General features: G+C 42.8%; 2 protein-coding genes and 1 long non-coding RNA gene across 5 annotated transcripts in view; 2 read left to right on the top strand and 1 right to left on the bottom strand.

The window, feature by feature from the left end:
- Positions 14,523-19,846, bottom strand: LOC110401889. The gene is made up of 2 exons (XR_002440670.1): positions 17,348-19,846; positions 14,523-16,612 (listed from the first exon to the last, which is right to left on the bottom strand). It is a non-coding gene; the product is annotated as an uncharacterized LOC110401889 (long non-coding RNA).
- On the top strand, positions 38,021-91,327 carry NUDT14 (nudix hydrolase 14). Of its 3 annotated transcripts, none has more exons than XM_021402432.1 (5): positions 38,021-38,192; positions 64,131-64,174; positions 76,381-76,445; positions 80,377-80,614; positions 89,476-91,327. In XM_021402432.1, exons 1-5 carry the CDS (start codon positions 38,112-38,114, stop codon positions 89,726-89,728), a joined length of 681 nt encoding a protein of 226 aa, XP_021258107.1. In that variant the 5' UTR covers positions 38,021-38,111; the 3' UTR covers positions 89,729-91,327. The 3 variants fall into 3 exon arrangements, with proteins under 3 accessions (XP_021258107.1, XP_021258109.1, XP_021258110.1); XM_021402434.1 differs by lacking the exon at positions 38,021-38,192 and adding an exon at positions 51,059-51,200; XM_021402435.1 differs by lacking the exon at positions 38,021-38,192 and adding an exon at positions 52,192-52,210.
- Positions 124,280-124,424, top strand: part of JAG2 (jagged 2) — a 66,747-nt gene continuing 66,602 nt past the window's right edge. Inside the window, exon 1 of the mRNA XM_021403375.1 lies at positions 124,280-124,414. Coding sequence (XP_021259050.1) covers positions 124,280-124,414 — 135 coding nt within the window. The remainder of the gene's footprint in view (positions 124,415-124,424) is intronic.

Genomic DNA, 124,424 nt, shown 5'->3' with positions numbered 1-124,424 from the left:
TGTTTTGTTATTTTTTATTTTTCACATCCATCTCCAAGTTTAGTTCTATCTATGTATTGGCTTTCCTGATCCCATCCCTGCACATCCAGACAGCAGCTCTGTATTCTTCCCATGCCACCCATCTCTGCTTCCACTGCCTACATTTTTCTTCCTTTTCCCTCAGTTTGAACATCAGGTCCTCCCTTAGCCATGCTGGTTTCCTGCTGAATGACACACATTATTGGATAGATAGGTAGGTGGGTGGGGAGGTATGTAGGTGATAGATACATGGATAGGTAGATAGACAGACAGACAGACAGCTCTGGATTTTTCATCCTTTGGCTCATCTCAAATGCCTAATTAGAGAAGATAAGGTGGAAGGGACCTCAAAGAGATCTCTCTCTTCACTGCAGAGCACTGACATAAAAATTCTTATATGAGGGCAACCAATGAATGCTGCTGCCCCAGGACCTATCTCTGACAGTGACCTATACCAGGTTTGTAGAGAGTCCAAAGCAGGGCATTACAGTCACTGCTGTGAGCATTGCCTCCTCCCAGCTTTTAGCAGTCTATGACTTCCTAAGCCTTTGCATTCAATAGACATTAAAGGCATTTTTCCTCAATGTGTCTGTTCCTTTTCTGAAAATAATTATATTGTTGGCCTCCGTAACACCCTGGGCAAGGAGTTCCACAACTCCATTAGATGTGGTATGAAATCATATTTCTTTTCGTCTGAAAATGCTTACTGCTTGATCATTTCTTCACATGTCTCCCAGTTCTATTGTAAAAGCAGCTGTCTTTATTTACCTTTTCCATGCTGTTTAGGATGTAAAAGGTTTATCTCAGACGTTGCCTTTCATCATTGTTTTCTTTTCCATAAGGAAGATTCTAGTTTGCCTGTTCAGTCATCACAAAGAATTTTTTCCTCCATAGCTATCATACCATATTCTATCACAGTAACTGATCTAGTCTAGCGCTGTTCTGTGCTTTTGAGATGGGGGGGGCAGGCTTGCTTGAATGTATTTGGATTTAAAGAATGGTTTAATAATCTTGTCTACTTTTTCCTGTGTTTTTCTTTTTTCCTAATAATTATTAACATTCAATTTCTTTTTTGACCTCTACAGGGCACTGATGTGATATTTCCATAGGGCTGTTCCTAGTGTCTTCAGTTTCCTTTTCCTGAGTGGTAATAATTAGATGAGAAGCCCTCATTACATACATAATATTCAAATCTTTTTTCTCTGAAGTGCATTACTTTGCACTCTCCAACACTGAATCCCTTTGCTGCTTCATTGTCCCATAACTTGGTAAAGCCAACCTCTCTTACCACTCTTCTAACAGTTGTAGTTTTGGTAGCCAGGTCCTAGCAGATTTAGTGGAATCCCCTGTGCTGACCATTTATTCCACTTTGATTCCTCTCTGGTAACAGAAGTCTATTTACAAAGGAGCCCATCCATCCCTTTGCAGACTCTCTGCAAACCTACACACTGTTGCTGTCATCCAAACAGAAGTCTTATCATAGACTTGCCATTCTTCTCCAGTTGATGTTGAACTAATGAATTAAATCTCTTATGCATGTTGCTGGGAATGAGATTGGACTTCTCCTACTCTATAAGCAGTATACTGTGCTCCCTTGGCCCCGTGTAGCAGTTTTCATCTCCACATATCAAAGTACTTGCAAAGATGGGGGAGTATCAATGTCTCCAGGTGACAGCCAGGGAAACTGATACCCCTTTTAGCAGTAACAGTATGCAGTGTTCTAGAGTGGCTTGAATGCTATTTGTTGAATAAATTAGTTAATGAGTAACAGCAATAGTTGCTAATTAACATACTCAATGAATATTTATGCTGGAATCTAGCCAGTTGTACATCTTATACAATGTGTCTTTCACTCTCACTTTCCCCTTATTTATTTCATACCATGGGCTCCCATCGGAAGCAACCTATCCTGGCTCTCCCTCCGCAGCATCTGTCACAAGGAAAGCTGACTTCTTCTTCCCACCCTGCAGTGGCCACTAACAATCCAATGTAAACTTTAAAAAGTAATCCTCGGCCTCACTGTATTCCTGCTTCCTAAAGTAGCAGTCAATCATTGGACCCTACAAAGCACCCCTAGCATTTACAGAGTCAAACCACACAGGGAAAAGCAGATCCCAGCCTATGGGATGAGACTGACACTGGGAGAGGTGTGCCTTTGAAACATGAATGTTGTGGAACATTCAAAGCTTCACAGAGAAAGTCGATAGCTTAATTTCAACCTGGAATCCAATCTGCAGCCAATGTAGCTCCAGGCCCATCACTGTACCCCTCTATCTGGACAAGCTCCAGTGCCTGGAATAGCCCCAGGCGTGTGCATTACACTCATCTCACTAATCAGGCATCTCAACTCAGTGCTCTCTGTAGGATGGTGAGGTAGCAATTGGTGTTTGTAATTCAAGAGATGAAGGAATCTGTCAGTCTCATCTCTTGTTTTTAGATGTCCAACACAGCTTTGGTTCAGGGAAAAGCATCGTACCAGCATAAAACTCAAAGCTTTATGGCTTGTGTCCAACAGTAACCTTAGTGATAGGACTGTAAGCATTCAGCTGTATTAATCATGCACAGGTTAGTCAAAAGCTAATGATGACTGTGAAGGATAAAAATCATAATACTAATGTGAAGAGTTCCAGAAAATCCCAAACTGCCAGTGACATTCGCATTAGTGAATGATAAATTAGCAAATAAAAGTTTCATGTCAACAAATGCAAACTCATGCTTATAGGGCAAAAAAGGAAAAAGAATAAAAAGCAAACATCTGACAATGTCTGTACAGTAATGGATATTACATTAGCTGCTACCACTCAGGAAAGACATCCTGCAATCACTGTGGAAAGTGCTTTAAGTACTTAACTCAGGAATCACCATCTCTCAGAAATAAAAACTGAACATAAGGAACTATTAGGAAAGAAATTGAAAAACAAAAAATAACCCACCTATCCCCATCCCTCCTGTCATAGACATGATGTTCTCCAATTGATGTTGAACTAGTGAATTAAATGTCTTATGCATGCTGACGGGATGAGACTGGACTTCCTTTACTCTATAAGCAGTATACTGTGCCCTTTGCGCCACTGCAGGCAAGGCTGCTAGCTGTGCCTTGGGAAAACAGAGTAGAACTGTGAAGGTTCACAGGAGATCAACGGGAATGATCAAAGCTACGGAAAGCCTTCAAAATAAAGAAGTATATCATATGGGCTGGGACTGTTCAGCTGGAAAAGAGACCACTGGGACAGCAGATGAGAGAGGTATGTGAAGCCAGGAATGGCCTGGAGAATGTGATAAAAATGTCTCTCTCTCAGAGCAAGAACTGGGGAGCCTTTACATAAGATTAAGTGTCAGATTCAAAGCAAACACACCCAACACAAAATCATTTTGTGACTCTTACTGCCACAGGATGCCGTGGAGGCCAAAAGTAGAAATGGGTTCAAAAATCAATTAAAAAGTTCTTGAAAGGAAAGTCCATCAAAGGCTCCTAGACTGCAGAAATGAAGATACAGCCCCAGCTCAGGAAGTCCCTAAACTCCAGATTGCCAGAAACTGGGAGGATGAAGTGGAGGAAATACCACTGTACTTGCCCTGCTCTTGTACTCCTTTGCTGAGCATCCGCTGGTGGCTGGCCAGAGGCAGGATATGGTCTGGGTGACCCTCAGTCTGACTCAGCACTGCTGCTCCTGTAGCCTGGCTCTCTTCCAGCTGGGCTAATTCACATGATGGTTACTCAGAGGATGTATTTCTCCATGGCTGGCTGTTCAGGTTGTCCAGGAGGAAGGATTCTCTCTAGCAGTGAGGGCAGAGCCAGTGAGTCCAGAGGAGGGTAAAAAAAATGATCCAGGGGATGGGACACCTCTCTGACGAGGACAGGCTGAGAGAGCTGGGGCTGCTCAGCCTGGAGAAGAGAAGGCTCCCAGGGGTCCTGATAGTGGCCTTTCAGTATCTAAAGGGGAACTACAGGAAAGAAGGGGACAGAGTCTTTAGCAGGGTCTGTGGTGATAGAACAAGGGGAAATGCCTTCAGGCTTAAAGAGGGTAGATTTAGGCTGGATATAAGGAAAAAGCCTTCTACAGTGAGAGTGGTGAGGCACTGGCACAGGTTGCCCAGAGAGGTGGTGGGTGCTCCATCCCCGGAGACACCCAAGGTCAGGCTGGATGGGGCTCTGAGCACCTGATGGAGCTGTGGGTGTCCCCGTTCATTGCGGGGGGGCTGGACCAGATGGCCTTTAAGGGTCCCATCCAACTCAAACAATTCTATGATTCTGTGATTCTAAGTCAAAGGTGCATAAGGTTTTAGACACAATGAGCAGAACTGCAGAACTTGGTACTCTGAGATCCTGATGTGTAACTGCAAAGGAAAAGTGATGACAAGGGCAAGGACAATGGGCCCTGGATCTGCCATGGCCAAATCAGCACCAGCTGCCATATGTGGCCATAGAAAATGGCACACCTTGTCTTCTACAACAGGCCCCATCTCCAAGCTGTGAAGCACAGCGTGGGAACACAGCTTTTAAGGGGTTTTGGATCTGCGCCGTACCCAGCACTTAAAGGCTTTCTTCCAACTTTGACTTCCACCAGGCTATAGCAGCTCTGGGCTTTGCACTGCAGCCCTACACCAACGAGGGGGTGAGGGTTGCTCCGGGCTCCTGCCAGCCCCTCCTCCCAGACTTCCCATGGCAGATGCACAGAGCTGCAGGAGGTTCAGATAAGGCCTCACTCCAAAAACACCACCAACAAAACAACAAACCACGGGAGCACCCAGGTAATGAGCAGCACCTGTGCACCTCTAGGCACATGCTGCTTCCCAGCGGAGCCCATGGAGCTGCTCCACATGCTGAAAATTACGCTTCAGGATTGTACTGTACTGGGGCATAAAACTGAGCAGAAAAGCCCTCCTTTGCTGGAGTGTTTGTGAATGTCTTGCTGCAGATAAGGACTTCAAGTACATTGTAGCACCGTGGCTGTTTTTCAATTAGTAAAATCCCAACACCACACGCTTTCGCTGTGATAAGCCTAATCTCCTCTTCTCAGCATTATCATGCTAGAAATCATGCTGGAGGCCTTTGTAATCTGACTTCATCTTGCATTAACCATAATTGTGAGAACTTGCTTTCTGCATGCGTGTTTGGGCAGAGATTGTTTGCCAATGACTTATACAATTATTTTACTCCCAAAAGTACGCCAGAATTAACTTTTTTTGGCTCGATTTATAAAATTAAAAAACTATATATATTATCCCAAGGGAAAAAAAAAAAGGAAAAGCAGGAGAAAGTCTGTGCTGTAGACAGCATTTACAAAGTCAGAGGTACAGAGGAGCCAGGCTTGGGTGTGCCTTACTTCTGTGAATGCTGCTGTGATGGATGAAGTCCCGACACAACAGCTCTTGATGGGGGCAGTGTGTTATGGTGAGGACTGCAGGTGTACCGTCGTTATTGCTACTCTCTAATTGATACGAATGCAGCATTGGGTTTGTACCTCCTATTTTCCCCCTTCCATTCTTAGGAAAATTCACATTTTCCATTCACTCATTTCTTTTTCCCTTTCTCTGCAGACTCTCAGGAGTTTCCTTTCCTGTAGGGGCTGATCCTATTCCTGCTAACCAACAAGAGACCTGCTAACCAACAGGACGTGTGGGATGGGACAGGAGTGGGGATGGGAGCTCCGGAGGAGGCTCTGGCTGTGGTGTGAGGACGGAGCAGAGGCCAGCAGCTCTCTGGAGTCAATCAGGAGCTACAGAGTTCAAAGAGCAGAGCCAATGTTTGCAGATGCAAAGCAGACCTGATGCTGATCCCAACCCTTCTAGATCCTGGTCTGATATGAGAAAGAAAATGATTTTGTAGTCTTTCAATCAAACACCTTATCAACCATCTCAAAGCATCTGCAGCGACTGAGTGCTAAGGAGGAGAAATTCACTCCGCATGAGAGAGGTTTGTAAAGACGAACACCTAAAAACATGAAACCAAATGTTTTATTCTGACTAATGAAACAAAGGTATTTGATTAATTACTGACATTGCAGCTAAAGGAATACATTTTTAAAAGTGATTTCTATAACTAGAGATGTCGAGGGTGATAACATGCACTAAACAACACACGGTAGGGCTGTAGAAGATTTATGAGGTTCCCCTGCACCTTGGCTGTAACAGGGTAAGCTGAGTCTTGGCAGTTCACAGGAAGAGACCTGCAGAGCTGTGAGTCTCCTCTGAGCCCTCTGAGAAAGGAGTCTTCCATGCTCCCACTTCCCATCCAGGACATCTCCAAAAGCTGAGGGTGGTCACTTGCATTACAGATATGAGTGTTGGTAAATGGGTAACTTTTCATTGACATCTTACACATTACCAGGTGCCACACTTGGTTCAGATAATCACCCATGGCCAGCACAGTAGTCTGAGAATTACCACTACCTGCTGCCCTGCTCTTATCCTTCTCCACAGCCATCAGCCTGGAGAGCACCAACATTTAGCCAAAACTCAGCTTACATGCTCTGTTTGTGCTCTGGCTCTGAGCTCCTGTTCACAGTCAGAACTAGCCATGCATATTTAGACAATGACAGTGAGAAGGGGAGCGCTCAGGACAGGCGGGTAGCCGAGAGTTTAACATTGCCACCTGCATCCAAATTGAGGACGGCCCCTAGAAACACTGCTGCTGTCTGCACTCTGCATGGAAGTACGGCCTTATTGATTACAGGTAGAGCTACAAATAGAGCAATTCTGAGATAACAAACAAATAATGATTGTGGAAAGAAAATCAAATTATGTATATAAATATGTATGTATATATATAAAGAGATATAAGACGGCAAGTTGTAACAGTGAGCGCTGGGGATTTGTCTAAGGGCTAAAAAATAACCCAGCATTGGTAGGTGCTCTTGGACAACTGCAATGCAAAGACTTGGAACCAGATTCTGTGGCAGAGTAAGCAAGCAATGAAGTAAATTGCACTGATCTGATTTATAGCAGCAGAGACTCTCTGCCATTAAAAGCATAGATCCCTCCAGAAGAGCAAGGGGTATCTTTTATGAGTTGCTGCATGACAGCAATTCCTTGCGTGCGGAAGAAATAGCTCAATGACTTCACTGGCAAACATGCCTGTAAGGATATTTCAAAAGGTGAAAAAATAACAATATCCTTAAGCTACCTGCAACAATTGCTAATTTCCAGCTGCCTTCTTTTCAATCAGTGAGACTGGCGTATGTTGACATTCCTTTATCACTGCTGTTAATCAGATCTGACTATCTCTGTTTAACTACCACCTTCATATGCCTCATGGCATTTCTTTTATTTTTTTTGCATTTGCATGACAGCTCCATAACCTTAACTGCGTGGCCCTATGCTAATGACACAGAATGTAATGTGATAGGTTCAGATAAAGATGCTAATAAAATATGCTTGCCGATGCCCTTAACGTAATGGCATGTGTGGAACATTATGGGTCCTGCCCTTGCCAGTAGAGGTCACTGCAGAATGGATGTGAGAACATTCACCTAGAAACCATCTCAAGTCCAGTCCGCAAAGTGATTTTCCTTTTTCTCTTTAACAGACACACACACACAAACTCAAGCACTGAATTTCCTTTTTTTTTTTTTTTTTTCTTTTTTAAATTTAAACTTACAGAGATCTGGGTCGGAGGAGTGCCAGAGCCTACACGTAGCTCAGCGGATGCCCATGGTACTCAGGTGCCCAGACACAACAACTTGTCTCTATCCTTCTTGCACAGCAGGCTGTATTGAATTGGATCATATTGATTTTAGGTGGCTGGGCCCACCATAACCAGAAGCAATACATTTTCTCGTGATAGAAGTATACTTGAATATAATTGCTAACAGATCAGAGATCAGTTACTTTTGATAGCAGACCTATTGTGTAATTAAAAAAAAAAAGAATATACTTTAATTACAATTGCTCCTCATCTCAGTTCATGAGGCCCTATGTTGAATGCTGTAATCTCAGTGAGATTCAATTCTGATTACCCAGCACAGAAACGTTTTTCTCATTGCTCTCCCTGGGGTATATAAACACAATGTGAATATGGACCATGTGGATTTCCTGTGCACCCGGGATCATGAGAGGGTTATCAGAGTAGGATCTCCAGGGGATCAGCATGGGAGATCTCCTCTGCTAGAAATACAGTTGTGGATCATGATGATCATCTATCTGACCTGCTGTATAATCACAATATAAAACTCTCTCCAATGAGCTTTTCTCCATCTTCAGACCTTGTAGAGGAGCTTTGGGATGTCATGTACCCTTGATTCAAAGAGACACTGAGAATCCAACTTTACTCCAGTAAGTAGTGGTTAATTGCCTATAATTTTTACCTTACTTCTGAGCTGGATGTGTATAGCATCAACAACCAACCACTGGATTTTATTACGGGTTTATTTTCTGCTTGAAACATCTGTTGCATTTTCCCCATGCTCATACTTGTAGACCGCAGTCAAGTCACCCCTTTGCCTCATTTCAAACAGACTGATTCCACCGACTTTTTAGCCTTCTACCATAAAGTTTTCCAGACCTCAGATTGCTCGTGTACCTTTCCCTGCTGTCCTTCCAACCTGCTAACATACTTCTGAAGCGCGGATATGAAAACAGGGCAGAGTGTTCCTGTGGTAGCCCCACACTTTTGCACACAGAAATCGATCCAGGTCATGGCTCCTCCTGTGCGTGCTTGGGACATTCTGCACAGCAGCACTGCATGAGGGGCTGACATTTTTCTGGTTATTTCCCATTGCCCCTGCATCTTTCCAGCTCCCCTGTGAAGCAGAGAATGGAGTCTTCCTCTTCTCGTGGGGATTTTTGACTGCCCAGCTCTGTACACTGGAATGAAAGGGAAGAAAATGGCTGCCCTGCTCCTTGGACCGCTTGGCTGGGGACCAAGCCCAGGTTTAAGTTAGAGCCTCCAGGGAGACTCCCCAGCTGCAACAGCACAAAAAGGATGGAGCTGGGAGCAAGGGTGGAGCCTGCATTCCTCAATCTAAAAGGAGACTTTTAGTCTCTTCCTCGCCTCCTTTTCTTTGAAATGTCTCTCAAGAGATGGTTAGAGAACAAAGGAAAGGAACGAATAAAACACATTATCAGCAGCTTGCATAAGTCTTGCAGGGAAAGGTGGAAGTTCTCTCATTTTTTTTTCACCCTTTCTTGTTCCTCCCTTCCCACAGTGACTCCTAGGGTTCTGGCTGGCTTGCCTCTCTCCCCTTGCAATCCTTTGCAGATCTGCCCTCGGAGCTGCACGAGATGCTGACTCCCTTCTCTGTGGGCCTTGCTGCTCAATGGTTGACATTTATTTGCATAATCCCCTTACAAATGCCTTGATGGCAATGACACAAATGGTAGCAGTGGAGGGAAACGCACAAGAATGGGAACAAAATGCTGCACAATGATGAAGGTTAAATAAAAAGCCTTAAATACTGTGAGGTTGTACATGCCACTGACTCACTGTCAGGAAAAACTGGACAGACTAATGCTATAGCCTAGAAAAATGACATTGCTAAAATAAATATAATCTTCCTCTTCTGATTCTCAAAGCATGCCTTTAAGAACAACATCATCCAGTGCTGCACCACACTTCTATTTTTTCCACACAGGATTTTAATTGAATTGATTCCTTTCCAATCCATAGAGATTTACACACAGTTTCTCCAAGTGTAAGTCCATTAGTGTCATGCAATGGAAAACCAAGCCCTACATCTTGTCCTAATTGCTCACAGTTATTTGAATAGGCCAGAAAATCTTTTGCATGCATTCTTTTATTGGTTAATAAAGGTTTTGTTCATTTTCCAAGCAAGTTCTGCAGCAGACAAGCATTTGCTAGCCTGGAATATGTCAGCATAGCTCCATGAACAATGTAAAGCCAAGTCTAAATAACGCCATTTGTATTAATTTGCATGATCACTTAATGTAATCACAGGAAAGATGGATAGGGATGGATTGTCCATGGTTTTTTTTGTTATACTCTAGGTTCAAAACAAACAAGAGGTGGTAGTTTTGCATGAAGTAGATAGTAGATCTATGGAATTCCTTGCCAAAGGATGTTGTGGGTGATAAAAGTTTATGAGAGTTCAAGCAGCGACTGGACAAGTTCACAGTACAGAAATGCAGTGAGGTTACTAATCGTATAGAAACCACACCTAGCTCAGGGAGTCCCTGAACTGAGAATAGCTGGATGCTGGAAGAGTGGGGAAAATATCTTACAGGTTTGCCCATTCCTTACTCTTCCCAAGGCATCTGCTTACGATTAAGCCCAGAACTGGATGCTGGGCTGGATGAAGCTTGGTCTGATCTGGTATGGCTACTCATCTGTTCTTACATTTGTGGTACAGATAGTTGTGAGCAGGTGGCTATAGTTGTGCTTGTATTTCCTGAAGGGTTTAGTTCTTATGAGGAAAATAACCAAGATATTTGTATTTATTTCTACCACTGCTGTGAGTTTTGGTTTATGCATGCTTTCAAGAAGCACTGCTGCTTAGTGGCAATGTTACTTAAATTTTCAGTGGTTGAGCTGTGTCTTCTTTATTCTCAGTCTCAGAGGAAAATCAGGACAGCAAAAAAATAAAAAGAAAAAAAGAAAGAAGTGGAGTACACATGTTATTCCGACCCCAAACAAGTCCATGACAGCTTAATACACATAGACATTTCAACAGGCATGTTGGCTTTATAATCCGTTTTTGGCGTCAGCCTAAGTGATGAAAGGTAGCCATGTGTCCAGATAACTACATATGAATGATTTGAAAACCTGGTCATTTTTCCAGTGCCACAGGCCCCTACCTGCCTTTTTAAAGACAACCTTTATCCGAATACTTGATGAATGCCAGCTCATTGCGGCATTATCAGCAATGTCATATATATATACCTGTGAACATGTAGCCCAGCCCTGCAAGAATCTTGTGCCAGGGAAGAAGATGAAAAACAGCCCCTGAAAGCTTGAATGCTCCAGATGGGCAGACTGTCCCTGGGGAAGAGCTCTCCTCTTGTTTCTATCAGCAAGCAGAGGGAAACAGTTAAAAGAGACAGGCCTTGTTTGCATTAATATTTAGAGTGTTTTGGCCAAAATGTAGCTAAATAATGAATCTGAAGGTACTAAACACTGTTGTGTGAAGCTGGAGCTCAGACCAAACAGAGAAAGAAGGGTGGAGGAAGGCATCTTGGGGAAGCAGAGACACTGCTTAGCCCCAGGTGCCATCATGGTTTCTCTGGAGGACCCCAGCTCCGAGATTACAACAAACCGGACAGATCCCATGGGGAAACATTGGTGCTGGTGAAGAGCTTTTGCAGGCAGCTAAGGACTGTAAGCCGAGCTGAGAAGCTCTGATGAGGGCTCATCTACAAGAAACTTTGGCTGGATTAACCAGTGAAGCTTTGGAAGCAGCCCTGAAGGGCTGGGGATTGCCTGAACTTCCCTAATGCCCGACAAAAGAAGTAATGAAGGAAAGACAGGCGCTGAATCAACACTGGTATATGGGATGTACAAACTACAGGTGGAGAATCGAGCTCAAAAACTACTGCCAAGATGCTGCTGGGAGTGGGAAATGGTGAATCTTACTTAGCAGTCGCAGATTAGATCTAGATGCAGACACAGATATTGTTGGTTTATTAATGCACCTATTCTCAAACTGGGTGGCATGTCCCCTGGGGGGGCTGGAATGCAGAGTGTTGAATAGTTTACATTTGTGAGGGAGAGAGTGAGTCTGAAGCTGATCCCCCATCCTGCTTCCCTCCATGTGCATGCTGGACACCCAGGCTCATCCTCCAGGCCTTCCCATCCAGCTGCGCTGGGCCAGGCCCCAGGCCTAGCCCCACTTGGGTCTATATGCTATAGTGAAAATTTGGAGGAAAAGCACAAAATCCCAGAGAGGTTTGCATCTGACTGATTCCCAAAGTGAGTAGCTTTTTTTCTGAAGGAAAGTCAGTGGGTACACACAGGCAAAGGATGACTTTGTCACCAAGACCATCACCAAGGACTTGGAAGAAGAGGATTTAGTTTTCATCTATATTGTGATGCTTCTGTGCCTCTGAACAACATTATTTCTCCACGTTATAGTTCGTTCCAGAGTAACTGGGATTTTCATCTTCGTTCTCCCACCCTTTGCTGCTCCTGTGCTTAAACGGCAAGTTGTTTAAGCAAGAGATATTTGCCTATACCATGTGTATGCAGTGTGTATTCCTCGGAAGTCACAATGGGAATTTAGGACTCCATTAAAATGACAAATCCCAACTGGAAACTTGTTCATCCAGCAGGCTGCCTCTATCAAGCATCAGCATATGCGGTCAGTGCTTTGAGAGGTATTACTCTGATATTTCCTCGCACCCTCTGTCTTTGACCCGTGTGCTGTCAGACATACACGGCTGTGGTGTGTGTCCCTCGTCACTGGCTGCTGGCAAACAGTCAGTCACCAGCCACTTCTGAAGTGTGCCAGACACATAACTGGGACATGTGCTCCCCTTAACCCATCTGCACAACAGTCTACAGATGCCAGCTGACTTGCTTAGAATAACGTGGAAGACAGAGAAAAAAGGGAAAGGGAGAAAACAGTAACTGAGAACCTTATTCTCCACATTTCTTTTAACTCACTTCCCTCTTGTCTGCACATTACTGTCTTGCTGTTGACCAAATTCTTATCTCCTTTTCATAATACCATTGACTAATTAGGCTATTGAGTCAATAATGTTAGTGAGTTTTTTATTCCATGACAATAAAACATGACCTGTTCCTCAAATGTCTCCATATCGATCTTTCAACATGTAGGACTTTTATTCAACATGCCCCTATTCCCACAATTAGTTAATTTGAATACACCAATGAGAGCCCACAGTTCTGAGAGCCCTCCAGTGTGATTCTCCCTTCCTTCATCAAGAGGACTGGTACTGCTGTTTTCCTTGGGAATATTCCTGATTCATGAAAGGGTAAGATGCAAAAGAGCATTGGACATAATAAACCTAACCTTGTTCTCCTTTATACTTTCCTGGCACAACTCCATTGACTATGATGAAGGTTGATTCTGGCCAGCAGCAGCTGCTATGGAAGTTGAGCAGCCTGAAACGAAACGTAGCTGGCCTATAGTTGGTACACAAGAGAATGCCAGCGTGCAGGTTCTAAGGCACGCTGGTAAAGCAAATTTGTACCCAAGTCTCCTCAGTAAGTAACTGCTCAACAGGACAAAAAATACAAAAGGGGAAATGATGTCACCATGATTTTGTACAAAATCATAAATATTTTCTACTAGCGTTTAAGAAAACTAACTTATTACATTTTTTATCCCCCTGGTGCAAGTCTCCATGCAAATCCTCTTATTTTATAATAAATGAAGCTGGATATGGTTTCAAGCACAAAAGCACACAAACATAGCTATATCGCCTGAATAAATTCCACTTCAATGCAACTGAACTGCTAACGCAAAACAAAGTGCCCAGTCAAAGCACCAGTCAGGTGTAGGAAAAAAGAGCAAAGAGATCCTCACTGTGTGCAGTTTTTCCTTTTGAAAACAAAATGAATGAAAGCAAGCAGAGGTTAATCATTCCATGCACCCTCAGACGAAAGGTGATACAGGTGAAGGCGAGAAGTCATTCTGGGAGCTTCGAGGTTTTTTTAGCACACAAATTTTTGTGGAATTCTGAATTCAGTCAGCATCTCCCACATCCCAGATCATCGGGGAACCCTGCAGACCCTCCCTGCATGTGTAATGAATAAATAAATATTGTGAACAGCAGAAGCCACATTTTTTCTGAGTGAAGTCTGTCTGCACAGACACACCATATGAATGAAACCATTTTCAATTCACAGCTCCTATTAATTTGGTGACAGAGGGGGAGAACACAGGCCTGATGGGTACAATGAGCTAATTGGATAAAAGGCATGTGAAAACACTATACCTATAATGTACCTTGTTAGCATATGCAAATGAGATAATTATACAGGCTGATAACCGTCAGGCACAGTAATGTGCAGTCCCTGTGAACTGTCCACAAATACTTGTGAGATCAAGAAATGAAAGTAAATTCTTTAAACATCCTAATTGGTTGCCAAAAGGAAATTCATTCCAGCTAGAACTTAATTCAGGGTAAAGCAATGTAACTCATTTGATCTCAATGAAGATCAAAAAAAGACAGCCATATCCAGACAATCTTGGATTAAGGCGCTTTGTTTGTATATATTTACTACATGAAGTTGTTATGCAAAAACAACCTAAATGAGATGAAGGCGCTCTGAAATCATCCATTACTATTTCTCATGTGTTATTAGTGAGCTCCAAGCTGTTCTGTTCGTGCAAAGAGGCTCCTAAAATCTTCCTAAAATCTGGGTTCGCATACAAGTCAAATGGATAGTCAGACATTTCTCATTCCCCCAATTGCACTCGGTGATTTTACAGTTCAGATGCTTTTTGTTTACACACGTTTGGGCCAGCCTCTCACCTCTCAAACTATTAATGTACCTCAGAGACATTTTCTAGGGAATTATTCAGGTAGACAACATTTTTTCTACTTGATTTGCTATGAAATGACAAGCACTGTTAAACCAAAGGTTAATCATTGATTAAGTTTAATGACACTAAAAGAAACAGGTCATGTGAGAAAGCAATTGCACTTTCATTTTTGCTGTCACAGGTCATTTATAGCTTTTGATTCAAATTCCACCCCACACAAAGAGTTGCTAACAACATCCTACTTCAAATTCTAATGTACTACAACTGCAGAACAAGCATGTGAGCAGGCGGTAATCAGGCCGTTTGTAAAGCAGACACAGATTCTTTCATTCATCCTGGCCATTAAACTGTTTGAAAAGATTATTTTATTGTTCTGCATTAAGAGGCAGTGCTTTTGACAACTTGTTTAACAGAAAAGTGCCCCATTCTATTTGTACACAAGACTGTTCTGCCATTTTGTTGCATTTAAGAACCTCAAATTCATCACCACTTGCACTTCTTCCTACTCCGGCATTTACATTCTCTATGACCAATAGCTCTTCTTCAAAATCAATGAGGAGCTTAAAAGTCAACTATAATCTGTGATTCTTTCAAGGATGTCTAAATCAGCAGGAGCTGATTTTCCCAGTAAGAGAGGTCGCATCTGGTCTCATCCTCCTTTGTACCATAGTTACCATTTAGTTCCAGGACATGGCTCTTTCTTTACACCAGCATCAAGCTGTTCAGAATCAAATCTTCCACTTGCTGAGGGACAGTTAATGGGCATTGCTAATCCAATATGCATCTATGCTTTGGCCTACTAGTCAAAATAATTAGTCCGCTAACAAAGAGAGGAGCCTTTGAAAACTTAGATGTGGGCAGGAAATAAGCAATAGAAGTAGATTGTGAAGCTTATGAGGCAATATAAAGCCTCTGTAAGCTTTCTTTCCTCCCTTTACAACCACATAACATGAAAAAGAAGGGTCTATGCTCTAAGCTGCTGGGCATGCATGTCACATATCTTATGCACAAATGCAGAAAAAATTCAAACCTGACTTTGTTCAAAAGAACAGATGTAAAGACAGAAATATTAGCTTGTTGTAATAAAAACACTTCATAAAAGTCCGAGTTTCTGTTGCAAAGAGCACCTATTTGCAAAGAAGAATTGTGCTTTCAAAAAATTGATGGTGGGACAAAAGAGACGAGTATGTGTATACCGTACCTGAACTCAGGGGTGAGTCTGGCTCTTTGGGACTAGACCATTGAGCAGAGGCAAAGCTCCTGTGACGGGCTTGTCTTTGAAGCATAGCAATGAATTTGATGAAAACTGGTTTTGGGGATAGATCTATTCTAGCATATCACCAAAGCTGGCATCAAAAAATCCACTTTACAATGGGAGTACAACTGATTCAGCAAAAGGAATGCCTATAAGCAATAAGATATTTCTTTCTCAAAGAGTACAGCAAGAATTATTCAAATACATAAAACCAAAAAAAATGCTCTAATTTGGGTATATTGGCATGATTCTTTCCCTTTAAATCTAATTCAGTATCATTAAAAAAATCTGCATTAAAAATTCTTGTTTTCAGTGCTGCATTGTTGGAGCATTGCCATAGTCTTTTTGAAGAGCCACTCCATATCTATTTTCACCCCTTCAACCCAATTCTTTATTGTTACTGCTGAGCAGTGGATCTGCCTTTGAAAACATAAAAAGTAGGTGATTTTTCAATTGTGTTAAGCCATGTTTGGCTTTAGGTATTTGAGTTCATGGGAATAGCCTTTCCAAGAGCCTGGTCCAAAGCATAGTGAAGTCAATGGAAAATCTCCAGGTGACTTCACTGGGGCTTGGATTCAATCCAGACTCTGGAGCCTCAAAGTCTGGAAGTTTAAACTGGGCACGAAGTTAGTCTTAATTGTTCGAAAACAGAATAAGAATTTTGCAAGGTCAACCTCCTCCACGCACGCTGTGCCTAATTTTGCAATTAGTGGAGTGTCTTCCAGAAGGCGGTAGACATTCAACGCCTTGCTAAATGAAGTCTCAAGATATAAATTCTTATGAAAGTCACAGCAGTAGATGTGCAGTAGATACATTACATTGTCTCATCCCTCTTCTGCCAAAATGCATCCAGCTGTGCATTTTAGTCATCTTAGACGCAGGTTGTGGTTGTTGCTTATCTGTTGAATGTAGGAAGCTGCATGGAAATTTACTTCTAGGAGACCATTCCCACAAGGAGCCAGCCACGAGAGGTACATAAAAACAAAAAATGCAAAAATTAAAATTAAAAATGTGATTTGATCTCCCAAACAATTCTTTACCCATAAAGTTCCCACCCAAGGAACCAGTCACATTCGTATTTCAAGGAACTATATTGTTTAAAGAAACGGTAAATGTCACACAGTTAAAAGAGAAGCAGCTAGATTTAGTTGAACAATTGACTAATAAGTCAGTCAACAATATTCTTATCCTAGGTAGTAGTTATCAGCTTAGACAGCTGTTACAATCTTTCACTGTAATACTTAAAAGGCAAACCACCAAATTCAATACCATATTGTTTGTGTAGTAGTGTTTGTTTAAAGGTAAATCACTCATAAAAGTGTAATTTCCTGCTGATACATAATGGCGGACAGTGACAGGAAGTTGGTCTGAGCCAACTGAAACCCTGAGATATGCAGCTCCAGATCGCCGACAGTACTTTGCCCTAGCTTTAAAATGATTGTGTTTTTATACCCAGTCACGCCTAAATTAGCACCAGCCTATTAGGCCTTCTTGTGGATGCCTCTTTTCATTTGTGCAACAGCACAAGATAAGAAAAAGTGCTACAATCGGCACAATGAAGTCATGTTTCTCCAAATAAAGATTCCCTTCCTGCCGGGAGCCCCTGCTGGGCAAAATTCCCTGCCCAGTCTGCTTTTCTTATTGATTTTTTACAGAATCATCCTTGTACTTTGGTTTTCCTGCCTCCTAGGATTTCATCAGTTTAGGAACTGCTCGTTGAAGTTCCTAGACTCACGGTGTTTCCTTCACTAAGTGTCATGTCACTAAGTTTCATTTCTAAGTGTCAACAACATAAAGAGAGAGACGTTGTTGTTGGCATTGGAAGAGTTACTCTATAGTGATGTCAGTGTAAATGAGAACCAAGGTAACTTGTAAGCACGTTCTAATTCTTTACCCAATGGCCCCTCAACTTGTATGGTGGTTGGCAGTACAAAGGCGATAGGGATGCTTCCAGGAGTTAGCCCTGGGACACTGACTTTTCACCTGGAATACAATGAAACATGCCCTGAGAGGAATCATCTGTTGTTCCCATCTTGGTCATCTGAGTGCAATGCCTTTTGCCCAGTTTTTTTCTGCCTAGATCTCAGGTTGCTGAGTCCAAGCCAGATCTCTAAGTAGTCAATGGTAGCAGAAAGCAATTCACTCTATGTACTCTGTACTTTTTTGGGGGGACGGAATGGATCAGCATCCATCTCTCAGTTGTTCCCCAGTGCCAATGCGGGTGGAGATGTATTTTACTTTCCTGTATTTCTTTAAGGAGGTATCCTGGGATGCCATCAATATGCCTTGATGGGCTGGTGCCAGAGCATTCCCCATAAGAATGCCATAAAAACGTGCTGGGTAATATCTTATAGCCTACATCTCCAGTATAGGCAGAATGGGGAAGAAAAGGCTCACACTTTCTTCTCTGCCAAGAGCCTACTCATTTAGCCAGGAGATGGTTAACATCAGGAAAGAGGTTAAGAAAGGAAGAACTACTTGCATCCTCTGCTCTCGCTCACCCATGTGTACTTGAAGAGCCAGACCCAGCCAGACCTGAATCTAAGCCACAGTGCTCAGAGGATGTTTTGACAGAGTGAGGATGTTGAGGCTTGTTTGATAGGAAGGGCTGCTGCCATGCAGTTTGCACCAGACTCTCTTGTTCTTTTGGACAAGAGACAATTCTGATAACCTGTATATGTAGCTGTCTGATATGTAGCTATTTTTTACAGAACTCCTTATAGCAGTCCACAGAAAGGAAAGTCTTGCAAAGACCATAGAAAAGTGACCTACTCTGCTAAATTTAAAATCATAAAACATTAATAGAAGACTAAGTTGGAAATCAGATCCTTCTTCCTCCATCTGCTAAGCTCTGCTTTCTCAGCAGCAAAGCATGTAGCTCAGGGAAATTCTCCCATCTCTCTACATTTGGGTGAACATCTTTTTCCTGTCACAAATAAAAATTACCTGTAATTAGCCCAGTTTACAGCTCTACTATGCTACCTTGGAAACTTGCTTTAAGATCTGAGAATCCAGTTGCCTTCTAAAGTGTTATGACTCATCAGAAGCAATAATAAACACATCAAGGTCCTTCAGCTCAGGAGGGCTGTATCTTGCCATAACTGGGGCTAATGCTAAGTCCTGAAGATTGAGCTCCATTGAACATGCCATTTCACATGCACAGTCCTGCATCCAGTCCAGTTCAGTTACTGTGGGCCCTAGGCTATCTCAGCACTAAGAGAAACAGGAGCAATACCTTGCCTTCCAAGGTCAGCAAGTATATCTCAAATAATGACTTAGGTCTAGGAAGACTTGCTACCTAACAATGCCCTTTTTTTCCCCTCCAGGTTTGGTCTGGTTTAGTTTGGTTTTAATACAAATGCATTTAGGAACAAGAGTATCGAGTGTTGTGTGAGCTGCTTGCATTCCCTGAAGTTCATGTTGCTAGAAGTGAAGGGGGATCCATTTCCTGATAATTTTGGATGAAATCCTTTTGCAGGTTGCATAGTTCACAACTAAATATAGCACTTGTCAATGCTTTCCTTGCCTGAAGGAAGAGAAGATCGTCTAATGGTTTCCTCTTTGTTACACGGTTCCTAAAATAAAATGCGTTTGTTTAATTGAATGCCTCTGCAGTCCCAGTCAGGTGCAACTCCTCTATCTTCAAACAAAAGGATAACAAAGGAAACATGCAACTGCCATGTGACCTTGTCACTCGCTTTGAGGAGAGGAAGAGCCACAAGCCAGTCATATGTTTCCTTTCGTGCTTCAAGGACAGGAGGAGCAGCTGTCAGTCTGGGGGCAGAAGGATGGAGGAGGATCACACGCTGTATAAAAGCAGAATAGGAATCGGAGTTAAGCTGCAATCGGTAGGGGAATGGCATTGAAAAGAGTGTGAGGCATTTTCCCATTGGTACCTGGTTTTGTCACGGCAGTTCACTTTGCTGGACTGTGGGGTTTCTGCTGTGGTTGGTGGCTCTTCATCGAAGAAGTTCTCATGAAACCGAGTGAGATTTTACCATGACCGTGGTGTCAGTGAAGATGCCATAATTTGGCACCACTTGCAGAAATTGACTTCTTTGGTATGAGGACTGAGTTACCAATCTGAGTAAAGGTCTCAGTAACTGTCTCTCCATTTATGAACATCACTTTGCATTATTGTTTGCAGTGTAGGCCTGAGTGAGAACAAGTTCTCATTGTATCAGACCAGCAGCATACTCGCAGAGGCAGGCTCTACTCCTCTGGACTTGCATTTGAAATCTGTGATTAATATGTGGTGTGGCAAGGGCAACAGTAATGGAAGGGAAAGGAATTAATTAGGTGCTCAGAATTTGCACAAGGTGAGTGGCAGTGTCTGAATGCTAGTTTTAGGATGCTAATAATAAATGGTAGGAATATTGGGAAGAGCTCCTCATGCTGAGCAGTGGCTGCTCGTGCACTCGCTGCTTCCCAAACCTGAATGCCCTCTCTTGTGGTAGAAGAGTGAGTCTGGGCAATGACTGCATCTCCCACATTAGTTATCCTACAGGTCTGAAGGCCAGAGAAGCTGTCAGTATCTCATGACCTGATCGTCTGACCTCTGGTGTAACCCAGGGCAGAAGAAATTCATGCAGGAGCTCCTGCACACCACTGTGGTCTCAATTTGTGGTTGATGGAGGGTTGGAAACTATGGCTTGGTGCAATCTCCTGAAGATGGATCACCACATCCCGGGTCAGGTATTGCAGTGGTTTGCGTTCAGTGAGTCACTGCAGCATGCATGCCATTGAGCCTCGCCATCCTCCTGTGGTTCCCTCCTGGGAACCAATACATTTTGCAGACTCTTTCAGTACAAAACAAATAAAAGTCTCATGTTGGATTGATTGCTCAACCTCAAGCATCTGATAGAAAACAGAGCTGGTGATCTGAATGTGCGCAGATTGTCAATAAAGTGTCACTGATGAGAGGAAAAGTTACTTTCTACCTACGTCACAAATTTACAAGCTGGGGAATTATCTAACCCAGACATTGTTATTTAAGCCAGTAGTCTTGGCCTTAGGGAGATGGCCTGGCTTTGCCAAGAGGTTCCTAAGGACATTGAAACTGAGTTTCTCTTCCTATTTGAAAACATCTCTCGCTGAAACACTCTGCAAGGGAAATCACAAACGCAGGAAACAGCAGTTACAGTGAAGTGTGTTTGTCCATATAGAGGAATGCGATGATATCATTTTGGAATGTGCTTTCTTTCTTGGGTTTTTGTTTTGGTGGTAAGAATGTCACTTTCTTAAAAAGTAAAGCACATTCTTAGCCATTGTCTCCCTCCCCGCACCCTTCCAAAGGTTGCCTACAAATCAACATTCCCACCTCCTGCCATGTGTTTTTCCCAAACTGTCAGATACTGTTCTAATGTTACCGGTACAACCATCTGATGTCAGGTACCCCAATAGGCAATTATAAATAGCCATTTGCTATGAGCTAGAGAGCTTATTTCTGTACCTGTAAGTTTCAAGATGTTCTTTGCTATTTTAACTTGAAGATGCCATTTATTTGCATTTCGGATAGAGGATTTGACCATTTAAAAGCATGTCAATTTCCATCATGTCCTTGTAAAACCCCAGGTGAAGCCTTGGCCCTCTGAAATGAACTGCAAATACCTCAGACTGAGAACTTTTGGAGGAACCCAAAGGCATTTGATGTCCCATTCCCCATAAATCTGAGTGGACATATTTCCACAGCCAGATAATGTTTTTCATTGCAGATTAAGCTTGCCACAACTTGGAGATATTCTTTGCTATGATTTTCTGTGGAACTGTGCCTTTTTTCCCCATTTTACCCTTGTCCATGTTTTATGCACCTCTACCACATCCCCTGTGAAATCATTCTTTCAGGTTTCCGCTGGCAGTTGTTGTTAAACCTAACTTAGGGCTAAGTGATAACCAAAACCAGTTTCTCAAGACCTCAAAGACCAGTGCTGCAAAGGGACCAAGATGCTGGGGAATGCATCTGCCTTCCTAAGAGGCAAACCCTGTCTTCCTGTGCTAGGCTGTTGTGTGTGGGAGCACTTGCCATTTCATGGAGGAGTGAAAATTCAAATTTGTCCAGAAAATAAGCCTGCAACTGATCGAGATAGAAACAAATTCCCTATCAGGGAACAGCGAGAGGGAAGCTCTGAGTGGCTGGAAGGTTCTGTAGTGTGCATGGCAAAGGTGAGTGTGGCTTCCCCAAGGACAACACTGTGTCTCAGGAGCTTGTCCTGCAGTCTGGGACCTCTTCAGATGGAAAAGTGGATCCCAGCTGGCTGGGACAAAATGAGCTTCTTGTGCACCCTAACAGCCAGATTCAACATTGACATTTTGATATTGAGAAGGGCTGAATTGTTGTTGTTGTTCTTAAGGTCTTTATTTTCACTGAACAATGTTTAAAATGATACAGATCTGTGACTGGACAGAGAATCAAAATGACTGAGGATACTTTGAGATCAAACATTGACTTTGCTCTATCATAGCCATTGCTACAAAAGTGTGAATAAGCCTGGCTGGGTGAATGTAATACTACAAGCATAAATGAATACATTCTCTTCTGTCTTTTATACTGGCTACAAAATTATTATGCAAAAGCAGAGGGTTCCTACTAACTTAAGTCAGGATTGTGTGGGGGTGTAAGGGTGTGCCTTCACTGGCACAGTTTACATGGCAGTGGCCAGAAACCCAACTGAACACGTCTCTGTATTCTTTTGCAATTAGACAACCCAGTAATAAGTTCATAATTGCAATTCCACAAGGTAATTTCATGTGCCTAGGAGATGACAATATGCATGCAATTAAAAGAAGAAAGCTTTTCATCCCTGTAAACCGTATCACCGAATGCTCCGTCATCTATTTGCAGCATGCAAGCAGAAGGGAGGGCAGGGGTCACCCTGAGCTTGGTGGAGGTACCAAGAGGGGAAGCAGAAATCCTGCTGTAAATTCACTGAGTTCAGCTCAACAGAAAATACGGAAACACAGCTCTCTGACCTGTCAAGCAATTATCAGCTTTTCGGTAATAGGCAAGTGGAAATATCTTGGGATAAGGTTCTTACGCCTAGTATAACAAATAGGGTATAAAAATCCCTTTATCCTGACCATCTTTGAAATTAAAAATGCAGCTCAATTTCTGAATTATTACATTTAAGCTGTCTTTCAACTTTCTTTCTTCCCCTGACAGCTTTAAATCTCTTTGTGGGTGGAGGTCTAATGTCGGCACTTGCAATTCTATACTTTAATCATTTTTTAACTACAGGATCAAAGTAAGTAGGTTTTTATTACTCCAGTGTCCAGTGTTTCATAACTTAACTATTGAAAGCCAGGCAATAGGTCTTCTCAATGCACTGCTTTAAATATCTCCAGCTGCACTCGTTTTCCACCAAGAGATGTATTAAAGGGAAAAAAAGACTATTTTAATAATCATTGGATATGAAAATTATTAGCAATATGAATAAAATATCACAACCTTGTTCCTACACTGACTCTGGGGCTGTGAAAACCGTGTATTGTCCAAGAAGAAACCCAGTGGCAGATTGTGTTAGCATCTTCATCTCATTTTATTTTCCAGCACTCAACTTCTCTTTCCCTACTCCCACACAGGAACATGGAGAAATTAATACCTGGCCCTCAGCCAGACTGTGAGCAATCCCCTACGGTGTGACCTCTCTGACCACAGCACAAGAAGAACGAAGGCATCTTTCACCCCCCTGCTGCCTATCCACCCCTAAATGTGCCTGAATCCTGTCTATGCTACTGGTTTCACTCCACTACTCTGTCTGTGGGAATTCCTCCCATGCTTGGGATATCGGCTCGCTCCCATGCCTGGGTATCATGCGAGTAAGGTTTTCCAGGATAACTGCGCACTGCTTTCATTGACACCACTGCCTTCAAATTTGGAATAGTAACTGCAAGCCAGGGCAACACTGAAACTGCTTCTTTATACTTTTGGAGAAAAGATTTCACATAAAATACATTCTGATATATTGATGTGGTTGGTGCTCACAGGGATGTGACTCAGCTTTGCCTAGCAGCCCAGAAAAACTGCAGCAGCATCTTACTGTGACCGTGGTTTAAGAAATATTATTTGAATTTTGGGGGATCCTGTGTGAGGAGTTGGACTTGATCAGTCTTGTGTGTCCCTTCCAACTTGGCATATTCTATGATTCTATGATGCTAAGCTCGGAGCTACACATTTCTGTACACAAACCACTCTGGACATAGGTGCCATCCTGCCGACGGCAGCCTGCCATTCAGCTGCTTCATGTGCACGTGGGTTCACTGGGCTGCGCTTCCACATGAGAAGAGCATGCTTGAAATCCTCCCAAACACTTCTCTGTCACAGGCTGTTCCAATTAAGAAAGCATGCAATAATACCCCTAATTACATTTTACTTTGATGAGAGATCTAGGCTTTTTTTTTTTTTTTTTTCTTTTCTTAAATGTACGCTGTATAGGGTTAGGAGAACCTTCATTTCCATTCTTCGCATACTTTGGCACCAGCCATGTCTCCGCCCGACGGCGGGCTCAGGGCCCTGCAGGGGCACGTGCACCTCTTCGCTCTGGGTTTGGAGTGCCAGGCACTGGCAGAGCAATGCAGGCTGGGCTCTGCTGACTCAGCCCTGCTCCAAGTTTTCCAGCGCGAGAGGTACCCCATGCTCTCAAGGGGTTGGGGTCTTGCTGCAAAATTCCTCCCTTGGCACCATCAGGCTCCAGCAAGTGCTGAGCGGGAGATTTATATTTCGTTGATTACAATGGTAATAAGCCACAAACACAAATTCAAAGAGCAAGATTCAACCAAACACATGTTCTCTTCGAGCAAGATAAAATCTCTGCCTTTTACATGCCTATCTATTGATGTGTTTCTGGATAAAATGTGTAATTTTAATTAACTGAAAGTACCTGCTTTTTTATACTGAACTTGGTGCTAAAACCAAAATCATATAGCAAAAACCCCATATTGGCTGAGCGCATGAGAGATCTTACTTTGTGCTGAGGAACTGGTATGTGCACTGCTCTCCTCTCAATCGATACACATTAGTGTGCAACTGGTGACTACAGAAACATCCACGCCACTTGGCTCATTCCCTTGCCAAGCATTGATATGTTCAGCTACTAAGATGCAAGTTTCACAGAGAAATTTCAGCTATGGGGAATGCAATTAATGCTGAAAAAAGAGAAAAACTGAAAATAAATGCATCAATACAGTACTAAAGTTAAGCACAAGGAAGCAGATTATTCACCATACCGTTCAATATTAATCTAATATGAAATACTTCTGTTACATAAATTATCATGACAAAACCATCTCCCTCCATTTAACCCTCGTGTATGTAGGTATGGATGGAGGTGTAGTTATCGTATTTATCATGTATTTCTCAAGAATGTTGTGCTTTTGTTGGCTCTCAGGATTATTTAGTCAGTGGAGATCACTTGATCATACCAAAGAAGAATTTTAGGTCAGGAATTTACAGTTAACACTGAACCTAAACCCTGAGCCAATGGTACTACATTAGTGCCAACTTCTCATCTCCATCCAGCCCCAGGTCTTGGGCGGCCCTTCCTGGATATCCTCTGTTGTCCCTGCCCAAGGCTTTTGCCATCTCACTCTCTCTTTTGACACCACCCTGTTGTTTGGCTACCGAGCCGTGTTGTTTCTCTAATGAGCTCAAGGATTTTGCCAAGTCCTGTTCCTTCCACTTCTGTAGCATATTTCAAATTCCTCCAGCCCTCTCTATCTCAAAATTCTTGGCTCTACACAACTGTTTTATTTTGGCTGCTGGAATCCCATGCTAACCTAACCAGATTTATGCTGGCAACACACATCTTTGTAACCACGTCTGTTTTTCCCTGGGTACATCTTTGTTTACCAAGTCTGGTGGTGGTGGAACCAGTACAGTAAAACTCAGAGTACAGACACTGAGGACAATCCATGGTTGAGTCTTTAAAATAAATAAAAGTGCCACAAAACAGAGCTGAGGACATAGCTTAGCCCAAGACTCTGGTTTTCTTTGTGTTCTGTTCTTTTTTTTTCATGCCCAGTTTGCGCACAGGTGAATGCCCACGAGCAACTGTCTCTTGGTAATGGCAAACATGATGCAGAGACTCTAAGATTCTTCCATTAAAGCTGATTGAATTAGGCTATTACGGCTAATAATGTCTGTTAATTACATCAGTGGATCGCTAGTTTAATGTACACTGGTAGATAAATGTAGATGCTGATATTGGTGATGGCAGTGATAAAAATATAACATTACAAATGCATTCTCTTCTGCTGCAAATAACTTCTTCCTCTATAAACTTTCCCAGTGTTTCACGTAAAATTCACCTTCAATTTTAGTTAGGACACCTTTAAGGTAAAGCTCAGATAACATTTATCCCATCACCATTTCTATCAGTATTATCTTCTTCCTCAGGCAGATCACCCAGAACACTGACTACAACAGCTTTCTTATACACAAAATGCACTAGATTGCTTTCATTTCAGAGTTTCTTTAGCGGCTTACTAAAAGACAAAATTCATCTTTTTTTTTTGTTTTGTTTAAGCTTTTTGTAAGACCCATTTTGGCTGAACTTGGAAAATGTGACCATACAATGGGAAAGGGCAGACCCTCCTTTTTTTTTTTTTTGTATGAACACAATGGCAGGATAAGGGAGGCACCGCGCAGTGCAAGGAATACACTTTAATCAAGTTGCCCAGCACCAAATATTCATCTTCTACCACTCTAGATGCCAATGTTTGTTTTCTGTCTGGGAGAAGAAACAGACAACACTTTTCACTTTAATAAAAATCTTTCAGAATGAAGCAAACAGATGACCTAATTTGGAGGATCTGCTCCTTTCCTCGGTTTGCAAGTGAGTTAGGAGGTAAAGACGACTGCAGTGTCTCTCCTTACAGCCTTGCTGGAGGAGATTTAACACTTTCCTGCTCAGTTAGCTGCTGAGACACAGAAGATCAAACTTGACAACATTGGGTTCAATGCTCCCTTCAACAAGTTACCTACTCCCTTCAACAACTCCTACCAACAACATTGCTGTTACTAACCCATACAGCTTGTACAGAGTGGGAGCTGCAAACTATGTTGCTATGACTAAAGCTGCATGATGGAAGGTGGAAATCTAGCTTTATTAAACACATGCAGGCACTTGCTAATATTACTTGTGCAACTAAAACCAGGACTTCATATTCAGTCTCACAACAGTCCCACTCTCTAGTACAATAGTATCCAGGGCTGCCAGTTTTAAGGACATCATCACAAGCCTTCTGATAGGTTTCTATAAATTCTCAGCTCCTACAGTAGACATCCAAGTATATCATGAAAAAAATGCATGATCATAGGGAAAACTTATCTTTTACCTAAATGATTCATTCCCAGCCTCAAAGTTTACGCAGGAAAACATAAAAGTCTTAAAGACTGAGAGCACAGAAAAACTGAAATGCTTATTTACCTATTTTGAATTCTTATTATAGCATGGCCACTCTCCAGGTCTTCGGGGCTCAAGTGCTATGTTTTCAATATAGGTGGCTGACAGTGGATACGAACAACACTTAAGGGCTGTAAGCATCTTGTCCTGTCTGCACAGAGCATCTGGAACAGCAGAGATCACTTTGTGATCTGCAACCAGGTAGAAACAACAGCCTGAAGAGTCCTGCTGTTTTCATGGATTCATCTCCTTTAAAGCCAGATCTCCTGCCCTTTTCTTCCAGCAGCACTTAATGCCCCAAATCCAGGGGTAAGAAGAATGGGGAAGAGGAAGAAACGTGAAATGTAAGTCCTTCATCTCCTACATCATGCCCCTCTGCATGCCGGAGGAGTAGCCTTGTGGTCACTGAGCTGCAGGTAGAAAAGACACCAGTGCTGCATGCTGCCCTGGCTGATATGAGAATAGGCGGCTTGTTTTAACCATCTTGAAGTAATATAGGGCAGAACATATGCTGGACACTGTGCATATTTAGGGGGCCATTGACTAGAGAGAAGAAAGGGATTCCATCTCTGTCCCAGAGCCACACGTCAAATGGATCAGACTTCATTTTCATAAAATCCTTGCTTATTCTGCTGGCTCACTGGTTATTAATATTAAAGCAAATGGTACCATGTGTGGTCCTGCACATGTGTTATTAAAAACATCAGCAACTTAGGGCTACCAGGCACCCAGGCATGGTTTACTTTTGCTGTGTCTTAGGGCAGTTCCTCTGCATGGGCTTTGTCCATTCTGGTACCAGCTGTCTACCTGTTTTAAGCCATTAGCTGTCCCCAGCTCTCCACATTCAGCTGGAACAAATTTCAGTCTGAACAAGTTGTTATGATTAAGGGCATTTTCCTGTGTTAGAAGGGACAGGAGTGATGATGCTTCCACATACTCTAAGCCCACATCACCTCTGTTGCCCATGTAATATACAACCCCTTGAAGCCACATTCCCTACTTACTGCTAACATTGAATATTCATCCATATTTGAAGGTGCAAGATATAATTAGTGTGTAGCTTTGCATCCAAGCATTATAAACTGCCTTTTCTCTTGGGATCTTTTTACCATTTTAGAGATGACATCCAGGAGAATATAAGGATTCATCTTCTATCAAAATCAGCAACGATAAGAACAGAGAGTTGTCCAATAAGCTGAATTGGAGTTGGGCGTGCATCGCTCCTGGTGACATGAGCAACTGATTATTCTGGAGAGGTTCTGTAGAAATCCTGCAAAATCCCATCCACAGAGAGAGACCAGAGATCAGGAGCTGGGGGGCAATGGAATCACTGACGGGCACTACGCCTAAAGCAGCCATTCTGCTTACCGACTCCAACGCAAGTTTTTCACTTGGATTGAAACAGTTGAAATCAAACATATCATCACTTAATACTCATGATCTGTTGTTGGGAGAAAATGCTTTTCTTCTGCCCAGAACTTTTAATGCAATTTTCTCTTAACAGCCTGTTTTCTTGCTTGGGAAGTGCAGAAAACAAGCGAAGAAATACAAATTTATTTTCTACAGATGTAAATCTTTTTTCCAGTCAGTTCCAATACGGAGTCAGCTATCTGTGTGCACTGCCAAAGGAAGTAATGGGAACTGTCTATGTAGAACAGAGGGAGCACAAATCAACAGGAGAGAACTGGGTTTCTTTTGAGCCACAGTCAAAACCAAAGCCATCAGTGATGCAGTGTGACAGGGCTCATTGCAGACTTGCCCATTCCTCATACTGTATTGACAGTGTCTACGTTGCATGACTGCTCTGCAGCTCTTTTTCCTTTAATCCAAACAGTGTCAGCCTTCAGGCTGCTTCTCAGGGTATCTGTCCGCCTGCAGACACTACTGCATTGATTCCCATCTGGTGCATGTTTTAAAAGTTTTCTTCACAACCTTAAGGATTAACTGACTTTTTTTTTTTTTCCCCACAGAAGGTTAGATTCTGAAGCCCACTGAAGAAAACAATCACTGCAAAGAAGTACCAAATCTCTTGCAAACTCTCCCCTGATCACTGCATTCAAAGATCTACCAGCAGCTGTTGATGTAACGTTATGGATGTTTAGCAGGACTTCCTGTATCTAATGAACATAGCTCTTTCAGTGAGGAGACAAAGTGCAATGCTGTCCCAGGAAAATAAAAACGATGTAACATTCAGTCAGGAATGCACTTACTACACGGCCTGGAATCAGGAATTGATCTCATGCCTCTGTAACAAAGATCCCATCTGTAGTCCCATGCGGGGAGGGCACTGACACTGCTTCGGAAGGCATGTGGTTATCCTGCTCCCAGAAGGAATTGACTGGAGAAGATGTTCCAGAAGCTGTTCGATACAGACTGCACAATTCACGATGCCATTTATACAATGAGTCAAAAAACTACACAGTATTCTCAACTATTTTTATGTCTAAGAGTGCCAACAGCTTTGTCAGCTGACAGGGAAAATTAAACTTCTTGAGCACTCTGATTTTAGGAGAAATGAGGCATGTAAGTGCTTTTAAAACCTTGCTCCTTATTTCTCTGTGGTTTTTTTTTTTTTTTTGCAGGATATATCCAGGGATATGGGAAGCAAAATACGAAGTTGTGAGGTGGTGTTGGAAACAAGGACGAGGCAACACAGGCAGCTTGTAAGAAAGGCTTTCGGCATCTTTTGTCAAATATCCAACTTGTGGAAACTGTGCAAGCAAGGGAGTTTTGCTTCATCAATACTATAAAATAAACTGAAGTTGAAATGGGTGCTGCCCAATCCAATTGTCAAACACTGCTGCCGCAATACAAAGACAAATGTTTATTGGCTTAACTTTGAAACTGCAGTAAATGCTCTTCTATTCAATTAGATAAACAAATACAGTACTGAGTATATAATGGGGTCCTTTCAAGTAAATTATGCTTCCTAACTCATGTGTAAAAGAAAAATGACTTTTAATGTTTATATTCCTGTAAAATAAGAAACCATCAAGGCTCTCCTTCTGTTACATTCCAAACATAAAAAAAATAAAAAATAAAGGAGGTTTAAATGATGCCCATTTTATGACGTGAGCAAAGGAATAAAATAAAGCGAGGCTGACATTGCAGCTTTTCTTCTCACTGTTACCAAAGAGAGAGAGAAAAAAATTCTCTGCTCTGTTCTCATTTACAGTAGCACAAATCTCCAGGAACTGCACTGACTTCAGTTGGTTATTTTGGATTTACGGCAGACTGAGAGATTAGAATTTGGTCACACATGAATGAAGAACAGAACATCCACATTCGCTGTAAATGTATTTTCCTTTCTTAGGTCCACAAAAGAGCAATGCTGTCCTTAGCTCATATGCTCATGTTGGTTTACCTGACAACTGAGAGATATTTATCCAGGTACCGAGTGGGACACTGCAGGGCAGTACGTACTTTGTCATCTTCGCCAGCAAATACTTCATTTTATGTCCATAAAGAACCACATTCTCTACAGGATCAGGGCGTTAGGCAAAAGGCTAAATGCATACATACAGCATTATGCATCCAGTGATGAGAACCACCTGTTTGTGAGTCTGTTCTATTGTTTCTGCCAAAGATTGGCTCTAAGTCACAGCAATCTCTCATGCAGATATATTAGCATACACGGACTGTATGTCTTTAAAATAACAAGTAGAAAACTGTAGTAGTTATTGCTGAGCACTGTTGTTAAAACATCATATAATTCTTGATCTTGATGAAGGAGGGCATTTTCTTCATTCAGGTTACCCAGTTACAAGAGTCTAAGATCTAAACTCAGCAACAACAAAATACAGCAAATAGCTCTCTACAGATTTAGAAGCAATGACATCCCCTGCATAGCTTCAGATCTCAGTGCCCCCAATGACTTATTCAGCACGTGGCCAAACAGTGACTTTTCATTGGTATTGACACCCATAAATTTTTAATACACGTGCCTTTTCCGTTCTGTAGGCTTTCTAATGAAGAGTCTGCAGGCAAGGAAGAGGCATTAAGAGAGGGAGCATGGCAAAAGCAAGGTGAAAATAGACTGCGTCAGGAGATCAACGGAGATTAGGGATGGATATCAGAGGGCTTGGTTTTGTTGTGAGCATGCTAATGCCCAAATCTCCAATTGAAATGCATTGGATACCTTTTCAGCAGCCTCTAAGGCCATAGTACAAAATAATAAATCCAGTAATGATTCACAAATTAAAAATGTGGTGTTTTTCTTCAATTTTTGTGCCTTTTTTTTTTTTGGTTGTTTTTGTGCTGAATTAGAACCAAAGAATTGCTATTGTCTAAATGCATAACATTTATTAAAAAAACACTGCCAAGATTTCAAAGTCAAGCACTCGAAAGTTAGGAAATGTCAATGCCAACAGTTTTGAGAGGCAATTTAAAATGCCTCAGATTTAATTTTTCAGAACCTTGTTTCTTACACAGCCCTTGATATGACCAGTGGACCAGTCTCCAACTTCTCAGTGTGCTCTCAACAACAGTTCAGCTCAGCTGCTTCCAGGTTTCTCGCTAAACCACCTAAACTCAATCAGCTTGACCCCTATTTGTTTCCTGACTTGAACTCCTGCACTTAAAACCTGCTGCCCACCTCCTCCACTATGGCCATGTTCTCCTCTCTGTGCTGTCCTTCATGCTCACACTCTCCTTGATGAAAGCTACCCTCCCTCGAATTAGGCTGTGCAGCACTTAGCCTGTCCTTCCCTGGAGCCTTCTTCCAGCTTGCTTCTAACCACAAGAATCTCTTAAAAGCATTTAGGCTGTTTTGTTCTGTTTTGATACTGATGAGCACAATAAATTTGTGGATTCCTAAGCACTACTGCAATACAAATAAATATGAAAATAATATTGCATGCTTAATGAAGAAGAGGCAGGGAAATGGCCAGTTGTTGCTCCCTACCATTCTATCTCATAAATCAGATACATACTTATATTGAAATACGTCAAAATAAAAGCCAGGTACTTGCTCCCTACATCTGGCAGAAAACAATTCTCCAACTATATTTTCCTCCTTTCGAACATCTGAATTTACTGAACAGAAACGTTTCATACAGACAAGTATTCAATTAAATTCCTCTGGAAAACAAGCAAGCTTCCCTTGGAGCTGTGCCAGCCCCCGGCTTCTGAGCAGCCCAGCTGGTAGTCTCCAGAGGAGCAGGGCTTCCAGCTCTCACAGTTTCAGCAAATCTTGCTAGGCAAACTGCCTGAAGATAAAGACCCCTGGGTTTTTAATGCCTGCAGTCCCAGGCAGGCTACCAGATTCAGTGTCATAGGGATTGAAGAGCTCTCAGATACCCGGGTCATTGCTGGAGCCATGGCCAACGCTCAAGCATTCAGCCACTTGGGCTCCAGTCCTTTTCACTGGCAATTTCAAACAATTGGAACATCAAGATTCCCTGAGAAATCAAAATACTTTTCTCTTTCCAGCTCTACTGCATACGTATTGGCCAAAGAAAAGCAGATTTCTTCTTATTCCTTTGCCCTTCTTCAGCTGTTCCTTATTACTCTGTATTAGTCTTGTTTGTTTCTTTGTATAAATCAGTTTGTAGCTCTTTAGGGAAATACTCTATTTTTCTACCTGTATTTCTAGCATAATGAGACACAGATTGTAGCTGTGCGTGGTCCTGTAACACAAACAACAAGGTGTTATCATTTTCTTTTTTTCCTTGTTAGAGAGGAGCTTATTGAAAAATCAAAGTCTTCCCTGTAATCATTTTCACCCTGCTAGCTGTAGGCAACATTTGTTGGATAGTAATTAAAATAATTAAAAAGCATCCGAATTTTGCATGCATATTGTTTCTTATTTTTTCCACAGGCGATGTGTTTGTTCTTCCCCCAGTTGAAAAGCTAGAAATCAGATTTTACTTCCAGTGTTCTCACCTCCTTCTCTCTATTTTATACCATATTGCAACTTGTCACATTTTGTTATGAATACCTTAGGAACTGTCTTATTGACATATTAGTTACATATTTATGTGGAAGAGCTTTTTTCCTCCACTATTTTTAGAGATCAATATAATGTGTCATGATACCTGCATCTGTAATTATACTGAATTTATTTCAATTATATATTTTTTACAGTATTTACTACAACCCAAGGCATTGTAGGAGCCCTTCATTTCCCTGGGTAGATGGCCAAATTCCAGCTCTTCTGAAAAAGATGAGACTATTCTACTTGAAACAGGTGAGTTTTTCACCATACCCACAAGACAGTACTTGGCTTTGCAAAGTAAAGATGGTCATTTCTCATCCCAAGAGACTCAGTTTGATTTTCTCAAAACAAGCAGGAGCTAATGAAAAGATCTAAGGGAAAGAAACCAAAATATTCCTGTAACCTGGAGTGGTGCACACCAGCAATACCACACACCATTCCTGTCTTGCTCACGCTGTCACTCCTTACAAACCAAATTCTGCAAACCCATACATGAATAATTACTCTGAGTCCTTCTGACTGAGGCTATTCATGTGATTAAAGCAACTCTGAACCAACCGATGGTAAATAAAATTGTTGGAACATACTGTTACGTACCGTAGTGTAGACCTCTGATTTTATATTTAGTAATGTAAATGTAAATCATTTAAAGCAACAACGCCAAAAATAAGTCCCTCAGATAAATTACTACTAAAATAAAATAAAAGTTTCTCTAGGGCTCCATTTAAAATGCCAGAAGAATTGCATAAGCACGATCCTGACTTTCATGAATGTAACCAAGGTGGTTATGCCCCAGAACTGAGTAATAATTAAAAGCTAGATATTGGCAGCTTCAGGCTTGCTTTTCTACAGGAGCCCAGGGGGTAAACTTTAAAGGCAAACTTCAGAACAGCCACTTCATTATAGAAAGAACCTGCATCTTATCCCCAGAGAGGCACTCACAACATCTCTGTGGCAATGCAAGGATGGCCCACGTGCAGACGACATGCTTTCATGCTGCCACCCATACAGATTTCTAACATGAATTACAAATTATACTGGAGTTCGGATCTTTTACCCATCTTTCAGCAGCTCTGCCATCTTCCTTCTGCCCATCGCTGGGGATCTGGGTTATCTGTCCCCTTGACATCAAAGCTTTGCTACTAAATTGGTGGCATCTCCTTGGCACAGGACCTGCACTTAGCAGCTCACAAATGATAGATTTGCTGTAGTTTACATTTCCTCACTTTTTCTTGTAGCCATGACGGTTAGAAATAACTTTTAAAAATGAAAGCTGAGAACGGCAAGTCAGTGAGCCTCTAACTGCCGAGGCTTTCATACTTGCAGTATCTTAGTAACTAGAGTACTCACACATATCAAAGGAAACACAAGAGAATAATGATATCCTGCAAAATTTGGAGATATGAAAGGCTCTGGACTTGGTGATTTTGTTCATGAGCAATGGTATGCTAAAGAGCAAGGTAAGTCTGGTGAGGGCAGACTGAATTTAAAAGCAGGCACACACACTCGTGTATAGAAATCACTATGGGAAATGTGCTGCCTAACTGTGCCCAGCAGCTCAGGCACTTTGCTAGGCTTCAGCAGGAAGCATTGGGAGGGACATTCCCCACTGCACATGGGAAACAGTGGGGCTGCAGCACCAAACTTGTAAAGGAAACATTCCCAGTTGTGTCCCAAAGCAAACAGCATAAAACAAGCTAATAGGGATGCAACTCAACCCTCTGCAAAGTACATGCCCAAGCACTGTGTGTCTATATGCATTTCAGGGGAAGGGAAGGTCTGTGTCTGCAAAAAAACTTGAAGCTCAAGGAAATTTTTTTAAAACAACACCAAAATTTTGCTGGCAATAAGTTACTCACAACGTAATACAGAGCAAAAATCACTTTGAGGGGAAGAGGAATATGGTAAAAGTGGAACCTTACCCCGTGGAAAGAATTCCTCTTTCACACTAATTTTCTTTTCTATAAGAAATCCCAGTGAATCTTCCCTTAACTTTTCAGTTCCTGACAAGTCAGTTATCTTTTTAATTCTCTCCCTGTTGACACAATCTGCTGATTGTTCTTTTCAGGAAAAAAATGAAAGTATTCTCAGACTCAGTAGAACCTCTGCAGGCAAAACATCTAGATTTTAGTAACTTACAACAGGATACAAGCAGGTCCAGGGCACCACTCGTGACAACATTACATATGGTATTTAGAACCATAGAATCACAGAATCCTTAGAGTTGGAAGGGACTTTTAAAGGTCATCTAGTCCAACTCCCCTGAAATGAACAAGGGCATACACAGCTAGATCAGGTTGCCCAGGGCCTGATCCAGCCTCAACTTCAAAGTCTCCAAAAAGATATAACACAGAAACCCTTTTTAAGGAAGAAAAAGGAATATATTTGCTGCAGTGAAAGGCCACCTGCCATTATGATGCCTTGTTGTTTTTTGAGAGTCAAATTAACAGTAGTACTTAGGAAGGAAGATGTGATGGCACAAGGCAATTGGTTTTGGAAGCACATTATCTGTATCTATTTCAATTAGGATTGTAGTGGTAAACACAGATAGCGATCTGCAAAGAAACTGTGATAGCAAAGAGTCATCTAGGATGTAAGAAGTGTGGGAACTGCTAATCTAGTGACAATATCATACAAATGTAAATTATATTTATGGAGAATTGCTAATTGAAACCAAAGGATTTTGCAAGCAGTTAAGCATCTGCCTAAGCTTAAGTATCAGAACCATCTCTGTAAGTAATAGACATGAACACAGCACTTGACCACCTTGGAATTATGAATGCCTATTTTCATGTTTCTGGAGGAATGAAACCACCTTAAAATAGGAACTGCTTTGAAACAGGAACAGACATGTGGACATGTCTAGTAACACACAACATGGTACAGAGATCTGCAAGCTGATAGTGATCTGCGGTAATAAATCCATATGGGGCAGCACTGAGCAAATGCCTCCTAATGTTCTTTGGAATCAAGTTACTCCAGCAAAAGTGGTGAGGACATGGTGGGCACGTCGACTCTGGTGGAACTTTGCGTGCACTGTGTGAACAGAGCTATCCTGACCCCAGAGCCAAGCTGCCATGTAGCATCTCTGCATTTGCTGGTGCTTCCTGTTGTGAAGTCAGTGCAGTTACATCCAAGTCACAGTCAATGTGCTGATTACTGCAGGCAAGCTACAAAAGTAGTGCAAGGAAACAAGAAAGCAGAAGTGCACCTCACCCATTCAAAGATGAGTTATTCCCCTTCCTCCATGGGAGCAGGTGGGAGCAGAGGGGCATTTCCTTCCCAGGATTGTCCTTGGACTTGCTACAGGAGGTATTTAGACATTAATTGTAACAAAATTCATGCCCAGTTGTTCAATACTAGTCTCACTGCAGGGCCTATTTTCCTATTTATTCTCTCATTCAGATTTCACCTTAAAATAGCACTAAACTAGCTCCTCAAACTTACTGTTATATCCTTAGTTCAGCTGCCTGCTCACAAAGAACACCATCTGATACAGAAGCCTGCAACTTTCAATAGCAACTGCAGGTACGTTAGCAAGACCAGGTCTGTGACATGTACAACCCCAAAAGCTTCCCACCTAAGAATAAGAATGGAATATGCAATTCATCACATGCTATGACATATTCCCAAAAACACACACACACTCAAAACCTTAAAGTGGTGTCAGAATGTTTACCAAAGAGGGCATTCTAACTGGCTGAGCTGACCAGGGTACCCAGTAACTTTTAACATAAGCAAACAGAGATACTGTAAACTTGCTGTGCATGGAAACTGTGTTTATACTTAAATTGGTCTTGGAAGACTTAAAATAATTTAATAGCAAAATATAGCTTAAGTTCCCAGGAGCTCTGAATGACCTCAAGATCATTGTGAGAAAAACAGAAATATAGGGATATATCCAGCGATGCAGTCACACCACTATTTTCAAATAGTGAGCTAATAAAATACATTCAGCTGCCTACTTGTCATGAAGGTTTCACAAATACTCCTTTTAAAAGAAGACACTACTTTTTAGTCCCACAAAACACACTATTTTGTCGCTTGCGTTATCAGAACTGACAACAGGCATTCTGCAGTGTAAGCACTGCCCCACTTACTTCTAACTTTGTAATTGCTAGATATCTTCTTTCTAGCCATACTGTTAAGACTCTCACCACCACATTAAGGGATAATAAACTTCATTAATGATGCAGTGGGAAGAGATGAGAAGGGGAAAAAAGTGATGGGAGGAATTGCAGGTTATTCTCAGTGTAGTTAATGTATTCACAAGTTAACTTGATTTATATGGCAGCTAAAGCAGCTGTACACTGGAAGGGAGGTGATGGAGTCACCATCCCTGGAAGCGTTCAAGAACCGTGGAGGTGTAGCACTGAGGGATGTGGTTGGGGGCATGGCAGAGGCGGGCTGGGATTGGACTGGATGATCTTAGTGGCTTTTTCCAACCTTAATGATTCTGTGAGCCTGCCTTGGTGCAACTTGAGGTCATTACCTCTCGTCCTATCAGTTATCTGGGAGAAGGGGCTGACTCCCACCTCACCACAATCTCCTTTCAGGGAGTTGTACAGAGCAATAAGGTCTCCCCTGAGCAAAGTATGCAGGCAGATGGGAAGGTGCTTTAACACCCAGGTCCTCATCTGGCAGAGCCTACCACACAGCCAGGACCAGGATGAAATTCGGACAAAACTCAGCACTGACATCACATCTCTGGTTTCTGTTTAGTGCCGGAGGGCAGCACTTATGTTATTATAACGCGTAGAAATAACTGACAGTCAGCAAACGTTCGCTTTCGAGAAAGCAGTTTCACAAACAATTATTTCTGCACAGGGTAAACGTGACGAGGCCTCTCTGTGCCGCTGCCCTCATCCCCTTTTTGGGGTGAAAGCCGGCATTTCAGCTGCTCTCAGAGAAGGGAGGCAGGCGGCCTGTCACTGCATCACTGCTGCCGCAGGAGCGGAGCCGCGGCCCCGGACTGCGGGCTGTGCCTGCACCTAGGCCCTGCCTTGCCCAGCCTGAAGCGGCTGCGCGCGCCTCTGCCCTTCCTCCTCTTCCTCTTCCTCCTCCTCTTCCTCCTCCTGGCGGCCGCTGCCCTCAGCGGGATGGACGCCATAGAGGAGCTGGCGATCCAACCCTGCACCTCCTCTCTCTACCTGCGGCCTTTCCGCCTCACCTACCGGCAGGTGAGCGAGCGAGCGAACTAGCAAACGAACGAATGCCGGCTGGCGGCTCGCCCCTGGGGCCCGCCCAGCCTCTTCCCTCGCGTCCCTCCGCCCCTTCCCTCCGCCGCGGCCGGCGGCTGACGAAAGGGGCGGGAGGCCGGTGGGGAAGGGCAGGCGGGCGGCGGGTCACTGTGCTGTCCCGCACCCCTGCCCAGCGCCGCCCCCGCCATTTTGGTGGCTTCGGCTGAGGCGGCTCATGGCGCTGTGCGGTGCTGCGGGGCTGTGCCCTTCATTGCGAGCAGCGTGCCTCCTTGTTAGGCTGTGTTGGAGAGGGCTGAGCAGAGCCTGCCCGTGGTGGGAAGGGGTTTGCGTCGCCCAGAAGTGACAGCGCTGCTCTACGCGCGCGTGGGCAGCGGTGGATGCGGGGAAGGAAATCCTCTTCCTTGTAATGTTTATATCAACGTGAATCACCTTCCAGAGGATCACTGGGAGTCGGAGCCTCCGACAATAGGAGGAATGCGAGGTGTAGCGTGGAAGCCCTCCCCCCTAGCCTAGAATGCTGAATTCTCCTTGATGAATGCTTTCTGAGTGTGAGGTCATGCACAGAAGTGGTTGTTTCACCACTTGGCCGTGCAGCATTGCTGGGTCCAGGGTGAGCCTTGACACTGAAAGACCAATGGAAGAAATGAGAAAAATTTGGACAGCTGTAGAAATAAGAACTGCAGACAATGTGTTCTCGCTCTTTGATTCTTTGTCCTTTGCTTCTGAACACATCAGTTGATAAAGTAGAAGAGGGAATGCCTATAGATGAGGCCCATCAGTGAGATCAGATGCAAGGAAGGTTAAACTGGCTCAGAGAGCTTGCATCCAAGCAGACAAGCTGATTTTTTTTTACCTTGTTTTCTATTTTGTATGTGATTTTCCTAAAGAATCACAGAATCTTTGATGTTGGAAGGGACCTCAGGGGATCATCTAGTCCAGCCTCTACTAAAGCAGGTTCCCTACAACAGGTTGCTCTTCTGATTGGTTGGGATAATTAAATCGATTTGTGAACAGCTGAACGTTTTACACTGAATTAATAATTTCTTTTCAGATGTCAGAAGGAAACTTGAAGAATGTTCTTTCATACTCTGAATTTTTGCTGGGTTAGTGTATAAACGGCAGTTATTAGTTTTATTTTCATTTCTGAGTCATGCTGTATTTACTTAGAAAATGGGATTCAATTAAAATGTATGAAACAGTATTACAAAATTACATTTAATTGAATACAAGTGCCTCAGACGGGTTGAGCATGTTGAGAAACAACAATGTGTTTGTTCACATGCTGTGATTTGACGAGGGACAGCGCTGCCACCAGAAGAAGTAGACTTACATTGTCTGGTGTCTTGCTGCTTGACTTCCTCTCTTCTCCTTTTGCAAGTGTCTTTGCAGAAGCATAGTGAGCTGGGCCAGGGATCTGGTCCAGATCAGACCTAATGTGGTAAAAAAGAAATAATTTTTTTTTTTTTACCTAAACCAGGTCTCTGATTCAGTTAAAGTGCTTATGCTAGCAGAGGGGAGGTGGTAACCTGGTGGTTAGGGATTAGTGTTTGGGGGCTGATTGAGGGTAGAGGTTGTTTCTCTTGGCCTCAGCACTATCCTGAATGAAGGTGGATGGAGGTTCATATGGCATTTGTACAGAAACTAGCCTGGGCCCAGCCTCCTAAGAGCATATGCTGAATGGCACACAACTGCCTGCACCTAACCTGGGAGACAGGCCCTAGGTTTATTAAAGGAACATTTTTTCATTTAAAAACTGACTTACTAACCAAGGGAAATGCTAGATAGTTTTAGTCATTTGACTAATTGCTTAAAAGGTGTTTAGGCCTGCTGAAAACCCCAGTAAATACCTAAACGCTTGAGTGTCTAAAATCTGAAAAGTCTTTCTGAGCAAATGGAATCATCTAAATGAGGAAAGTTTAAATAATAGCATTTGTTACACTGTGAAAACTGAAACCAGTTTGCATACTTAGGTAATGAAATGCATGGGATCTTGCTGTAGTTGGAAGGCTTGAAGTGGTCTTTCAGATACTTTTTGTGAAACAATAACATGTCCCCTGAAATTCATTGTAGTCCGAAGAAGATTTATTGATGCATAATTTTGTGTTTATTTAATTTTGATGAAGAATATCTTTGGCCTTACAGATTGTCATTTTAAAATCTATTCTCAAACAGCTGTGTTTCTGAAATAGGCATTGATCCTTGAACATAACTTATCTGTCTAGGGATGCATACAAATAGAATCAAGTTTTTTACTTGATTAGTTTGGGGTTTTTTTGACTGCTTTTCTGCACAAAGAGAAAATTCAAAGAATTTTTACAATCGATGTGTCGTTTTCAGATTTTTCTAAACATTCAAGAACAATTAAGCTATAGCATGGATTCTTAAGCATTTCATCTACAAATTGCACTTCTTATGTGGAGGTAATTTTGGTCCCATCACTATGGCTAAAACAATGAAGTCTTCAGCGGTTAAATATAAATGTAGATACAGATGATTTATATCACAGTTTATCCTGCAAGTCTGTTTATATCCATTAAACCTGCATCCCACTGAGCTGTAAACCGCCATTGCTCTAGCAAGTTTGCAGACTGCCAGAAATCTGCAGGATACCAGAAGGTGATCCATGGCGGGGAAGGGGGAGGTGGTTAAATGAGAAGTGCTAAGGGGATAGTGCTGTTAGCCTCTGCAGGTTACCAGTGCTGAAGGTGATTGTGTCAGACCTCTTCAAGTGGAACCAAAGACGTAGAAGACTTTTGTATGTGTGAAGTGCTCCTGGCCAGCAGGCAGAACCGTAGGCCAGAAGATTGGGTTAGTGTTTCATCCGGCTGAATGTTTTGCTGAGTGTCGGGGTGTTCAGACAAGGATCTGTGGGCGCATGCAGGAGCGGAGTTGTGTGTACTTTGAATCAGGTCTGGTGGTTCCTTTCATGTTAAACACAGCTTGTTAGGTTTGTGCTCAAGTCTTCAGTTTGCCTGCATTCTGAAAGCTTAGATTTGTTCCATGTTTATGTACTGCAAAAGTAGAAACAGAAGCCGGGTAAAAGAGTCATAGAAATCAGCAAACTGCAGGCAGATTTGGTTAGGCCCAATGCAGAGGGCTGTGTTTGAAACTGTGTTTCAAAATAAGAATCTACCAGCTCTTCAGAACGGACCTCACTTTCTACTTGGGATTTTCAGCCCTAAACCCTGTCCTCGCTTGCATATAGGATAGCATCTGGCTGTTACTAGTGTTTACTTGCCCCCATAGTGCAAACTGATTTGTTGTCTAAAATGGCTCCTTTTTAAAACACATATCACCTCCTTCAGAATTCGCTTCTCTACCAGGAACTCCATGGTAAATCTCTTTTCACTTTTTCCTATTGAAGTTTTTTTTTGTTTTTTTTTGCTTTTCATAAATAATTTATTCAAGAGACCAGAGGGATGGCTAATGAGAGATTAACTCTATGCCCAAGGGCTAGGGCATTTCCCTGGGATGTGGTAGAGTCAGGCTGCAAGATCTTGCTTCAATTAATATTGCTTCCCACATCACAGGAGAGTGCTCTCACTGCTGGGAAACACATTTGTGTGTAAATCTTCAGCTCTCTTTTGTGTATGTTAGCCAGGCACTGGCCTGTATACTAGACAGACAAAAAATAAAAAATAAAAGGTTACAAAGCCAGGGCTAAGGCATGGAATAGACTCCGAGTAGTAACAGCTGAGCAGAGTTGTGAGGATTTGGGGCAGCTTTAGGTACCTAAATGGGAATCTGCATTCTCTGTGTTCTTCTTAATAACAGTTGCACGGGATTTCAGTGGTTCTTAATGTTGGATTTGGACCATAACATAGGGTTTTGACAGACAGAGCTCTGGTGAATCTTCCTGTTGTAATATGCTGGTGCATGTATTTGTCTGTAGTACTGGTAATTACCCTCTGAGAATTAGCAGAAGCAAAAGTATTTCTCTTCCAGCTCTCACTCTGCTGTTCCAGTTCAAACCCACCTTTGTTAGCCCTTTAACTAAATTAGCTCCACACAGGAGTAAGTGACTTTGCATGTTCTTTTTGGTGACCTCTGAGCTGGGAACAGTTGTCATTCCATGGGAGGCAGAGCATGAGCTGAGGAGAAGCATGTAGATGGAGGAGTAACACCTTGAGCACCTATGGGAACTTTTGCCCAGAGCTCACATAAAAAGCCCAGACTTCTGTAGGTTTGTTTTTGAAGGTTGTTCTGGCGAGGGAGTTCTTGCCACTGTTTCCTTGCATTGTATAAACGTATGCATTCATTCTGCCCAGGAACTTTAAGAAGTTTGTTACTAGACTAATATCAACTGTCATTAATTTTCCCAGTATGCATGTGAGTAAGGTTGTGTTCCAAAACTGTGGAATGGTGAATGGGCATCTATTTCCATTATGTGGAATAAACCTGAAAAACTGTGCATCTCGACTTAAGAATGTGATCAGTGATGGTAAACTAGAACTCTGCTCTTCTGTGAGCTTCACATCCCTTCCACAGTTCAGAGTAGTTGTGCTCGTTTCCTCCATTGATTTAAAGTTTAAAATAATTTATTTTGAAGTCAGATATGCAAAAAATGCTTCCTTTAATTGAATTTTAATGTATAATGCTTTCATTCTGTGTTAAGGGAATTCAGTTATAATCTCTTAAAGTTTTACAGTCATTCTAAAGTAATTTTCAATACTACTGTGGATTTTAACGCATGATGAACTTCATAATGGATGGAAGACATACCTCAGGAGTAGCGTACAATTCATTAGTGAATAAGGAATTTCTTGTTTCTAATCTTAGGTTTGATATTGCTTTCTTTTGGTGCTATGAGCTACTGCTCTGCTTCTGTGTCTTTGCAATTTAACTGCCTCAGAGATGTCAAGAAGATTAAGACCCTGATTCTGTGATAAGCTCTGTGCATGCAGAGCAGAAGCAAGGCCTGTATCGTTTATGTCATGAAAACTTTGAAGATGAAAAGAGCAAAGCTGTGCAGTGTTAAAATAATAATAACAATCTGATTTTGCATTCAAAAAAAATGGTTTATATGGTAATAGCAACATGAATGTGCCCAGCTGCCTGAAATATTATCTGGAACTTCCGTCTGCTTTTTTATAAACATAAAACATTCTTTTGTATTTTGACAGTTAAAAATGATGCTATTGAGGGAGTAAACAGATTTTTTAAGTTACCTGTTCAAACAAGTAAGACTTCTCTTGAATTTTCAAAAGGCTCCAAGCAGTAGGAAATATGCTACTCGGTAATACATTTATTTTGTGCTTCATTTTTTTCATAGGAATGGTGCAATAAAAGGAGATGCTGTTTTTACTGCAAAATTTGTCTCATTTTCTTCAATTTGACGAGTCTGTTGTGTCAGTATATAACTTCAGTCTTAAAAGCAAGTGTGCTGCTTCTAGCTCAGGAAGTCTCTGAGCTGCGAACTGCAGAAAGCTGGGAGTATTTTAGCAATATATTCTTCTTCAGGCATCTCGATCCTGGATGAGATAGATTTTTGATCTGACTGATATGGCTGCTGCTGTGCTGATTGGGAAATTATGGCTGAAATGCAACATGATTCTTTTGTATGGGTGGAAGAATAGATTCATGAAAGTTTCGCAAGAACAATGTTAGGGAGTTAAGCATGGAGGGAACACAATTTCCTTTGAAAGGAACAGTATTCTTTGCAGTTGGAGCGCAGGTTTAAGAAAAGAAATTACGGAATCTAGGTGTATCTGCTTCTGAGTCAGCTTTATGGCCTTGAATTCAGCTATGGAAATCTGTACAAGATATATTTGTATGAGATGTTTATGAATTACCACAGCAGGAAATGAGAAACATTACTAAATAAGAGCAGGAGTTGAAAAGAAAACAAGTTCGCATTTTTCTTTCAGTGAACATTTTGATGTGTAAGTCTGAATGCCTTTATCCAGCATACTTTCAGAAGTGAATACAGAGTTCTTTGAAGTAAACACATGAAAATTAGTTGGCAGTAACAAAACTTTGCATTTTTAGGTCAATCATATGGTGAGTCAGTAAACTTATGACAACAAATGTCACTTACTGGGAAGAATAAGGTTGTGTTGTGCATCTTCTTTATCATCTTTGCATTGGGCTGAAATGTGTCTACACTTAGTTAAGTGAACGTTAAAATAGACTAGAGTAGTTCATTTGGAAGGAACCTCCAAAGATCATGAAGTCCAACTGCTGTGAGATTAATATATTATTTAATGCCATCACTAGCTGCACATCTTGGTTGATTGGGAAATATTTATGAGGTTGAGACTAAGTATTAGGAGGAAATGTGTGTGTTGTAGTTACCTTAAACCAGTACTTTTCAGGTTCTCGTACACTGTTCTGTGAGGGCTGTTGGACTACTTGCAGGTAATCCATCAGCCAGCTAGGAGAAGCAGACCAATTAGCAGAAGGTTTTAATGTGTTACCGAATGTCTACGGCTTCCCTGGAAGATGCTTCCAGGTCTGGAGATGAAGAGGCTGCAAACCATTGCCTTTGACAGCACTACTCCAGTAGCCTCGTCTGTGAGGGCTTGTCTACACAAGACTTTCCTGATTGACTCCAAGTCTCATTCTACAACAAAGAGTCTGGTGCTGTTTACGTTAAACCACTTTCAAAGTACCATTGCACTTTGAATTCATACCCTACCTTAATCCATGCTAACTTTCCTGTGCATGCCCTAAGGGAGCAGTAAACTCAACGGAATGACTTTGTCCACACAGGGGTTTAATGGAGTTTAACTAGCAGAATTCAAGTTCATCAAGGTACTTACTTCAGATGTGTTTTCTTGATGTCCTGGTATAGACAAGCCATAAGAATGAAAGTGGTTTAGTTCCATGTGATGGAACCATGTTATAAAACCCATCATCGAGATTTTATTATGTTGTTGGGTTTTTTGTTTTGTTTTGTTTTTCTGTTTTTTTACTGGAGTGAAAAGTAGGCTTTTTTGACTCATTTGGTACTGTCTCCTTTGTAGTAATTGCAGTTAGATCTGAGAAATAAAATAGTGTTCGTGTACTTCAACAACGAAATGCTGTATTTGTTTTTCAGTTTGGATCAAAATACATATGTTTGCTTAAATAGCAGATACTTCTTTTTCCCAGCACAAAAAATCTGTCATCTGAATCATTACTTCAGCTATGACATTATGTGTATTCTGTATGTTTTAAGCAGATGAACGCTGTAACATTTTGAGTGTTTACAGCAAATCTGACTATTATGGAAATGAGACCTTCTCTGTCAGTGGGAATATTCTCTAAAATGTCAAGTTTTGATGGTCTGTATGGGATGAAAATATGCCTTTTGATATTCCTGAAAATACAAGTGCATTTTCAATAACTATTTTACCTCAACTCCTGCTGTATTTAAAACACATTTGCATCTTCATCTATAACTTACAGAAGGTCAGCTCCTGTGCTTTGAAAACTCTACTGCAAGCTCACGCTGCACAAATATGCTTTACGCAGCAGGCGTATGAAGTTCGCTGCGTCTCTGCCTTGCACTGGGATTCCTTGTTCTTCGTAATAAGTTTTTGCATCTCAGAACTCAGCTTCTCAGTGCTGTCCCCCAGACATCGATCAAAGGCTTGTTAGCCCAGTAATGCTAAAGTTTACTGAAGTTTAAACAAAGTAAAGCTCCGTTTTTCTTAGTGGTCAGCTCATGTCATACTAAAGCCACGATCGCTGTTCAAAACAGCATTAATTATTTGTTTCACGTCGTGGTTGCTGTGTCAAAATCCTTTAAATACCACATGGAGCTGAGAGGGAATCTTAGGGCCTGTGACAGAGCAGCTGGTCTGGACATGGGCTGATGCCCCGGTTGACAGGTTGTTGGATTAGAAAGAATATCAAAGGCAGTGAGCAAGATTAGGGATAAGTGAACATCTGACAGCAGTTTGCAGCAGGGGAGAACAGATGATAAACAATGGGAGCGGGGTGCGTGGGGGGGGAGAGGTGAGAAGGCCATGGGAAAAGTGTGGCGGCAATCACTGAAGCTCCAGGTTGCTGAGCCTCATGAATGGGACAGGAAATGGGATTTGCTAGGACAGATGTGCTGAGTGGTGATGAATACATTATAGGGAAATGAGGCTAAACTCCTGGAGGTGAGGGATGTGCTTTCTCTGAAAATACAAAATATGGGAAAAGAAAAATTTACCCTCCTGGAGAAGTAATCATGGATACTGGAAAACTAATGCGGAAAGCGTAACGCTTGTGATAATTTTAATTAAGTGGTGATTGTGTAGAGTGACAAGCTCTAGGTTGTGTACTGCTGGCATAACAATGCTACAGCAATACTATATGTATAGTATTGCAAGGATTTATTTTAAACCTAAAATTGCCGAAATGATTGAGTAGCTTGAGCGATAGGACAGCCTGAACAGAAGCTCTGAGTGCATAACGCTGAGACTCATATTCTCTATCTGGCATGCATTATACAGCACTCGCATAACATATGTTTGATCCTGCCACCATTAAAAGAGATGTGCTGGGGATCTTGTGAGGTCCTTCCAGCCCTACGTTTTTCTAATTTTGTAAATTGTTGCATACTTGAAGGAAATTATACATAACAGTTACTGCTGCTCAGAATATTGCTTCTGTACTTCACAAACTTCTTTGTTTTCAGGTCTTGCTGGATCTTTTTCCTATATTTATGATACAATTATCTCAGAAAGCCAACAGAGACTTTCTGTGTGTTTACTGATAGGGCTCTGAGCCAGTTCACAGACTTAAAATTTCTCCAGTGTTTTTTGTTTTGTTTTTGATTTCAATTTTTAAGGAAACCTCACTGAAAAAAAGCATCTCATGTTAGCGGTTTCACAGTGTGTTACTTTAGCAGGGGGAGAGGCAAAAAAGTATGGTTGTTGATGTTCATCTCTGACATGAAAGAGGTTATTTCATGATGCATTCTTGTTCAGAAAAGGGAATGTGAGCTTGCCAAAATAGAGTAGAAACACAAATTGTGAGAGCCAGCAACTGTAAAACATAAAGCTCAGTGTTGTAAGGACAAGAGGTGACTTAGCTTTTATGACAGTGCCCACCATCTGCCTTCCTGACCTCAGGTCTCTCCCATGTGCTGCCTCTGTCCTAAAGATGAGGATGTATGTGTCTGGCCTCCTTCAGTCCCTGCTTGCTCATAAGCCATGTGTACTGTAACTGTAACTTAATTTTTAAAAGAACAGGGATCCATAACTAGAATCAGGGATGAGTAGTTGTGTCCTGAGTCCTGACTTAATTAAAGTAGAAATGCCCCATACTGCATTTTGACCACAGAGGTGTCACTCAAGTGCAGCAATTGCGGTATCAGTAGAGTGCTGGAGTTCTTGGGTTCAGAAGTTCCCCCAGATCAGTGATCAACAAAGATTATACTTGAAGGGGCCTTAATAATGAAGAAATAAAATGGTGGTAGCGCGGCAAAGCATAGATCAACACAGAATGCTCTACCGATTCTGGCTGGCATAAATACTCTCCTAATGCTTCTGTTTTCTACTAAACTCTGATTTCTACATTTGCATGGAACTATCAGCAAAGAACTTGGCCATTTGTTAGAAGCACTTCCCATTTTTAAAGAGTGGTTGAAGATAATTTTCCGTTGGCTTGCGCAGTTCTTTATTTAAATCTCTTTAGTTTTAAGCTGTTCCAGCACTCTGTCATTATGAAGCTTTCAGACATACTGAGCTGAAATGCAGAGCAGCATATAAATCACTAATCAATTCAGTTAATCACTAATTAATTCAGTTAATTGAATGCTAGTTGTATTTGTCTTTTAAGCAACAGGTACATTTCTCTGTACCAGCGCTCCCTTCAGGATAGGTGAGAGTTTAGTAAGAGATGTTTTGGAGTTGCTTCTTGAATCTTTCTGCGCATTACTTCTTTTCCAAAGGAAGGACAAGAAGGAGGTGGCTGCTGCTATTGGAATCGCATTTCAGCGGGGTCTTTCACAACTGGAAGGTAAAAGTGAAATGAAGAAAACAGCAGAACCTGGAGCTAGTTGCATCTGTCACTTTGAACTCACGTTGGGGGGTGGGGTTGGGGAGAAAGGAGAGGATGAAAAGCCCTGAGGATCTTTGTGAGGAGGGTCTGTGAGAAAGTCTTAGGAGAAAAATCTAAAGATTGTTACTAAGCCTTGGCTTCTGTTAGCCCCCTGCTGCTGTTCTTCATCAAGTTATTTTAATGGCTTTCAAAGCAAGTGAGTGGAAAATGGTTTCTCTGGAACTTTAAGGAGCCTGAGCTGAAAACTGTCAGTGCTTTATAAGTAAAACACATCAAAGATTGATGGAAGAATTGCTTGTTAAACACATTGAAGATTTTAATTAAAAAAAATGGGAGATATCATAAAAGAGACATCAAATCATCATAACTACCTAAAGGTGAAAGTTTAATGGCTTGTCATCTGCTCAGGAACCTGCGTTAAGTATCTCTTTCATAGCTTTTGTGACCCTCTGTGTGTGTGCATGTGTGCAAAATTGCCATGGTTGGTTTTTTTTAAAATAGTTCTTTTTTTCCTTGTGTGGAGGAAAAGCACACGAAAAAGAAATGCAAGTGGTGGTTGCTGTGCTTTCTAGTTTTCATTTCCCTGTGTATAGGGATATCTTCTGGTATTTTCAATATCTAGTGCTTCAAATCCTTCTGTCTTTCTGAGATGTTTTCTTTGTGCTGCAGTATATAAAATACGTTGTATGTGTTCACTGTGTGAAAAGTACATTTGCGTATCACATGGGAATTGCAAAGTGCCTCTTCTGGAGCCGTCCTCTCACCTGCTTCTCCTTTCCCCACGTTCCTTTCCCTCCACACAGTGGAGTCCTTTCAGTCAGTAAGCGGTGTGGTTTTTAGAGCTGTACAGATTTTCTGCTGTACGAGAGGAAAAGAAGTGAGTGCATATAGAAAGCATAAGACACAACAGCCCCACTCCAACTTGGAGCATTACAGTTTTGAGGCAGAGCCTTATTCTGGTGTGTCATGTTGCATATGATCAAGGCGTGCATTTAGTAAGCAAAACAAACAATGGTTTTAAAATACTAGAGAAGCCGCTCAGCAAGTTGATAGAGCACACAATGCGTTATTTACAAGTCCATCTTAAAACTTCAGTTTTAATTCATAAGTTCTGGAGTTAAAACGGCTGCATCTATCCATAATTTGGACATTAGATCAGATTCTTAATGAGAAAAATAGTTTTTCCCAAGAGCTTGATATGTGATTATTGCAATCACTTTATTTTCTGTATAAAATGGTTGGAAGTAGAGTGTATCATCATCAACATTATTTGAGTGAGTCCATAAGATTTTCATGATGTACAAGATCTTTTTAAATTAGAAATAGGAATATTGTCTATGCAATCAACTGCATAAAATTTGATAATGTTATTATTTTAGTGATTCAATGATTTTTTTTTTCATTTTAGCTGCTGTTTTAGTTTGCCGTAATAGTTACTGTTATTAGTAAAGTTGAAATGTACTTAACACCATGTTGTGCTGCTTCATGTTGTACACTGTAAAGAGTTCCAGGCTGTGAAAGGCTGGGTACTGAGAACCTTAGTATGTGCTTTTATCAACTTTTGAAAATCTGACCTTGTTGAATACAACGGTGTATTTTTGCTTCTTACATTGATGAGGCCAGGTCTCTAGTTTAGGCAAAGTGTAAAGCAATTTGTCTAATATTCTGTTTACCTAGAAAGTAAGGTGTAGTGATTGTAGTGAGGCCACCAGCTCATTTCTCCTGCAAGACTTGTGCTGCTCTTTCAAATGGCATTTCACAGCAGTGCAGCATGTACAGCATAAAACTTGATCAGTAACTCGTCTGCTTTGTACCACTCCATTCAGTTAAAGAATAACATGAGAGCACTGGCTTTCCATTCACTGTAACCAGTCAGTAATCATTGGTACAGAACTGACTGCTGTAGTACTTTTCAGGATAGTTCCTCCAGAAGCCTGATTGCTTCCGTAAATAGATCCTTGCTGAGGGTGGGTGGCTGACCCATCAGCCTGGAGAACACTGTTTCTTTTTATCCTTCTTATCTCATTGCTTTCTCTTTGATCTGTGTGGAGCTTCACAGCTCTCACATGAACCACCGGAAGATATGAGCCTCCCTGGAGCGCTACGATACCCTCTGTGGAGAAGGATTAATTTGTAAAAGTAATAATATGAATGCTGAGAATCTAGTGTAAGGATTATGTTAGGAGGTGGGGAGTAGAGGTTTAATCACCTCCTGAAAACAAGCAATCAGGGAAGCTTTTTCACTAAATGAAATAATTCAAAAGAGCAACAGATAAATGGCAGTTGGCAATGTGTCTTTCATCCACTCTGCCTCTGGATTCTCCTCTAGCCCTTGTGACAGATCAGTGGGCTGATGAACTGTGCCTAACAGCTCGTTGTGCCTTGGGCGGGGGATTGCCACAGTGGTACGTTTTGTATGTTCTTTCAGTCCTAGGAATGCACCTTGCTCTTGCAATGGAAGATTTGCAATTGTCTGCAGTGTTTGTGGAACCTAATTCTTCATTCTCAGTCCAGCCCTGCTAAATCTATGGAGCGAATCTGTGAACTTCATTCTTTGTCTGAGAATTTAGTTACTCCTTTACACACATCTGACTTTTGGGTAAGGAGCTTGCAGTGTCTTGGTATTCTGTTGAAGGAGCCAGCAGCAAATAGATTTATAAAGCTTTTGGTATTCAGAAGTACTGAGCAGACATGCTAAAAATGCCTAGACCTTGCCTATAAAAACACCTGCAGTAAGTGGTAACCTTGAGTTCCAATGGGAATAGAGTGTGTCAGAGGCGTCCCTTCCTACCTCTACTTCTCCATGGAGACACCACGGTGCTGCACCTGGCTTTGTTCCCAACTTTGTTGGAACTTAAGCTCTCCCAAGTGCTAACCTTGGTTAATCTTGTTAATGCTGGTTCTTTGTTGGCACGTTCCAGATTGGTGTGTGATGCAAGGTGTACAGTTCATTGAGCTATATTGTTCCTGCACTGATTTGACTTCTGCATCAGAAATATTTTGTCCTTCGTAAGTTATAAATAAATGGATTTCTAAATTACTTTTAAAAATCATACTTACCTGATATACATTATTGCTTTACAGATGCATTTGTAAAACCAAGTAACTTTGAAGTTATGTACAATTAATTTTCTGCCTTTTTAAGAAAATCTAATTTTAATGATACAACAGTCTAATATATGCACAGGCTTTTTCTTATCAGTACTCTGCTTCAGGTGACATAGTCAGTAGTTTTAATTTGGTTTTGAAATTACAGTGACATTTATCTAGTGTGTGGGTTTTAATGTAGCTTTATTAGCAGTCTGGAAATGCAGTAGTCTAGAGCTGCAGTGGAAGAGGGCTAGGTTCTTTTTCTGCTGGCTCCTGGTCAGCCAGAGAAGATTTTAATCAGATCATGTATAAGTTGCAGTAGAATTTGTTAGAATGACTAAAGAGGTAATGAGAAATATTAGACAATTGATGGTGGTGGTTAATGTTTGGCTGAAATACCAGTGGTAACGTACACTGTGGTTTTATAGGGTTGTCAGTGTTGTTTTCCTTGAGTGGCACAGCAAAATTAATGATGAAAGGACACTTTCCTTCCTCTTCTGGATGAGGGTCATGACCTAGGGTAGCAAAGAAGAAATTACACTTGTAGGCGTAGTAGTTGCCTTGGGACTGATGATTTTAAGATTCATTTTCTCCTTCCACTGACTGCACTTGTTTGCTTCTCCCCTCACTGTGCCTGCAGAGAGGGGGTGAGAAGCCGAAATCCTGGCAGTCAGTGGCATGAATGTCTCCTTTGGGATCGGGTATTCTACATTGGTTGTCCTCAGCAGTCCTGAATTCCATGGGATTGCTCTACCTGTAAGCAGTCAGGGGAATTGCGAGTTACAGAAATGTGATGGGTGCACAATATGAGTAGAGTAAGGGCTTCAAGAATACGAAGCGAGATGTCACGCTACATAGACTTGCAATGAATACTGTGTATTAAATGTTACACTGTTCTGAAACAACTACTGCAGACATAACCGACCCAGGTAGGTTATACTGAGTGCAGACTGTTTTTCTCTGACTGTCATTGATTATCACTACTCTGATATTTCACAGTTAGGCCCCTTATCTTGGTAACTGCGGCCAAAATGTCAGCTGCCAGTGGGCCAGAAAAGATGAAAACAGGGGTTTCCTGGAGATGTTTTTCATTCTTTTGGTCTCTTTAAAAATTTAAAACAAAGGTGTTTTTATTTTCTTTTCCATTTTCTTTTCTATTTCTTTATAGTTAGTTACATCTCAGTAAAGTTGAGTAGTTCGGAAAACGTACCAAGTTATACAAATAAGGAACAGTCTGGAAAAAGAAATGAAATACAGAGCACGTAGGAGTTCTCAGCAGCTCTGCACTTGGGTGTTTCCCTGGCTGTTAGGCTCTGGGCTGGAGCCAGCAGCTGTGTCTCCTGTAGCACCAGTCTGTAAGCACCTGACGGCTTGTGGTGATGAGCTGGAGGTTTGTATGGTTTTCAGTCTGAATGCTGCTCTGAATCCAGAAAGACTTTTGATGAAACTTAACATTCTCCTTTTGTGATTTAAAAAAAAAAAAAAAAAAAAAAAGGTGGTCATTTTGATTATTTTCCATTTTTAAACTGTCTAGTTCAAAATCTGAAGTATGCTATTTTCCTTAACACTGAATTAATTTTGAAAAATTGAATCTCTGTTTCTTACCTCCTAGATTGTTTGGGGAATTTTATTTTTAATTTCCCTTAACGTTCACTGGATGTGTGAGGTCTACAGCAACCTAATCAAATATTAAGATTCCTTCTCCTCAGGGATGTGCTTTTTAATGTTAGAAGCACTTTTGCTTGTTCTGACACAGGATTGAGGAGATGAAGCATTACCAATTTCTGATCGTGGTATACCCAGGACAGTTGTGTCAGTTGCTTCTAGCATTGGATTCTCTTCTAAGACACATTTATTAATCCCGCTGAACTTCATAAAGTCTTGTATGTCCATCTTTATTTGCAGATCAGGACTGAAGAACTTGAGAGGCACAATCACGGTTCTGCTTGTCCCATGTGGCACGGACCTTGGTGCAGTGGCAGCAGGCCTGGCAGTGGAGAAGCATTTTATGTCTAGGTGCTTTATCCAGCTTCCACCTGCAGTGTGGCTCAGTGTGTGGCTGCAGAATTATTTGTGCTGTTTGCAGGCCAGGAGACCATGCAGGAAGCAGGGAAAGGGAGGGTGGTCCTATTTTGATGGAAGTGCTGACCTAGGTCAGACTGGGCCAAAGAAATCGTCGTGGTTTACATTTCCTGAGTTTTTCCTTTTGTCTCTTTGTTAGGGAATTTGCAAAAATAAATAAATAAAATCAGACAACTGCCTTTAAAAACAAAAACAACAATAACATAAAAGATAGGGAAAAGATTCTAAAGATACGAGTTGAATTTGTTTGCTGTGGATACAATGGGCTGTGTGAGATGTACGTTAGATTTGTTTCAGAGTACAGTACTTCTTTACCAGAAAAATACTTAGGTGCCACATCAGCTAAATTAAAAACTCGCAAATGACGTTGTCGCATCGATTCTGGGGAAGCTATTTCTTAGCTATGCCCAGTCAGAGTTTCAGGTGTCACATTTTAGTGTGTAACTTCGTGAGAAGGCGGTGTTAGCGAATGTGGAAAGCTGTGTGTTCCTCTTATGTCCGCAAAATAAGAAAGCGTGCTACAGACTTCTAAGGGAAGACACAGTTTAATGAGTGGAAAAATTCAAGGAGCCAACATTCAACGGTATTGTAGGAATTTAGGTAAAAGAGCACTGGAATATTCACCTACAGCTTGTTTTTGAAATCTACCTGTTAGCAATTGGTTCTTTACAACAGAATTTATTGGAATCAACTCGATAGTAGAAAAAGCCCGTCTGTATCGCAAGCTATAACATTACTGCCAGCTCAGTATATAATTTCAAATGATGTTAGTGACCATTGTGCATATCATGTTTCCTAATGCAAGCGCCATATCCTTACTCTTTGTAGTACAGATTTCAGTATGCTACTACATATTTGACTTTGAATAAAGCATGTATAATATGTATATGCGAGCTCTCTTAATAGTAATGTATTTTAAAGACAAAAGAAAACAAGGACAGAAAGGAGATTTGACTTAATGTATTCATATAAGCTTAATTCTCATGTTTTATAAATTTCATTTGAAGGTAGGTGATCTTACTGATAGCTGAATGCCAAACTAAACTGCAACAATTCCATTGTTGAAAAGTACACACAAAAAACAAACTGTGACCTGAAAAGTAAACTTCCAGAGGATTATATGAGAAAGTTTACTTACACATCAAGTATCTTAGTTGTAATTGTTCTGGCAGTTGATGTACATAAAACGAACAAAGTGGCTTGGCCCAGTATTGCATTAACAGTTGAATAAATTAGTGTGTTCTCCATTGTTTATTTTACCTCCTAAAGTGTGAAAAAATTGCACCTTTGAACAGCAAACTCTATGGCCATAACCATCTGTTTGCAGTTTTATTACAAACTCCTACCAGAATAACCCTCACTTTGAAGAGAAAATCGATATGGGTTGTAAAAATTGTAGTCTATGACCTTAGGTTTCACGTCTCTTTAGGTAACCCTGGTGTGGTCTCTACTGGTGTATATTATCATTTTTTCAAGTAACTTTGTCTTCCAGCTAATTTCAGATAAGAAATCACACTCCTGCCTCAAAGAATTTGCTGTTGCACAGAGCTGAGCACCTTTATCACTCAAGATCCTCATACATGAAATGAGCGCAGTGGTGACCACAGCAGCCTTGCCCTGCTCTGCCCTGCCCACAAGTGCCGTGTCAGCTGGAGCTGGCACGGTGCTCTGTAGTGAGTAGGTTGATTTGTCCCTATGAATTTTACTAGTCTTAATCTTACTTACGGAATTGTTAATTTAGTCCGTTAGAGCCAATTAACAACAATGATTTTGTACTTTACACGCAGCGTTTATTTTTAATGTGTTTGAAAAGTCATCCGGTTGTATATTTTTGCATGCACATTCCACAAAGGCACAATTGACAAAAACAGCCATTTCTAACTGAGGCACTGGAATGCTGGTAAGTTTAAAAACTGCAAAATACCATTATTAGTAATCATGATGCTTTAAAAATAAACATTCAGAATAGTTTAGGAATGAAATCTTATAGCCTTTGTTTAAAAAACAAACACTCCCTCCCCCCCCCCCCTTTCCTCTTGAGCTTAAACAGTGGCTTGTTTAAAAAACAGTAAAATTCCATAACACTTCAACTCTTTTGAAGTAGTTCTTCAACATCAGCAAGTAATTCTGCAAATTGCTTTTGAAGATGAGGCTTCATTTACTCCAGCATGTGCAGTCTGATGGAGTGGATTAGTGGGTGTGAACTGAAATAGTAATTTAGGCTTTTTTTGTGTGGATGTATCTTTCTCTCCAACAGTTCTTATCAGATACATCTCTATATTCTTGCAATAATTTTGAAGAGGCCAAGTCTATTCTGTTTAATAGTCATTGGTGAAAACTTGGTGTGTATATAATGGCATTTACCTTCATGCCAGTTACTAAAATGCATTTTTTTCATTGTTTTTTTTTGTTGCAGAGCCCATTTATTTAGATCACAATCCAGAACCAACTTGCAGCATGGTTGCACATTTGCGAGGGGTAGGGTAGGAGTAGGGAAGAGATGTGCAACTGGGGTAGAAAAAGAGGCAGCCTGAGTTTAGATTAAGTTAGACTACAGTTAAGAAACTGTACCCTCAGACTGACTTTAATAGAAACACATCACATTTAAATTAGTTATGTAATGTGGTAGCCAAGCATAAAACGGTTTGCTGGTGCTGATCCATACCTTCAAAAGGAAAAGAGAGCCAGGCACTCAACTGATGCAGATTAGAATGATTTTATTGATCACTTTTTTTTTTTAAGTTGCATGTTTTTATGCCAGCTGAAAGTGCTCCTGTTCTTCTTGAAAGATATTTAATACTTTTATAAAATTTGTCAGTATTTGCCCACGAGGTTGTGGACGCCCCTTCTCTGAAGGCATTCAAGGCCAGGCTGGATGAGGCTGTGAGCAACCTGGTCTAGAGGGAGGCGTCCCTGCCTGTAGCAGGGGGTTGGAACTGGATGATCTTAAAGATCCCTTCCAACCCAAACCATTCTAGGATTGTGTAAAAAGATGACAGCTATCTCCCTGCTTCTCACAAATCAAACCTTTGAAGTAGACAAGAAAAAAACCCTACAGCTGTCATGTCATTACTTCAAACAGATTTTATATGCAAAATAGTTTGATCAAGATGTTTTATTAACATGAAAACGTTGAATATGAATTATCTGTGAATCTTTGACTGTTTGTTTACACCATTTTTTTGTTAATGAATACGACATTTCAGCACAGCGCAGCAGCTCCCTAGCTCCTATAAACAAAAAAAAGATGCTAAGCACCCCCCCTAATTTACTAATCTAATAAAAATACTCAACAGGAAGCAACAAAACTTCTAAAGCATGTGGAACAGCTATTTGATTTTATTCTTATTTGGAAAACTGCACAGGTACAAACCTGCTTCAGCTGTTTTTCCCCGTATAATTCCTGCTCATCAAATAGGTTTCACAGTATCATGTTGATGAGTAATGCTGTATTTCTTTAAAATAATCCCCAACTCTGGGGCACGGGGATTTTCTGGCATCAAAGCTAACATGTTTGTTTGTCTGTTTAGATAGCTTTTCTGTGTTTGGCATAGCATTGAGAATACTGTGAAAAATATTCAGACAGTGCAAGGTAATTTCATCACTAATTGATTGGAAAGTGAAAATGTAAAGTATTCAGTCTTGAGTGTGGCCCGGAAGTACATTTGATGTGGGCACATCATTATTGACAGTGGAAATGTTATGCATTGATTATATATAGCAAAGTGTTGTAGCATTACTAATTCAGCTAACAAGAAATGGTCTATACTAGGTTATAAATCCTCACAGATTTCCACTGAATATTACTACAGGTGTGACATCAGATTCCATTAAGCTGAAAAAAGAAATGTAACAAATTTCAAGTGATAGGAGCACTTCTGTACTGAGGGAAGAAAGGAAGGAAAAGGTTAATGTGCAAAAGGCTAAGGGCTTCAGTTGTAGCATCCAGTGTCTCCTGTCTTGCTAGGTTTACCGCAGGGGAGGTCCACTTTGTGTACTCCAAGAACTGTGACTGATAGAGAAGCAACAGTTGATGCACATCTTCAGGGCATCATTTGCCATTATAGGAATGTCTATTTTATAAACCAGGAAGTACTGAATTACTGGGTTACTGTTATTATAGATGTACCTCTTGGCAGATTTTATTGATCGTAAAAAGGTGAATTTGAGTGAAAAGCATTAAGCAAAGAGTAGCAAGAGGCTGCAGGAACTGCCTGAGTTGGTACAGATTTTTGTCTGTCTTCCGGAATCAGTTACTTGATTCCTAAGGCATGCTTTTCATGTGGATTAACCTGAAAAGAGCCAGCTAATAAGGTGATGAGTTTGGCGTTCTCTTGCCAGGCAAGTAAAAACCTCAACAAGGAAATGTATAGTGAATTTCCAGATAGGTAGAGGCAACGTTGTGCACACCAGTACCAAATTGTATAAATAAATTTATAGAAGATAAGTTGGATTCCAGGAGTTGATTCTAGTTGAATAAGGAAAGTGTGCAATAGAAAATAATTTTGAAAAATGGGTTTAATGAGAAAAATATACTTCTGAGAATATTTTTCTGAGAAGACAGCAAAATCTTATTATTCCTGTAGGGAGTTTGACTGCACTGAGACATGTAAATGATTAAACAGGGGCTGCACACTTGCTTGGCACTGCTGACTCTGGCTTAAGACCATTATTTGCCAACTAATTTTCTTATCTGTTTTTCTTTACCTATAGAGTAACTTTTATTGCTTAAAGAATAGTCATAACCCTTGGATTAAGGACATTCACTGTTCTTGTGTCTTAGAACAGTGAAAATGGAGTAAGTGGAGTAGTGGAGAGTTATTTTTATGTTATAATTACATCAATTTCAGATGTTTTATTTTTGTCACGAACATGAAACTTTCATTTCTTGGGTAACCACTTTAAACCCACTCCAACTGGTAGAAGCTAGGGGATCATTACTGTTGTTTGTCATTTTACCCCTCGTAACATCTCCATATCTATACCGTGTATATTATGTTTCTGCCTTTCTTCCTTAACTGCCTCTGTTTGTTTACACCAACTTGGTCCAGGCTCTATCTGAATTGTAAGATCATTCAATAGAACTGTTCCCATTACGTATTTTTAATGCCTATCACAATAGGTCGCCAAACGTCTTGTCGTCTCTCCTGTAATGTAAACAATAAGAAGTTAATCATTGTCAAGGACAGATATGGTTTTTTTTTCCCTCTTTTTAGTGGCATTTGTGAAGTTTGATTATTTTGGACATAAATCTGCTGCATTTTAGATGATCTGCTTGCTTAGACTGCTATTAGTTTCCTTAGAAGTCTAATGTAAGGAAGTCTAATAAGGTATTAGCCCTTTACTGAGGTGACTTTGGTGATACTGTACAGTTCTTGGAAACTTTGACTTTGTCCAAGCAGCAGCTTTCTCTGGATAAACATATGAGATGCTCCTGGCCAACGTTTTCAATTCAGTAGCTGTTTAAGTTATCAAATACTTTAAAGAAGGCAGATAAAAGAGGAGCTTTAAGTAGAGCCTGGGCAAGTATATTTTCTGCTCCAGTCACACGTTGTCCATGCAGAGCTCGTTACAAGAAGGCTGGCTGTCATTTTAATAAGTGCAATTCTAGCATAAATTTCTTTTTTTTTTAAGCCTCCCAACAGAGGCACTGCAGGGAATATGTTACTGTGAACCTGCATGGTGAGGAGTTGTTTTAGACACCTTCATCTTAACCACTGTGTAGCAGTTATTCCCTACTGTTAAAGAAAGCATTTAAAGAGATTTTTGGAGTGTTCTTGCACCTGTTATAGTGGCAAGTTTTCAGTTTACTCTTAGGAATAGAACTTCAATAAAAGCAAGGCCAGGAAGTATAAACCTTAAATTAGAATGTTTTAAAATCTATGTATAATGCAGTTTGAATCTGGGTGTTTCCAGATTCAATTCCAGAAACCATCAGTTAATCATTTTATACACAGAGCAAGGAAGGCAGACTCTTCTGAGCAGCTGCTGGCCTTACGCTGCTTCCTTGAGTGGAGCCAGTTCAGCACCCAGATAGGCCTTGGCCCTTCTCTTCAGGAAGCCAGCTATGACAGAGTGCTTCTCTGCTATGGGAAGCAGTGAACAATTGTTTCATATCCACCATCTTCATATCATTTGTGATTTTGAAGACTTCTGCTTTGTCAGCGGATTGCATTCTTTGACAGGAGCACAGTGATCCTTGGGGAAAATCCAACATTTGTCTCTCGCGTGCGGAGCACGCCCTATATCACTGCAAGATCAGAGCCAGTGAATATTTCATCATTTGCTACCATAGCGTAGCATGTCTTTATTCTGCTCTTTATGGGCTAGGCTGGGCTAAGTCTTCAATGAATTCCTTTAGTAAGCAAAGGTGATGCTCTGTGTTTGGTAACCTGACAATGTGATCGCATCATTCAGACATATGGCATAAAGCAGTGGACATAAGGCAGAGCACAGCTGTACCCCTTGTGCAGTGAGTCTCCAGGCATTTTAGCCAGAGACAGTGTAGGTGGGTAAAAAGACTGGTATTCCGATCAGAGGCTGCAGACAAGCCCAACATGTCTGTCATAGATGGTGTGAATAAACTCCTGTCTGTAAGTATGTCAATGAGCAGGTGCAGGAAGAATCTTCATTTCCTGGAGAATGTGGAGATCAGGCATGGGTGGCATCATGAACAGCTCTCTGCTGGTAGGGGTCGCATCTGCTGAACTTACATCCACTGTCAACACTTAACCTAGCAGAGAGCACTTGGCAGTGCATGCTTGTCCTGGAATCACTTGAGCCAAAAGGGATCGAGTTCTCTGTATGTTGACTGGGACACTTGTAGTATAGTGTTGTGATTCTAAGTTGTCAATGGCATGATCAAGTCAAGCTTGTGACAAACTATTGTGCATTCAATTCATTGCTATTCCTGCTTGCTTTTCTGGGTTGGAAAAGGAGAGAGGGACTGCGTTTAATTTGGATGCCTTTTGGAGGAATTGTCTTCTGACATCTTTCAAGTATCTTTTGTCAAAGGTCTGAAAGAGTGTTCTGGGGAAGCATTGTGGTATGCTTTCTCTACTCTTAAACTTTCCTTTCAGTGTCAAGGGTGGTGTACCAGGCAAGATGGACATCTCATCCGACCTGAAATGGCTTTCTTATGCAATTTGTTCTTATGTAAGTAATCTGGCTTCTGAGTAACCTGAAACGAAGTTGTCTAATATGCTGCCTCTCCTGGAATACAGCTTCATTAATTTACACATACTGTATGCACTAGTTCAGCACTGCAACAATCCAGAACCTGATCACTGAGCACAGAACTGGAATGTGATTACTCTGTAGTTGATCTGGTAAATCTTTAATTATGTGTTATGCAGTACTGTTGAGAATATCAAAACTGCTATTCCAAACAAACAAAAACTAATATAAACTACTGTTGACATATCTTTGTAAAACTGAAAAGATGCGTTTCCTATTTGAAAAATAACGGTAAAATCTGTTTTAAATGTAAAGTACTAAGTGTCAATGTTAAGATCTCACAGGGATCTATTATGCTTATTTTTCACACTTCATTGAGAGATACTTAGATTGTTCCTTAGCAGACACTGGAGAACGGACTACTTATGATAATACAGATACACATGTATTAAAATGAACAACGTTAAGTGTTTGAGAGGGCCTTTACATTTCACAAAGACGCTGCTGTTTCCTGGGAGTATGTTGATCACTTGCACCTTTTAGTTCTTTGCAGTTATCTGTGATTGGGATGATAAGAGAGTGCTGTCAAAGGCAGAAGACAGGATTTACAGAATGGGACAATATAATTTAACAAGTAGTCATGGGTACCCAATTTTTGAAAGCATGAATCTTGATCAGTTCTGCAAATAAAATTTTTGTCTTACAGGTAAAATAGAGATATTACATAGAGCTTCACATAGGTGGTTAGAAACTGGTTAGAATTAATGTTCTGTAAAGTATGTAAAGCAGCATAAGAATCATTGGTAACTGTTTACATGCTATTAATAATTAGCAACCTTCATACTAGTCTGTTAGGAACGAACCACACATTGGGTACAATAGAAACTCAACTCCATACGGTTGGGTTCAAATTACATTTGAGTTGGACAATAGGGTGTGAATGGTGCTCATTTGAGTTTCTGCCATTGTAAACAATGAGATGTTGGAATGTTTCATTTGTTTATTGATTTCTTTATTTGGACAGGTGCAGGTTGATCATATAAAATATTTTTTTATTCAAATGTAGGCAGACAACAGCTTAATAACATTGTCCAGTCAGAGTGTATCATCATAACCAGCTTCTTGAATGGACAGATTGAAATTAATTTAGCCTGTGGCTGGTTTTGAATTTGAGTCTTAAACTAACTAAATTATATTCTAGTGAAAGTTCCTTATGCGCTGTCCAACTGCTTAGAAACTAGAAGAAATAGAGCTATCTTATATGATTCTGATTCGTTTCTGTTTTTACGTACTAAGTTTTTCTTTTTTGTTAAAAACTACATGCACATCTATGAGGTAGATTCTGCTAATGTTAATGGGTCTCACCTGTGAGAAGAGGGTATTCAGATCTGATGGATCCCATCTGGTTAAGGCTCATTCTCCAGGGTTTAATTTTCCTCAGCCATGTGAACCCCTTCCTAAGTACTCCAAAGCGATCAGATTCTATAATTCACAAAATGATGGCAAGAGGAAAAAGCCAGGAGGATTGTTGTTGGGATATACCATAGGAAGTGGTATAACAGGACTAGGAGCATAAATTAATCTAGGACAGCTTTGATGCAGGCATGTCTGTCTTCTCCATCAGCTGGACATCCATATTTTTGTCAAGGCAGGGAGAAACTACAAAGAGAATGGATGGGCGTACATCTTACCATTGGTGGCGGCAGAAGGTTGAAGCTAGTGAACTGATAGGAAGGTACATACAGAAGGCGTTATCTCTAGTTCACAGTTTCTCAAATCACTCATGTCAAACAGCAAATTGCACTGCATTCTGCAAGCAAGACAAAATACAACACATTCATCATACATATAGAAATAAATCTACAAGAGGATTGAGCAGAACTTATGCATGTAATGCCTTAAGTTATCACACAGCACTGGCCTCTGCTTTTGAGTAACAAATATGTGTTGTGTCATAGTCTTTTCAAGGTTGTCCTTCTGTCTGTCACCAGGTGGAACAGATTGGATTTACTCAGCCTGATGGCCAAGGGTTTTAGTATTTCAGTTCAGACTGAGAATTTGCTGTCCTTATTTCTCTTTCAACATTGTTGCATTTAAGCAATGGCATGGCTTCTTTTCTGATGCATACATTTGATTCCTGTCAGTGCTACAGAAGTTATGCGCAGGCACTGATGGAAGAGTAGACTAGAGTTTCTCTTGAAGTGGACAACTGTTTATAATTAGAGCTGTGGGAATGAAGGAAAACCCAGCTAGCAAGCAAACCGTCACTCTTCCAAAAAGCTTGGTAAACTCATAAAGCTCAGGAGCTTAATCTCTGAACCAGAGTGCTTGTTATCTAATCCCCACCAGCTGTTGTGTACTTGGTAGTCATGACATCTGTAATAGAGCTGAAGGGCCTGTCTATATTGGTTGGCACCTTTACCCACCAACTGAACTTGTTTCTTCCTTCGTTGCTTGCATTTACCTGCTTTAAATCATTAACCAGTTGCTTAGGGCTTGATCATCTGTTTAAGCATACGTTATAACAGAGAGCTTGTGCTGCTCTTCACATGAAGCGTACATATTTTAGGTTTGTATGTCTTCAGCTGGTCTGGTTTTTGCCTTGCTAATACAAAAAAAAAAAGGTATCAACTGAATGAATTTCCTTGGGTCCCATTCTGATTCCATAATACCAACTTAAAGCTGACTTAGGATGGAAGTCTTTTGAGTTGTACAGCTGAAAAATATTGCCACAAATCTAATAGACTTACAGTAGGTACTGGATTATATACATGTCTCTGTTAACTAGTATGTATGGACTGATGTAGGTTATTACAGAACACAGAATATGTGTGCAGACAAGAGTGTACGTGGTCACTGTGGAAAAGTGATTGCTTTCAGGAGTTGGTTTCAGCTGTGTTGTGGTAGGTGTCATTCACTTTAAGACAGCAGAAGACAAGATGACTTGCAAGTGGTAAACAGTGGCATGGAAGCTACCTGAGAATCACTTTTTGTAGGATATAAGGTCGGAGGAATAATGCTGCAAACATGTTCCACAGTTGTATCAAAGGCAAAATTAGTTTTTATTTTGGTTTTGCCAGTGTATGTCATAATGATGGAAATCAGAACCCAACGTATGAAACATCAGTTAGGTGAGCTTCAACCTTCTTAGCTTGGATCCCAAATTAGTTCAGTTGGAGGTAAGTGCTGACCTGTCCTGAAAAGATAACTCCACTTCTGCACAGGTACCACGGAAGGACTTAGATCTATGGGTTATTTTACTGGTTGAAACTTAGTTGTATATAGCTTCGTAGTACTTGATGATTAGACTGGGGGTTTGGAGTTGACAATGTTGCCAGAGTTGGGCCCAAAGACTGAGTTGTACATTAGCAGTCAGCGTAGTATTGTGGATTTAAGCTTTAGAACACCGTAAGGAAGTTCTCAGCATCTGTAATACTTACTGTCAAAATCCAGAATAATGATCTCATCAATAAAATGAGCTCTCCTGAGTTTTTAAAAACATACCTGTTAAAATTTTGCTCAATTTCATTATAATCAGTTTTCACTTGGAATTAATTTTACTGACGCATTTATTTTTTTTTTTTCCCTCAGAATGGCACTAAGAAGTTTTGGGACTTTATGAGGACACATGACAGGTAACAGATGGAATAACGTTACTTCCTTTTGTCTTTGAGATGTATTTCACGTTGTATTTTCTTCCACTGATCAAATCTTAATATTTTGAATTTCCTGCAGCTTCCTATCCAGTTCTCCCTTCTTGTGTAATGCAGATGCTTCTTCACTGCTTTAAACAGAATTAGTAGAAATTTTAAAATCTTCTCATGGTTTGTTATGTCTTTCACTATGATTTATCTGTGCCTGACTTGTCAGATATTAGTTTTGGCATGTGATGTATTGCATGTGATGTAATAATGGTATAGAAGATGGAATTAAAAGCTTGAATTGTATGAAATTCTCTTCTTTGAATGTGAAAATATCGACTGAGGGAGGGACTCTGCCCCCATATACTTAACCACGTTATTCATGCGGATAGATGATATAGACTCGAGTATGTGAGCATATTCCCTCACCCGTGAAATTACAAGCCCAAGCATTGTACTAATGTAAAGGCTGTTAAAAAACAATCTTAAGTTATGGTCATAGTGTTTAATTTTGTCACTCGTGATTACTTGGAATGAGACATAGATTCTGTTTCATCTTTAATCATGTCCTAGTATTGTGCTAACGTTTTTATTGTCACCGTCTCCATCGCTGCCATATGAATGATGTTTCGAGCAAAGCACAGAAGCTTTGCAAATATTTGAAACTTTTCAGACCATTCATTCTGTACAACAAAATGCTCTTCTAAGCACACAGAAAGAAATAGATGACCTCTGGCTTTATTCTGTCTTTCTTATTTCTCCTCTTAAGAAAGGAAAGTAATTAACTTCTGACTTTAAAGATCAGTTTGTGCAAAATAATAACAAATACGGTATATATGAAACAGAACCAGTCTCAGACTTATTTAATAATAAAATGTTTGACCTTTTAAATTGTATAAATATATGGTCAATTCACTGAAAATTCAAGTATTGGAAAATAGAAAAATAAAAAGCAAAAATAACAGCTTTTCCCTGGAAACATCTTTTCTGAGTTTATTCATGTAAAAATGTAGCAAAGCTCTTACTGCAAAATTAGCTGAAACAATCAGAGTCATCTTGAGAAATGTATTCTTCTTGTGTATGAAGTTAGTAAGTAAAATCATTTGTATTTTCTGAATTTTTTCTGTCAGAACCCTCTAAATTCTTACAGTGAATGTATTTTGTGTGTAGGTTCTTGAGGTGGATATTCACATCACTTTGGTGATACTGACACTTTCTGTCAGTATAAAGATTATGAACATAAGGCTTCTAGGATGTCTGTAAAAATATTAAATGGATGAAAATTAAAAAAAAGCCGGTACCACTTGAGGTTAAGAACAGAAAAGAGAGTGATATTTCATTACTAAACTTTACACTTGCTTTTGGAATTTGCCTGGAAGACTGTTCTGTCTTTGCACTTTGTCTATCCATATGGGCATGTGCTGGGATTTATGATCACAGATACAAAGGCTGAAATGATAATTGATTGCTGGAAATTTAATCTGTGCCTTGTACTTTCAAGCAAGTGAATCCAGCTTCAAGTCACAGCGCTGAGAAGGGCATGACTTCCAGAAAAATAATTTGTCATTACTTTTGTTTTAACTTATCGCTGTGTGATAATGTGTGAGTATACGCAACTAACTGAGCAGGGTAAATATTAAAGGATTGTTTTTCCATGAACTTCTTGAGAACGGTATTTCTGAAGGACTTTTGTGAACATTTCTAAAATAGTTGAGTACATAACTGTATAAAAAGGCTACAGACACATGTCACGCCAGTCATCTCTGGCCACATAACATTTGTTAGCTTCAGATGTACAACAGCTGCCATCCAAACTTATTAGTGATTACTGTTGAAGTGCAGAATGCCTAATGCTCTTTCACAAGTAAATTCATGGCAACTTCTGAAATCAAAGGTAATAATGTGAACTGTATTTTACTGTATCTTTGTAAGGTAGCTGTGATGGTAGTTGTAGGGAAAAGTCATTTCTATATCCTGAAGTGTGTAGGGGAATATATACTTAGGGGGCCCTTACAGGTTCAAGGGTCTTAATGAAGGATAAGATAGTGAAGAAGAGGAGGAGTTTCCATGACACATATGCTGTGTCTACAAATTCCTAGTGCATAAAGTTAGGAAATGATGGTCTCATTCAGAGAGATTGTAGGAGTTTCCCATAATTAAGACACTTTTTTTCAAAAGTCCTTTTTTTTTTCTGAAAATGCTGTAATACCATTAAATACTCCATTAAAAAAAAAAAAAAGCCTGTTTCTCTAAATGGAACCAATTGGAATGCTAGATCTGTAAAATATACATATAAGGGCATTATAAATTTACGTACAATTGATATATGCTGTATGACAGTAAACTGAGAGCTTGTGCACTGGGTTCCTCTGGGACCTCAGTGTTTTTTCTTGTTTTGGATGAGGTCAGTGTAAGCCAATATTCAGTAGATTTTTATCAGAATATGTATTTGATCCGGGAAAATGTTTAGCAAGAGAGTTGAAGTTATTTCCGTACAAATCTATCCTTTCCAACTGTTCAGATGAACAGCTGATTAAATTTTACAGAGACAAAAACATAAGGACTGCAGTAGTCATTTCACCTGCCTTAGGTGTGAGTCACCTACTTAAAAATCTTAAATATATATCAGGAGGACTCAACACAAGATCATTTATCTATACACAAGCTGGCATAACTCTAGTGCAAGCTGAATTGATACATTTTTATTAGATTTTCCTTTTTTTCCCTTCTTTCTTATTACTACAGATCTGAACTTGAGCCCATAGTGCTTTATTTAGTTTGTAATTTATGCTGAACAATTTATACTTACTCTCAATCCCATTACACCATTTAAAGACCAAAAGAGATTTTTTTTTTTTTTTCCAAAATTATAGCTGGTCACACAATAAACTGCTACCAAGGCAGGCTCTCAAAAACTATATTGTTAAAAACTAAGTTGCATCACGGGAGGTTCTGGTTGGATATTAGGAAAAATGTCTTCTCAGAAGGAGTGGCCAGGCACTGGCGCAGGCTGCCCAGGGAGGTGGGGGAGTCACCATCCCTGGAGGTGTTCAAGAGCTGTGGAGATGTGGCACTGAGGGATGTGGTCAGTGGGCACTGTAGGCATGGGTTGGCACTTGGACTAGATTATCTTTTTCAGCCTTAATGATTCTACTATTCTGTGAAAAGTCAATTCAGTATTGCTATAGACAGGATAAGGAGAATCTCCTGTCATATCTGGGTTTAAAACAAATTGAAGGAAGACCCTGGACACTGGCAGTCCTACAGAGAGAAGCCAAGTCCCTGAACACTGTGCCAGAAGGGCAGAGGGTCATCCATCCTTGGAGATGCTCAAACCTGGAGTGGACAGAGCTCTGGGAAAACAGACCTAGCTCTCAAGTTAGCTCTAGGTTGAGGAGGAGATGGGCTCAGGTAATCTCCAAAAGTCTCTTAGGACCCAAAGGAGTCTGATTTTTGTAAGTAAATTAAATATACTTAATGAATGTTACATTTCTCATCTGATGGCTGTCAAAAAACTGTGTAATTGTCAAGAAATCTATCAACTTGAAAGCCACTATTCTGCCTGTAAATAATGCATTTATTGTAGTACTGGTCCTGTGGACCTGCATTTCAGTTAATGCTTCTTTGACACATACATATGAATGGTACTTTTCTTCCGAATACTCAGCTGATTTGTTTCCACATTATTAAACACATCTTTAATGGAATCACACAGAGTACAAGAGATTAAAATCTAAATGCAAGGTGCTTCTTGCACTTGGGTCTTTCCAAAGTACTTAGTAGTCAGTGGTGGTGGTCTTTAGGAGGGAGAGTTGTTTCTTTTAAGATCACTTCTATTCAAAGCAAATCACTTGATTGGGAGGACATTTTACTTCTGCAAATTTACACTGATATTCTGTCAGAATCAGAAATATACTAAATATTGCAAAATAATCATCAATGTCTGTAACAAGAATCTTGTCTCTAAAACCAGACTCGCTCTCTGGTTATATTCCCCCACATCCTAATTTTGCTATATTTAGTACAGTAAGAGCCTGAAATGTAATACTTCAGTTTTACATTCATCCACTCTATAAAGCAATAGACTTAGTTCGTTTCAGGTTTCAGCAGCTCCCCTTAAACGGATTCAAGGCTTTTAAAAGACACAATTTGGGAACGGATGAAGGTCAGTGCAGAGTCACGTGCTTGCTTTTGTGCATGAAGTAATAATGTTCAAGAACAGGAAACTTTTTGTAATTGACACGTAGAAGGACACCTTTCAGACTGGATATAAAGCAAAATTATGGCTCCTTCTCTATTTAGAACTATGAAAATGTCACTGAAAAGTACACGGAAAAAGAAAATTGAGGAGATAGAACTGCATCGTTAGGTGAGTTCCTCCTAACCCTGGAAATGTCTTGTGACAAGGAGAAGACACAAGAACCCAAAAACTTACAACAAAGATACAAGGCACATGCACAGTTATACTTTGGTTTTGACAGCAAAAACATGTCACAGTGTCACAGGAATAGTTCCTGACTTAAAAATTCGGAATGGAAAAAAACTTTGCCTTTTCTCTCTCATTTCTCTAAGAAGAGGGGGAAATAATATTGCTGTGTTTCTCATACAGAGCAACTTCATTCTTATTTGAAGTGTTTGCAGAGAGAGGAGGCTGCATGCTATATGTACTGCAGAGACACTGGCAAGTACAGCTTTCCATCAGTTTGCAGGTGAAAGGGAACAGAGGAAATCTGTGCGGTCTCCTGCAGGTTCTTGAGACCCACGGAATGCCTGGCAGCGCGGCGTGGGAAGAGAAAGGTGCTCATTGGGCAGCTCCACGGGTACCTGTGGCCCCACTGCCCACCCCATGGCTGTAGCCCGGGTTGCTGGAGCCAGGGGCAGCCGGCTGCTATTCCAGCCCGGCGGCTGCAGCAGCAGTGCTGGAGATATGGTGGAAGTCATGTGCCCTGAGCATGTTATAGGAGCGGATTAAATTCCTTCTCCTGTTTCATATGCCAGATCGGTTGGGCTTTATGGAAATTTAATCCCGCATGTATTTTTCTGGTTTATGTCCTGGTGTATTATAAGATGCCGTGAAATTTAACTCAGATGCTTCCTTTGCACAGAAATTATCACAGTAGCTTTAGAATGGGTAAAATACAGCCTTTTAGCATCTTTATAGCTTAAAAAAAAATCATCTTTCTTGGGTGGCATGTGCCTCTTGTGTGCAGTGATACCTTCTTGTGCTGTAAACCTCCTCTGTCTTTGTAATGTCTCCATGGGTGTCAGTGGTGTGGAGTTCTCATTGTTATCTTCTAAGATAGTAGAGGAGATAATGTACCAGATGTAGTTCGACAAACAACAGAAATGATGAAAAGTTTGGGGAAATAATAGCTGAGAGAAAAAGCAATGATGGCTGGGCATGTTCGTGCAGAGGATAATGCAACTGAAGAGAAAAATGACTGCTTATCAGGAAAATGGAAAGGAATGCTATAAAGCAGACCAGAACCATTTCATTTCATCAGTAACCAATGACAGAACAGGAAAGAATGGTATCGTACAGAAAATATTTCAGAAATGAAACGCTAAGAATTTTTTTTTTTTTTTAACAATAGGCAATAAGAAAATCTGGGAAGGCAAGTTCTGTAATCCCTGTCACTGGAAGTGCTCAGGAATAGACCCAGTATCTGTTTATCAAAGATGCTATCAGGACAATGGTATGGTGAGGCAAAAGCATTTCACACTGTAAAGTTATCAGAGAAAAACACAAAATCAAAAGCCAGATTTTCAAGTTCTGATTTCACCTTTTTAAGCATCTGCTATTAAATCACCAGATAGCTTATAAACTCTACCAAATAGGGTAAAATGGCAATAAAATACTTATTCAGGGCGTTGGGTCATTGGAAAATTACATACTTGCCTAATTTTAAGAACTTAGTAAGTAGAAATACTTAAATGTAAGCACGTACGTAAGAGTTTTGGTTGATGAGTCATACATTTCTAAATAGAAGTCTTTGGTGGCCAAATTAGAGACATCTAGTTTTTACAGCTTCAAGAATTTCTCTTTTAAGTATTTTTCAACATTATGCAAAAGAAGTGGATGTGTGTGTTTTCTTCCAGTCAGTGAAATAAAGAAGTTCTCACTTTGCTTCCACATGGTTTTGACTTAGCCAGTTCCATCTGAAAGGAGTGCCAGAAGTATTTACATGATCTAGGGACAGTAACATGGGCATAGGCTACATCTGGGATTGGTAGAAGTAATCTTATGCAAATGAGGAAGTACACTCTAATCAGAGTGCCTGTATTTTTTGAATTTTATCTGGAAATATCTCTCTGAAAGGCAGGAGCTATTGAATTGATTATTCTAGAAATGGGAAAAGTAGGTAAAATGGGAATTCTCAATCTGTTTCTCACTAATGTTGGTGAGACTCAACATTTATTCCTGAAAAAATGTTGCTGTTCACTTCATTTTTGATTTTTGATAGGTATGAAACAAAGCTGCTGGTTTATCCCTTACTCTAGCTTGGGCAGAACACTTGAGATTTTTATTTTGCGTGCTTTCCTTGAATTCTCAAATTGTTTTAAAACTTTGACTTCTGCCTTTTTGGAATGATGTCATACCTCTGCCTTTTAGGTAGATCGTTTAATGGACTTATTACGTGATACCATTTATAAACAGTAGTTTCACAAATAATTAAGAATTGGAACAAAAGCCCATCAGATTCTGACTTACTCTACGCTTAATGCCCACAAAGATTTATTTAATTAAGCAAGTTAGAATAAAACCTGAATTTATTTATTAAAATATTTTGTTGAAAGAATCCCATTGAGATGCAGTGTTTCATTTCCAAGGGTATCCTGGGATACAGGCCAAGATATGACTCTTGAAGAATGTTATTGAGAGCAGTGCGCTTTGATGTCTCATTTATTTTGCAGTTGAATTTACTTTCTATTTTTTTCTTTGTTAGATGAAAACAGCCTGCTGGGAGGATTGTTTATTCCAAACAAGTTGTCCTGCACCTTATTCTTTGCCTGGGTACTAATTGCTACTTTACAATTAAATAGAGATTGTTTTAGAAGTGCCCGTATATGGATTTGTTAGCACTTCTTAAGTCATTCTTCTGCTAGTCTGATGATTAATCAAACATGTTCTCCTTGCTTTATGATGCCATGAACAACTTCCTGCTGCACTTCGGTTCACTGAAACCAGCCTTCCTTTTGATTTTTTTCAGTGTAACATTAATTTTCTTGAGCACAAGCATCTCACCACTTTAATCCTGGTTTTACTTAGTATTAAATATTTAAATTGTGTTGAAGAAAGCATTCAAATTTTATTTGAATACAGAAGTCTTGTAGACATCTCTAATTATCTTTTGCCAAATCCACTTTATCTGTGATTAGTATGAAAGGGCGAATGTTTTTGTCAGGAGCTTATAGCTTTGCTTTTGTAATAGGCTGCATTTTAAGTAGCCAATTGGATTGGTGTTGGCCTTTGAAAAATGTAAAATGCTTTGAAGGAAGACTTAAATAGACCAATAAAGATTGTGCAAGCACACACATTTAATCTCGGGAGTCTCTGCATTATAGTTAAAGCTCTGGGAAACTGAAGGAATTGCACTGGAGAATAATCAAAGGGTACAGCTTTATTACTTGTCTGTTCTGAAAATGGACTATTTCCTCTGGCTTAAGATACTAGGTGCTCTAGATACTCTGATAAAAGAAAGATGACAGCGCTTTAGATACTATATATTGTAAGTTTTCAGGGATGTGCAACTGTGATGTGGACGGCTCATCTGAATATAGAAGTAGTACAGGATGTATGCAATTCTTTCTCGTGGTCACCAAAAATAATTCTGAAATAACTTGAGATGACAAAAGCCTTCGTGAAGGATGAGTCCTCCCTTGTAATTATTTTTGATCAGAATCATAATTTGACACAGGAAGTGGTGGGAAAGATCAGTTTGTCAGCTTTGTATTCAGAAAACCTTATCGACACAACTTTAAGAACAGAAAGAAATGTATACTTTAAACAATGGTATCCCATCTAAGTGATATATTTTTTTCATACTACCTTTCTCTCTTGAATGATTCATAAATCTTCCTATTTGCTCCTTTACGAGACCATATAAGGAAAAAGTGCTACATGTATGTTTCATATTCACATGCTGTCCAGCTGAGATGAATACATTTTTTCTAAATACTTCTGTGATTGCACAGTACATCTATTTTCTTCTGATTGTATCGAGGGGATTTTAAATACCAAATAAGCTGATAGTCAAGGGGAGGGATGCATTCAATCAATCAGTTACTTTTATTCCTGCATGCCATTCTTGTGTTACTTTTTTGTGAATTTTATTTTCATTGTCCATTCTATTCTCTTTGTCTTTGAGAATGTCAGTTGAATTAGCATGGGCTCCGATAGCGTTGTGGGGGTTTGGCTTCCTTATCTTTTCCTTCCTTTTTCCTATTAATCAAATAACATTATTTTCTGGAGTCTCTACTATGGAGCATGAGATTATCATTTCCAAGCAGCACAAAGATTATTATAGATTTTCAACTAATGATGAGATTTCTAGCTTATAGAAGTATGTGGAAGTGTCTAGTTTAACACTGGGAAGCCCTGACTTTCAGTATTAATGCCAGTCTTCTTTTAAGTACTTCACCTTCCATTATTCAGTTTTGATTAGAATTTTTTGTGTGACACATTCATACACACATACCACGTTACGCATCTACAGAAGGAGGGTCCTGAGTTGCTCTTAGAATGATTAAAGAAAGGTCAGTTTCTTTGCCCTTACTACCCCATCAATTACTTAGCATACTATAGTATTAGTCCAAGATTATCTTTTAAAAAGCCTCCTCTCCAGCCTTGAGAGTCTCATTTCATTCACAGAAACACAAGAGAACCCTGTCCTTTTCTTTGCTGTTATTTAACTGGGGTTTTTTTTATGTGTTTACTTATTTACTTGTTTTGCGAATAAGCATTTGTAAAGTAGGCAATAAAGTCACGTGTAAGAATAATGAAAGGCTGAATGAATCTTTGTTTATTAAAGGATTCTAAAAGTTTGTCTCATGAAAAGCAATTAGTAAGTGTTAGCTGTTGCTTGTGGATTAGCAGTTGCCCAGGTCAACAACTGACAAATCATCAAGATAGAAATTACAAAACCAGTGATTACAAGCTGAAATTCTGTTCCTTTCTCCAGAAAGCAACAAGAAGAAGCAAAGCCCATACCTCAGCAAAAAGCAGAGGAAAAAAAGCATCCTTTTAGTATTGGATCTCAAGACATACTGGTTCTTGTAGCTTTGGCAAAGCTCATTTACTGATCTTAATGGCTGGGATGTATTTCAGACAAATTAACTTTCTGTCCCTCCATACGTGTGTGCACATTTTAAAAAGATGTCTGCTCTGCTGAAATGCCATAAAGCATCCTTACCGTAAGCTCAATAAATACAGGGCTGAGCTATGCTCACAGAAGGAAAAACCTGGAAGAGTTTTTGTGGTGTGCCACAGAGGCATTTTCTAAATTCTTGTAATGGATATTTTGAGATATAAAGGATGTCTTCAGGTGGTTATCACTCTTTCAATGGGAGTTTTAATGGTAGAAGAGGAATCAGTCACTCCAAAAGTAATGCCTCCTACTTATTTCCACGGAAAATACAGCAGATACAAAGAGCACAATAACACTGTTTGGTAGAGCAAATTCTCAGCTACAAAACACTATCTTTCAACAGTCACTACCATCAGATATATGCTTTCACCCATGATGAACGAGAGCCTGCATGCCATGCTTGTAAATATCTGCACCAGCGGAGGTGACCCGCTGTTGCTGTCACCACTGCTGAAACGCACCACCCACAGCCTCACTGTGCTCACATCCGCTGTTTGGTCTCCATAAATGTTCAGCAAGCGTCAGTGAATGTCAGTGGGTGCCACTGGGTGCCATTTTTTCTGCACAGAGGAATTCAGTTCACCTTTGCTCCACACGCACTTCCATGTCAGATGCCATTTTGTCAGACTGCCCCTCTGCTGCCATCTGTCACACAGCAGCAAAATGGAATGGAATACTGGTGGGAAGGTTCAACCTCTGCTGCCGTACCACCAGCATCTGCCTCTGACATCATGGGCCGCCATAACAGAATAGGAGGCATTACTTTTGGAGCAGTCCTTGTACTTTCCTAATCTTGTAGGCCAGACCAAATGACTGAAACTTACTTCTGCATTAGGGAAATCAGTGAAAGCAGTGGTTATGGAAATCTTCAGTTTAGATCAATGGAACAGTCTTGCCCTAGCTTTCTGCCATACTCAAATGTCTGTCCTGAGTACTTCAAATGGCTTTTTGTAAGTTTTAAGCATGGTAACCTGTGGAAATATTTCATATTTTATTATTTGTTGTGGAATAAAAAATACCAAATGGCATTTATAGAGTGACACTCATCTTAAAGTATTTAATTTTGAACTTTCTCCTCTGTGGCTCTTCAGCTGACAAGAAATATTAGAACTTGTACGCTGCAGTTTGTTAAAAAATGTAAATTTATGTTCAGAATTGTTTGTCAGTCTCTCAGAAAATTGAAAGTAATTAAATAGAAAGTTCTACAGATTTGTGCCATCTCTGTACCCTCTCATCTCAAGATGGTGTGAGAAGCAGACAATTGTAATAACTTGCTGCTACTCCTTTCCAGCTTAATTTGATCTTGTTCCTTAATTCTGACAGATTGTTTTTAATTTTCCCATCTGTTCCATAAAAATCTCAAGTGATTGACTCTTAGGAAAAAAAGTAATGTCTAATAGCTGAGCCATTTTTAATGAGTTGGTATGATTTATTTAATGAGACGTGCTGAAGAAGGAAAGCTAAAGGAAAAATTGGGCTTGGGGTGGTGGGTGTGAAGAAAGGCAAAGGACAACTGCATCCCTCAGAAGTGCCCAGCACTCCTTTCACCTTAGCTCTGGGCTGCTGCTGCCTCCACTTCCAGGCAATGTGCTCTGTCTCGGAATTACGGTCAAAAAAATATCTATGTTCAACAGAGGAAATTCCTTTTGGCCTTTTGCTCAGTATTCGCTTCCAGCAGCTCCAAAGGCTAAAACCATTGCTTCAGAATTGCCTACCAATGGTGTCTCACAGGGCAGGAAACCGTCAATGTGCAGTATGAATCTTTAAGAACAACAACCGTGAATATCAGTGTTCACATCTGGACTTCCCTCTTCTGTTTTGTTCTTTAAATATAAATAAGCTTTAATAATATTTTTAATAATCGTCAAATAGCATTTAATCTGTCAGCTCGATACTTTGTTACAAAATCAAATAATGAAAATAAGTGCACAGCTCTTCTATAAGGAAAGTTGAAAGTTTGACTAAAGTTGCAAATATGCCATTGTTAGTATAATGTTTTGTAGAATTCATAGAATGATGAATTAACTTTCTGATAGCGTATGGTGGGGCATAGCAAATGAGAGAATGCTGCTATGGTAATAAGCGTAACATGCACTTGTTCTGCAGGTTTTGATGGGCTAGCAACTTTTTTTTAAACTAGTAAAATGTAGGAGTAGTTTGACTGGAGATCAGAGCAGGGAGGATCAATTCTCCACACGTTCTGGGCATCTCGGAACGCAGTTTCCCTGTGCCAGGGATTTCAGACAGCCAAGACGACAGGGGAAAGGTTAAAATCTGGCTTTTCAACCATAGGATGTTGTGGCAGTTAAAAGTGCTCCACATTGAAGTCTGGACAAAGTTGCAATTGGGTGGTGTCTTTTTTTAAGGTCCAGCTGAGCAAATGGCCACAGATCGGAGATGTTCTGTGCTTATACAGAAGTCTGGTTGTAAATGGGGCTAAGCTGTGCCTAAAAATTAGACTATTTTAATATGAACCTCATAGGAGAGAATAAAATGGTCTTATTTTTATGAAATATCTGACTTGTCACTGCTATCTAGTAGCTGTGTCACTAGATTGGGTCTTTTTCTTGTTGTTGGGAAGAAGGAATCTGTTGGTAGATTGCTTATCTGCATGACAGGAGACAAAAGTGACTTAATTTGGGCTTTGGGAACATGACTCCTTATCTATGTCTCCTGATGGATCTTGGTCAAGGATCGTGTTGCATTGTGGTTTAATAATAAATCTTCTAGGTATTTATGTCGTTAAAATGAAACTCACAAGATGTAAGTTTAATAGTGCAGCATGAATCCTTCATAAAGCATTGATCTTGTGTTTTTTATCCTCTCCCTCAGCGTGTCAATCCTGATCTTCAATTCTTCTCGGCAGTGCTTTGTAGTGGTGAAGCAGTTCCGCCCAGGTAATCCTCTTTTTTTAGATTCACTTTTGCTCTCTAGTGAAGCAAGCTTTTAAGGGTTTAGCGGTTAAAAGTTGGTGCATCTGTGGTGATAAAATCTTTGTTCTATATTCTGTTCTTTGTGCAGTAGCCCACCCTTTTCAGCAAGTCAGAGTTTCTAACCAAGGAAATTTCCATTACAGATGAAACGAATGGTGAGGGTAGCCTCACACCCTGCTTTGGGGATGGTCACTGTCCTCTTTTGCCTGAATTTCAGACAGCCCCACGATGCTCGTGCAATACATTGCTTTTATTTGAAGCTCATTCTTGACCTACCTAGCTGGTAGTATTTGTTCAGAATTGCAATATTCCTTATTCCTTTAAAAAAGTAGTTCGTGTTATTTATGTGTTATATACTTGGAAACTGAAAATGTGAGAAAATCGGGACTGTTTATGCAATAGCTTCATCAATACAGGGACAGATTCATTTCATGGGATATTATCATGAATATAAGTTAATATACTGTATTTTCTGACTTTTTGAGTCAGTTATGCAAAGCAGTATTTACTTTTTGGGAGTTAAAAATGAAATGCATGTTGTCTGCATGTTAAATTAAAAAATTCACAAGATATTTCACTGACTGTTGCTAAGAAACCATTTCAGGATTGTTTGTGATAGACTTCATTGGAAACTTTCTGGGGAGGTGTCATGCTGTCCTTACTTACCAGCAGTGATTGACAGGCTCAGTTTTGTGCAGCACTGCTATAATAACAGTGCTTATTTCTCATGAAGCACTATATTGACTATTATGAGGAGTTTGTTTATCTGTTTATCAGTAATTCAGTGCCTTTTATTTGCCAGCTGAGTAAAACCACTCATGTAGCTGTTGCTCTCTTTGAGGCAATCTTAGGCAGAAGCTGGCATAGATTTATGCTTAATGATGTCCATTATATCATCTCCGTGGAGACGTCATACCTGGCCTTAGGGGCCAGTGGTCAGTCTGACACCCCATAGCAGCTCAGCGAATACAGCCATGCTCCTCTGGTACTCACAACGCCGTCATTTTGTTTCCATCAGCTGGTTACTGTCTGCATTGGTGCCTGTTTCTCAGAGCAGAAATTAAAGCGAAGGCTTCTCGTTGCCCCTCTCAGGATCCCACGGAAGATGATAATACAGCTTTCTTCTTGCGAGCAAACAGCTGCAGCTCAGGCAGCAGGCTCGTCCCCTGCATGTGTGGTGGATGACATATGTGCTTGCCTTGCCTTGGGGTGTGGTGTGCTGATCAGGTTTTCCCATTTAAGTCCGTGCTGTTTCTGAAGGCAGTTGTCCATCTTTGTACATACATCCTCACCACATTCCCTTATGCAGCACCAGCAGAGGTCTGATGTGGTTGCAAACAGATCGTTTTGCAACCTACTGTAGGGAACCTGCGTTAGCAGGGAGTTGGGCTTGATCATCCACATAGGCCCCTTCCGACCCCTACGATTCTGTGATTTTGAGGGTTAAGCAGCTTATCTGACTGGCCTGAGGGAGGTCAAGGATGGAGGAAGCTTTCTGGTGGTAATGAAGTGGCTGTTTCTGACCAGAGTAGTGTGAGCCATCGGAAAATGAGGGAGCAATTGGATGCAGCACCAGCGGGTGGGTGATTGCTGGAGGAGGAACTCTGGATTCTAGTTCCTGCTCTCTGAACTCTTCATGCCTCTGCAGTGAGCAAACAGCCTGCAGTGAGGAAGAGGAAAGTCTCAGGCTTCCATCCGATGTGTGCCCTAGCCAGCAGACCACAGGCTGATGTTTGATCTGTAACTCTATGACCTCAGGTGCATCAGTTGTGCAGCCAGTTCTCCAACCTGAAGAGAGGTCTCAGGGACTCGTATGGTCCCTGATACTCGGGGCTCCTTGATCTTCTAGGCTTTGCTTCTGTATGAGAGACAAATTCAGTCTGAACCTTTCTAAGCCTGCTGGTAACGAGTTCATGCTTGATTGAACACTGATTTTTGGACCCTTTAAAGAAATGACTAGTATGGCTTGTTTCCTTCCTTATTGACAGAAAAAAGCTGCCAGTGTGCTAGAGTGTTGGCATATCCCAGGGTTTTTCTCTGAGGAGGACTTCTGGATTGGGTCCTTCTAGGAACGTAACTTCGATCTACATGGAGCCCAGTTGTGCTGGGGGAGAAGGAGGATGGCAGGTGCCTGCTGAAATGACAGAAGGGGTTTCAGGGATTCAGCAGCCTTACAACAGAGAGTTACTGTAATCACAGTTTCGTATTTCCATTCCCACACTCTTACCTATGTCGTGGTTTGGTGCCTAAGTCCTTTACTGGAATATATGCTTTGCTCATTTTTGTATGTACTAACAAAGATATGTCAGCACTGACAAAGCAACACAATCTTAGAAGTATTGGGTTCATCTCAGGGAGATCCTGGAGGTAGTTGTCATTTGTGATAACTCATGGCTTTTAAGAGTTTTTGTATTAACAACAGTATGCACCCTTCAAGGATTTTTTTTCCTTCTCCTTACTGCATTTTAAGAAGAAAACAGCTCTACTTGTGTCTGTTAACTTAAAAAATGAAGGCTTCTTTCCTTTAAATGTTTGCATCTCAAGGGTCTAAATTTACCTACTGCAAACAGCTTTGGGCGTCTTGAGTTCTGGACAGAGATGAATTTTGGACACTCTTCTGCACCTCATGTTTCCATTCAGACTGATCTGGACAGAAGTGCACCCATGAAGTTCTGATCTCGTATACAACCCTTCTGAGTTGTCACAAGAAGCCTGATAGAACTCCAGGCATCAATTTCTGGGGTTTAGAAAGCACTTGACGAGTCATTCCCATGGCACTTTATTTCTACGCGACAACATTTCTTTAGGGATCTTGTTGTGTATCAGTTTTAAGAAATAATGAGCTTATAAATGAGCTAATAATGAGCTAATTTAAAGAACAAAGGGTTGCCTACTGAACTTGAGATCTTTTATGTGCCAGCTCTATTAGATTTAGGAGGGGAGATAAAGATTTCATTTGAAACCCCTGTTACCAAACATACATAAAATATGGATGTAAGATATTTTTGTGGAATAAAAAGCATTTCAAGTTTTACAGTAGTTTTATTTGGAGTGTTCTGTAACACCTTCACAGTAACCTCCGGTGAAAAGCAAGAGGATAGATGTGAAATTTCAACAAAGAAGCAAGTGGAATTATACCTGTGAATGAAAGTGACAGTGATCTGGAATTGCCAGCAGCGATTCTTTGTGTGTTTACATCCATTCCTGCAGTTTCACTCAGGCAAAATTTCAGCTGACATCGGTGAGAGGTTTTGCTGAAATGAGGTCTAAAATCTGGCACTTTCTTCAGGAGTGCATTACAGCGGCAGCTGTTTGTAGATTAGTTCAAGAAGACTTTTTCAAACTCCACACAGGAATCTGTGCAAGGAGCTATATGTTCAAAAGAGGGTTTTTTTTTTCAAACATACATGCTTTTTGTACCCTTTCTAAATAACAGCTGAGTTGACAGGCTGAAAGACTCATCATTGTGCACATGGCACATTATGTGCAACCCAACTTTCCTGCAAAATAACTGCGGAGTTTAAATTAAATCCTGATAGCCACATTGCCTAACAAACGGAAGCTGTTAGGAGCTTCTGGGCTGTAGACTTCTTGGATGAGCTGGCTTCCTTTTTAATGTGCATGGACTCATCCCAAATGATAAAGGCACGGATAGAGCTCAAAGAATAAATTTACAGAGGCGGGAGGAGAACCTTTTGCTCTCTGAAGTTCTATTTTCAGCGTGTCATCATTTTACTAGATAGTACAACTAGATACCTGCTGCTTTCAGATGCTCTCATGATTATGACTTTCTGCTCCGAATTTGTGTGGTCTATATATTTTTTCTTTTGGATATGAATAAACTCAAAAAGCCCTCTTGTTTCTTTTCCTTACGTGTTTGTTTGTTTGTTTGAAGCTGTTTACATGTGTGAAGTAGAGAGGCATCATCCTCAGCTCTTTCAGAACCAGGACAAGGAGGGTTTCTCCAGCCTAGAGGATCCCTTACCTGCTGTGGTCGGAGTGACTTACGAACTCTGTGCGGGCATCGTAGACAAGCCACACCTTTCTTTGGAAGAAATTGCCTGTGAGGAGATCTTAGAAGAGTGTGGCTATCGTGTTCCTGTTACAAACCTAAAGAAGATCACTTCTTACAGGTAAATAGCAGTAAGTAGGAACACCGCGTTTTCTTGTGTCACAGATTTCTGAAGTGGCTTGAATGTGAATTAATGCTCTCTATTCCCTTATGTAAGCAATGTGTTGGAGCTGTTATCAAGCTCTTAAGAGCAGTTTGTTACACTGCTTTATGGGGTCAATCTTTTTCCACTTCTGATTCTTGTTATTCTGATATAAGCTGCCCTCAGTGGGCTCTGATTTTCTATTCATATGACTTTACAGAAGCATGAGAACTTTTGCTATTACATTTAGGGCATAGTTCATGCTTCTTTGAATGGAATGGTAATTAATGTCATCTATGAAGATTTTGATGATTTAACGGTGAAGGTTTTCACATGACATTTGTTGCAGCACTTAAATGACTATTGAAATAGATTCTAACATGTATTAGCAGTAAGAAAACAGTATTTAAGAAGAAAAATACAAAATGTGAGTTGTTTCAGGAAAAAGAAAAACTCAGGAGAAACTCTGCACACTGCTTTAATCCCATTATATCTCCTTCCCCGCTTTTAGTATCCAAAACATATGTGTGTTTGTATTTTACAGAGAATGCTGCAGGTTTTTTCTTTTCTTCATTTTGCTTGACATCTCCATTGAACCACGCCTTGTCGTTGGCTTTTAATTTGGGAATTGAATACAAATCCACAGCTGTCAATCCTGGCAAATGTTATTTCCTGCTGGATTAACAGGCAGTGCTTCTGTTGAGGGGAGGGGTTGAATCACAGGAGCTGTCTCTTACAGCTCCTTGACACTAGATCGGGGTTGTTCTGCTGAAAGAAAAAGTGTCTTCCAGATTTATGAGAAAAAACTGTCCTACTGCATTTCATATGTTGGGTTACACTGGTGGGCTGTACCATACAGATACATACACTTGTATACACACCCACACAGTAGGAAGAGTAGAGTATAATTTCCATAGTTGTCAGTGTAGAAGTTTTGCTCAATAACAATTCTCATCCAGCTAAAATAGCGCATATTTTTTGTTGTTAAATGTCTTTTTCTTTTACATGTTGTTGTTCTGAGGTTTTTTTGTTTGTTTTTAATAGCAGTGTGACTTGCAAAGAGAGCACACAATGAGAGTTTTCTATGTTGAGACTCAGCAAAGGATGCTTACTTACTATGTTAATCCCCCAGTCTTGCTTTGTGTGTGTGGACACAGCTTTCTGCCCATGGAGATCCATGCTAAAGTCAAAAGATCCTGGATAGCATTGACTTTTTCAGATTCATATAAAAGGTTGAAGCATCAAAGATGATATTTTTACAGTTTCTTTGTTTGACTTACTGTGTTGTGTGTTAAAATTTGATTCTAAATGTTATGATCTTGCTGTTAGCAGTGTCCTTTTACTCTTCCTTCAGCCAGGCTGGTATATCTCTTTGATCCTTGAGCATTTGATGCAATTCAAGAAATAATTGGTCCCTCTAGGCTCTGCTAAGGACATTTTTTTCTGTAATAGCTATATTACATATTAGAATTTCAGGGCTTTTTCTAAGTGTAACAGATTTTTCCAAATGGTTTATGCTGTTTTGTGCTGCGACCATCAATATAAAGAGATTAACATTAAATGTTACATGAATGTACAGGCATGCCATTAATAGTTATGTCACACAATTCTTTTATTATTTGTCATCCCAATGATCCGTGTAATAGTTGCTCTATATTATTAATTGATCCATTGCAGCAGTTCAGAGAGAAGCCTTGACAAATGGAATCGGAAGGAATTTTGGGAGGATCTCCTGTTCCAAAGAGCAGGCTCAGCTGGATTTATGTCATTTCTAACAAGCATGCATCTGTGCTTTCTTTAAAATGACATCATTTCATAGCCTTTCCAAGCATTCCATCTGAAGTGTCCTTACTATAAGGAAGGTTTTCCTGATATCTGGTCTCATTTCCCTGTTCTGCATTTCCAGGCTGTGATTTATTACCCTCTTCCCAACGGACATGACATACATCTGCACCTTCTGTGTATTTGCTTAAACATGTCTCTTCTTGATTTCTTTTTTGTCTATGCAAAGCTGTCTTAGTTGATTTTACCTTTCCCTTTAGAACATGTTTTCTCAATGTCTGATCATTCTTTCTGCTGTCCTCTGTCTTCTCTCCATCTGATCTGCATCTTTCTGAAGTGGAGCCTGAAGTGGAGCACAGTATTTGAATATGAAAGTCCTAAAACAAAATATTGAACTGTATTAAATGGGGGACCGTGCCCAGCAGAATCCTATTTGGTGTACATTTAATTTGACAGTGATGCTCACTCCATGAGTACCATGTTCATACTAGTTTTGCGCCAAATTCAGTTTCTTCAATTTCCCACTGTACTGTGATTTCCTAACTTCTTAATAAACTAATCACATTAGATGGAATTCAAAGCTTTAATAAATTGAAGTTACATTGTTTTTGCTGCTGTTCCTATCCACGAGACCTATTATCCTGTTACAGCTGAAACTGTTTGTCTGTACATTGTGTTGAGGGTCGTGGTTTAGTGGGGTTATGCTGGTGGTAGGTGGATGGTTGGACCGGATGATCTTGTAGGTCTTTTCCAACCTTGGTGATTCTATGATTCTACGTGACACATTCTTTACAAATCTGTTAGCTGTTGTTTTTTTTCTTGATGCAAATGAGGCCACGTTAAAAATATTTATATACATATTATTCAGAATTACTAAGTCTGCTATATTTTTATCGATGAAAGCTCAGAATTGCATGCACAGTGAGAAGGCTTTCATACAAGCAAGGGCTTCTGTGATCCATCCTTTGGTCTGAAAGGAAGGAGTTGTCTTGTATGCTTCGTGTCACCCATCCCTAGTATCATGGTAATGAGAATGAAATTGCCTGACTTGCATAAAGGCAGATCTGACAGAAGAATATGGAAAGCAGAAGATGCAGCAAATGTAAAGGGAGAAGCAGTTTTTGCAAGAGAGGTAAACACAGTTCTGTGGCTGATGGGTTGAGAAGGGGAGGGAAATGGACAATGTGTGGTGAGAACTCAGAGTAGGCGTTGAAGTGAAATAGAAGTAGCCTCATTTCACCATTGCAGCAAGCTTGTTTTCTATTCCATCAGCAGCTAATCCACTCTTGCAGGCTTCATTTTCCATTGTGAATGTTTTGACACCTAGTATTGTGCTGAGTTCTAGGCAGCTGGCCTAGTCATGACATGGCCTCAGTCGAAAATGGCGTAGATGCAGGGGGTGTAAAGGAACCATTTAGACCAACAGGAAAATGAAGATCATACAGCAGCAGTGTAATTGTAGACTGGGGCTTCTTGAAGTGAACAGTGAAACTGTTAATCTATGAGATTTCTTCCCACTTTGTTTTCCTAAGTGCAAGATTTCAAAAAGGAACGAGCCTTTCTCACATATTAGATAAAACATTTTCTTTCTGTCATTGAAACCCAGCAGTTTTCAGTTTGAATCCCATGTGGAATTAAGCTTTTAGTTTCTTAGCTTGAAATACTCCCAGCTATCTTCTTTGAGACTTGTTTCTTTACAAGACTGGGGCGAAGAAATGTTTTGTTGTTACTAAATGTGCTGTCATAAATATTGTCATTGCAACTGGTAACATTTTCTTCTAGTTCTTGAAATGCTTGGTTGCCTTGCAGAATATTTGTAAACTTCAGTAATATGTCATCACATCAGGATAGAGACTACTTAGAGCTTCTGGTTCAACTTCTTTCCCCTTTATTCCATCTTTAGTTTCTCTCAGAGCTTGGAGAGAATATAAATTGAGTACAATAGGTTCTGCAGGTTCTCAGCCCTCTAAACATTCAGATGGATTAGTTCAAGGACCTACCTTTATTTATAATGGTTCTTGCTTTAATCTTTCTACATTTGAAACTTTTCCAAAAGTATACAACAAAGACGAGTATTCATGGAATTAATATTGGATGTTCCAATTACTGTGCCACGGCTATTAGTTGCTGTGCAGTGAGGTAAAAATGGTTTGTATTCACAGGTTATTATGCAGAAAGAGTAACGGCCTTGAAAATGTTGGAGTGCATTATAATTAGAAAGATCACCTGCTAGTACACCTGTTGGGTGATGGCATAATGTAATATAATTTTATGTTAATTACTTCTCTGCTTTTTTCCTGCACCTGCTGCTTATGAAGTCAGAATTGCACAAAGGTCTTAAGAAGTAACAGTGGGAGCTGCATGTCGCTGTTCATCAGTGTCCATGTTGCGTGCCTAAATAGATCTTGATGTCAGCATGAGTAACAGAGATTTGTCTCATTTATTTGTAAACATGAGTTACACATTCATTGTGTTCCCAAATTCTGCATCCAGGTTACTTCCATTTTAGAAAAGTTTTAAACTTTAAAACAAAAACATACTAAACAAAAAAATACATTCCTGTGCTAATATGAACGGATAAGTGTTGTTTCTTCATATAATTATATTATTAAATACAAAAAGGTGAGAGATTTAGCTATTAATTACTGTCCATCAGAAATCTGAGTTTAACTAGTAAGTTAATTAGTTAATAGTAAGTTAGTTAATAAGTTAATCTCAGTTATTTGTTCCTTTCAACAGAGGAGCACAGTATCAAATGCTGTCTATATTCTCACAGATGCTTGTCTATTCCTTTTAGTTAAAATACTGACTGTAAAAATGGATTTGAATAGATGAGTACCTGGACATGAGAAGAGGAGAAAGCTAATCTTAAGTGTGTATTTTGAGTTTTGACCTGCTTCCAAATGTTGACATGTGCGTATGTGTACACGTGCGCATGCACAGTTTGAAGCAGAAGCTCCCTGTTCCTGGGCACAGGCACTCACACAAGGTGACTTAATCTCACTGGTAGCTTTTAGGAACTCCTTAGCATTTTTTTGAAGTACTAAGATTCTGCTAGCCAGTTGTAATCAAAACATGTTACGTATCTATATGCTTGTGAACTTACAGTTGGTGAGTGAGAAGTTCTGTGAGCTCGGTTTCATGTGCTGTGTATTTCCTCATATGTTTGATAGAAGGGAAGAGCTAAACAAAGGTTTTGTGATAGCTGTTATTGCCATGCTTCAGGAGCAACTTGGAGTGACAGTCTCTGTATTGCAGCCTTGTCCCACACCTGTGCAGGAGGGGAGAAGCAGAAGCACTTTGCAGTAATGCTGCAGAAGCTGCATCTCTGCTGTGCTGCTGCCTACAAGTGTTGCTCATGGGTTTGAAATAATACCATGGTTCGAATACAGTACTGGGGGATTTTATTTAAAGTGAGACGTGGGACAGCAGCGTGCAGTCTTGTTTTGATGTAGTCAACTGAAGTTGAAGTTATTGTTATGATGAGAACCATACCACTTTGTTATCCTTAGTTTGACATGCTTACATTGGTAGACTTGCTGTTGCCGAAGGTGGTGGAGATTTCTAATAATCTCTTAAGCAATGCTTAAAGTTTAATGCTAAGAGACTTTTAAAAGTCTCTCTCTTGAAGGTACAGGGTTTGTGAGCTTAAGCCCTAATGGTCTGACAGAGACTTTGTCAGTCATGTAGCTGTTTGTTGAAATAACTATAAACTCAGAATATCCTTATGATAAAGAGACCAGGAAACCATAGCTGCGTTTTGTACAGATCATTTGCATTTGTCCCACATTGGTAAATAAGAGTCAGGCACCATGCAGACGCATCAAAATCCATCTGGAGCAGTGAGCTAGGTCAAGCCAGGTGTAATAGGTCTGGGTCAGTACGAGCCATGCCGTGCCTGGTCTGGGCAGCTCGGTGCTAGACCTGCAGAGTGAGGCTGAAGCTTGAAGGGCCAGTGCAGTGAGTTCAGACCCTGCTTGCCCTCCCCCAAACCGCGTCTCTCTTGTGCTAGAAGGGGAGACACCTTTGTCAGGGGGGTGGTTTTCCCAGGGGGAAACTCATCACTGGCAGTTCGGGTGTGCTGACCCCTGTGATTTTCACAGATGCAAAGCTAATGAATGTAGTTGTAATCTGTTAATAGGTAACTCATTTTAGACCAAAAGCATTTTATTTGTAATGTGAAATAGTACAGAAAGGAAAAACATATGTCGCAGACTCAGGACAGAGAAAGAAGGTAGCAGATAAAGGAATATAACCACGAATAAAAGCACACCAAAGCTCCTTAAACAAAGTCCTCAGAAAGTCCAAATAATTGTGGGAAAGTAGAGGAAGTTTCTAGTAACAAATAAACCTGAAAGCGCGCCTACAACAAAACTGTAGCCTTTAGCCTCTTTAGCAATCACTTGCCTTCTGCCTCTCCCCTCTTTTCCTCCCTCTGCCCCCAAATCAGTGAAATGTATACACATTTTCCAAGGTATATGTTAGAACACTTTATTGCTTCATCCAGGTGGAGGCTTGGGTTGGCTTCAAAGCAACAGACCTGCTGAATTTTCATTTATATAAAAAAGCAAAGGTACTAAGACAAATGGATTGGCGTTAGCACTGATATTTTTACAGTTTTCTAAGGACAGGAAGAATATGTAGGAATATCTAAGAGTCTGGAAATGTGAAAGCAGTAGGCAGTATTGGAGAATGTTTAATTTAGTAAAGGGCATTCTACATGGCTCCCTGCAAAAATGATCAAGTGGCAGTGAGAGCATTTAGAGAAAGACGTTAAATAAAAAAGATAAAATATGTATTATCTTCTTTTATGAATTGCAATATCTTGCATATGTTCCTGTGTCTTACTGAAGACATTGAAATGGTCTCATGTAGTTAGGCAGTAAGTCAGTGAGTGTGTACATCAATAACGCAACGCGCTAGTCTCCAAAGTCACCCAACTAAATAGTGAGGGGATCGTAAGCAGTCTTAGAAACATTAAATGTGCTGTTTGGGGGCAAAAGAATAGAATAGTATGAATATTAATGACAGCACCCACTAATTTTATTCATAGCTCAGTTGGAAGTTTTTACTAGTTTTTAATGCATAACACACAGCACAGTTGCACCTGCGCAAAGGTAAGTAATCAAATAAGAAAGGATGAACACGTGGCTGTGTCCTGTCTTGAATGTGTATTATTGCTGATGTTTTATTGATTTCCATGGCAAATGATATGCCACTATACATGGAGAAACACCTCTTGAGCTGGTCCTAACTTTGGGCATCATAACAAAGGAAAGACTTTGATGTCCAGTGCTTTCATCTGTTAAAGTGCATTCAGTCTAGTAGCCACTCAGGGTGAATTAAGTTCATAAGAAACACTCATTTCTTAGAAGCATCATATGAATAAATAACACAATGAAACATTAGCATATTGAGATCACTCTGTGCTGTTTGAGCTACAGTGAAATGAAACTGAATCTTAAGATTTGCTTTTTATTTCTTGGTATCAGTTAACGAAGAACAGTTGCTGAACCCCAGGCTTCATGTGCTACAGAAACAATTGAGGAACAAGTGTCACTGTGTAGAGAGAGCAACAGACCTAGCTCTCAAGTTGATGAGGGAAAATCCTTTCTGCCTCCTCACTGCAGAAAAGAAGGAAAAGAGCAAAATGATAAACAATGAATGAAGTGTTTCATCATTGCAGTGAAAGGAATCACATAGAGGCCTTCATTCTGAGTCCTTAGAAGTGCAAAAGGTGCTTAAGTTTCTCCAGCACTTCTTAGGGATGGAGGAATGATTCCGCAGGCGTGAAATGGCTTACCCAGAGTCACAGAGCGCTTCTGTAGTGGTTTTAGGAAAATAATTCACTTTTCCACTCCCTGTTCTGTGTTTAGAAAAGGAGGTGTATATTGATGCAAGAAACCAGTTTCAATAATCACTGTTAATTGTCCAAACAAGATAATCGTCAGTGTTCTTAGAAAACTGAGAGGCAAATGGACTCCTGCTATAGGGAGTCATTTCTGTTGGGTTAGCTCAGAGACTTAGTTGACCAATGGTTGAGTAAGTATAGATATATACTCTAAGATCATAACGCTGCTACAAATCTTGGAGTCCTTTGTGTGTGTAATAAAACTGAGGCTAATTTTTCAGCTTTCCCTAAAGCCTGATTCATAGCTTGAGTGAACTCTGGATCCAGCTTCAATCTGAAAAGTCACTTGTAATCATATGAAATGACGGAGTTGCAATTACAATGTGAATATTTTCTTGGAAGGACTAAATGAGTGGATTATGTACTAATCCCTTATTTAAAAATATCCAAATGAAATAGTCTCAAGGAAATAGAGGATTAACAAATAAGAAGTATAATGCACAGCAAGTGGTCTGGCTGAAGAAAGATGATATAATCTAAAATATCCTCAACTAAATCCACTATAACAAATTTAGTGGGAAGACTGAATTACTTCAGATACATGTGGGCTTACAGTGGTCCATTTGGGTCAAGGCTAAAGTTCAGGGAGGATAGAGAAAGACTTTCAAGCTGCCTTTCTATTGTACTTCTCCAGTCCATGAACAGAGGGCTCCAGCTGTGATTGGACGTAATCTTCTTAAGAGTAAAAAATCTAAATATTTGTGTAAAAACAAGTAAGCAAATGTGGCATAACAGACTAAAGATACACTGAGGAGCTTCACTCTGTTGTTTGTAGATCTCTGTGGGTCATGGTGCAGGCCAGTTCTCACCAAGATTAACTGAAAAAACTTCTGTTAACTTCACTGTGTGTAGAACAACTGTTTGCCAATTAAGAAAATGTTTTTACCTTCCCTCACACTAACCTTTTCCCAAAGTTGCAGAGTATATTTGAAGATGGAACTGTTTAATATGCAACTGTATTCAAGACTGATGAAATTTTGACATGAAAGGTGTATTCAATTTCTATATTAACGAATTGCTTTTGTAAGCTCTGAGTGACATTACCAGAGAATCAGGACATGTTTTGGCATTGCTTAGAGACCCGAGTTAAGGACTCAGGTTTCTAGATATCATTTTTTGTCTAAAAGATTCCTCTGCTTTTTTCCAGGTCTGGAGTAGGTGTGACAGGTTCCAGGCAGACGTTATTTTATGCAGAAGTAACAGACCAGATGAGAACGACTGAAGGAGGTGGCCAACCCGAGGAAGGAGAGCTGATTGAGGTTGTAGAAATACCTTTAGAAGACGCCATGAAGTTTGCTTATGATGAGACTCTTCCGAAGACAATGGGTGTCATCTTCAGCTTCATGTGGTTCCAAAATAACATAGCACCCAAGCTACTAAAAAATGTCAAAACACCCTGATTTCAAGAGAAGATCTGCTGGTTCTGTAGGCACAGAAAACTGCAACTTGGCCTGCCTTCATCAGCTCACCTTGCTACGGTTTTCAAATAATTCTCAGAATAAATTTGGAAGCAAAATCTGAAGTAAAATCTGAAGTAGTAATCCATCATTAGCAAAAATCTAATGAGCTTCACTGGGGCCAGCATTTGCCTCCAGGAGGCAAGTATTAATTCACAGTCAAAGGCTAAGGAAATGTGCCTGGTTCTCCTTTCTCATGGCATTGCTCTACCACTGTTTTGAAGAGATGCTCAGGGCCTAGGTGCAGCTGCTATGCCAGCCTGTTGCTGTTGGCTGCTGATACTGGCAGCTGTGTATTCACTGGATTTCTCAGAGCTGTTTGTCCTAATATTTTGGGGAAGGCAGCAAAGCTTCGTTGTGACAGATAACCTAACTACATTGTTGAGTTCTGCACAGCTTTCAGGGAACAGCTTTCTCTGTGTAGCTCCTGTACCAGAGAAAACGTTTGCATTTCTGAACGTGCAAACCTTTATTTTGTAAGCAAACATGTCTGTAAATCCTTTTGCTAACATGTCACTCTGACAATAGAGCAGCTGTAAGGCTGCGCACTTCTGTTTGCTCCCAGTAGAACGTTGAGCAGCAGTGGTGGGGGTGAGTGATGGGGGTTTCTACGGGAACACATGCTTCTTTGTTGGTTTTATGGATAATACTTGTTTAATTAGATCAAACTTTGTCCTCTAGAGCAGGACCTGAGGGGCCAAATTCTTCTCATTTGACTCCAAGGTGACTAACACAAGTGATTTCTCTGTGGTCTCAGATTCCTTATCACCCCAATGGGAAGAACGGGACTTCCCCCTCCGATAACACTCCTTGAAACCTAGCAGTCAGAAGTGCTTTAATGAGAGACTTTATCATCATCTGTGCAGTTTACACTGAAGGCCGTGCAGCTTGCACAGACATACTGAGCAACGCAATTTGATTTAATAAAGTGGTCTAATTGAAATGTATATTATTCTGCCAGCATGATTTAGACGTGGACTGTTTGTCACGTGAAACTGTTAATAGCATGAATGAGAGAGAATCAAGTCCGGACATTTAATTACGCAGTTGTTTATGTTATTCACTGAGTTAGCGTTAATTAAGATGTCTGCATTATCTGTACTTGTAGAGCTACTGAGGTACGAAGTATTTTTAGAAGATGAGTACTGGGAACATGCAAACTTTCACATAGCAGCTGGAATAAATGCAGTAGGGAAGTGATGTGAAATTGCTGCAGATCTAAATAGGTGCTTAACAAATAAATACAAATGAAAAGCCTTTAAAACTGATGCTCGCCTCTTACGCTAAAGGGAGGAAAGCTCATTGAAAAGTGGCTGGAGAGAGCAGTTCAGCACAATTGCATTGAGTTGTGCCTGGTCTGTGGACAGCTGAGGGCTGAGTAATAGTGAGAAGTGAATAAATTTTGTCTATCTGATATATTTACGTTGGAAAGTGTCTCAGGGCATGGTCTCCACTGTTGCGCATCGTTACAGTGCTTAGTACAATGTGTCCTATTGCTGCCGAGGTCTTCAAAGCTGAATAAAATATGAGTTATTAACAGTGTCTTGCCTCCCCAGGAGTGTGGGTGTTGGGAGAGGACTGAGGGCAGTGCCAGACTTCCCAAATCTCACCCACGCTGCTGCTGCTGTGAGCAGGAGGCTGCTTAGTCCGTCCCTCCCCTGGACGTGGTCCATTGGACAGAGTTTAAAGTACGTTCATCCTTTTCCTTCTTCCCTGTTAATTTTGGTGGTGATCTTTATGAGTAATTAGGATGGCTTGAAAATGCAGGAGAAAGGGTTTGAACTTTTTTCCAAGTGGTAGATGATTCATATATATAAAAATACAACGAGAGCAATTCAGATCCCACTTTTTCCGTCGGGGCTCATTTCAAAGATCATAATTAGAGCAAATCTGATATACATCGGCCAAGCCCAGGCAGGAGAAAAGTGCTACTAATGGAATCTTGAAATCACGTCTGCATTTCAGATGCATCCTTCGGACGTGCCACCACACATATGGCCACGGAGAGCCCTCATTTGGAATAAAACAGAGTCCCCATTTGCTGGTAATGAACACTGACTCCGGCTTACAAAAACCTTATCTGATCTCATCCCACCTTCCCCATGAGATCAGCGTCTTTCTTGTATTGAGCTCAATCGATCAGACCATACTTAAAAAGCAAATCTTAGTGTCTCTAATCTTCCTGATGTGGCTTTGGGATATGGAGATAATCTAATGATGCTGAAATGATAAACCAGGCATTGCTGGAAGGTATCAAATCGCGGAGGTGAAGTCGCCGTCAGGTTTGCTCCGAGACGGCAGAAAAGACATCGCCAGAACTTTGCAAGCACGCGGACGTGGTTTATTTTTCTTCTTTCTTGCCGTATTTGTACAACACCTACAAGCACGATTCCTGAGTGATGAATCCTGGCCCGGGTGCCCCGGCTGCAGGGCTGCTCCCCGGCCGGCGGCCGCTCGCCTTTTCGTCTGCTGCCTCATTTCCATCCCTCCCCGCCGCGGACAAAGGCAGCGTGCCCCAACTCCCCGCGGGGCTGGGGCCAGCCCAAGGGCAACCGATATAATTGCTCCCGAAACGCGCGCGGACCGCGCAGGGCTGCCCGGCGGCCGAATAGGATTTTTGCTAAATTAGGACAATTGCCGAGCAGGCTTCATCCCCTGGCCGTAGCTCTATAGATAGATGAAAGGCACGCCCAGTTGTGAAATCTGTTGAAATGGCACACCTGGTGCTGTCTGCAAGTCTATTCACAACCGTCAGCAGGTGCGACTTGGCCTTTGTGGCCATAAAAGTCTGTGTGCGCGGCTCCCGCTGCGCTGCCCGCTCCTTCCGTCCCCCTTCGCAGGCTGCTGCAGATTAGCGCGCTTGTTTGAAGCCGCTCGGAGCCAGCGCCTGGAGCACGCAGCGGTTTTGGAGGGATCGGGATGAGGCCCTTGCGGTTCCCAAGAAGGGACGTGGCGTGGGACGCTCTCATCTCCGCAGTGGTGCTGAGCCCAGCCCCTCTCTGCGCTCAGCCTCTCCAAAGAGGATTGCGCTCACTCTGCTGTGCAGGATGCTGCATCCAGGGATGCACAGACCCCGCTCACATTTGATTTAAGGAAGGATGCAGCTGCCTGCCGTAGAGCTTGCAGCAGGTTTCCAGTGGTAGTGTTCATTCGCACTGCATTACATGGGATCTTGCTTGATATGAACCAAACTGATGTTCATATAAATCCTCCTGCAAAAGTTACTCCATGACTCCTTGAATTCTATAATTCTTGAGAGCCTGTCTCATTCTGTAATCAGGAACACATTTTTACAAGGGCTTTAACTGCTCTCCAGATAAATTACGAGGCAGCAGCAGAAGTCGGTCCGCAGCTAAATGGCCTGGATTTGCAGTGCTCAGAGCACTCTGGCCTGCCTCAGAACTGGAAATACAGCCATGCACTTATAAACACTGCCCTGTAGTGCTTTGCTGCTGGACAATGCAATATCCTGTGCTGGCTTTGGTCTCTAATAAAACATTCAAAAGCAGTGGTGCTCTGCAAACCCTTTTGGACACTGTGCTATGAAGAAAATGGGCTGCCATGGGAGGTCAGCCTCTTCTCCCAGGTAACAGTGATAGGATAAGAGGTAATGGCCTTAAGCTGCTCCAGAGGAGGTTCAGGTTGGGTATTAGGAAAAATTGCTTCTCAGAAGGAGTGGTGATGCACTGGCAGAGGCTGCCCAGGGAGTGGTGGAGTCACTGTCCCTGGAAGTGTTCAAGAACCATGGAGATGTGGCACTGGGAGACGTGGGCATTGGGCGGGTGGGAATGGGTTGATGGTTGGACTGATGATCCTAGTGGTCTTTTCCAGCTTTCATGGTTTTATGATGCAGGGACGGCAAGGAACAGCTTCCCTCATGCCCCAACCCCGCTTGAATAAAAGTCCCTGTGCTCCTCTTGTGTCCCCTGGGGTTGAGTGCTGGGTGGGGGTGTGAGGAGCAGAGCGTTTAACAGCAACATTAACTTGATTTGATCATTTTACAACAGAGGAACGTTGCTGTAATCATGACGGCGGCCACCTCCAAAGCGCTGTTGCTCATGCGGCAATCAGTAAAATAACCAGACAAGGCACAACCAAGCACTCCAAAGTGCTAGAAACAATTTAAGAAATGTTCTTGGGACAAGCAGTGGGTGCTGTGCAAACACCTCCCGGGCTTTCCGAAAGCGGCCCTGGCTGCCCTGCCCTGCAGGAATGCACTCACTCCGATAACCCACAGCTCCTTTCGTAACCTCTCTTCCTTTGGGCTCCCCAATCCCACCCTGCACTTTCGGGGTGTATCTTTGGCAATGGGATCGGGAAAACCAAACACAAGGTATTTCAAACCCTCCTTTCCTATTCAGCATGCAGGTGAGGGACAGCACTGTGTGCTGCCTCTATGGAGCAGGGAGGGGCTGTGACGGGCTCCCAGCAAGGTGAGAGCAGTTAGAATCATTAAGGCTGGAAAAGACCACTGATATCATCCAGTCCAACCCCAGCCCACCCCCACCATGCCCACTGACCACATCCCTCAGTGCCACATCTCCACTGTTCTCAAACTCCTCCAGGGACCGTGACCCCACCGCTCCCTGAGCAGCCTGTGCCAGTGCATCACCACTCTTTCTGAGCAGAAAGCAGGTTTGGGGCAACGAGGGCTGCGGGAGGCCCTGCTGCCTTTGCTTGGATTTGTGCCTTCTGCTGCTCTGATCTCGGTGTCCCCAGTGAGCACAGACAAAATAATACTGATATAACCAAGGAATAAGGGCCGATGCCGGGGACTTAGCGGTTCTATTTGTCAGAGCAGTGACAGCTCCTCCAGCAGAGGATTTAGCTCCTAGATGGACACTAATGGGCAGATTTTTTTTTCTTGCCGGCAAAAGCGATGTGTAAATACCCTGCAGTTACCAATATAGCTCAGCTCCCGGCCAGATTAATGGGAGTTGTCAGCGAACACAAAAAAGAAGCAAAAAAATGGAGGGGACGGTCCTGCAGCCCCATGGCTGATCCTAATGCCCCGTCCTTTTTCTATCAATCAAAGCTGATTGGCAAAGCTTTTTAATTCAAGTCTCTAAGCAGGATGATCAGCCTTTACTTAGCCAGTGTTGATTTCCACTTGACCAGACCGCCCTGCAGCAAGGTATCGTCTTATGGCACAAACCTTCTTACGGGAGATAAAGAAACTGAGACCTCCCCGATCCTCCTCGTTACTGCCCCGAACCTAATGAAGGTGCCCATCCCTCTGCCCTTGTGTTGCGGGCTGGAGTCCCAGCGCTGCTGCAATGTGAAACAAGCCTGGCTCCCGCAGCGCACAGCCCATGGCACAGCTCCCTGCCTATTTTTAGCTGCTTTTTCAGAGAAACGGGGCTGATGCAAGCGGCTGCCCAGCACAGGGCTCCAGCCATCACCCAGCGGAGGGTTGGGACAGGGTGGCAGCTCCAGGATGGGCTTAAGGATGTTGTTGGAGAACCCAGCTCCACCGAGCAGAGATAGGAGCACATCGCGCAGCCCCATCTCACTCTGCGCTATTTATCATCATAGAGTATCCTGAGCTGGAAGGGACCCACAAGGATCATCAAGTCCAGCTCCTGTCTTCCCTCCCCTTGGCTTGGGGGCACGCAGCAGCATCCACACGGAGTGGCACTGATGTTTAAAAAAGACATAAATGACAAAAGATGGAAAATTAGATGGTTCCTCTAAGCCTGTCTGTACATTAATATTCCTATTACTGAACACTGAAAGACCATTGCGCTAATGCCCCTTATAAAACCAGCCGGAGTTTTAGTGCTCAGAAAGCTGCTTATCTGCTCCTCTGGACTAAGGAGACTCAAATGCCTTTTAATTATTAAAAGGGCTGAATTGTGTCTTGGTCTAAACCTGGAAGTCAGAGGAGCCACAGACCTTTCCAAGACCTCCAAAGGAGGCAAAGTCCTTTTAAATCCAAGCTCAGCTTCTCAGAAAGAGCATGTGTCTTCAGGAGACACCCCTTAGTAATTTATTTCCTTGTCTCTTTCAGCTGAACTCATTTCCAAGCGGCTTCCATTTAACTGACTTGATGAACTTGGGCTTTCCAGTCCTCAAGAAAAGCCCCAGCACTGAGTGATGGGGCAGTAACAAGGAGGGGCCCAGCACCTGATCCTGTTTTGTGGGTCCAACTCCCTCCTAAATCCATAGAATCATGCAGTCATAGAATCATTAAGGTTGGAAAAGACCTCTAAGATCACCAAGCCTAACTATCAACCCATGCCCACCAACCACGTCCCCAAATGCCACATTTCCACCTCACAAATGAACCTTTGTAAGGGACGTAATTTTAAATGGGATGGGGACCAGGGGCAGCACTGTGACCTGTGCTGGGATGGCAATACCAAAGCAGTGGGATAGGATGGGGCAGGACAAGCATCTGCCTCCCCTCACCACCCCCTGCTCCCCCCTCAAATTTGGAGTCTGAGACTTTAAATTAACAAAGCTCAATCTGCTTACTTGTACAACCTAATACAGCCCTGTAATCCTGGGAGAGCTCAGCATCAAAGGCAATCGTTTCACTTGCAAGCTATTAGAGCTTTGAAAATGGAGTTCAGCTTTGTGGAACGGCAGCCCTACATAAGTGCCAAGCTTCTCCAGGCCCGAGGATGAGAGACAAAAGCAGCAGAGCTCCGGGGGCACTGGGTGTATGCTCTGGTTGCAGATTTATGGGTCTGTCCTGGCTTTTGTCACGTGTGCGGCACAAGTGCTGTATTTGACACTTCAAATCAAGGAACAAAGAATGTCAGCGGCAGAGGGGACGAACCCGAGCTGAACTGATTTGTTTATCCTGCAAATCAACGTCTGCTAAGACCTATTTCTTTCAGTTCTGAAGTTGTCATCATGGAATATTTTGCCTTCTGTGCAGCCTAATTACAGGCGCAGGAGGTGAAAACTCTCATTTTTGCTCACAGCCATCAGCGGGGCTTTGCTGCTGCGCTCTCATGGACCACGGTTAAACCCAGCTGTGCTGCAAGGCTCCCAACCCTTCCCCATCTCCATAGCCCTCCTTTGGACAATCTCATTTCTCCCTTCAGGAGCCCACTCACCTCTGCTCTCTGCCCCAGGACCCTTTTTCTGTCCAGGAACGTGTGTCCAGCTCTTGGTGACCGCCCGCAGTGAGATGTTGTCTTCCTGCCCTAACCCTGCTGCTTATCAGCAGCCCTGGCTTGAGGCTACCCCAGTGGTTCCTGGTTGCAATGCTTGGCCATTATTTCCTCTTCAGAGCTGCAGAATTAGGTAAAACAACCACCTTCTCCCCACGTTTCATATTCGCAGCTGCGGGTTGCAAACTAATTAGCTCCCCTATCTACAGTCATCTCCAGCACGCCTATTGGGTCTTCTTTAAGAAAGGGTCATTTAAAGAAGAGCATCTCTTTGGTAGTACAGAGCCTCAGGCACTTAAGATTTTCTTGGAGAGATGAAGAGTTTTTACCCTTAAGTCACTACATTCAGATATAAGCACTTTGCTCTCCTTTACTGATTCATCCTGGAAAGCAGAGCTGCTGAAAACAATCCCTGTGGATGGTGCTGATGTCTGCATGGCAGGGCTCAGAAGCTGCTTCACTTCTATGGCACCTCCCTGGATCCTCTCGGAGCAATGGCCTCAAACATCCCGTGGATTTCAGCCTGGATGAGATGCACAGGAGCAGAGCTTATGGCAAAACAATACTGCCATTTATGTATAAAGATGGTATTAAAAACAACATCCTCTGAAGGTCAGCCCAGGAGTTAGCTCAGCTCTGGGTCCATCCCCCAGAACCACCCAAAGAGGAGAAGGGCTGGATACAACGGCTGCATCCCTCACATCTGCCAGGGCTGGAAGGGAAAAGGGAGAGGGAAAATGAAGGCAACGCGTAAGCAAAGTCCTCTCCCGGAGTCCACGCAGGAATTTGGAGCACTCAAACAGTCTATCTGCAAGGAATCTTTTCCAGGTTTGACCCTGATCCCCGTGCATGCTGAGGCAGGACTACGGGAATTTGTAATCAGTGCTGTAGACATGATTTAAGGCCCTATAGTATGTATCTCGCTATCACATCACAGCCCTTTGCATCGAGGAGCTCGAAGTAGTGTATTTTCATGCTTATAGCCGGCATCTCAGATAACTCACACCGCTGTAAAAGAACTGTCCTTTGCAAACAAGAACTCAGCTCATCTGCATCCTCAGATAACCCAGGGGTCACACTGGAGGATCAGTTATGGACGTGATCGGGGCGCAGGGCGGTGACCCCTCCTTCACCGCAGCCTCCCCCATCCATCCCTGCTCCCACCTCCCTGTTCCGCAGCCCCCAGCTCCCCAGCTCAGACACTGGGGCCGACAGCACCTCGTGCATCTCAGCCTGACCCTCTGCCTGCAGGCTGGGGCTGGGGGCTTTCTCTGCATGCAGCTCCCGGCACACTGACCTCTGCAGGTTCAGCCCCAAAGCTGTGCTGAGAAGCAAATCACTGATTCTGGGTTTTTGCTTGTGTTGCCTTCTCAGAGGCCGCTCTATCCAGATCATCTTTCTGCATCCATCTTTCTGCAGGCAGCGAAACCTCCCCGATGCAAATTTCCCTGCCAGCCCGCAGAAGCTCGGCAGAGCTGAGCATGTACAGGGATGCTTTCAGAAGCCATGAGCCTAAATTTAGACTTCTAATGCCACATTTGGCACCTGAGAGCTGACCTGATTTTCAGAAGCGAAAATTCACAACCTGGTGTGTGGATGGCTGCAAACCACATCGCAGCGGTGAGTCTGCAGCGGTTATGGATCAGCTTCCCAAGCCCTGCTTTGCAGGGCTGCAGCACAGCAGGGTGCCACACGGTACAACCCAGCTGCCCTCATTATGGGACTCACCTGTAGAGCTGGTACATCCAATCTATCCCCCCACCTTGCCTCCTGCAAACTCTTCCCACCTGCAGAAATGTCTGCTCTTCCCTTTCAGGTGCCGCGCTCCAGCAAATTTGCATGTGCAATTATTCAGCAGATAATGACACAACGCATTTGCAAACATCAGCTCACGGGCAGAGCAACTGGCCAGGCGAGAGTTTATTTAAAAGCATCAATACATTTTAAAAGGAGCTGCACGAGGCCAGCAGCTTCAGCAGGACAGCGACACGCTACAACTTTATTTTAGCAAAACCCACAGGTGTGTGAGCTCCTTTGCACACGCTGCACCTTAGGGCTGGTGTTTGTTTTCCACCGGATGAATTATATCCTCATTGCAGGGTTTGGTAGAAAGGGCTTTGAAGGCAAATGGGATTGTGAAACACTTTCACTGCACCTAATGCATTGCAAATAACAGTGGAAAAAAAAAAGACAGCACTCTGGAATGCTAAGAAAATTGCTTTGATAAACCAAAGTGTTTAAAATAAACTTTAATGTTATTGATTTTAACCCATGTCGGGAAGCTGAAGCAATACGAATTCTTGCTGGAGTAAATGAGTTCAGCCTGAAGCCTCTGTGAAACTGAAAAAAAACCAAACCAACAGCACAAGGAGCAAGAATTAATCAGTGATAAATTAGAGAGGTGTGTGTCATCTCAGAAGACAAAGCACAGCAGCTCCTATCCTTTAACATCCTCTGGATGCATTATTTTCTTTCACAGAGGAAGATGGCATCCCGGGCAGCACCTCAGGAAGGCGTTGCATGGAGCGTGCAGACGGATGAGTCCTCAGGACCCTTCCGGGTCACGTCTTGCAGATGTCTGGCGTGGTTTCCCTCACAAAGCCATCTCCATGGCTTTGGCAGCTCTTGTGCTGCCACACACAGATGGCACCCCATGGTTCAGCCTGGTGCCCTGAGCTGGGCTGCTCAGTGCCCGCTTTGTAAGGCAGGACCGCGCTGGCTGCTCGCTGCTGTTTTCCTGGAAATCTCCCAGCCAGCTGCTGCTGTGGCCTCATCTTGTTTGGCTCATGAGGTCTGATAGGATCAGAGCGTGAGATAGCGCAACCGGAGGCCAAAAGGAGCGCTGTCACCTGCTCCTCACTTGCTGCAAAGAGCCCCTAGGGCCCGATGGTGATGGTCTGTAGGGTCCCTGTTTGGGGCCCTCCTGCCTGCAGCCCTCTTCTCTGCAGAGCGGATGTCCCCAGTAGGCATTCTAGGCCTCTCCTTTCAAAGAAGTACAACATAACCCTGCATTTGTCTCCAGGTTTTCACAGACGTGGTTACGTAGGGCTACTTCTTAACCCCTGCAGGTTCTGTGCTATTCTTTTGGCTCAGCCCAAGGCTGGAGAAATGAGGAAAAAATAACATTAATGAAAAAAAAAATCTCTTGATGAAGTAGCTCTGCTGTACCAGGGGCTGGGGACCCATGACAGCAGTGCAGGAGGCCCAGGTCCCAGCAGCATCAACCAGGTGTTTTTCTCTGCTCCTCAAGGCCATGTCTTGCTCTTCCTCTACCATAACCCATCCCACTTCCCTACGTCAGCTGAGACTTTTTTGCTTTGCTTTTTGCACAGAATCACAGAATATCCGGAGTTGGAAGGGCCCCAAAAGGATCATGGAGTCCAGCTCCTGGCTCCACACAGGACCACCCAAAATCCAAACCCAAGGTCTGACAGTGTTGCCCAAACACTCCTTGAACTCCGGCAGCTCACACGTACCAACAGCACCCCTCTGAGTATTACATTCTACAAGTCCAAGCTCTTAAACATGTATACCAATATGTGCCATTTCTGAAAGTCCAAATAGCACTGGCAGAGCCCTTGGTGTTGGGTTACAGAGCTATTTGAGGGGCAGATAGTAACAGCCCTAAATCTCACAGGCACAGGTTCAGGACCAGGATGGTCCCCTTGCTGGCCAGTGCTGGCCCCATTGGCCACGTCCCCCCACGTGCTGGTGGCTGCAGCACTGCCTACACTTGGGGACCCGGGAGCCAACTGTGGACCCGAAATGGCAGAGCCTGGCAGCAGAACGCGGGTGTGATTTGGTCCTGCCAATGTATTTTTAGACTTTCTATTTCAGACTACTCCTCTCCAGCAGAACATCTGTTGGATCATTTTATAGTCGTGATTGTTTACTGGCTGACACCGACACCGCAGGGATATGATAATAGTATTTTTGTTGCGTAGCTGTAGATCCACGCCACTGGAAGGGACGGGTAAAAGAGCTGTGTTTAAACACCACAGCAAAGGGAATACATTTTTAAAGCAGTCATTTTCTTGCTACTTGTGGGATCATCGAGGCTGTAAAGGACAAAAGCAATCTCTGGGCTAATGTTTGCCATTCAGAGATTACCTTGAATTTGACCCTTCTGCTCAATTTACTCTGTATAAGCTGCCGATATGGTCATGTCCAAATGCCACGTGAAGTCAATTAATCTGGGCTTTACAGTGGCAACTCTGTCCAGGGACTCCATGGTTTCTGCACTGCCAGTTCCTCTGAGCCACTGATATTTAGGGCATGTTGGACAAAGGAGAGCAAGGGGTTTGAAATGATAAAGTTGTGGTTTATTCCAACAAAAAAAAATAAAGGAGAAGGGAGAGGGAGGGAGGCAGACAGGGCACACGGTTTCCACGGGAAGAGAATCAATCCGGGCAGAATTTCCAGCAAGGCGCATTCAGACGCAGCACATAATGGAGCTTACATTGATTTTCCTCCATTTACTGTAAGGTAACTGTGAGCGAAACTGTAACAGGAAACTTAGAAATGCTCTTCACAGAAGCTATATTTAGGCAGACACACTGACATGATACCACTGAATAAAATAAACATGCAGGAGACAACCAGTCCTGGGAGACTTTCGGCTGCATTCGCATGACATGCAGCAAGCAGGGTGAGCTGTTCTCAAGCCATCTACGCGACCTTTACTGCAGCAGCCTATGGAAAGCCAGCGGGCTGCTGGGTAAACTGGGGGGCACCTCCCTTGAATGCAGGATTTTGCCTCTCCCGGATGAAGCAAGCCTCCTGCTTGCTGGCCTGGCTGCAGTTCTCCAGGCTGCCGGTCCCTTTTATATAACAGGGTAATTTATGGCTTGTTGTCAACAGAAAGAGCAGTGATTTGTTTGCCACGCCAGTGGGAGATGAGTTTTCTCAGAAGTCCGGGTCATTTCTGGACTTAGGGGCAGCTGCTGCTTCTTCAAATGCTCTGGCACTGCGTCCCGCGTGAAATTAAGCCACGCAACTCTGTGATGCCCCCACAGTGCACACGGTGGCTTCATTTTCCAGGGGGCACACCATTTGCCCATGTTGAGTTCCCTATTGCTTCTTTCCCACTGCCAAGGGGCACCTTTCCCTAAAACGACAGCTCCCAGATCCCTGAGGAAGAGGTCACTCTGTGCCCAGGGCTCTGCTCATTTGTAGGTCCTACTTGGGGTCTTTGCAGAGCAGCCATGGACAAGTCACTTAACTCCCCTGTAAGTGGGAGTGATGATGCTTTCCCTCCTCGCAGCCCGCACGTGACACACGCTATGTAAATATTTAGTATTTGAGCCAACTAATGCTTGCCGGAGCGGCACAAGTGAATATCAGATCTGCAAACATTACGTCCAGGAATGCAGCAGAGAACACTTTATTTTTATGAGCTAAGTGCACACCTTCTCCCCTTAGCTGGAAGGGCTGCTCTGCCACAGGAGGGGAAGGCATAAATGTCTGAGCACTGTCTCAGATTTGAGTTTATTCCTCCTTGAAGTTGGCCTTGCAGGCATCAAGGGTGATATTGTCAGAGATGTGAAAGGACCCGGGTTGATGTCTGGACTAGATGATCTTATTGGTTTTCCCAACATTAATGATTCTGTGATTCTATGATTCCCACCAGGCTGGCAGACCTCGGGGTGCCACCACCATTCCCCAACATTTGGGGAAGACAGAGAGTTTTGGTGAAACTCTGCCTGGCCTCTGAAGAAATGGGTACAGAGGGCAAAAACCCTGAGTGCAAATTCAGAGGGTGGGAGAGGCTGGAAGGGTCTGCAAGGATGCACAGGGAGTTATGCCAATGGTGTTTGCATGGTCTTGGTCTAGGAACGGGTCCCTGAGCAGCTGGGGAATAAAGGCACTCCACAAAGGCAGAGGGTGTATTTCAGCCCGAGAAGGTGACCCATGTAATCTACTCTTTGTTATCAAGCACACCCATTGTTTCCAATCTTCTGGTTTATACCAAGTGCCAAAATGATGGATTCATCTTTAGGAATCAGCCACGTGAAATCAACCCCTTGTTTTTGCATACCTGGGGTTAAGTCACTTCTCTGTGCATTAAAGCACATTTTATCTGTCTGCCCACCGGAAAATAAATCATCTCTCCTGACCCGGATCGACTGCTGGGTTGATGGGTTTGCACGAGCAAGGAATTGGCCCATTTTTTGCCCGCACTTAACACTTGGTTACATTAATCACACGGAGGCAATCGCCAGGCTGTTACATCTGCCAGGCAGAGGCGAAAACCCCGCTCCATGCTTACAGACTGCAGAACACGCTAAGTGCTGAAGCCGCAGGCTAAGATAAATTTGTTGAACAGATATTTCAAACTCTTGCCGTGGCTCAAAATCCTACTGCTCTCGGGATGAGTTTCTGTACGGATTACACTTGTTACAGACGAGTGTCTGTAAGGCGAGATGCTTTCCTGTGCAAGCTCTATCTTTCCAATGGCTACCATGGTAAATCAGCACAAGACTCATCTGGCAGGAAGCCACCACACCACAATGAGTTGTGCTTGCCAGTGCCACTTACCCTCATCAAATTGAGCACCGCAAGCACCAGGTGGGTGCATGGATGATCTCACCCCACTGCAGCCCGATGGCATGGGAAGGGAGGAGGAGGCTTCAGCAGAGGCCAAGGTGAACAAAGTATAGATGTCATGTGTTGGTCATTCTGCTGTCTTTTTTAGAGTTTGGTCACAAGGAGACCACTGGGCAAGGAGATGATCGGAGACATTTCTTTACAGCATCAGTAGCTTGCTCCAAGCGGTACCTGCTCCTTTGGAGCCCACACTGGCAGGTAGCAACCAGTTATCTCCAAACACAAGACAAGGCACGTTCCAGCAGTGGCACCCAGAAGAGATGAGGTGGTGGGGCGCGATATTAGGCAAAGGAATTGAAGCCTGGAGAAGGGTGATGCGTGCGCGAGGCGTCGCGGACGCAACACAAGCCGTCGAGTGCCATCTGCTGCTATCTGGAGATCATGTTAGCTCTGCGAAGGGCACGACACTTAGGGGTCTGCCTAATATGGAAGGAAAAGCAGGAATGAGCTCAGTGGTGCTGTGTCTGCTCTCCAAGGCTAAGGACAAGCAAGGAACGGGTCTGGAAATTGTATAGATCTGTCGGCTGGCTCAGCACAGCCCTGATGCAAATGTAGCTGTGCCCCTGCTCTGGGGAGGAAAGTCTTTCCCAGTGATGTTTTTCTTGCCATGAAATGTTAATAACATGGTGTGAGGTCCTCGCAGACAGGTGATTGCTCTTCCAGCTGCAGAGCTCTCTGCGGTGATGTTTTGTGCTGCTGGAAGGATGGCTGGGAGGGCACAGCAGCACTGGCAAAGAGCTGCCATGGGCTGCAAAGTAACTGTAGCTTCTGAGCTGCAGCATCCCATGGGAAGCAGCTGGGTTGGCACATTTCAGCCCCAGCAGCTCAAGCCTAGCATCCAGGTAGAGCTGGCAGGAATCTGTTCGGGTGGTGTCTGCCGCATCCACAACCCGTCCTTGTCTTCTCCAGAGATGGACGGAACTACCACACTGGGATGCGAGGTATGGGCCACCAAGGGAAGGAGGTGGAAAAGAGGATGGTCACCTGCCACGGCCCATGGCACTCCAAACCATATCTCCATCATGTCAGGGCTTTGCCAGAAGGGAGAGGACCCACCCAGAGATAGCACTGCAGCAAAGATCCCTTTAATCATTCCATACCTGAGGAAATGCAACTCCTTCCCTTGGTATTCTCCTTGACCTCCCTCTCAATACAAAGCGAGGTTCTGCTCTGGAGCCCATGCCTTGTCTCAGTACATGGAGTTAGCTGCATACGCAGGGCTGAGGCTGCCAAATTTCTCTGCTCTCAGATCATGCAAGACCTGCAATTTTGGAATGAGTGTTCTGGTGATTATTGCACTGCAGCCCCGTGTGAGCTTGGCCCCTTGCCTCACTTCCTTCAGGAAGGCTGACTTGGTGAAGAGGGAAGATTCATTTGTCAGAGCTGTAACAGCTGCAGTGCAATTCAGTTCTCTGCCAGTCCCGCAACTGACAGCTTTCTCACAGGCCGTGCCCCGATAACATGCAGAGCTCCACGCTGAAAACGGTGATGTCTTTAGAATGGGGTGAGGCAGCTTTGGATGGAAATGCTGTGTTTGGGAGAACCCAAAGGCAGAGGCCGGTGGTGAGCTTCCACAGTGTGGCTGAGGAGATGCACCAAGATCGTGGGCCTGGCAGGAGTGGAACCAGGCCCGTGCTGTGTGTGCCAGCAGCACCTGCTCGCTGTGAGTCAGCCCAAGGGCAGGAGCCTCTCGAGAGAACATAAGAAGGAAAGCAGATATTTAAGTAATTAGTCACAAGCATAATGGCTTAATCGAGAGCGTGCTGGAGGCCGCTGGGCTCTGCTTTACCAGAAGCTGCTCTGTGCTAGGTGCAGGGGTGAGGTGTCCTGCCCAGGAGCAACGCAGGCCCTGTCCTCACCTCATCCCTTGCCAGTGCTAGGGCCACCGATAGACAGCATGTTGTTGGCCTCTCCTCCTTCTCACTGCTCCATTAGCTGCTGCTGCTTACCCCAGCACACTGTCAGATAGACATCTACAGTGATGACCTGGGTATTGCTGCAACCCAAACCGAGGGAACAGAGGGATGAGATGCTGCATGTTAATACTGCTCACAGCTGGTGACCGATCAGGTCTTCAGTGCAAAAAGGACACTGAGGGTAAACCAAGTGCCTCTCTGACAAAAAAAATCCGCAAACAAAGAATTCAGATGGAATGATCTGAACATGAAAATCCAGAGGCTGAGACTTGTATTAATAGATGTCTATTTCATTACAAGTACTGACTAGGATGTATTCTATTGATAGATAGGAACAAAGAGCACATTGCTATTAGTAAATTTGGTTGAAACGTTTCTGCTTAGACATTTTTGCTAGCAGAAACAGTAATTTTCACATATAAAAGCCTTTCCATATTCCTCAAAAGAAATTCAGGTTTTCCTGCAGAATGCCAAAATGCTTCAGCACCACTAAAACTTCACCTTGACAAAAATATCTCAGCAGGAAAAGGAGTGGAAGAGATAAGGAGAGGATTTTCTTGGTCCACTTTAGCCATTAGCTAAAGGGATATCTTGATTTCATGACCTCTAATAAAATGTTAAGCTACGAGACAGAGAATAGTCCCTGCACTATGAAGTTTTTTCTGTCTCTACTGAATGTCTCTATAAACATTTTGGCACAATGCAAGAAGTTCTGATAAGAGATATTGCCAACAAATTCCCAGCTGCTTTAGAATATAAACATAAAAGACAAAAAAAAAAGAAAAGAAAAATAACCCCCCAAACCCAAAAAGGTAACAATTTATGTTAAGAAAAAAAAATCAATTGCTATAAACAAAGAAAGAGGTTTGTATGAGACCTTTCTTTTGTGTAGCCCACCTACTTCAATCTGACTCGGGAAATGAAGGCAGAATCCGTTTTTTTCAGTGTATCTGCCATTTGCTTATCAGGTCTATGAAAATACACTATCAAGTTTAAATTGTTACTTCTTGTCTGTTGCCTGGAGGCAAATCCTCTGCACAAAGAAGTAAGACTCTGTGGCCACGTCTTTCCTTACAGTAAAACAAATGAGAGCAAGGAGGGAATAAAAGCCACCAGCAAAACCCACTCCTTCTGTTTAAAATTATAGATGTAAGCAAAGAGCCCAGGGAGCAGCCCATATTAGGCAAAGTGCACTCTTTTCTTGTAAAAAGTTTGAAGAATTGAAGGCCTGCTGTCCACACTTAAAATCGTCAGCACACTTGTGTACTGCAAATGAAAACAAGAGGAGATGCGAGGACACTGGAGCAAAAGGAGGGGTTTCAGCAGGATAAGAGGCGGATGGGGTGAGCACACAAGGCACGGCACTGCCTCTGATTACAAACCCAAAGCTCATTTTAGCCCTGAGAGCCTCACAGTGCGTGACAGTGCTGCATAACCCAGAGAGGACGTTGTGAGGAATCCAGCCTGGCACAGAGGCACAACGAGAGGCTGTACCTGGGTCAGGATCCCAGGTATGATTCCTGCCAGCCCTGCAGCTGGAAATGTGCTCATTGGTATCTGGTCTCTCTCAAGCCTCAGGGATCAGATTGGTTTATGAACCTGCTTATACTAAGAGCAAACAATTTATCACTGCGGATTTTCCGTGGAGTCACCTCGCTGTTGTTCCTCCGGCCTCACAGCTACCTGCCTGCACCCGCTGCTTTGGGAGCCCTGCAGCCCCAGCAGGCAATGCTCTTTCCTCCTGCCTCAAAACACACCACAAACTTGGCATTTTTTGAGCCTTTCTTCTTGCTTTTCCCATCATTCCTCCTGCGAGGTGGCATTGATCACAAATATTGCATAAACAGCACTGGTGCGTAACATAAGCAAGAATGGTACGCTCTGCATCGTATACAGGCAGCTTTCTTCCTTTCATGCCATGGCTTTTGGGCTGATCGCATCACAATCAAAAAGGTGTGATTTTTTTTTTTTTTTCCAGATAGGCTCCACATACCATATAGTGTGTTTAAAATTGCTGCATCAACAAATCAAAGTAAACAGCCTTCTCTCCTCTGTGAGATGATGAAAAACATAAATTATGTAGTCTTTAAACAAATGGTAAAGAGTTTCCTTATTAGGCTTCAGGGTCCTCTGTGTGTATATGCCCCTTGTAAAATCCTTGTCATTCCTGGGTCTGTAGGTCTGTATAATGTTCTTCACAGATTCAATTGAGTGGTCAGCATACCATGCCTGGGCTGGGGGATTTGACATAGGCAGACACACATCCATGTAGATATATATAAACTAGAGTGAAAAAGTTAAAATCTCTGCTGACTCTTTGGCAGAAGTGTTCTTGAAGGTGAAAACATGTCTTGGTTCTAGTAGACTCCCTTCTCCATTTTCCTTCCATAATATTTTCTCCATCTCTTGGCTTGCATAGAAATCACAGCATCATGGAATCATAGAATTGTTTGAGTTGGAAGGGACCTCTAAAGGTCATCTAGTCCAATTCCCCTGAAATGACTTCTTGCTTTACTGGGTAAGAAAGACCAAGAAGAGTGTCTGCTTCCTGTCTGGGGACATGATTTCATCCTCCTCAGACACCCATAGTTCACCTCCATGTCCCCAAACCAGGGACCCAGTTACATTCTCTTCCACTGACTTTTCCTTACTACCACCTTCTCCCAGGGCATAACACTGAAGAACCTGAAAACCAGGGAAAACCTCACTTGAAAACTGAAGGAAGACACTATGAACACCAAAGCTTTGCTCAGCTCCTCCATGTTGGACTGTAACCAACATGTGCATGGGATTTTTGGGTCCATGGGTGGGAAGAGTTACAAGGCACCGTGCTCACTGCCCACAGGCAGGGGATGGGGGATGCCCAGCACAGCCCTGCAAGGAACAGCCCACCTGCAAAAGGACATTGCTGTGGCTGTCCGCTACCCAAGAGCACCTGTGAGTGCCTGAATCAGGGCCAGCCATTCCCTCCAAAAATAATTTTGCTTAAACAAATAGAATCTAATTCATTGTACTTGTTATAGGAAATATCTTGAATAAGGCAAATACTGAGGTTATCAGAGCAGATATGTCTTATCTAAGGCAAAGGGCAATTTTTAGGAGGGTCATCACTGTTGACTGATTAAACATGATTCTGATGGGATGTCTGGCATGTACTTATCCATGGAATTGCCTTACTTCTTCTGGGTAGCCTTTGAGAGCAAAGCCTAGGGGCTGGTCTCCTGCCCAGCTTCTATTTCCCATGCTATCGCCTGTTATCTCAAAGCAAATGTAAAACAAGGGAGGAGAACCAACAAGAACTTTGCAAAATGAGGTGCTGAACCACAACTAGGCCTCCAAGGACTACAGCAACACAAATACGAAGTGTGTGTAGCTTGCTTGATATCCCACCATTCTGGCAGTCCTCCATCTTCTTTCTACAAATTCACCCCACCATGTTGCTGTGTCCAGACTGAGATGTAACCCACATTAAAGGCAGCAGACCTCTCTGGCTACCTTAGTTGAGCCAATGAACAAATATTGTAGGATCAAACCATGAAACTGAAGTCTCTGAGGATGAGCTCTCTTCTTGGGTCTTATTTCTCATGGACTCTTATGGATTGTTCACATCTTTGAAACTATAAATAGGACCTCTTGATGTTTTAGCTATGGTGGAAGATTTGTGAAATCAGAAAAAAAAAACACCCAAATACTGCATAGGTGAGAGACCAGGAGTAAGGCTTTCTTTCACTACATCATCACCTCACTTTTCTTGCCCTGGTGGCTATGTATCCCACTAAAATAAAGGTGTGGCAACCTAGAAAATGAGGAATATACTAAACAATTGCATGCAAGTAATTTGCCACACAGTTTGTGCAATTCACATAAGGGCAGGTGAAGGGGAAAAATGTTTTCTCCAGTTAGTTAACGAGATTTTTTTCAACTAAATGGGCATTTTTAAGGTGATGAGCTATTTGAACATTATTTTCACCTTGGACAGCACATATTGCTGTTGGCTTCTTTAAATCACCACTTTTTAAAACCCCAAGGTAAGACTATCTACAGTTTCTTCTTTGCTTTCAGCACTATCAGTCCTTCATAGCGCCACATAATTTTATCTGGTTACTGCTAATTTCACTTGACCCACGTGGTGAGATCCCCTGGAGCAGCAGTGCTCGCATCCTCACCCTCAGCTGAGGCAGAGAAGTTCAAGATTTGGAAAAATGAGTAAAGACTTACTGGGGAGCAAAAAACCAAAGCAGCTTATGCAAAGAAATGTGGTGATGAGCATTTAAAAAAAAACACCTGCTGTTTTACCTTTGTTGAAACTTTCTGCCATGGGTAATTCAAGGCAATTTAACGTAACATCATGGACCTAACTCTTGTTTCATTTACCTCACTGAAATAAAAAAAAAAAGAAAAAAAGAAAAATCTGTTCTATTCAGAGGAACTAAATCATTGTAAAAGGAATTGGAGGTCACCAGTAGGCGTATGAAATCTAGGCAAATTTACATGATGTAGGAGTCCCCAGCTTTTCAGCCACTGTGTAGCTATTAAGTGAACGATCAGCGGTTCATTATATCAGCGTTGGCACGCTGCACAAGGCAGCAGATGACTGGGTAACACATTTCAAGCGATTACCGTGAATCAGATTTAGCTCCTGCTTTCATTGAGGGCTGCTCACCATTATCTCCTGCAGAGACTGTTTCACGCGTCAGCTTCAGGGAAGCATGCACCAGAATGCCTCTCCCTATAGATCCATAGGTACAGAGAGAGATGCAGGAGGAGGTCGATGGGTTGCATCTCCTCTTTCTTACTCTGTCTTGGGGTCTATCTTGCTCTCGTGCACAGTGGTTGTGAGATGCAGTCTGCTCTTCCTGCTCTCCTCTTTGCCCATGCATGCACTGATGGTGTGGATGCTGCCTTATCTTTATTCCTGCTAAGCCTTGTTATCTGCACTCTGCTGTTTATTGCTTAATAGATCCCCATGTAGTCATCTGCTGGCTGCACACGTGGCTTGTGATAGGAAGGAACAAAATGGAAGGGCACTTCCCATAGACCCAGAGACTTATTATAGTAACCAGTGATTCCTGCCAGACCCTATACAGCCGAGGCATCAAATACAATTTCAAAACTACCAACACCTGCACATCCAAGTGGCTCTCTGTCACCAGGAGAAAGGGCCAAGCCCAGGCAGAAAGCCCTCCTGCCTGCTCAAGGAGGAAGAGTATCACCAGTGACACAGCACTCTGCTGCCCCGGAGAGCTGCTAATGGCCTTCCTTATCTCCTGGCAGAAGCCGCTGGGGATTGCCATCTCCATTTCCACCCATCCCCACCTCCCATTAGTTCAATCTGCAGCAAAGTAGAAGAACAAAACATTTGCAGCACTGTTACATGAGATCACCTCCACGGCCCAACAAAGTAAAGATGTGCAATGGAATTTATCAGGGGTTGAAAGGCAAAAAAGGGATTAGAAGGACACTGCTTGGATTTAGACATTCTGGGGCTTTCTTTGCCCAGGCCGATACCGGCACAGCTCCTGCAGCAGCGTCCTCCCCTTGGACAGAAAGACATGGAAACAGCATTAATGTCATTCCTTCTTGAGCAAGAAGGGAATGATCCTCCCCATCTGTTTTCCTCCTGAAGATCAGTGCACCTTTCACTAAGTTTAGATATAATGGTGACAGGAACATCAAAACGTCCTCTGAAATATAAATTTACTTTGACTGTTGTCACCTAACTGGGGATCTGATTTGTTTTCTTTGCAGCCCGGAGCCCCAGTTTTTGGGTTGGATGAATAGCATGCAGGGGCCCAATGCTCAACCTGGGCTTTGAGCAGCATCCCACAAAGCACTTGCTTTGCTCAGACCCCAACACGATGGCGAGCGACCAACAAGTGAATCAGAGCGGTGCTGTGAATCTGTTTATCAGACAGCAACAATCATTTGTGGAAACGTCTTTTGTAGCAACAGAAGAGCCTATTTGCTGGTAGCACTGACTAATGTAAATGAGGATTAATTAATGTTTTCCTGCAGTGATGTTGGCACCGATAGTGCCTTATTCATGTAATTTAATTTCTATTGACAGGCTGCTAATGGAAACGGATAGCAATGGGTGTCTCTCCCATCAGGCACGCTCTGCCACAAAAATAATTCTCTGAACTGGCAGTTGGTCTTGTTCATCACTGGAAATGTGAGGCAGTGAAAGGGGACAACTCAGAAATGAGAAACAAAGGGATCATTGTCCGACCCGCAGCAATCACTGCCCAGGAGATTGAACCAGGGTGAATTTGGGGGCTTGGGTCCAGCCAGGGTCTCAAATGGTGGCTGCACACCTTCCCAGTGGGCAGGAGCACGTGTAGAGTGAGTGGTGTGTAGGCAGCCCTATAGCTGCCACCTCCATCTAAGCATCCTTTCATCCCTGGGAACTTGTGACTTTCCAAGGGATCATGATTTTCTCCCAAATGTAGCAAGTCCTACACAAGGCTGACCCAAAGGTCCTTTGGGGGAGTAGTGAATGATCCAACGAGGAGGCTAGAGGCCAAGGTGTGCCATCGCCACTCTCTTTGTGTAACTGAATGGAAGGAAAGCATCTTTCAGCATCTCCATGTCTTCACACACCACCAAATGTCAGACACTGAAACACTTGTAGCTGTGAAGATTTTTCCTATGGCCGCCTTCAAGTGCTCAGGGCCATGTTTTGGGCCATACTCCTGCTCATATGATGGCTAGCAGAAAAAATACCTCAAAATGTGAAATGTGGCTGATCACAAGGACTGGGCGAGGTGGAACGAGAGGAACTGACCTGCCACAACCAAGTTGGAACAAAGCCCAGCTGCACCTCTCTGACAGATGCGAGCAGCACAGAGCAAGAGCCCCACAGCCTGTAGCTGCCCCGGATAACTCTGCTTGTCCCCACATGTCACAGCCTGCAGCTCTCCCTCTAATCTGATCACCCTCTACATGCTCACCGCTGGCATTTGCTTAATCTTCATTCCTTCACGACACTCCATCCTTGTCCTTTCAGAGGGAGAGCAATCACCTCTGCCCTCCAGGTATGCAGATACTCCGCTCTGACCAAACTGCAGGCTTCTGCTGTGCTTTGTCCTGATTTTAGCAAGAATAAGGCGAGTCTGGAAGCTAAGAAAATGAAAACCTTGCCATCTCAAGTCAAGCACCCAGAACTGGAGAACACCGATGTCACAGTGGGCAGTGGTGTCCAAGTGGACCAGAATGCTTCTCCACACGTTGACATGTGGGGCTGGGTGTCCAGCTGTGCCCCATGCTCTGGGTGGTGGCAGCAAAGCTGTGGTGGCCCTCCCAAGGTCCTGGTAGTTGAAACCATTGTTCTGCAGCAATTTATTCCCTGCTGCCATGTGGGGTATCTCCTTGTTCTGTGAGTTTAGCCATGGAGATTAGACCTCCTTGGTTGCCACCATGGGTGACTTTAGGCAAGGAGCCAAAGGCAGTGGAGTGCGTTTGCACTTGGCTGGGCTCCAGAGGTGTTCCCCATCCCTCCTCCTCTCACATTGAACCAAAAATAACATTAGCTGGGAGAAAGGGAGCAGAAACACCTCCACAGCCTCCTGCTTAGGGCACCTGCAAGGAGAGCACTCTGCATTTAGAATTAAACAGATGCAGAAAGAGCTGGGAGAAAGGGCATGAGCAGAGGCCCTGCCTCTCCTTGCCATAAGGCAAATTTAGGTTTGTACAGAGAAATGATGCTCTCAGGATAGGTCAAGGTAAAACGTTAATAAAAGCTGGTTGAGACCTTGGCTTGTTGCAGCCAGCATTGTGAAGAACTCCAGTTTCCAGGCTCATGCTCATCTCAGAGGCGTTTCTGTCCTTTACCACGCCTTCCTGTGAGCAGCTGCCTGCATGAAATCCCAAGCATCCCATTAGTGCTGGACACACAGCCCCGGCTCCTCTTCATGAGGATGCCACCGTGTGCTGCTGTGCAGCGCCTTGCTCCTTTAGCACGCTGTGGTCTGGATGGGGCCACCCTTGCTGATTACCCTCAGCCTCCAGCAGCAGGCAGGCAGAGCAGCCAGCAGCACAACAGCAAGCTGAAATCCTTGCTGGGACATGTAAGAGCATGCAGCACATTTGGGTGCCGGATGGAAAGTGCTGCTGTGTGTTTGGGATGCTCAGTGCTCCTGGTCTGAGGTTCGCTCTGGCTGTGCCTCCATGTGCCCCTTTCCTGGGAGCACATTTGGTGAGGCACTGGCACAGGCTGCCCAGGGTGGTGGTGGAGTCACCATCCCTGGAGGTGTTCAAGAACCATGGAGATGTGGCATTGAGAGATATGGTCAGTGGGCAGGTGGGTGTGGGTTGGGGTTGGACTGGGTGATCTTAGTGGTCCTTTCCAGCCTTTATGATTCTATGATTCTACATGATGTTCTGCAAACCAACACCACCTACCATATTCTGAGGAATGTGCCTGCTGATCTGCCATCAGTAACAGCGCTAATAGCAGCATGCCACCCCACATCTTCACTGCCACCCCACGCAGAATTCCCATATCCATTTCACTTACTAAAGGCAATAATTACATGTTTTACATGGGAAGACACCGGCAGCATTGTTCAGCTTACAGGTTCTGTGCCGCTCTCACAGCCTGAGAGGTACACAAATAGCCTCTTTAATAAGCCCCACGTTCTGTCGGGGCGGGCAGTTGCTATGGTGAGAATTCACGGTGAGGTCAATACACGTGGGCAACTCAACTCGCCAGCCTGAGTGTAGCCAGGTAGGAGCGAAATGCATTGCAGGGCAGGGGCGGAGGATGCACAGCATAGCACAGCAGGCAGCGAAGGCACTGAGCAGAGCTGCAGATGGGACCTATCTGCTCCTGCAGCCCTCAGGGCAGGCTGATAGCGCATCGCCTCCTTTGCCTGCTGCATCCTCACCACGCGACGAAGGCTCCAGGGCTGTCAAACCGTCAGCTCGGTTTGACAACAAACTCATTTCACATAGATGGTTACATTTAAAGAAAATAAGAGGAGGGAAAAAAGAAAGCTGTCGAAGCAGGAGAAGTCCACAGATGCTTCCTAGAAGTAGAGCGTTATTTTGCGATCTGGCACCCATGTTTTAGCAGCCTATAAAAGGTAAAGTTGGTACTACAGCCAGCTACTTGCACCGCACAAATAGGAGCTGTGAATGTATTCTGGAAGTAATGTCACGGAGGACCAGATGGGAAATGAGCAGCACTCATTCTAATTTAACAAAGACAGCTAACCCAGAGCGTGCATTAACATGGAGAATTTTTCGTCTGCCTCCATTCAGAACAGATTCTCAGTACCATTTCCAAGCGAAGGAAATGGAAGGAATATTTGCTCCATTGTGAGCTACTGCTCTTTCAGAATTGGAAAACTTTGACATCAGGAGCTAGGTGTAAATGCTTTGTCTGGAAATACATGCAAGGACACAATACACCCTGTGGTCAAGAGTGCAGTCAGCTCCCAGGGTGTCAAAGAATCACAGAATCAGACAATGGCATAGGTTGGAAGGGACCTTAATGATCATCGAGTTCCAACCCCTGCAGTGGACATGGTGTCAGTCCATGTAGGGTGGATGCAGGATTTGGGGCTCTGGGGAATGCTGCTGGCCTGCAGGGAGGGACTGCACATGGGGAGCGGTGGGGGGGCTGTGTGGGACCAGAAAATACAGTCTGCACCCAAGGCAAGAGCAGGTCCCATCCCCATCTCTGTGCACACACATGTAGGCAACACCTTGTGCACAACCTGTGCTCTGAACTGCACAGCAAGCACTGAATGTGAAGCTTGTTTGGAGGCTATCAAATCCTTTGTGTGCTCATTTTTGGCTCCTTATGGGCTGCATCAAGTGGGATAAGGTTGTTTGAGGGGAGGGACTTGAGTGCACAGGAATCTGTGGGATTTCTTTCTGTGTTTAGTAGAGCTTAGATCCTATTTTTAAACAAAGCATCATTTCCATTCCCTCTCTTTTTTCCCCTTAAATATTTAGAAGGGATTAACTACAGAAAACAACCCACATCCTGAGCTGTTTTTCCAACTTGAATTCAGTCTTTCTATTCATTCGTTCATTATGGGAACCTCTCTCAACTTCCAACCTCCTTCACATAGTTCAACTAAATCCCCCTTTCTACCCCATTACAAACCCAAATTTTAATAACATTCTGCTCTGCATTTTCAACACAGCCCTTATCTGTGACGGCAGCTTCAGCTCCTTGCTGATGGGTATCTGCTCCTCTCCAGAGCACTCTTTGTCCGTGGGAAGGGCACAGAGAAACCTGTACCCATTCCTAATGCAGCCCCTGCACTAACCCAGGGATCCCTGCTCCATAACAAGCAGCCAGGGTCACACTACATTACCATCATGTTTCCATCTGACCTTGAAAATCTGATCAAAATGCACAGCTCTGGCTGTGAGTTGACACTGTACACAAAATGCTTTTTGCACACCCAAAGCACCTGGTTTAATGGGTCCCTTCTGTTCCCCACAGTTTGCGTTGCAGAATCACTCAGCACTGCGGGTCTCTGCATCGCTCCTATGGGGTCTCTGCACTGCATCCTATGGGGTCACTGCACTAACACCTTTTTGTAGTGTAGTTCACCATGATTAAGATACATCCGGGCCTGCTGAAAGTGCTGGCAGCCTGCCTGCGAGTGAAGTGAGGTGCATGCTTTGAGGCTTGCTCATTTGTGGCTTCGAGAGTTTACAAAGCAATGCCATACAATGTGAGAGTGCTGCTGTGTGAATGTGTGGGGGATCACCACGGCCAGGAACAAAAAGGCAGGCTGGAAAAACCTTAACCTGCAATTATCTGTAGTTTGGTGCATCAAATCCCTCACACCCTGCCACGGTTGTTTCCTGCTCTCATCCCCTGCAAAGCTAAGGTGCAGGTTGTGCCTCATTCATTAGGACTGGAGTGATGACTTAAAATGGTTCCTGAAATAGCCACCGTTGGTGACTAGGGCAAAGAAAGCAGCATGAATCTTTATAGGCAAGAAAGACTGATCATCTCCCTCCCTCTAAAATCCTCCCTCACCCCTCCTCTCCTGGAACAAACACACTTTTTGAAAGGCTTTTAAATAATCTCATGTTCCTTAACAAAATTACAGGAGCAGTTTCCTCCTTTAATAGCACTCTTCTTCTTGGTAATCTTGTTTTAGCTACAGTTTTTGATGGGAGAGCACTGGCAGATGAATCATCTGTCCCCTCTCTTGGTTGTTTTGCCTGGCTCCAGGAAGGAAGATTCTGGTTTGGAGCACAATCCCTTGTTCAGGAGAGGAAGCTCTCATTTATGCCTGCTTTTAACTAGGAGTGATAAAATTTTTATTTTAATGGCTAATCACAGCATAAACAGATGAATTGTGACTGTGGACTCTGACCCAGCACAATGGTAGCATGGCCCTGGCCCTGAGTCACTTCTCTCAAATGAATTGAGCTGTCTTCTGCAAGCAAGAGCATCTGCTGAGCTCCTGAGCACCTCCTTACAGTCAGCACTGGGAGGCACCAGCTGAGAGTAAGGCCGAAGGCTGACCAAGAGCCAGGTATTAATGGAGACACATTATGGAAGGGTTATAAGTGTTTCAGTTCAGGAGACGGATGCGAGGTCTCCGTCCACTGACAGCAGATTATCCAAGATAACATTGATGCCAGTGGCTTAGTCTGAACCCAGATTGCGTTTCATTTACGTAAACTTCTAACTGCATCCTGGATAATTTCCCTAAGAATTTTCCTTGGGAGTTAGCAGTGTATTAGCCATTGGCTAGAGCCAAGATACCCAGAGTGGGTTCTCTTAGCATCAGTCAGACCAGTTCTGGAAAGGAAGGAGGAAGGGAAAATTCTTTCCATGAATTAGACACTGGCTACTTTGGTCACGAGTGGCATCATTTACTTCATACTCTTTTCCTGGGAATGAATGGATGGCTGGGCAGATGGTATCATCAGGAAGGTTGTGACTTGCTTGAACTTGGGTGGATATTCCAAGAAAAAGGACTAGTGATCAGAGCTATCCTTCAATGCACAAAGCAGTAAGAGCATCTCTGGGCTACGAATTAATGCAGTTAGGATCTGCAAGGACTGGTTTCAAATGCAAACAGGTAAATACAAGCAGCAAACACTTGGGTAGAGGCTCATAAAGTAGGGGAAATACCATTACTCACAGGATAATCATTGGAGGGATGCTGAGGAGGACAGTGGATCACCAGATAAGGAATTCATTAGAAGAGATTAAAATCTTGATACATAATCAAAATGAGAATTGAATTTGACTGTAACCAAAGAGAACGAACCACTTATAACATGCAAGAGGAATGCAGCTTGGGTGAGAATGACCATGAAACAACAGAGTTCACGAGTCGTCAGAAAGGAAGGAAGGAGAACAGCAAAATAAACACAATGGACTTCCAGAAAGCATATTTCAAAAACCTCATAGAACTGATAATCATGAGAAACAAGTCTCAGAGAAAAGGGAATTCAGGAAAGTTGGCAGCAGCTTAAAGAAACAATGGTGGTAAGGACATTGATTCAAACAATCCCAGCAGAGGAGGGAAAGCAACTGTCACAAGATGATGTGCTTAAATCATCACCACTTCACTGACCTCATGAAGACACATGAAATAGCGTCTTCAGAAAATAGAAACTAGATTCACATGCCTATGAATGTAAATGCATAGTCTGAAGATGTGGAGACCAAATCAGAAAAGAGAAACAGAGAATCAACCAGCAGGATTAATGGGACATCAAGAAAACTTCAAATACATTAGCAGGGACATGAAGGCTCTGGGAAGGACTACCCAAAAGGGAAGGAGAGGCAGTAGTGAATAATGTAAAGATAGTGGAAGTATTCACCTGCTTTACTTCAGCTTTTAGTAAAAAGACACCTTGTGCCAAAATGGTTACCATAGTTAGTGCTGAATGATGACAGGAAAAGAACTCAGTCTAGAAAGAAGTGAAGAGTATTCCGTTGGATTAAATATTATGCTCTTGTACTGCCTGTTGAAGCAATCCCATGATGGTTAGCAGCTCTCTGAGACCTCAGAGAACCACCAGAGTATCAGAAGACCAGAAAAGAGAGACACAGACCCTTTCAAAAAAGAAGGACCTGAAGAATGATGCACAAGACAGTTTCGTTTGAATTCCCAGAGAGAACTGGAACAAATAAATATTCTGTAAATGTCTGGAAAATAACAAGGAGGTGTGCAACAGCACAGATTTGTGAACTCAGCAGCATATTCTTCCTTCCACTGGGGCAGCAGGGTATGCAAGAACTTGCAGATGCGATAAACCCATCCTTTATTGGATCACTCTATGATTCTGTGATTTTGACACTCACATTATATCATCATAACTAGAAGACATGATCTAAATCTCCAGGGATACAAACCTCTTCAGTGGATGGCAAACCAAACTGAAATCAACAGAACTGGACTTCAACAAACAAAATTGGACTTCGACAATATTTGGACTAGATGACCTTTAAAGGTCCCTTTCAACTCAAACGATTCTACAACAATATAATGCCAAACAAACAAACAAACAAACAAAACCCCACTTCCAAACCCAAGCCCTCCCTTCCTCTAAAAAACTACATTAAAGCAAGCATCATGCTTGCATGCATGGCCAGGAGTGATTCCTGCCTGATCTGTGACGTACTTCTCTCACCTCACTCAGCATGACTGATGTCTTACTGGAACTCTGCACACTGGATTTAAGAAAATCGAGGAACAATTGTGGAGAGACCAAAGAAAGGCCACAGGAACAATCAAGGGTGCAGAAAATATGATCTACCATCATAAGACCAAAAAAATAATCTTTTTCAGTGCAAACATGAGGCATCAGGAGGAGGCACAGTAGTGGTCTTCAAGGACATAAAGAGCAGTGGTAGATAGGAAGGGAACATGCTGTGCTCCACATCCATTGCAAATAGGTCAAGAAGTGGGATTAAAGAGCAGCAATACATACAGCACCGTGCATTTCCTGATGGTTAACTGCTAGAACAAGTGATCTCAGCTGAGAATTTCTGTCTGAGGATGCTTTTAAGAAAAGGTCGGATACCCATCTGTTATGCAAGAAGCAGGCACTGTTTGTTCTGCTCTGTGGAATGGGATAAACTAGATAATCTCTGGATATCCCTTCTGACCTTATTTTTCTGTGATTCACACACCAGGAAAGCCATAGGTAGACATTCCTGGCTTTTTTTGAGGATGACTGCAATGAACTTTGAGAGCGAAGGCCAGCTGCGGGTACAGCACAGCTCAGTCCATCTGAGAAGTCTTGAACTTAACTGTTTTCCTGAGAATCGTTAAGGACAAGACGCTAGAAGAGCAGGAGCTGCACTCCTAAGGGAGCACACTGAGCCTCAGAAGTCAGATCAGCTGAGCTGGCTTTCTGCACTTTTTCCCCCAGAGACCTGTTAACAACTTACGCCCACCCACATCTTAAAACCTTTGAGCAGGGCTCAGAACAGTGGGAGGCGATCAGCTGGGAGTAACTCAGAAAGTCTGTGCCTTTGCTACATTTCTCCCATTTCATTAATATTGTTGGCCTTTAGAACCAAGCTCCACACACTGAAACCAACCAGCTTCAGGGGCCAGATATCACATATGCTTCTGCTGGCAGAAGACCAGACCCCAAAGCAGAAAGAGATGTTGGGAAGCCACCTTCCTTCTGCTCCACAGCCCTCAGAAACCAGTGCCAGCCCAGAGCTGGAGATAGGAGAGGGTGCTGCCAAGACCTCAGCTCCTTTCTGGCACAGCTTCCATCAGACATAGCTTTGCTTGCAGAGCTGGAGTCCGGAAGGGAGACGGATGCAAGCAGCACCTTGTGCCTTCTCCAGCTCATCTTCTCTTGAACTGCACAAACAGCTCAACCTAAGGATACTTGCAGGTCTCTGATAGAAGGTAACTTATGATAATGTCCTTGCAGTTCAACCCTGCTTGCTTCCATGAAGAGCATGCATATGTGTGTACACACTCGTTAAACACAATACATGAACCATCCAAATCCAGCAGGACTCTCTTCTGTCAAAGGAGAAGACAAGTCTTTGCCCTGCCAAGTCCACAGCAAAGCTCAAAATACCTCGCTCCAGCCAAGTTCCGCAAAAAGAGAAAACTCCTCCTCTGGTTGCCCTCTGCTTCTCTTCCTCAGGAGCTCTCTCCACTTGTACCATTAGCCCCAGCCCTCCACATAGAGGAGGAAGGAGAGAAATTAATTCTTCACAGCTGGTTCTGTCCTGCAATGCCTTGCTCTCCGGACAGGCAGCTGTAGCCTCTCCAGCCAGAAAGGGAGGGTTAACTCCTACCCTGCCAAGTTTCAGATGGAGAACATCCAAAATGATCTTCTTGCCTTTAAGTTTCCCAAGCGGACGCATTCTGGCCTGGGTAAATGAGGCATATGTCCACATCCATGCACATGCTGACAAACTACATCCCTGTACCTCTGAAGTCTCAAAGGCGAGTGGAGAAACCCTGCCCCTTCCTAGCTCCTACGATCCTCTGGGGAGATTTTATGCAAATGATTTAATGAGCATACTTGCAAAGGATTTGCATACAGGCATAAACTTAACAGAGCGTGAAAGCTGAAATCCTGGCCCAAAGAGCTGGGAGTGAGGAGGTGTGGGAGCCCCACCCTGCCCGGGGCCATGGTGAGCAGGCCCTCCCTGGCCATAGGGACTGATGTTCTTCAGCCATGTCCCTACTGCAGGGTGCAGAACTGCACGCTCGAGTTTAAACTCAGGCATGAGCTTCCTCAGCCCTTCTTCAACTTTTTCGCCGTGCGCAGCCCCTAATCACAGGATGCCTTATGTTGGAAGGGACCTTAAAGAACACTGAGCTCCAACTGCCTGCTGTGGGCTGGTTGCCACCCACTAGTTCCGACTTGCGGTCTAAAGGAGGAAGGCAGCAACAGGAGGGGATCTATAGGTTTTTAAGCTCAATAACCCTTGTTTTGGTGGGAAGGGAGAAAGAAGAGGGCCTCCATATTGTGCTGGATGTGGGGAAATTGTGTTGACCTGCACAGAACAGCACACAGGTGGGATGGTGCCCCAGGTGTGGTGCAAGGGAGGGATCACCCAGCCCTCTCCCAATTCACCTCATGGTCTAGCACCTGGACTCGCCTGAAAGCTCAAAGTTCATATAATGAGAAATATTTTTGTTGCTTTTCCTTCAGATCATCTCTGTGCATAACTACAAAGAAGCAGCTTTGTGTGCCTGCAGAAGAGTGAAAGTCCACAGCCCTCAAACAATGGAGTTGGACTTGATGGTCCTTATGGGTCCGTTCCAGCTTGGGTATTCTATGATTCTCTGACAATGATAACGAGCTTAGTGAGAGAACAGGCTGAAAATGGGGCTGCAGCATCGAAAAGAATGAACGTTTCCCTAAACAGAAAGAGAGAATGCCTGGAAATAGCTGCTCCCTGCTCCTGTGAAATCAGGCTACAGCAAGAAAAGGCATTCTAAATGGCACCGGAGTTTTTGAGTACCGTAGAATATTTACAAAGGCAAAAGTAAAGCACAAAAAGACCGCGCAGTGTGCTCGAGGTAACAAAGCAATTGTGCAATGCAGCAGGTAACCGAGCTGGGTCTGCGGAGCCCGAGCATCTGCTGTAACTCCTGGATCATCTTTCTTCTGTATTGCATTTGCTCAGCGTGGTGATAAAAATATGTCTTCCTCCAGAGGCAGATTGACCGCGTAATGCTGAGCGCAGATGATGAGGTTTTGCGTTTGTTTATGATGATACACGCAAACAAAATACCTGACTTGCAAAATAGTTTGGCTGCCATCCACGGCAAAATAACCATTAGGCAGAAAGCAAGCCTAAGGAGCTCCTTCCCTTCAGCCACCAGAACAAAGTAATTAAAAGCCACATGGCATCCGCCTGTCCACTTGGCAACGGTGCTATGGGCAGGGCTATGGGCCCAGCAGAGCTGATCAGCAAAAGGTGGCAACTTGGAAACATCCCATCAAACCTACACGTCCCCCCCCACCTCCTTCTACAGGCGGTTATCCCAGAGGGGATCTTCACCAGAATGCAGTTGTGTTGGGAGGCAGCGTTTCAAAGAGAGGACGCACGACATAAAAGCAATATTTGCCGCTCCACTTCAGAGAGCTCCTGTTTGAGTTCAGGAGGGATAAGAGGGAAAGTCGGGGCCGCTGCCGGGGAGCAGGCGAGGTGAGCGCGGGCGGCAGCGGGGTGGGCTCAGGATGGGGGTGAGAGCAATCAGCAGCAGTGCACTGAGCTGTGGGTGGGAAGGGAGAAGCAGGTTCGTAGGTGGGGAGCAGGAAGGCGAGGGGAGCGGGTGGACAAGAGGATTGGGGCTCGTGGCTCGCCAGCTGGCACGCAGCGAGCAGCTGCTGCTGTGTCAGCCCGACCGAGAGCTGCAGCTGCACGCTGGCCTTGAATAGCGGAGCAGCAGCGTGCCGGCTGGCTGCTGGAGGGACAGGAGCTCAATGGGCAGGGGGGTCTGTGAAAGGTTTGGGAGCAGGGGAACATGACAGCCCTTTGATTTCGGAGCTGTTTGTTCTGCAATTGTCTGCTCCGGTGGATGAGCGGTGCTCCAGAGTTAAAACGGGGAAAGGGGGAGGGAGAGAAGCAGAAGGAAAAGTGAGGTCTTCAGTGCAGAGCCAGGCTTTGAGAGCATATCTGTAGCGTGCAGTAGCCTGGATGCACGGCTTTCATAGTTGTCAGCAGGGATCAGAGTCACGGGGTGTTTAAAGCAGAGGGGAAATCTCTGCGTGCTCACCGAGTGCCTGAGCCACCGCTGGAGGAGGGCAACAGCCCAGCATCAGCCATCTGCTTCCACACTGCGTGTTGCAGTGCTCCAAGAGAGCCCAGGGCTCCCAGCAGCCCTGGGGTTTGACATGAGTGTGGGTGCTACAGAACAGCCAGGGTGCTCCCACTCCATGCACTGCTCCACTGCTGTCACCGATCTCACCCTGTGTGCACACAGCATCTCCACACCTCCACAGCTGTGGGTGATCCCACTCTGTGCAGTCTTCTGCAGTTATGCATGAGCGGTACGTGCTTCTGCAGTGATGGGGGTGCACCCACCCCCAGGCACTTCTCCATGTGTGCATGTGTGTGTGCACCCTATGTGGTCCTACATGAGTGCGGGCACACATTTCCCATGTGTTCTCATATGGCCGAAGGTGCACTCACCCTGCGTGCTCCTTCACAGCCATGCATGGCCACCCAGGTGTTTGCACACAGGCCTCAGTGCACGGACCTCACAAGTGTGGGTGCACATATCCCATGTGGGATGCACACAGGGCTCCTCCGTGGGGTTCTCCATGGCTACACATGCAGGCAGGTGGGGAGCATGCAAGCGTTGCTGCTTACAGTGTGTGCTCCTCCACAGCCATGCTTTCACCCTACTGCACATGAGCACGAAACACCCTGCCTACTCCTCCATGGACCCCACGTGCACCCCACCTGCTTGCACACAAGTGTGGGCGCTTGCATTGTGCGTGCTTTCCCACAGCCACGCACGCACCCCATATGCTTGCACATGAGCACGCACCCTGCGTGCTCTCCCACAACCATGCACGCTCCCCATGTGTCCTCCTCCACGGCCACGCGTTCACCCTGCTGCACACAAGCGTGGATGCACGGACCTCGCGCATTCCCCCGTAGCCACGCACACGCCCCATCTGCTTGCACACGAGCGTGAGCGCACGCATCCCGAGAACTCCACGACCCCGCACACAAGCATGCACGCACCCGCTGCCGGCGGGGCAAAGTCAGAGCACGGCAGGCAGCAGGAGGAGCCCCCCCCCCGCCTCCCTCCCTTTAAGAGCCGCCGCGGGCCCGGCGCTGGCCCCACCCGCTGGGCCGCGGGGCCGGGCCGTCCCCCTCATTAATATGAAGGCGGCGGCCGCGGCGGCGAATGGGTAATGAAGCTGTCACTCCAGCACCTACTTGTTGGCCGTCCGCGGAGCCGAGGCGCATAGAGGGCGAGCGGAGCCCGCGGGAGGGGAGCGGCGGCGGAGGAGCGCTCCGGGCGGCCCCGCCGGCAGCCCATGCCCTGCGGC

This window comes from Numida meleagris, chromosome 6 (assembly GCF_002078875.1).
Source record: "Numida meleagris isolate 19003 breed g44 Domestic line chromosome 6, NumMel1.0, whole genome shotgun sequence".
Classification (NCBI taxonomy): Eukaryota; Metazoa; Chordata; class Aves; order Galliformes; family Numididae; genus Numida; species Numida meleagris.
Note: the sequence above shows the minus strand (reverse complement) of the source record. Positions and strands in the feature narration are given on the sequence as shown.

Coding starts and splice junctions, on each gene's coding strand:
- NUDT14 (XM_021402432.1), top strand. CDS start 38,112: ATGGACGCCATAGAGGAGCTGGCGATCCAACCCTGCACCTCCTCTCTC. Junction 38,193..64,130: donor TCCGCCTCACCTACCGGCAG/GTGAGCGAGCGA, acceptor TTTTTCCCTCAG/AATGGCACTAAGAAGTTTTG. Junction 80,615..89,475: donor AAGAAGATCACTTCTTACAG/GTAAATAGCAGT, acceptor GCTTTTTTCCAG/GTCTGGAGTAGGTGTGACAG.